The 144,179-nt window shown below is 36.8% G+C and overlaps 1 protein-coding gene, 1 non-coding gene and 1 pseudogene across 5 annotated transcripts; 1 reads left to right on the top strand and 2 right to left on the bottom strand.

Moving 5' to 3' along the window:
• Positions 1–3,546: 3,546 nt before the first annotated feature.
• LOC119868706 lies at positions 3,547–3,653 on the bottom strand. The gene has a single exon (XR_005386656.1). It is a non-coding gene; the product is annotated as a U6 spliceosomal RNA (small nuclear RNA).
• A 40,710-nt stretch (positions 3,654–44,363) lies between these two features.
• On the bottom strand, positions 44,364–103,760 carry LOC111094837 (protein GUCD1-like). Of its 4 annotated transcripts, XM_038588126.1 has the most exons (4): positions 99,449–99,488; positions 96,099–96,165; positions 56,425–56,504; positions 44,364–48,436 (listed from the first exon to the last, which is right to left on the bottom strand). In XM_038588126.1, the coding sequence occupies exon 4, from the start codon at positions 48,382–48,384 to the stop codon at positions 47,524–47,526; it is 861 nt and encodes a 286-aa protein (XP_038444054.1). In that variant the 5' UTR covers positions 48,385–48,436; positions 56,425–56,504; positions 96,099–96,165; positions 99,449–99,488; the 3' UTR covers positions 44,364–47,523. The 4 variants fall into 4 exon arrangements, with proteins under 4 accessions (XP_038444054.1, XP_038444055.1, XP_038444056.1 ...); XM_038588127.1 differs by lacking the exons at positions 96,099–96,165; positions 99,449–99,488 and adding an exon at positions 103,474–103,760; XM_038588128.1 differs by lacking the exon at positions 56,425–56,504 and having other exon boundaries at positions 99,449–99,505.
• On the top strand, positions 71,205–72,547 carry LOC100686642 (annotated as a pseudogene).
• Positions 103,761–144,179: the final 40,419 nt, after the last annotated feature.

Below are 144,179 nucleotides of genomic sequence, written 5' to 3'. Positions count from 1 at the left end.
AGTAATGAATTTGCTCCAAGCGCCTGTTCCAGATTGGTTTCCAGTCTTATCCTATCTGCAGCCCACACCTTCCAGTTCAGGAGGTTCTTTCTGGCTTGGATTGGGCTGGGACTTCTCTAATTATCCACACACTGTATTGTGTATCTATGAAATAATATTTGGAAGTTTTTCAGGGCCTCTGATTAATCTTATTCTACCTTTAAATTAGCTAGTGGTAAGTCTTTAAATTATATATAGCATGTGAGTGTTTGCCCTCTTTTTAAAGATGCTTTTGGGATCCCTGGGTGGCGCAGCGGTTTGGCGCCTGCCTTTGGCCCAGGGCGCGATTCTGGAGACCCAGGATCGAGTCCCACATCGGGCTCCCGGTGCATGGAGCCTGCTTCTCCCTCTGCCTGTGTCTCTGCCTCTCTCTCTCTCTCTCTCTCTCTGTGACTATCATAAATAAATAAAAATTAAAAAAAAATTTAAAGATGCTTTTGATTATTTCAGTTGATTTTTATTACTGTGATTATAAAGGAGTATGTTAGAACGCAGTGTTCTAACCTCCATCTTTCTGGTAAATATTGTCATTTAATATATAGTATATGCCTTAACCACATGCTTTAACCACATGTTTACTAATCACAGTTATTGTTAAAATATTAACCAACTCCAAAAGTACAAGAAAATAAAATAACCCACTGTTTACATTTTTTTACATTTTTGTGTATCTTTTCCAACTACTTCTCTGAGTCTGGGAAAAATTTGTGTTCTTACCTTTTTTTTCCACATAACTGCTCTGTTTCATGAAGTAGATCACAAAGACTGTGTGTGTGCAAGTGCACACACGTGTCTATGCTTAATCAAACCCCATTACGTTCTACAGACAGTCTTTACGTTATACAGACATCCCCAACTTAGGATGATTTGACTTACAGTTTTTCACCTTTACAATGGTGCCAAAGTGATACCTGTTCAGTAGAGACTACAAAATCCAAATTTTGGATTTTGATCCTGTGATGGGCTAGCAATATAATAACTCTCTTGGAATATTGGGCAGTGGCATGTTCCAGTTAGCCATGCCATCACAATGGCCTATAACCATCTGGCTGTTCACTTCCAGTAGAGCATTTAATAAATTATGTAAGATAGTCAACACTTTATCATAAAACAAGCAGTGTTAGATTGTTTTGCTTACCTGTGGGCTAATGTAAATGTTCTGAGCACACTTAAGGTAGGCTAGGTTAAACTTTGATGTTCAGTAGGCTAGGTAGAGTAAATGCATTTTCGACTTAGGATAATTTTTTAAAGGATTGTTTTATTTGAGAGAGAGAGAGAGAGAGAGAATGAGTGGAGAGAGGGGCAGAATGACAAGCAGACTCCCCACTGAACCCGGGGCCTGGTGCCCCCCACCCCAACCAACCATGCGTCCAATACCAAGACCCTGGGATCATGACCTGAGCCAAAGTCAGATGCTTATCCACCTGACCCACCCAGGCGCCCTTCAACTTAGGATATGTTTAACTCATCCTAAGTTTAGGAAAATCTGTGGTTAGTGGACATTCCTTCTTAATTTAGGCGAAAAGATGTCTATAATCGTAGTTTTCTGAGGAGTTGTGTGTTTTACTTTGTACAAAATATATTCAGGTATTTCAGAAGGCAGGAGAGGCAGGGCACCTGGGTGGCTCAGTGAGTTAGGCTTCTGCCTTCGGCTGTCATGATCTCAGGGTTCTGGGATCTAGCCCCAGATTGGGCTCCCTGCTGAGCAGGGAGCCTGCTTCTTCCTCTGCCTTTCCCCTCTACTTGTGATCTCTCTCTCTCCTCTCTCTCTCTCTCCTTTTCTCTCTCAAGTAAATAAATAAATAAAAAATAAATAAAATCTTAAAAAAAAAAAGAAGGCAGGAGAAGCTATGACAGCAGCTGCTGGCCAGATGCCAATTATTAAAGACTCTGTTTTTGCTTTTTTGGTGTCAGGGGTATACCAAAGCAAGAGAATTCTTTTTCTTGTGCTCACAAAATAATTAAATCTGCAGGCATTGACTAGAAATCTCCTTCTATTACTTCTTTGACAAGATCGTTTTTCTTAGCTTTATGTTAAAATGTTTATTTTTTGTGGAAAGATCTTTCATGTGGAAGATTAAAATATATGCAATAATTTTATTCATATATGGCATCAAGTATCCCTCAGGATTGCAAAGTTGCTTTTAAGAATGTAATGAATGTAACAAAGTAAAATAAGTAAAATATTTTGTTAAAAACAAAGGCCATGCATGATCTGTAATCAATTTATTCCAAATAACTAGACTGCTATGCACAAGCAGTTTCTATAATACATTATTGCCTTGAACTTTCTCTTTCTTAAATTTTCCCAAATGAACAAGTAAAATTCTCTTAAGTTTGAAGGCAGCAGGTAAACACATATCCTCCTGTTATTGTTTTTATGATGGATTTTAAGATTAGAAAAGTGAACTTCTGAAAATGGTCTAGCTAACTAATGCTGAGCTTATAATTTATGGGGTTCTCCTTTGACACCTTAATAGCACTGGTATATCTATCGACCTAATCTTGTTACTGCATTTACTTCAAGGGAAAGCATATTTATAAATACTGGATTGCTGCCCTTTCTTCAGGAAGGCTGCAGGAACCAGCAGCTGATTGTAACTCTCTTCTAAGTACCCTATAAGCATTTTCACACCTATGACAGATGCACATCCTGTGATTCTAAATTTCTAAAAATGAAATCATCTATGTGAAATCACTCTGTGAAATATTAAAGGTCCTAGATATATTGAAGGTGTGAGATGACAATATGATGGCTTTATCAGAATACTGATTTTTTTTTTTTAAACTACGGGTTCATTCTCTATTCTTAATGGTTCTGGGCATTAAAAAGTTATAAAGTTATTCTCAAGGCTTTGAGGGGTTACCTGGGTATCTCTCCTAATTGGATGTAGGTAATTCTGTTTTCAGCTCACAAGAATTTTCTCCAAATCATATTTGATGTGTTTATTTATTAACACTTTTGAAATGTCATCCACCCTTGGTTTACTGATTCTCTCAAGAGGTTTTGGTGATGCTTCTAGTAGTTGAATTTTCTAATTTTTTTTTTTTACTTCCCTCATGCTCCCCCACCCCACTCGTCTTTGGTTCTTTTCCTAGCTTTTTTATTTCAATACTCAATTATTTTCTCTATTTTTTTGTTTTTAAGTATATATACTTAATGTTGCATATTTACCTGTAAGTACTACTTCAGTTTTGATATGTAGAACTTTCATTGTTTTGAAGGGAGTTTTAAATTCACTAAACATGTTTTTTTCCTTATAGTTAGACTCTGTGTCTCTCATTTAATGCAATGTTTTCAGACTATAATTTACATGATATTAACTCTTTGAAATTTCCACTTAACTCCAGTAAATTGTTTTTTCTTTTTTGAAAGATAATGTTCACTGAGTACTGGGAAAGATAATATGTGTTGAGTTGTATTTTAGATTAACTTTATTTCTGCTACTGCTCAAAATCTTTATATCTTTACTTACATTTTGTTTGATTTATCTTTTTTTTAAAAAAAAAAATATGGAACGCTTCACGAATTTGCGTGTCATCCTTGCGCAGGGGCCATGCTAATCTTCTCTGTATCGTTCCAATTTTAGTATATGTGCTGCCGAAGCGAGCACTGATTTATCTTTTTTATACAATTGACTTAAATATCTTCAACTATAATTATGAGTTTGTCAACTTTTGCTTCCAGTTTTATCAACACACACATACCTAATACACAAACACACACACGATGGTATTATATGTATTTGGGTTCATACTAATAATATCCTTCTGATTGGTTTTATTTTTTTAATATCAGATGGTAAACCTCTATCACTACGAATGCTTTTTAACTCAAATTTTATATATTTTAGTGTTAAGATTTTTGTGCCATCTTTTTTTGGCTAGTATTTACCTAGTATAACTTTTTAAAAATTATTCTTAATTTTAAACTTCCTGTGACCATTTATTTTAGTAGGTTTCCTTATAGCAATGGATTTCTGGCTTTAAAATATATATATCAATTAATCTTTGTTTCCAATAGGCAAGTTTAATCCTTTTGCATTTATTTTTAATGTGGATATGTTTTGAATTACATATATATTTTTAAAGATTTATTTACTTTGAGAGAGAAATAGAATGTGCATGCAGGGGGAGGGCAGAGAGAGAGGAAGATGGAGAATCCTGAAGCAGACTCCACACTGAGTGTGGAGCATGACATGGGGCTTGATCCCAGGAACCCCAGATTATGACCTGAGCCAAACTCAAGTCATCAGCTTAAATTACTGAGCCACTCAGGCATCCCTATTTTGAATTATATTTTAACATTAAAAATTTTTTCAATCTATCATCCCTTTATTCTTTTTTCATTCTCCATTCCTTACCTTAGCTTAGATTTATAATGTTCTATATGAACTCCTTCTCTTTCATTTGCTAATGTAGAAACAATGAGTTGTATTTATTATTATCTGTTTATTTGACAATTATAATATACACTGCATGCTACTCTTTTGTCCCATCCCCTTCAATCCAAAAGTAGCCAGTACTCTGGAATGCTTTTCTGTTTGTTAAAGTTGTATTGTTTTATGCATTTGGTTTTTTGGTATATTTTAAAAGATACAGCACCATATAAAATTTTGCTTTGTCATTCAACATTATGTTGCTAAGAGTCATGCATTTTGTTGCGCATATCTCTAGAATATTATTATATAAATATACCATAATTTATCTATTCTTCAGTCACTAAGCATTTGGATATTTCATCTTTTGTGACAGTGCTGCTGTAAATATTCTTGCAAATGTTTCTGGCACACGTGTACAAGAGTTCTCATGTTATTGTTGATTTATAAAGTATGTAAATATTCATCTTTATAGAAATACCTGAGTGTTTTCCAAAGTAGCTATACCAATTTATACTCTCAACAGCAAGATATAAGAGATCCTGTGCATGTGACACTAGATCCTCTCCAACACTTCTCACTTTTTGTAAATCAAAATGAGGACATACTGTTATCACATTGTAGTTTGCACTTGTATTTCCCTTACTTGTGAAGTCGAACATATCTTTTTTTTTTATAAAGATTTTATTTGTTTGAGAGAGAGCAAGTACAGAAGGAAAGGGAGAAGCAGACACCTGGCTGAGCAGAGAGCCCAACGCGGGGGCTCAATCCCAGGACCCATGACATCATGACCTGAGCTGAAGGCAGACACTTCACCGATTGAGCCACCCAGGTGCCCCTGAAGTTGAACATACCTTATATGTTGATTCCTCACAAGCATTTCTATCCTACAAAATATTTGTTCAGATTTTGGCATCATTTTTTCTTTTGACTTTATGAGAATTCTTTATGTATCCTGACATAATCCTTTGCTAGTTACTTGTGTTGTAGTATCTTCTCTCAGTTTCTACATTATCTCTTAATGGACAGATATTCACCCTTTTACTATAGTCACATTTACCGAACTATTCAATTCTGGTGTTGTGACTCGTTTTGAAAATTTCTCCTTATCCTAAGGTCAGAAAGATATTCACCTGTATTTTATTCCAAAGTTTTAAAGTTGTTCCTTGAATTTTAAAAGGCTTAATCGACTGAAATTTATTTTTCTAGATGGTGAGATATAAACATATGCTTTGATTTTTTTGCAAATAGATAACAAATGTTCTCAGCTCCGTTTATTAAATATTCTCTCTGTCCTCTAGTGACTTATTTATAATTATTATTTTATTTTTTATTGTAGTAGAGTTGACACAATGTTACATTAGTTTCAGGTGTACTAGTGATTTGACAAGTTTAAACCTTATGCTCTTCACCACAAGCGTAGCTCCCATCTGTCCCATTACATAGCTATTTCAGTATTATTGACTGTTTTCCTTATGCTTTACTTTTTATTCTTGTGACTTAGTCATTCCATAACGGGAGGCCTGTAACTCCCTCTGCTGTTCAACCATTTTGACCAACTCCCACCCCTTTCCCTTCGGGCAACTATCAGTTTGTTGTCTGCATTTATAGTTCTGATTCAGCTTTGTGTTTGTTTATTCATTTTTTAAGATTCCATTCATGAGTGGAATTATAGAATATTTGTCTTTTTTGGTCTGATTTATTTCACTTAGCACCATACCACCTAGGTCCATCCATGTTGTCTCAAATGGGGTAATATCATCCTTTTGAGGGCTGTGTAATATTCCATTGTGTATATATATCACATTGTCCTTATCCATTCATCTATTGACAGACACTTAGGTTGCTGTTGTAAATAATGTTGCAGTAGACATAGGGGTGCATATACCTTCTTGAATTAGCGTTTTCATTTTTGCTGGCAAAATACCCAAAAGTGGAATTATTGAATCTTAAGGCATTTCTGCTTTTAATTTTTTGAGAAACCTCCATACTGTTTTCCACAGTGACTGTATCAAGTTACATTCCCACCAAGAGTGCACAAGGGTTTTTTTTTTTTTTCCACATCGTCACCAACACTTGTTTCTTCTCCTCTTTACCATTCTAACAAGTGTTAGATGACATCTCATTGTGGTTTTGGTTTGCATTTCCCTGATGATGAGTAATGATGAGCATCTTTTCATGTGTCTGTTGGCCATCTGTATGTCTTCTTTGGAAAAATGCCTGTTCAGGTCTTCTGCCCATTTTTTAATTGCATTGTTTGTTCTTTTGGTGTTGAGTTGTATGAGTTCCTTATTTATTTTGGATATTAACCTTGTATTGGATATATCATTTACAAATATCTTCTCCCATTTAGTAGGTTGTCTTTCTTTGTTGTTGATATTTTCCTTTGATGTGCAGATGCTTTTGTTTTGATGTAGTCCCAATAGTATATTCTTGCTTTTATTTCCCTTACCTTAGAAGATATATCTCGAAAAATGTTGCTATGGCTGATGTCAGAGAAATTAGTGTTTGTGCTCTCTTCTAGGAATTTTATGGTTTCAGACCTCACATTTAGGTCCTTGATTCATTTTGAGAGGTTTTCTTTTGTATAATGTTAGAAAATAGTCTAATTTCATTCTTTAACATGTAGCTGTCCAGTTCTCCCAATATCATTTGCTGAAGACACTGTCTTCTTCCCATTACATATTCTTGCTTCCTTTTTCATAGATTAATTGACCATATAATATGTGGGTTTATTGCTACAGTCTCTATCCTGTTCCATTGATTTATGTGTCTGTTTTTGGGCTAGTACCATACTGTTTTGATTACTACAGCTTTGTAGTATATCTTGAAATCTGGGATTTTAATGCCTCAAGCTTTGTTCTTCTTTCTCAGAATTGCTTTGGCTATTTGGGGTCTTCCATGGTTCCATACAAATTTTAGAATATTTTTTGTTATAGTTTTTAAAAAATATACCTTTGGTATTTTGATAGGGATTGCATTGAATCTGTGGATTTCTTTGGGTAATATGGAAATTTTGACAATATTAATTCTTCCAATCCATGAGTATGGAATATCTTTCCATCTGTTTGTGTCATCTTCAATTTCCTTCATAACTGTTTTATAGTTTTCAGAGTACAGGACTTTCACCTCTTTGGTTAATTTTATTCCTAGGTATTTTATTCTTTTTCATGCAATTTTAAATGGTATTTTTTTTAAATTCCTCTTTCTGTGACTTCATTGTTAGTATATAGAAGTGCTACAAATTTCTGGATATTGATTTTGTATCCTGCCACTTTACTGAATTTATTAATTACTTCTAGTAGTTTTTTAGTGGAATATTGTGAATATCGATCCATCCTTTCATCCCAGTAATGAATCCCACCTGATTGTGGTAAATGATCTTTTTAATGTATTGCTGTATCTGCTTTGCTAATATTTTGTTGAGGATTTTTGCATCTGTGGCAATCAGGTATATTGGTCTCTAGTTTTCTTTTTTGGGGGCCATCTTTGTCTGGTTTGGGTATCAGGGTAATGCTGGCCTCATAAAGTGTATTTGGAATTTATCTTTTCTGTATTTTGAAATAATTTGAGGAGAATAGGTATCAAATCTATTTTAAATGATTGGTAAACTTCACTTGTGAATTCTGGACTTTTATTTTTCGGTAGGTTTTTTTTAATTACCAATTCAGGTTCATTACTTGTAATCAGTCTATTTATATTTTCTATGTCTTCCTGGTGCAGTTTGAGAATATTGTATGTTTCTGGATTTTATCTACTTCTCAGTGGTCCAATTTGTTGGCATATAATTTTTATAGTATTCTATTATAATCCTTTGTATTTCTGTGGTATCAGTTGTTACTTCTCTCTTGATTCTGATTTTACTTATTTGGGTCCTTTCTCTTTTTTTTTCTTGATGAGTCTGGCTAAACGTTTGTCAATTTTGTTTACCTTTTCAAAGAACTAGCTCTTGGTTTCATTGATTTCTTTTCCCTTGTTCTTTTAAAGTTTTTATTTATTCATAAGAGACAGAGAGAGAGAGAGAGAGAGGCAGAGAGAGAAGCAGGCTCCATGCAGGGAGCCCGATGCGGGACTCGATCCCTGGACTCCGGAATCATGCCCTGGGCCGAAGGCAGGCACTTAACCACTAAGCCACCCAGGCGTCCCTCCCTTGTTCTTTTAGTCTCTACATTATTTATTTGTGCTTTGGTCTTTATTATTTTCTTTATTCTACTCACCTTGGTCTTTGCTTGTTCTTTTTTCTAGTTCCTTTAGGCATAACATTAGATTAGTTTTTATTGCTTTTTTTTTTCTTGTTTCTTGAGGTAAGCCTATATTGCTCTATGCTTACTTCTTCAAACTGCTTTCACTGTGTCCCAGAGATATTGGATCATTGTGTTTTCATTTTCATTAGTTTCCATGTAGTTTTTTATTTCTTCTTTGACTGCTTCATTGACACATTGGTTGTTTAGTATCATATTGTTTAGTCTTCACATGTTTCCGGTTTATTTCTGGTTTCATACTATTGTGGTCAGAAAAGATGCATGGTATGATGCAATCTTCTTAAATTTATTGAGGCTTATTTTATGGTCCAATATGTGATCCGTTCTGGAGAATGTTCCATGTACACTTGAAAAAAATGTGTATCCTGCTGTTTTGGGATGGAATATATCTGTTACATCCATCTGGTTAAGTGTGCATTCAAAGACATTGTTTCCTTATTGATTTGCTAACTAGATTATCCATCTATTGATGTAAGTGGAATGTTAAAGTCCCCTATTATTATTATCTTACTATCAATTTTTCTCTGTATGTCCATTAATATTTGCATTATCTTTTTAGGTACTCCAGTGTTGGCTGACTAGATATTTACAATAGTTATCTCTTCTTATTGGATAGACCCATTTATCATTATGGAATGCCCTTCTTTGTCTCTTGTGACAGTCTTTTTTTAAAGTCTATTTTGTCTGATATAAGTATTGCTACTCTGACATTTTTTTTTTGGTTTTATTTACATGATGAATATTTTTCCATCTTTTCACTTTCCTTCTGTATGAGTCTCTAGGTCTGAGGTGAGTCTCTTGTAGGCAGCATATAGATGGGTCTTGTTTTGTTTTTCTTTTTTTAAAAATTTATTTTAATTCAATTTGCCAACATATAGCATAACACCCTGTGCTCATCTCATCTTTTGTTTTTCTTTATCTTTCCCTCACTCTGTCTTTTGATTGGAGCATGTAGGCCATTTACATTTAAAGTGATTATTGATAACTTTGTGCATATTACCATGTTAAAAATTTGTTTTTGTGTTGTTTTTTTAGTTCCTCTCTGTTCTTTTCTTCTTTCCTTGCTCTCTTTCTTTGCAGTTGATGAGTATCAGTATCCTTAGTGTTTCATTTGGCTTTCTTCCTCTTTGTGCTTTGTGTATCTATGACTGGTTTGGGGTATGTTTACCATGAGGTTCATATATAGCATCCTAAGTAAATAGCAGTCTGTTATTGATTTGATGGTCATGGAATGCCTGGGTGGCTCAGTGGTTGAGCATCTGCCTTCAGCTCAGGACATAATCTTAGGGTTCTGGGATCGAGTCCCACATTGGGCTCCCTGTGGGGGACCCTGCCTCTCCCTCAGTCTACATTTCTGCCTCTCTCTCCATGTCTTTCATGAATAAATAAATAAATAAAATCTTTTAAAAAAATTGATGGTCATTTAAATTTAAACACTTTCTAAAAATAAACAAAAAATACCCCCTTACTTTTATTTTTCCCTTCTCTTCTCTTTTTACTCCATGCTCCATATTTTGTGTATATGTTGTCATATTTTACATCTTTTTATTCATATTTTTCTTATGTCTGATTATGGCCATTTCTTTGCCACTTAAAGAAGTACGTTTAACATTTTGTGTGAGACTGGTTTACTAGTGATAAACATCTTTATATTTTGTTTTTCTGGGAAACTCTATCTCTCTTGTGAATCTGCATGATTACTGGGTAGAGTATTTTTGTTGTAGGTTTTTTCCTTTTATCACTTTGAATATATCGTGCCAATCTTTTTTGGTTTGCAAAATGTCTGGTGTAAAACCAACTGATAATCTTATAGGTTTTCTCTTGTAGGTAACTTTTTATTTCTCTCTTGTTGCTTTTAGGAGTGTCTCTTTATCTTTAATCTTCAACATTTTAATTATTATGTGCTGTGGTCTGGACCTCCTCGGGTTCATCTTGCTTGGAATTCTATGGGCTTCAGGGAAGTTTTCAGTTATTTTTTCAGATATGTTTTCTACATTCTTCTTTCATTCTCTTCTTTTGAGACCCTTATAATACCAATGTTTTTTGCTTAATGTTGTCCAAGAGATCCCTTAATCTATTCTTATTTTTAAAAATTCTTTTCTCTTTTTGCTGCTCAGCTTGTGTGCTTTTTATTACCCTGTCTTCCAGATCCCTTATACATTCTTCTGAATCCTCTCATCTACTATGAATTCTCTCCAGTGTGTTTTGTATTTCAATTATTGTATTCTTCAGCTTTGATTGATTCTGTTCAATATTTTCTATCCCCTTATTGAAGCTCTCACTGAGTTTTTCCATTCTTTTCCCCAGCCCAATGAGTATTTTTACAATCAATACTTTAAATTCTTTTATCAGGCACATTGCTTATCTCTGTTATATTTAATTCTTTTACTGAGATTTTTTTCTTGTTCTTTCTTTCGTAGCATATTCCTTTGTCTCCCCATTTTGCTTGACTTTCTGTGTTTGTTTTTATGGATTAGGCAAAAGGGCTACTTCTCCTAAAGTTGCAGGAGTGGTTTTATGTATGGTAACCCCTATGCAGACTTTGGGTGTTTGATGACTTGCTTGCTGGCTGGAGCTGTGGCTGTGTATGCTAGTTACTCTTTTAAACTGTGGCTTTTTACAAATAGAATAAAGAAAAATAATAATAATAAAAGGAAAAGGAATTCAGAAAAAGAAAAGAAAAAAGAGAACAGAAAAGAATAAAATAAAAAACAAAACCAAAATGAGACAAATTTAAAAAGTAAAAGAAAATAATAAAGCAGAAAAATTTACAAAAATAAAAAACACAAAACCATGGTTTGTTTGCTGTGCCCCAGCACCATAGGGCAGCTGGTGTGGGCTTGTAGATCCTGGGCTCAGTGAGGTCACAAACTCACTGTGAGCTGGACTTGGCTCACATCTGGGCTTTTAAGATGGAGGGGGGAGAGAACATTCCAGCAGTTCCTAAACTCTTTTAATTTGGCTTTTTTTTCTTTGCCCCAGGGTGACTGGGGCTGGCATGAGCTTCAGGACCCTGGGCTTGCTGAAGCTGAAAGCTCCCTCTGATTACTGAACCCACCCTATGGCATTAGGCTTTCCAATTATGGCATCTGAACCTGCCCCTTATGGCAGCCAGATCCTGCTCCAGTCTGGGCCCTTGAAATGGAGGGTAGAGAGCATTGCCTCAGTCCTCTGGCCCCTCTAAACCACAGTTTTTCTTCTGCATCTCAGCACATCTACGGCTGGTGTGGGCATGTGGATCCTAGACTCCCTGAAGTTGGAAGCCCACCGAGATGACTGGACCTGCCCACCGCGGTGTCGAGACTCTTCTTCATATCAGGTTTCCAAGGTAGAATGAGAAAGCAGACTGTATCCTCCAGTCTCTCTGACCTGAAGAGCTTTTCCACAGCAATTCTGCCACTTGGCAGGGTTCTAGTGTTGTCTTTTAAAAATACTAGTTGCTCTTTTAAACCACAGGTTTTTTTCTGTGCTCAAGGACAAAGGGATCTGTTTCTGGTCCCTGAATACTCTTCCTCCCCATTGACATTTTCAGTGTTGAGTACAGGACTTCTTTTTTTTTTTTTTTTTTTTTTTTTTTTTTTTTTTTTTTTTTTACTGTGTCTCCATCTCTCTTGCTGTTCTCTTGGCATTCTCTCTGTCTTTGGTTGATCAGTAGCTGCTCAGTCAGCCCTGAGTTCTTCAGGAGGATCATTCTATTAAAAGGTATAATTTGGTGTGTTCTGTGGAAGAGGTGACTTCGGTCATCCTACATTGCCATTTTGAACCAGCCTGTACAAGCATGCATTTAAATACATTTGGTGGAGGTACTTAGAGATCTGTCCTACCTTTAGTGATTAGTGTGCCACACCCTCGACCTCTGGCTTTATAACAAGAGACTGACATTGATCTCATTTCAGATAGAAAATGTTTAGTCTTTAATACATTTCAGTAACCAAACTCCTGGCCCACACTACATGCTCCAGAGAACAGCAATTTTTCTTTTTTAAGATTTTATTTATTTACTCACGGGAGAGAGAGAGAGAGAGAGAGAGGCAGAGACACAGGCAGAGGGAGAAGCAGGCTCCATGCAGGAAGCTGGATGTGGGACTGGATCTCAGGTCTCCAGGATCACACCCTGGGCAGAAGGTAGCATCAAACCGCTGAGTCCCCCGGGCTGCCCGAGAATAGCAAATTTAACTGCCTTTCATTATTGTTATATTTCTGGTTCTTAGCTATGTCCTTTTGTCTTTCTCTTTTTATATTGCACCTCTCTTTGCTAGATATTTAAAGCACAATTGGTATGTTAGACAGTAAAGTATTGACTGATTTTGACCAAACTTAGCTATCCATTTTTTAACGACATAAAACTAGATCATGAGATCTTTAAAAAGCAAGAATTTTGATTTAAATTCATATAATCTTCATATGAATATATAATAATATATAACTTGGTGTATAGTAAATCCTCAAAAAATGTTTGTTGGATAAAAGAAACAAGGGACTGTATGATCATTCATTGCCCTAGAAAGCCTGGAAAACATGAATGGAAAAATACACATGTGCAATAGCACAAGTCACCTTCTTAATTTTTGCTTTACTAAGATGTTTAAAATTGCTATTTTTAGTGATGAAATGATTAAGAAATGAACAGTATATGTAATTATCTGTTTGTCACTGTCATCACATCATGTTTTTACAAAGCTTTTGGGTTTTGTGCTTGAGCAAAATATGCATTCAAATAACCTCAGTAAAAAAAAAATAACCTCAGTATATTTGTAAAACAATATTAAACTGCTTCTATAATGATTTAAAACTGGTTATCACTCTATCACAACACACCTATTTGAACAAATCATTTTTTTGAGGATTTAGTTATCATAAGTTAAACAAAACCCAATTGTCACTGAAATTTTAAAAATGCAATAATAATCTGTTTGCCTTATTCCTTTGCATAATCCAGCACTATACAGGACTAGAATATTCTTTGAGTGATATTTTATACATTATCCATTTAGCAAACTAACTATTTCTTTTTCTTTTCTTTTTTTTTTTTAAACTAACTATTTCTATTTTTGGAATTCCCAATACCATTTGCAGCATTAAGATAGCTGATTTTTCTAAAAATTTTTCAAGTTCGGTGTCTAGAACCTTTCTAATAAGCTACTAATTAATGTATCTCTCTGTTTTCCTTCCCCACATTCTTCTATTTGATGTGAAATGACCAACAGTGTTTTAATGGGCTTCTGTAGTAAACAAAATGTCACCATTAATATTGCACCTCTAGATAATTTTCAAAGCTTCTGGAGAAATTTAACATTAGCCAGAATGAATGTATTAAAGGCAATATATAAATAATGTTGGCATTAATTTATTTCAGATCCATATGCTTAAGACATACTAAATTAATTTTATTCAAAGTAGCATGGTAATCAGGGTACTTATACCATTTTATTGCGATATACTTAATAACCATGTAAAATTACTCTTTGAAGAACTAAGCTTAAAGAAATATATCACATTTATTTTGATAATGCCAATATCTTCCCTGAAACAAGGAGAGGTTTGTGCTACCTTGGAATATGGCTAATTAATGTCTCGATTTGAACATTTTAATCAAGAGTAGCATTGCATGCTCATTTACCAGGCAGCAACTGCAACTGACATGCTTCTAAGATTCTCAAATTCTATTTTGATATGCAAATAAGCAACTTTATGGTTGATTCCATCAATATTAAATTAATTCAGTATCCCTATCTTCTTCAATTCTTAATTAATTCAATTAATTAAATTCAATGTTCCTGCCTTCTTTTCTAAGTAAGTTATTGAGCATTAAATTTCTTCAGGTCAAGCATATAATAATTGGCTTAACTTTGTGCTTGGGAAGAGTAGTTAGATCATCAGACCCTAACCTAAATCTTTGAGCTTATTTGGAGTTATGAGTAGATATTGAGCTAAGTCCTAAAAGTGTGGATTGAACATAGACAGCAAATTCCATAAGGAGAAGGGTTTGGGTAGGAACTCTTTCTGGAGTTTTCTCTCCTTGCTGAAAATCTTCAAAAAGCTTATAAAAGAAAGCAAAGTCATTGCCACCAACTTAAAGAATCACTCAGTATAAAAAATGATAAAACAAATTTTACCACATATAAGTACTATTGTTAAGTACAAGTATGATGTTACTTAATCGTCTCAATAATCTATGAAATGGATTAATATCTCTATTTTATGGATAAAATAATGAAAAGAAAGTAAGTAGTAAGCACTTGATAAGTATTGACCATTTGGTTGGTGACCCTTGAGCTAAAGCTGTAAAGTAATCAGGGCCTAATCTTGGACTTAATTCTACTGTGGCATGTTTTGCTTTTGCCTCATTCTATTTTGCACTAGTTGCACTGCAACAATCCTGTCACTAGGGAGACTAGTAAGAATAATGTGGTTTAATCACTGAAATCTATCTTACAGGAATACATAAGTTCAGTATCACAAAAATATAACTATATATAAATGATATTCACAAAAGCTTGAATTTTATTCATACAAATTTAACAAGTTTTATTTATATTTATCACACCTAGCAATCAGATATAGCTGCCAATCAATCAAATAACTATTAAGTCAAAGGAAAAATGTGTTGTCTGACTTAATATGGAAAATGGAAAATGGTTGGCATCTCATTGTTTTTTGAGTTGACACATGATGTTAGATTAGTTTCAGATATACAACACAGTGGTTTAACAAGTTTATACATATATGTTCACCACAAGTGTAGCTCCCATTTGTCCCATTACATAGCTATTACAATATCATTGATTGTATCCCTTATCTTTTGCCTAGTGTCCCTATGACTTACTCATTCCATAACTGAAAGCCTGCAGCTCCCTCTCTCCTTCACCCATTTTGCCCAACTCCTATTCCTCTCCCTTCTGGCAACCATCAGTACTCTGTATTTATAGGCCAGATTCTGCTTTTTGTTTATTCATTTTTTAAGTTACACTTATGAGTGAAATCATGGTATTTGTCTTTCTTAGTCTGACTTCTTTCTTTTTCTTTCTTTTCTTTTTGTAATTTAAGATTACTGTATTTCCTTACAAGAGAAACATTTGAACAAATTCTACAGGTAGTCAATCAACTCTTGTTCAAATTGGGCACACATCAAATCTAGCACTATGGGAGTTTTATTTATTTAGAAGTGAAATTTTAACTATCAATACAAATGCCAAGATACTACACAAAACAACCACAGGAACTCTTTTCATCATTTTTATGAATTGTTCACAAACATTCCCTACATAATCCAACATATAACAGAAAAATGGTACTTCTTTTTCCTTCAATTTGGAAAAACAATATAATAATAAAGTTTAACTACTAGCAGGCTGACAGTTTGTCTATAGGTGAGAAATTAGCTAATAAAAAATAATAAGGATTCATTTAGCATTGTCACTTCCATAACAAAGTATTATTCTGATTAATAAAACTTACTACCATTAGACTTGTGGCATATACTTATACCATTACTTAATTTGTAGTATTACTCCCCACCTTGGTTCTCTTTCACAGTTACTAACATAGAAAACTGTTGCATAGTAGGGACAAGCATTTGCAAGCAAAAAAATCCCCAGGTTATTTTAAGCATAAATGTGTATGATGGAATTTCTTCCCAAGCAATGGACTTTCAAATCATTAAGAAATAACCGAAATGGAATTTGCCAAGATACTATGTCTATGTCCAAGAAGAGATGCATTTATTTATATCCAACAGAGGAGCTGAAAATCAAACTTGGTGTTTAGTTTGGGGTGGGTTGGGGAATCCAGCCATTTGAAAAATGACTGTCTTGAAAAAAATGACCACCAAAAACATAGGTTCGCTAAATTTATTTTTAAAATGATATACATATCATACACACACACACACACATATATATACATATGTGTATATATATTCTTTATCTATTTATCTGTTGATGGACACTTAGATTGTTTCCATATCTTGCCTGCTGTAGAAAGCACAATGTAAATAACTCATTACAACACAAAGGGATAATGTGATAATAAATATATGCATATAATATTGACATCATATTGACATAATATAGTATAGATAACAATTCATTGAGAGGGGGTGGTCTAAAAGAAAGACTGCATAGGAAAAGTGATATCTGAGCATGACTGAGAGATGAGTAGGCATTTACCATGAAGGTAAGAATGGAAAAAGACAGTAAGAAACCATCATTGTTCAAATGTACACAACAGCATGTTGCATGTCTTTGGCTTTTTATTGATAAATTATTTACTTCTAGTCTTAAGAACTTGGATATGCTGCTTCAGAAATAGTATAAATAAAATCATTGTGCATTAATAGAGGCAAAGCAATCCAATTTGATGTGTTTCGAAGGATTATCTTGTACCTGGCACTGTACTAGGGATTATGAAGAATGAGATGCAATACTAAATTCTAAATAGGTCAGAGATGTCTCTTGTTGGTAGCTATCCAAAGTAATATACAGATTTAATGCACATCATATCAAAATTCCAATGATATTTTTCATAGATATAGAACAAACGATCCTAAAATTTACATGGAACCTATAAAGGACTCTAAATTGCGAAAGCAATCTGAACAAAGAAGAATAAAGCTGGAAGCATCATGTCCCTGATTTCAAACTATATTACAAAGCTATAGTTATTAAGACAGTATAGTATTGACATAAAAACAAAGACATAGATCAGTGGAACAGAATAGAGCCCAGAATATAGCCCAGAATAGAGCCCAGAAATAAACCCACACATATATGGTCAATAAATTTATAACAGAAGCCTCTATACAACAGGGAAAAGACAATCTTTTCAATAAATTGTGCTGGAAAAATTGGACAGCCACACACAAAACATTGAAACAGGATGACTATCTTGTACCATATATAAAAATCAACTCAAAGTGGGTTAAACACCTAAATTTAAGACCTAAAACCATAAAACTCCTAGAAGAAGATATAGACAGTAAGCTCCTTGACATAGGTCTTGGTGATGATTTTTTTAAAAATCTAACACCACAAACAAATAAACAAGCAGGACTACATCAAACTATAAAGCTTTTGTACATCAAAGTAAACCATCAACAAAATGAAAGGCAACATACTAAATGGAACAAAATAATTGCAAATCATGTATCATATAGGGGACTAATATTTCAAATATATAAGGAATTCATAGAACTCAATAGCACAAAAACAAATGTAAAAACCCAAACAATCGAATTAAAAATGGTCAGAAGATCTGAATAAACATTTTTTTCCCAAAGGAGACATGCAGATGGCCAACAAGTACATGAAAAATGCTTAACATTATTAATCATCAGGGAATTACAAATCAAAACCATAATGAGATATCATCTCACACTTGTTAGAATGGCTATTATAAAAGATAAGAAATAACAAGTGTTGGGACATCTGGGTGGCTCAGTGGTTGGGGCCTGCCTTCAGCTCAGGGCATGATCCCAGGATCCGGGATCGAATCCTGCATTGGACTCCCTGCAGGGAGTCTGCTTCTCTCTCTGCCTGTGTCTCTGCCTCTCTCTCTCTGTGTCGCTCATGAATAAATAAATAAATCTTTTTTTAAAAAAAGAAATAACAAGTGTTGGCAAGTATGTGGAGAAAAGAGAACCCTTGTGCACTCTTGGTAGGAATGTAAAATGGTGCAACCACTATGGAAAACAATATGGAATGTCTTTTAAAAATTAAAAGTACAGCCATCATATGATACCAGAATTATACTTCTAGGTATTTACTTTAAAATAATAAAAACACTAATTTGAAAAGATATATATACCCCCGTATTAAATTGCAGCATTATTTACAACAATCAAGATACAAAAGCAACCTAAGTGTCCATTGATGGATAAATGTATAAAGAACATGTAATATTATTCAACCATAAAAAAATGAAATCTTGACATTTGTGACAACATGGATGTTCCTTGAGGGCATTATGCTAAGTGAAATAATTCAGACAGTAAAAGATAAATCCCATATATCTTTCTTATTTGTGAAATCTTAAAAAAAAAAAGCTGAAAATAGATTGGTGGTTGCAAGGGAGTGGGAGAAATGGGTGAACTGGTTTTTGTTTTTTAGTTTAAATAAATAATTTTTTTTAAAAAAGAAATGTCAGAAATGTTTCTTACTAGTAGCTTTTAGGACTTTGTTAGTATAGTATTTCATTGTCACTGTTATCGCATTGCTCATAATAGTATCTTTTATATGTTGTGATGAATTTGGATGACAAGAATTATATTTATGGTATCTAGTTTAATAGACAATCATCTATAGTTATATATATTATGCATCACTTCTATCTGGCACATCTTTCCCATGACAGTCTTTATGCCACCAATAGAAGTGTCAACTTTCACAGCATAATACCCTTTGCCAATAAGTTTGGAATGATTTGCTAAATGGAAATGCCGAGTCATGGCTCAATTTCTGGCTAGCACACTTGATGCAAGAGTTCTTTTATGAAGATGTAATTTTGGGGAGAGTTGCATTGGAATAGAAATAATAAATGACACATTTTTTACCTTTGTTTTAAAAAAAAAATTCAACTGAGTAAATTTAAAAGATTTTACTGGCTTTATTCAATGACTCATGACAATTAGACAGCAGCCTGTCTAGCAGATAGAAAGGAGCTACAGGGGTCTGTACAAAATGAAAGACTTTTATAAGTAGAAGGGAATGGGAAAAAGAAGACTAGCAAAAAGCAGATTGGTTGTAGCAAGTTCACTTTCCTTTAGGGGATGGCAGTCTTATCAGGCAGATTATCTCACTAGTGTTGACCAGATGATTCCTGATTGACTGGTTAAAATTCTATTTCTGGGAGAGTCAAAACTGTAATTACATTAAGTATTAAGCCTTGGTTTGATGACACGTGGCTTAGTACAAGTGACTCCATTTTGGGCCTGTCTTGTTTTTAACAATTTCCTAAATTTTAAATCAATGGAGAAATTAACAAGGCAGGAAACAACAAATGTTGGAGAGGATGCGGAGAAAAGGGAACCCTCTTACACTGTTGGTGGGAATGTGAACTGGTGCAGCCACTCTGGAAAACTGTGTGGAGGTTCCTCAAACAGTTAAAAATATACCTGCCCTACGACCCAGCAATTGCACTGTTGGGGATTTACCCCAAAGATACAAATGCAATGAAACGCCGGGACACCTGCACCCCGATATTTCTAGCAGCAATGGCCACGATAGCCAAACTGTGGAAGGAGCCTCGGTGTCCAACGAAAGATGAATGGATAAAGAAGATGTGGTTTATGTATACAATGGAATATTACTCGGCTATTAGAAACGACAAATACCCACCATTTGCTTCAACGTGGATGGAACTGGAGGGTATTATGCTGAGTGAAGTAAGTCAGTTGGAGAAGGACAAACATTATATGTTCTCATTCATTTGGGGAATATAAATAATAGTGAAAGGGAAAATAAGGGAAGGGAGAAGAAATGTGTGGGAAATATCAGAAAGGGAGACAGAACGTAAAGACTGCTAACTCTGGGAAACGAACTAGGGGTGGTAGAAGGGGAGGAGGGCGGGGGGTGGGAGTGAATGGGTGTCGGGCACTGGGTGTTATTCTGTATGTTAGTAAATTGAACACCAATAAAAAAAAATAAAAAAATAAAAAAATAAAAAAAAAATGAAAAAAAAATAATAAATCAATGGAGACATACGAAAAAGAGAAACTGGATAGCATGCATTAGACTGCCTAATGACAAAGACTTTCATTATTACATCCTGGAAAGATCACAGGCACAGCTTAAACACCTCCAGACCACCCCTAACAGATGTAGAGATTGGACCACTTACTCTTCTATATGGTTGAGAGCAGAGCAGAATGTCCCTACTTTGTAATCAGACAGATCTCCCAAAGAGATATGTTGGAGCCAAAAACATCCAGTTCTCTGCTAAACTCACTAACCAAGTAAATAACTCCTCCTCCTCTAGGAGAGAGGGCAGAAGTATTATGGAAATTAATTCCCTTTCACATAGAAACCTGAAGTCCAGTAAAAGGGAGTCCTCTGAACATGAATGAACAGAAAAAAATGCACACATATGACAAAAATAAAACTATAGATATCAGATCAATGCCAAAAAGCTTCACAAAACTCTTATATTCATTGAGGGTGGAGTATGTCCATAAACTTAGATATTAAAGGGTAAAGGCCAGAGTTTTTCTGCCCTAGAAACTAGAGTTGCTGTGCTATCTACTACTAGATCAATTCATTTCCTAGTGGGCATCTTTTAATTAACAACTTAATAAATGTGGCTTTCTCTAATGGTAACTTTTCTCCCACTGTGTTGCCAGCTTTTTAAAGATTTATTTATTTGCGCATGAGAGACACACAGAGAGAGACAGAGACATAGGCAGAGGGAGAAGCAGACTCTCTGCCGGGAGCCCAATGTGGGACTCGAACCCAGGACCTGAGCTGAAGGCTGAAGCTTAAACACTGAGCCACCCAGGCACCCCTGTTGCCAGCTTCTTATTTAACATGACCCTGTTTTGTTTTTCTTTTTTCTAAGTTGTACTTTTCTGAGGACTTATTATGTATAAAAATCTATACTGCTTCATATTTCATTCAAAGAAACATCAATCAGGAATCTAAATATAAATGAAAAGCCATTAAAAATTTTATGTAGCCTTTTGATGAATTGTCAATGGGAGGTTTTATTCACAAAATACCATACAAACAGCAGCTGCTCCCTGGTCTCCTCCCCAACTCCATTGTGGGTGTCTGGTGAATCTCTGTGGCTTTACTGTTTTGTTTTGCTTTGTTTTCTCATTCATTATTGCTACCTTTAACTGGTTAGTTAAAGGGAATTGATTGTCCTTAGAAATTAGATGAAGAGAAAGGATAATTATTTTCCCCAATCACAATGATAATACTGCAAGCAAGGGGATTATTATTATTTTGGTGATGATCGGTTGAATCAATTTTCCAAGGGCATAGAACCAGTAAATGTGGCAAAAGTTAGATTTAAAGTCAGTTCTTCTCTCTCTCTCTTTCTCTCTCTCTCTCTCTCTCTTTTTTCCAGAAAATGAAACCATCAAAAAAGGATCTGGAATAAGTTCCACTGACCTGAAAGGGGTGAAAGAATTAGAAAAGAATGTATGCACTCAAAATATGCCTTGTAGATGGAGCAAAAATTCAGCATTATGAACTCTTGTGGGAATATTCTCTTGGGGAATTTCTAACTTCTAAGGATTTTTTTTTCCTTTTGGCGGTACTGTTTTGAAGAGGTGGACTTTGTGGAATTTATTTTGTGGTGGCGGGAAGAGGCTCTCTGTTCAGGCTAGATTCTTACCTATGTTAATTTTCTATGTTGATTTTCTAATACATTTTATTTTTTGAACAGTTTTAGATTTATAGAAAAATTGACTGGATCATTCAGAGTTCCCACATACCATATAGTTTCCCCTATTATTAACATCTTATATTAGTATGATTATTTGTCAATATTAATGGCCAAATATTGATATATTATTCATTTAAGTCCATACTTTATTCAGACTTCCTGATTTTTAAATTAAAGTTATTTTGTCATTCCATGATTTTACTAATTTTCCATATGTAGTATTTCCATAATTAGTGTTATTAGTTATAATATTGATATTCCATGGATTTTATTAACCCATAATTGCATCCAGGAAACTGTATGTTACACTTAGTTGTCTTATCTCCTAAGGCTCTTCTTGGTTGTGAAAGTTTCTCAGGCTTTCCTTGTTTTTAATAATCTTGAGAGTTTGGAGGGGGTACTGGTTAGGAATATTATAGGAACTCCCTCTATTGGAATTTGTCTGATATTTTTTCTCATTGGGGTTTTGAGTTTCAGGGCAGAACACAAAGCCAAGTGACATTCTCATCACATTGTATCAAGAGTACAGACCACCAACATGACATATCACTCTTGTTAACCTTGACCACCGGGCTGAGGTAATGTTTGTCAGTTGTCTCCACTATAAAGTTGCCTTTCCTCTCTATCTTATGCTCTTTGGAAGGAAGTCACAAGGTGTAGCTTATGCTTAAGGAGTTGGGTATTTTTCTCCATCTCCTCAAAGGCAGAGTACCTACATAAATTATCGGGATTCTTCTGCATGGGAGATTTGTTTATTCTCTCCCTAATATGCTTTTTTTTCCATTATTTACTCAAGTTGCTTGTTTTCTTATTATTGGGTTTTAAGTGTTTGTACATTTTACACACAAACCCTTCATCACATATGCATTTTGCAAATATTTTCTCCCAGGCTGTGGCTTGACTTTTCAATCTCTTAACAGTGTCCTTTACAGAGCATGTGTTTTGAATTTTGATAAAATCTAATTGATTGTTTCTTTGATGACTCCTCTTTTGAGTATTCTATTTGAAAATTCAGCACCAAACCCAAGGTCATATAGATTTTCTCTTATGTTTTCTTCTAGAAATGCCAGAGGTTTTTCTTTTTTAATGATGTCCCAGGATCCATTTTAAGTTCATGTTTATGTAAGATTTAAAATGTATATCTAGGTTTTTTTCTTGACATATGGGTGTCTAATTGTTCTAGCACAATTTATTGAAAACACTATTTTTTTCCATTGAATTGCCTATCCACTTTTATCAAAGATTGGTTGACTATATAGGTATAGGTTTATTTCTGGACAATTTATTCTGTTCTATCGATCTATGTATCTATTCTTTCACCCAACATTATGCTATTTTGATTACTGTAGCCTTAGTGTAAGTCTTCCAACTCTATCCTTCTTCATATTATGTTGGCTATTCTAGGTTCCTTGTCTTACCATTTAAGTTTGTCAATAATTTAAAAATATCTTGCTGAGATTTTAAATCAGACTGTGTTGAATCTATAGATCAACTTGGGGAGAGGTTTTTTTTAAGATTTTATTTATTTATGCATGAGAGACACAGAGAGGCAGAGACATAGGCAGAGAGAGAAGCAGGCTCCCTGTAGGGAGCCCGATGCAAGACTCAATCCCATGACCCTGAGATCACGACCTGAGCCAAAGGCAGACTCTCAACCACTGAGCCACCCAGGTGCCCCAACTTGGGGAGAATTTACATTGTAACAATATTGAGTCTTCCAATTCATTTTCCAGTTCATCTCTCCATTAATTAGATCTTTGATTTTTTAAATTAGTGTTTTGTAGCTTTCAGCGTATAGTTCTTATATATATTTTGTTAGGTAAATACTTGAGTATTTCATTTTGGAGATGTGCTATTAATAACCATATTGTTTTGTTGAATTTAAATTTCTAATTGTTCATTTATGGTATATAAGAAAGCAATTGACTTTAATATATTAACTTTGCATCCTGCAACCTTGTTATACTCAGTGGTTCCAGAAATCTTTTGTCCTTCTTTAGGGGATTTTTTACATAAACAAAGATGTTGTCTATGAATAAACATAGTTTTATTTCTTCCTTTTCAAGTTGTATAGTTTTCATGTTTTTATTTGTCTTATTGCACTAGCTAAGACTTTCATTATGATGTTAAATAGATGTGTTGAAAAAAGACATATTGTCTTAGTCCCGACCTTAGGGGAAAAGTGTCCATTTTTTTCTGATTAACCATAATATTACCTGTAGGTTTTTTGTGGATGTTCATATCAAATTGAGAAATTTCCCCTCTATTTCTAGTTTGCTGAGAGTTATTACCATGAGTGGGTGGTGGATTTTGTCAAATGCTTTTTCTGCATCAATTAATATGATCATATGATTTTTCTTCTTTACTCTGTTGATGTGGTGGATTACATTAGGTGATTAATTTTTAAATGTTGAAACAGCCCCACAGACGATTTAGTAATGATGTATATTTTTTAATACACTGTTGGATTCATTTTTGGTAACATTTTCTTAAGGATTTTTACTTTTGTGTTCATCACGGTTATCGGTCTGTTGCTTTTCTTTCTTGTAATCTCTTTATCTGATTTTGGCATTAGAGTAATGCTGGCTTGATAGAATGAGTTCTAAAATGTTCATTCTGCTACTATTTTTTGGTAAGAGATTGTGAAGAATTAGTGTCATTTCTTCCCTAAAAGTTTGCTAGAATTTACTGGTGAAATCATCTGGACTAGGTGATTTCTTTTTTGGAAGGTTATTAGGTTATTAATTATTGATTCATTTTTAGTTATCTATTTCAGACAGTTTCTGGTTATCTATTTTTCGTTGTGTGAGTTTTGGTAGTTTGTGTCTATAAGGAATTGATTCATTTCATTTAAATTATCAAATTGTGAACATCTTTTTTTTCTTAATATTCATTACTTTTAAATGCACATGAGACCAAAAATGATAACCTCTCTTTTATGTCTTACATCAGAAGTCTGTGTCTTCTTTTGTTCCTGCTTAGCCTGGCTAGAAATTCATAATTTTTATATATCTTTTCAAAAAAACATTTGGTTTCTTTGAATTTCTTTATCATTTTCCTGCTTTCAGTTTTATTGATTTCTGCTATAATGTTTATTATTTATTTTCTCCTACTTGCATAAGGCTTCAGTTGCTGTTTCTGCTCTAGTTTCTTAAAGTATATGCTTAGGTTGTTGATTTTAGATTTTTTCATAATATATGCACTTAGTGCTATACACCTCCCTCTAAGCACTCCTTTTGTTTTATCTCACAAATTTATATAGACATTTTTAGTTTAAGTATTTTTATTTTGTTCAAATATTATAAATTTCTTCTGAGACTTCTTTGACCCATTTGTTGTATATGATTTACTCCTGACGCTGGGAAACAAACAAAAGGGTTGCAGAAGGGGAGGTGGGTGGAGGGATGGGGTAAATGGGTGACAGGCATTAAGGAGGGCATGTGATGTGATGAGCACGGGGTGTTACACTATATGTTGGCAAATTGAATTTAAATTTTAAAAAGTAAAAAAATAAAAAAGAAAGAAGGAAATAAAAAATATGGTTTAATATTCAAATACGTGAGAATCCAGCTATGTTTCCAATATTGATTTTTAGTTTAATTTCAATGTGGTATAAGATCATACTTCTTATAATTTATTTTCTTTTTTAAGGATTTATTTATTTATTTATTTATTTAGGAGAGAGAGAGAGAGAGAGCATGTACAGGAGGGTCAGAAGGTGGGAGAAACTCGAGCAGACTCTGTGCCCAGATCCCTGTGCGGGTCTCAATTTCATGACCAAGATCATGATCTGAGCCAAAACAAAGAGTTGGATGGTTAACTGGGCCATCCAGGTGCTCCTAAAATTTATTTTCTTTTAAATTTATTAAGTGTATTTTATGGCATAGGTCTGATCTGTCTTCTGTGTGTTCTATGTGAACTTGAAAAAAATGTATATTTTGCTGTTGTTGGTGTATTCTATAAATTGCAATTATATCAATTTGACTGATGGTGCTATTCAGGTGAACTATGTGCTTATTGGTTTTTCAGCCTGCTTGACCTATTAGTAACTGATGGAAAGTATTAAAATGTCCAGCTATCATTGTGGTTTTTGCTATTTCTCCTTTTGGTACTATCAGTTTGCCTTGCATATTTTGGTGCCCAGTGTTTAAGTGCACATACACTTGATTCTTAGATCTTTTTGGAGAACTGACCCCCTCAAAATTATGTAGTGTCGTTTTCTATCCTCAATATTTTTTCTTATTTCTGAATTCTTTGTCTTACGTTAATATAGTACTATAGCTTTCTTATGATTGGTATTAGCATGGTATATCTTTCTCCATCCCTTTATTTTCTATCTATATGTCTTTATATTTGAAATGAATTTCTTGTAGGAAACAAATAATTGAGTGTTCTTTTAATCCACTCTGACAATCTTATCTTTCATTGGTGTGTTAGGATCACAAATATTTAAAATACTTATTGATAGATTTGAATTAATATTATCTATATCTGTAACTGGTTTCTATTTATTACGAGAAACTTATTTTTTAACATTTTCTGATTTTTAACTGAGCATTTATATTATTACATTTTATATAGATACACTCTCTTAGTGTATCAATTATACTTTTTTGAAAATATTTTAGTGATTGCAATATACAATCTAAACTAACCTAAGTCTACTTTAAAATACATGATGCCATTTCTTGCATAGTGTTAGTATTTTATAACCAAGCACTCCCATTCCTACCTCCTGGCCTGTATGATATTGCTGCCATTCATTTTGTTTATTCATAGGCTATAATCACCCAATACATGGTGACTATTACTATTTTCAGCAAACAGTTATCTTTAAGAAAAGCCAAGAATATGAAAAGGAATAGATTTTATTTTGCCTTTATTTATTTCTTCTCTGATTCTCTTCCTTTCTTTTATGTAGACCTAATACATTTCCCTTCTCCATGAAGATTTCCTTTAAACATTTCTTGGAGGACCAGTCTCCTGGAGATAAATTCTGTTAATTTTTTAAGGTGCGGTCTGCAAAACGCTTAATTTTGTCTTCATATTTAAGGGTAATTTCACTAGATATAGGATTCTGGGGTTTTTCTTTTAACATTTTAAATATCTCATGCCACTTTCCTTTTGTTTGTACATTTTTCTCCATCTTTAGATAAGCTGGCCCTAATTCTTATTTTTATTTTATTTTTTAATAATAAATTTTTTATTGGTGTTCAATTTGCCAACATACAGAATAACACCCAGTGTTCATCCTGTCAAGTGCCCACCTCAGTGCCCACCACCCAGTCACCCCCACCCCTCCCCTTCCACCACCCCTAGTTCGTTTCCCAGAGTTAGGAGTCTTCCATGTTCTGTCTCCCTTTCTGATATTTCCACTTATTTTTTCTCCTTTCCCCTTTATTCCCTTTCACTATTATTTATATTTCCCAAATGAATGAGACCATATAATGTTTGTCCTTCTCCAACTGACTTATTTCACTCAGCATAATACCCTCCAGTTCCATCCCTGTCGAAGCAAATGGGGGGTATTTGTCATTTCTAATGGCTGAGTAATATTCCATTGTATACATAAACCACATCTTCTTTATCCATTCATCTTTCGATGGACACTGAGGCTCCTTCCACAGTTTGGCTATTGTGGACATTGCTTCTGTGAACATTGGGGTGCAGGTGTCCCGGCGTTTTACTACATCTGAATCTTTGGGGTAAATCCCCAGCAGTGCAATAGCTGGGTCATAGGGCAGGTCTATTTTTAACCTCCACACAGTTTTCCAGAGTGGCTGCACCAGTTCACATTCCCACCAACAGTGCAAGAGGGTTCCCTTTTCTCCACATCCTCTCCAACATTTGTTGTTTTCTGCCTTGTTAATGTTCCCCATTCTCACTGGTGTGAGGTGGTATCTCATTGTGGTTTTGATTTGTATTTCCCTGATGGCAAGTGATGCAGAGCATTTTCTCATGTGCTTGTTGGCCATGTCTATGTCTTCCTCTGTGAGATTTCTCTTCATGTCTTTTGCCCATTTCATGATTGGATTATTTGTTTCTTTGGTGTTGAGTTTAATAAGTTCTTTATAGATCTTGGAAACTAGCCCTTTATCTGATACGTCATTGGCAAATATCTTCTCCCATTCTGTAGGTTGTCTTTTAGTTTAGTTTTTTTTTAATTTTTATTTATCTATGATAGTCACACACAGAGAGAGAGAGAGAGAGAGAGAGAGGCAGAGACATAGCAGAGGGAGAAGCAGGCTCCATGCACCGGGAGCCCGACGTGGGATTCGATCCCGGGTCTCCAGGATTGCGCCCTGGGCCAAAGGCAGGCGCTAAACCACTGCGCCACCCAGGGATCCCCTGTCTTTTAGATTTGTTGACTGTATCCTTTGCTGTGCAAAAGCTTCTTATCTTGATGAAGTCCCAATAGTTCATTTTTGCTTTTGTTTCTTTTGCCTTCGTGGATGTATCTTGCAAGAAGTTACTGTGGCCGAGTCCAAAAAGGGTGTTGCCTGTGTTCTCCTCTAGGATTTTGATGGAATCTTGTCTCACATTTAGATCTTGCCTCCATTTTGAGTTTATCTTTGTGAATGGTGCAAGAGAGTGGTCTAGTTTCATTCTTCTGCATGTGGATGTCCAATTTTCCTAGCACCTTTAAAATTATATTTCTTTGTCTTTGTTTTTCTGTCCTTTGAATAAGATATTCCTAGGTGTGGTGTTTTGGTATTTATTCTATTTGGCCTTTTCTGAACTTCCTGGATCTATGATTTAGTGACTATCATTTTAGAAATTCCTCAGATGTTATTACTTGAAATATTTTTTTCTATTTTTATTTTCTTCTTCTTCTGGTATTTCAGTTATTTCCTTTGAAATTTTTGGATGTTCCAGTTGTTTTCTCCTTTTTTCCTTCATATTTCAACTTGAGAAGTTTCTCTTACTCTATCTTTGAGCTCACTAATTCTTTCCTTGTCTATGTCTACTCAACTGATGAGCCCAAAAAAGGCATTCTTCATTTCTGTTGGAGTTTTTAATGCATAGCATTGCTTTTTGATTCTTTTTTTTTTTTAGAAATTTTCATCTCCCTGCTTATATTATTCATCATTTCTTGAATGTCTGCTTTTTTTTTCTTTTTTTTTGAATGTCTGCTTTTTTCATTAGAGCCCTTAGCATATTAATTATAGTTATTTTAAATTCCCTGATAATTCCAGAATCTGTCTCATACCTGAGTCTGATTCTGATGCTTGCTTTATCTCTTCAGACTATGTTTTTCCTTCTGTCTTTTCAGCATACCTGGTATTTTGTGTTGTTAAAAATCAGATTGGATGCATTGGGTAAGAGGGACTGACATACACAGGCCTTTAGTGTGAGAATTTGTTAATTTTTCTAAGAATTTCACTGTGTTGTATGCTTAGTGTAGCTTAGTGTAGATACTAAAAGCATCAAATTCCTATAATTTCCTCATTTTTTGTCTCCTTGAGTTGGGGACAACTTCTCAGAGAGATACTCTGTTTTGTAACTCTTTCAGTGGTAATCCACTGTTAGTATACTAAAGTCCTATTGGTGTTATTGTAATGTGTAGGGGAGGCAGAGCTTTCTAGAATTTTCTGATTAAATTTAGTTGTTCAGTAGGCTTATGACCTTGGTCTATGATCTTCACAAGTGTTTCTTCTTGTAAAGTTCTCCCACTCTTTCTTTGGTGAGACTATAATACTAGAGTGGGTTGCAATGGGAGATATATCATCCCTTCAGGTCGGAGAAGGTTCTGGTGAGGTCTTCTCCCCCTGAGAGTTGGCCTTTCTTATGGGGAATGCTCTGGGCATATTTCAAAATGGTTACTTTCCCCAATTCCTGCCAGAGACATTGAGGGATTTTTCTTGGCTCTTTAATAGAGAAACTGATAGAGGTCTTGAAGGTCAAACTCATAAAAGTCCCTCCTAAGTCTATGGCCCTCAGTTATTTCTTCCTTTCACATCCATCCACATTTAGCCTCTAACAGTTTATCAGAATGACCATTGAGGTATTCTTGCCAGTTTATGGCTCCAGCACTTTCTGCTTCAAGAAAGCAGATATCAGATGGTTTTCCTGATCGCTTGGCTATCTATTATTCATGGGGTGGTTTTCCTGCGAACCATGTTTTTTTGATGGGTTTCTTTGATTTTCAGTTTGTTCAGCGTTTCTCTTGTAAGGATGGGAGCAGTGACTTGCAACCTGCAACCAGTGACTTGCATGTCAGTGCTCTCTCCATAATGGATTTGGAGAGATTACTTTGGACCAGATTGCTGAGAAAGTAGTAAAAGTGTGTCTCACAAACCAAACTAAATACAAACGTTTTATGTGTGCCTATAATAATTATTCGTGGTTTTGTCTCTTCATAGTTGAATAAGTACGATTCACTTTTTTCCAGTTTGTGGACATGTCTGAAAGGATTTTATCAGAGTTCTGTCAATATTTAATACTTTTGTTACTTAGGGGGTATCCCTGGGTGGCTCAGCAGTTTAGCGCCTGCCTTCAGCCCAGGGCGTGATCCTGGAGTCCTGGGATTGAGTCCCACATCAGGCTTCCTGCATGGAGCCTGCTTCTCCCTCTGCCTGTGTCTCTGCCCCACCCCTCTGTGTGTGTGTGTGTGTGTGTGTGTGTGTGTGTGTGTGTCATGAATAAATAAATAAAATCTTTAAAAAAATTTTTTTTGTTACTTAGGGAAAAAGTATAAGAGTGTTCTCTTTATTAAGTCCCCCAAATAGGGTGCTTCGGAGAGCTATTACATCCATTACATTTGAGGAAATAAAATGTTCATGAAACTTATTTCTGACATGAGTCTTATTTCTTAGTGGCACTGATCTGTTTGTTTCAATGAATGTCTTTTATGATTTGTCTCTATCTCAGATATTTAGCTCTAAGTCTGGTTTACCAAGACTGGACTTAGATTTAGTTGCAGAATATTAGAGTTAAAAGAAATCTAAGTGACTATCTAAAGGAGTGATGTGATTTACCCAAAGTCACAAACTAATTTAGAGACTGTTTTGGGACTGGAGCTGAGGTCTACTTCATATAGTTCTTAAATAAATAAATAAATAAATAAATAATTTTTATTTAGCAAACATTTGATGCAAGAATTTACATTATACATTATAAAAAGTTATGTAAGAATCAGTTCTTGCCATCCAAGCGTTTTCAACCTAGCTAGGAAGATAAGACAATTATACAAGTAGTTACTCTATATTGGAGAAAAGATTAAATGCCAGAGGTGGGACACAGTATATCTAGTGGAGAGATCGGTGATGTCAAGTTCCTTTTTTAATCTTTTACCAAACATATTGTCTGAAAAGAATTCCTTTCATGCTTTTCTGAATATTCAGACTTTAAGATTTTATTCTTCTGTTTAATAAAAAATAAGTATAAAACATTGATTAGGAATTTGGACCCAAATAAGACAGACTTATGTTCAAAATCTAGCTCTAAAAAAAAAAAAAACAAAAACAAAAACAAAATCTAGCTCTATGATATGCTAATTATTTGACTAAGAACAAGCTCAATTTGATTCAATTCAATAAATATTTATCAACCACCTTCTATGTACCAGGCAGTTTTCTAAACACTTGAAATATCTTAATGAAAAAAAGTAGAAAAATATGTTTGTCTGGTAAAGTTTACATTCTAGTAGATGTGTATTTTAATAGAATAATTGCATGCAATTTATGGCATGTAATTCAATTGTGCAGAGATCTTCAGGAAATGTAGTGATAGAACTTTTCTGAGCTTCTTTTTTTTCATTTATAAAATGGGGTGCTGATAGTGCTTACCTCATAGGCTTGTTAGTAGAGTTAAATAACTTAACGTGGAATGCTTTTAGTGGAGTGCCTGGAATATAGGCCATCTACAATAAATGTGAACTGTTATTATTGTTAAGGACATAGTAATTCTTATAAACTGAATTATATCCTCCCAATTTACATGTTGAAGCTCGACTGCCAATGTGACTGTCGATATCTCCTATTTGGAGGTAGGGACTTTAAGGAGATAATTAAGGTTCACTAAAGTCATAAGGGTGGGGCCCTAATCCTATATGACTGGAATCCTTATAAGAAGAGGAGGAGGCACCAGAACTCTCTCTGCCCTGCCCTGCATAAAGAAAAAAACATGTCAGGACACAATGAGAACGTGCTGTCTGCAAGCGAAGGAGAGAGGTCTCACTAGAAACCAACCCTACTGATGTCTTGATCTTGGACTTCCAGCCTCCGGAACAGAGAAAAAAATACATTTCTATTTTTTAAAGCCCCAGAGCCCATGGTATTTTGTTATTGCAGCTCAACCGAGTAATATGGTGACCTATTTGGGGATATAATTTGCAGCTGTTGTTTAAATAATGTCCTTAGTTTGTGATTTGCTTATTTCCTTTCTGGACTAAGCAAAGTGCCACCTATTAGCATAAAAGAATAAAAGTGTAATTACTTTTTTAACAGAAAGAATTGTTCCCGTGCCCATTATGAACAGATACTACAAAATAGTTTACTAGCCTAATGACATCATACCACACTACTGGAAAACTTAAGGAACAGCTATGAAGCAAGATCGGGTCAGAGTATATAAATACCATTCAATGATGCAAACTCATTCATTCTGAGGTTACAATTTTGTTTCCTGATTTTTGACTGATTTATTATTTGAATTTGTTAATAGTGTTGAGGTATAAGTGACATAACATAAACTGCATATAATTAAGTTGTACATTTTAATAAGATTTGACATACAAAAACACCTGTAAAACCATCACCATAATCAAGGTACTGAGATAGTCAATACCCCAATTTCTTCATATATCTTGATTCTCCCTTTTGTTCCTCGTGAGCCCCTCCACCCTATCCAAGGCAACTATCAATCTCCTTTCTGTTATATAGACTATTTTGCACTGTGTAGAATTTTATATAAGTGTAATCAAACAGTATGGACTCCTACATCTGGCTTCTTTCACTCAGCATAATCATTTTGAGATTTGTCCTTATTGTGTGTATCAATGATTCATTCCTTTTTATTGTAGTGTTATATATATTTTATTGTATAAATATACCAAGAGTATTCATTCATCTTTTCAAGAACATGGTGGTTGTATAGTTTTTGGTGATTATGAATAAAACTTCTTTGAACCCCCATGAAAAATATTTGCATGAAGATAGGATTTTGTTTCCTTTGAGTAAATATCTAAGAATGGAATGACTAGATCATATGGTACGTATATGTTTAACTTTTTATAAAATTGCCAAACTGTTCTCCAAAGTTACACCTTTTTACATTCCCACTACCAGTGGATGAGAATTACAGTTTCTCCATATCTTCTCCACAACTTGGTAAGGACAGATATCTTAAATTTCACCATCTACTAGATGTGCAATGGTATCTCATGGTGCTTTTAATTTGCTTTTCCCTAATGAATATAAAGCTTAGGGTCTTTTCATCGCTTATTAGCCATCTGTATATCTTCTCTAGTAAAGTGACTATTGAAATCTTTTACCCATTTTTAAATTGGGTTATTTCTTTTCATATTATTGAGTTTTGAGGGTTCTTCATATATTCTGGATATGTCTTTTATATGATTATGATTTGCAAGTATTCTTTCCTAGGCTGCAGCTAGTATTTTCATCCTTAGCAGTGTCAAAAAGTGGGTATTTATTTTTAAAGATTTTATTTATTTATTCATGACTGACACAGAGAGAGAGAGGCAGAGACACAGGCAGAGGGAGAAGCAGGCTCCATGCAGGGACCCCAACGTGGGACTTGATCCCAGGTCTCCAGGATCACACCCTGGGCCGAAGGCGGAGCTAAACCGCTGAGCCACCAGGGTTGCCCAAAAAGTGGGTATTTTGATGAAGTTCAGTTTGTCATTTTGTGATTATGCTTTCGGATCTGTATCTAAGAAAACGCTTAATCCAAAGTCACAAAAATTCCCTGCCAGGTGGTATGTTGTCTCCTGGGAGTTTTAAAGTTTTATGTTGTAAATTGCTCTCTGATCCATTTTGAGTTAATTTTTGTATATGATCTGGATCAAAGTTTATATTTTTGCATTATGAATATCCAATTCTTTATACCCTTTATTTAAAAGACTGTCTTATCTCCATGGAACTGTCTTTGATTCATAGGTTTGTAAGGTATATTTCAAATTTTCTTTTTTTTAAGGATTTATTTATTTATTTGATAGACATAGGGCATGAGTGGGGAGGAAAGACTCCTCCTTATTTATTTAAATAAAATAAGATTTTATTTATTTATTTGTAGACTTTAATGGATTTTCTACGTAGACATGCCATTTTATTTCTTCCTTCCCAATCTGGATGCCTTTTATTTCTTTTTTTTTAAGATTGATTGATTGATTGATTGATTGATGATAGACATAGAGAGAGAGAGGCAGAGACACAGGCTTTTTTTTTAAGATTTTATTTATTTATTCATGAGAGACACAGAGAGAGAGGCAGAGACACAGGCAGAGGGAGAAGCAGGCTCCATGCCGGGAGCCAGACGCGGGACTTGATCCCGGGACTCCAGCATTGCGCCCTGGGCCAAAGGCAGGCGCTAAACTGCTGAGCCACCCAGGGATCCCCCTATGCCTTTTATTTCTTTTTTGTCTAGTTGCACCAATCAGAACCTCTGATACAATGTTGAGTAGAATGAGAGTGGACATCTCTGCCTTGCTTCTAATCTTAAGAGGAAAGCACTCAGTTTTTCACCATTAAGTATGATTATAATTGTAGGTTTTGTGGATGCTTTTTATCAGGTTGAGAAAGTTCTCTTCTATTCCTAGTTTGATAAGAGGTTTTTTTTCACCTTTATTGAGATAGACACTAACCTTCCCAATCCATGGAGAATACATTTCAAGTTGCCCAGTAGATGCCTGAAACTCTGAATAGTACCAAACCCTATACATACTATATTTTCTCTGTACATACATACCTATGACAAAGTGTGATTTATAAATTAGGCACAGTAAGAGATTAACACCAATAACTAATAATAAAATGGAACAATTATAACAACATACTGTAATAAAAGCTATGTAACCATGATCACTTTTACTCTCTCAAAATATCTTACTCTTCTGTACTCACCCTGCTTCCTATGATGTGAGATGATAAAATACCTATATGGTGAGATGAAATGAGAATGACGTAGGCATTGTTACATAGCTTTAAGCTACTAATGACCTTCTAAAGATACATCAGCAGGAGGATCATCTACTTTCAGACTATGGTTGACCACATGCAACTGAAACTGCAGAAACAGAAACCCTGGATAAAGGGGACTACTGTAATTGTCACATAACATTGTGTAGGTTTAAAGTAAACAATGTGCTGATTTGATACACATATATTGCAAAATGATTACCACAGTATTACCTAACACCTGCATCATGTCACATAATTATCATTGAATTTCTGTGATGAGAACATTTAAGATCTACTCTCGGCAACTTTCAAGTATATAATACAATATTATTAACTATAATCATCACGTTATATAGTAGATCCACAAAACTTACTCATCTTACTGGCTGGAAGTTTGTCCTCTTGGACCAGCACCTCCCTTTCAGCCCCTCCCACCCCCAACCCCCTGATAACCACCATTCTGGTCTCTCTTTCTGTGAATTTGTTTTTTTTAGAGTCCATGTGTAAGTGATATCATATAGTATTTATCTTTCTCTGTCTGAGTTATTTTGCTTGGAGAGTTTGTTCTTCATTACAAATGGATGCTTGATTTTGTCAAGTTCTTTTTTATGTCTATTGAGATGATCATATGGTTTCCCTTTTTTGGTTTGTTAATATAGTGAATTACATTGATTGATTCTGTAATGTTATACCAAAACTGCATTCCTCGGATAAACTCCACTTGGTCATGATCTATTATCTTTTCATATATTGTTAGATTCAATTTGCTAAAAATTATTTCCTGTTTCTTTACATCTTTACTTGTTTTTGAATCAATATTTGTAAGGTATATTGGCATGAACAGAAATCTCACAGAGGCCTGTAGTTTTCTTATCTTGTAATGCATGTGTGTGTTTCTGCTATTAGGATAATGCTGGCTTCATCAAATGAGTGAGAAATATCCCTCTTCTTCAATGCTTTGGAAAAGTATGTGTATATGTAAATGTAGAAATGACATTTTTTCCTGTAAGTCATTGGTACAATTCACCAGTAAAGCTAATAGGCTTTGAGTTTTTTTTTTTTTTTTTTTGTGGAAAGATTTTTAACCAAAAAATAATTACTTTTGATAGATAGGTTGTATATTTCTTTTTGACTAAGCTTTGGTAGTTCATGGCTTTCAGGGAATTTTTCCATTTCATCTAAGTTGTTGAGTTTGTAGGTATAAATTTGTTCATAATGTTCATTTTTATCATTTTTTAGAAGAATATGTAATGATGGTACCTCTCTCATTCCTAATACTGGTAACTTGTGTCTTCCTTCTTTTTCTTCCTCATCTGTCTGGCTAGAGGTTTATAAATTGAATTGATCCTCTCAAAGAGTCAGTTTTTGGTTCTATTGTTTTTGTGGGTTTTTTTTATTTTATTGAGTTCCCCTTTTAACTGTTATTTCCATTGCTTACTTTGTCTGCTTACTTTGATATATAATTAGCTCTTTCTCTTACAAGTTTTTAATGTTGAAGAATATTTTTGTCCTTTAATGTAGGCATTTAGTGCTAGAAAATTCTCAAAAGTACTGCTTTAATGGCAGTATTAAACTTTCTGGATGCTTCTCCCTCTACTTTTTACCCCTGATTTACAGGAACTTGATTATGATGTGAGTTGGTATAGATTTCTTCATGTTCCTAAACATGGTGTTTGTGAGCTTCTCCAGACTGAACATTTTCATATATCTGGGGAGATTATGCCCATCATTATTTATTCAAATATATTTTGTATCACCACTATCTCCATTAAGGAGTCTAATTACATGTATATTAGGTTACTTGAAATAGTCCCACAGATCACAGATGCTCTTTTTTATGTCTGTAGAGTTTATTATTTTCCATTCTTTTACATTCAATCTGCCTTAATTATTATATATATTTGAAGCAAGTTTCTTACAGACTGCACCTAGTTGGATCTTTCTTTTAATTGAAGTATTGTTGAAACACAATGCTACATTAATTTCAGGTGTACAATGTAGTCGTTCAGTGTGGATGCTCTTTTAATTTCACTAAATTATTTTTTGTCTGAGTGTTTAATTTTGGATGGTTTCTATTGTTACACCTTTGTTTTAAAGATTTATTTATTTGTTTGAAAGAGAGAGAGCGAGCAAGAGCACACAAAGAGAGAGAGAGGCAGAGGGAGAAGCAGACTCCCCACTGAGAATGGAGCCCAATGTGGGGCTCTCTCCCAGGATCCTGGGATCAGGACCTGAGTGGAAGGCAGGCGCTTAACCAATTGAGCTACCCAGGTGCCCTATATTGTTGTATCTTTATAACCTTATCTTCTGCAATGTCTAATTTATTGTCAATCTCCTTCAGTATATTTTTTATCTTATATATTTTCATTTTCACTTCCAGATATTTCATATGAATCTTAACTTTTGGAGCATATGCAATATAGTTACAATAATTTTTCATGTTTTCTCCACTAATCCCAACATTTGGATCAGTTTTAATCAATTGATTACTTTCTTATTATTGTGTGTTTTCCCATTTGTTTGCTGATCTTGTAGTCTTTAATTATATGTCAGACATTGGAATTTTTACTTTGTTGGGAACTGGATATTTTTTGCATTCCTGTATATATTCTTGAACTTTATCTTGGGATGAAATTAAAATACTCAGAATCAGTTTGATCATTTTGAGTCTTTTATAATTTGTTAGGAGGGACAACAACATTGTCCTAGGGCTAATTATTCCCATCTGCTGAGGCAAGAACTTCTTAAACACTATACCCATTGCCACATGGAATATGTGTTTTTCCAATCTGGCTGATGAAAAGAGGCATTATTACTGGCCCCATATGAACATGGGTCAGTCGTCCCGGATTTTTTTTTGTTATATTTCCCACTGCCCCCACCTCATGTAATTTCCTCATACATATGCACTTACCAGTTCTCAGCCAAATACCATAGGGGCATCCTCTGAAAATCCTTAGTATTCTCCGTCTGTGAAAGTTTCTTGTGTGGTATTCTGTTCTTTGAACTCTGGTCCCCTTGTCCTCTTTAGACTTTCTTTTTTTTTAATATTTTATTCATCCATTCTTGAGAGACAGAGAGAGAGAGGCAGAGACACAGGCAGAGGGAGGAGCAGGCTCCACACAGGGAGCCCGACATGGGACTCAATCCTGGGACTCCAGGATCATGCCCTGGACCAAAGGCAGACACTAAACCGCTGAGCCACCTGGGCTGCTCCTCTCTAGACTTTCAGCTCTATTTTCTTATCTCAGGGATACCAAAGTTAACCCACCTGAATTGTCCTACTCTGCTTAAAAGCTTGGAAACTCGAGCAGATAAATTCTCAACAAGATACTAGCAAATTGAATCCAACAGTACATTAAAAGAATTATTCATCATGGTCTAGTGGGATTTATTCCTGGGCTGCAGGGGTGGTTCAGTATTCACAAATCAATCAATGTGGTATAGCAGCACATTAATAAAAGAAAGGGTAAGAACTATACGATCCTCGCAATAGACGCAGAAAAAGCATTTGACAAAATACAGCATCCATTCTTGATAAAAGCACTCAACAAAGTAGGTATAAATGGAACATACCTCAACATCATAAACGCCATATACAAAAGACTCACAGCAAATATCATCCTCAACGTGAAAAAACTGAGAGCTTTTCCTCTACAGTCAGGAACAAGACAGGGATGTCCACTCTCACCATTACTATTTAACATAGTACTAGAAGTCCTAGCCTCAGCAATCAGACAACAAAAAGAAATAAAAGGCATCCAAATCAGCAAGGAAGAAGTCAAACTTTCACTATTTGCAGACCACAGGATACTATACGTAGAAAACCCAGAGTCCATTAAAAATTGCTAGAACTAATACACAAATTTAACAGAATCACAGGATATAAAATCAACATACAGAAATCTGTTGCATTGCTACATACCAATAATGAAGCAGCAGAAAAAGAAATCAAGGAATTGATCCCACGAACAATTGCACCAAAAACAATAAGATAACAAGGAGTAAACCTACTCAAAGAGGTAAAAGATCTGAAGTCTGAAAGCTATAGAACACTTATGAAAGAAATTAAAGAGGACACAAGGAAATGGGAAAAAATTCCATCCTCATGGATTGGAAGAACAAACATTGTTAAAATGTCTATATTACCCAAAGCAATGTACACATGGAATGCAACCCTTATCAAAATGCCACCAGCATTTTTCATAGAGCTAGAACAGCAATCCTAAAATTTGTATGGAACCACAAGAGACTCCAAATAGCCAAAGCAATCCTGACCAAGAAAAGCAAAGTTGGAGGCATCACGATTCAGGACTTCAAGCTATATTACAAAGCGGTAGTAATCAAGACAGTGTGAAACTGGCACAAAAAAGAGACCCCGAGATCAATGGAGCAGAATAGAGACCCAGAAATGAACCCAAAACTCTATGGTCAACTAATCTTCAACAAAGTGGGAGAGAATATTCAGCACGTCTGGTGAACTTCAGGTCTGTCCTGTATTGGGACATAGTCATTACTTCATGATGTAGAGGTGACATGGAAGCACATGTTCTCAACTTGATAATAAATCCAGTGCTGAGGGAGAGAAGGGCTTAACCATGCTTGCACAGTTCATTCTAACAGGCTTACTGGTCAGCTAAGCCACTTCTCCTCTGATGGGAGAAAGGCCAAGAGTATTACACTAGGGAAAGTCCTCTCACATAGAACAAGTGGAGTGGAGGATAAGTAACCACCCACCTCCAAAAAAGCATTCAACTTTTGGAATAAACAGACAGGTAAGGGCTGCCTAGTATTCAAGTTGAATTATAAATCTCATTTCTTAATGGTTCCAAGTTAGATTAGAAGAAGTAATTGTATGAACTATCCTAAAAACATATATACACCAATCAGAATATTCGAAGAAATTAAAAGTAAGATTTTCTGTGGAAGATGTACTCTCAGATAATAAGGCTTTGACTATAATGGCATAGCCCCCATTGTAGTCTTTTTTTATGGAGGATATTCCATGCTAGATAATTGATCTTCCCAAAATCAAACTTTGAGAAAAGGATTTAGGGTATTGAGACAGATGCTCTTTCTGTGATTTACAAGAAATACCATTTCTTAATAAGACATTGATTAGTGATCACTCTGCAGAAAACATCCTGTGTACTGAAGCATGTAATAAACTGTCAGGAAACAAATTGAACCAGCAACTAACCTTTTGAAAATTCCCTTTAAATTTACTTGATCTTTTTCATAAAAAAGAAGGTGAAAAGACTTATTTCTTACCATTTTATTCTTGATTTGGATGCAGGTCAAATATAAGCAGGAATTATAAGTGATAATGTAATATCTAGCATGCAGAAGTGTGCGTCACCTGTGGTTTAGCTATTAGAATTGTATTGCTATTCTCTTTTCAGTTTATTTTATTACATGGATAAAAGTCTTTCTTTTATTTGTCTTAAATACAGGAATTAATATACCAACAGTAGGAAAAATCGTTATCCCTCCCCACAAAACATAAGGTTAATAGTATTTGCATAGTTAGACCAAACTAAGCTACCATGCCAGGTATTTGAATATATTGTATCTTCAGTCTTGGTTTCCATTTAACTTGGCAAATAAACATCAACTTCTTCATTTAGAATACAGTGCCAATAAAACTCTTAAGCAGAATAGATGGATTAAATTCCAACTATATAATATACCTTTTAATGCAAAATATATAGCTTCTCCGTCAAAGATTTTCTAGTCCAGTGAAATCACAAAACCATCAAATGCCCTTCAAAAGCATTGTTCTCTGGAAGTCTAAGAAAAGAGTGATAAGTACAGGTTTGGATGAATAGGAAGACTCTGTGGAGGAAATGTCCAGAAATGAGATTGGTGTGAAAGAACAATTCATGGGGAAATCTCACAATGAAGAATTAGTAGAAATAGGAGGGGGGATATAAGGTAGATCCCAAACATGGAAATCATGCAAAAGTGTTCAAGATTGATGCACTGACAAATGCATCATTAATGAATTCTGAGCAGAAGAACAACGTGCTCAAATTAGAGGTTATAAGGAAAGACAAGATACAAGAAAATTTAACAGGTCTCTGTAGTCACTGAGGCTTAAAACATAGAGGAAAAATGGAGAGCATTGCATAAGAAAATAAACAAATCTGTAATTATACCTAATTATACTAGGAGATTTTAGCACAAATTTTCCCAGAAATTGATAGATCACACAGACAAGACACAAATAAGGATATGAAAGATACGAAAAACAGTTTAAAATCTCTATCTGGAGAATATATATTTGCTCCCATCACTTAGATGATACGCATTCATATAACACAGATATTGACCACCTATAAGTCACAAAACAGGTCTAAAAACAAGATATGTAGCCTATTTTTGCTGATGACTATGTGATAAAATCAACAAAAAGAGAGTAACTTCCAAATATCTAGAAAATAAAAAACAAACAAAAAAATTTAGGCTATTAATAGCCCAAAGAAGAAGTCATAATAGAAATAAAACACTTGCAACTAAACAATAATAAAAACACTCCATTTCAGATTAGGGATGAAGCTGAAATGGTACATAAAAGAAAAATGTATATTCTTAAAATCTTTGCTTACAAGATAGGATTTTATTTTTTTATTTTATTTTTTTTTCAAGATAGGATTTTAAAAATAAAAATTGCATTTGTACCCAAGTTAAGAAGGTAGAAAAACTACAACAGAGTCAACTCAAAGAACTGGAAAAAGGAAATGATAAATAGATAATAGATAAAAGAAAATCAATTTCATGCACAAATAGTAACAAAAAGAGAAAACTGACAAAACCAAATGTTGGTTCTCTGAAAGGTCTACTGAAAGAGAAAAACTTCTCTTTCAAGATTCAAACTCTCTAAGAGAAGTTCCATGACCACAGAGATTACATGTGTGGTTTCGATGTTGTTAATCATTTCCCCCAACACTTTACCCCTAGAACCTAGTACAGATACTGAAAGACTGGAAATTCATTCACATTCCTTCTAGCTCTGACTTAAAACCTGAATCTGTTATTTACTTTTCTCAATTCGAAATCACAGATCTATTGATTTTTCATCCGTTTGTCATACCTTTTTGCCCACTAAGCTTCCTTGGATAACCTTGTCTGTTTTAACTTCTGATGTAGACCCAAGACCCGGAGCTGTTCCTAGTGATTACCAGCACTTGATAAATAAAGGTCAGCTGATTGAATAAACACTACAATGGAATAGATTCAAGACACAGAGTTTGAAGAGAGACCTATTGGTCATGAACAGTGAGATATACATGTACGTGACTTCGGTGAAATGTCCAGGGAGAGTTGTAGTTTTAGGAGGCCTTGGAATAGAGGTGCCAGCCAATGCTGTGAGGAAAAGGAATCATTTTTAAAAAATTGCGGACCTCTCCATTTTTTAATAACACCTAATTTTCTACTTTAAAGGTAATGCAGAGTCATTGTATAGAATTTGAAAAATTGAGAAATGTACAAAGGGGAAAACCACACACTTTAAAAATGGGTTTGAAAGTGCCTGCGATTCACTTAAAACTCTGGTTATAACAAGATAGATCAATTGTCTGATTGCTGAGGCTAGGACTTCCAGTACTATGTTGAATAGCAGTGGTGAGAGTGGACATCCCTGACTTGTTCCTGATCTTAGGGGAAAGGCTCCCAGTGCCTCCCCATTGAGAATGATATTTGCTGTGGGCTTTTCGTAGATGGCTTTTAAGATGTTGAGGAATGTTCCCTCTATCCCTACACTCTGAAGAGTTTTGATCAGGAATGGATGCTGTATTTTGTCAAATGCTTTCTCTGCATCTAATGAGAGGATCATATGGTTCTTGGTTTTTCTCTTGCTGATATGATGAATGTGTTCCGTGTAAGGTTGTGGGTGGGTGGGTGGCAAAGGATTGGGAGTTGTTATTAAGCAGGCAGAAGACAGGCTCCTGTCCCTTAAAGAGTCCACAATTACATTGAAGGGACAAAACAAGCCCCATGAAATAATCAAGAATAATTCCCAAGTACTACATTATTAGGGGCGTAACCACACATAAAAATTAAAACTGAAATGCTGTGCCGAGAGCCAGAGGAGTAAGTCTATGATCAGTGTGGGCTGGAGAATGGAGTTAGTCAGAAGTTTCACAAAACAGGTAAATTTTTGCTTAGGCTCTGACTGGATCTCCAGGCTGGTAGGTGGTGAGGGTGACAAACAAGGGTAGGGAAGCAGGTAAATGGAAGGGAGAGACTGTATGCTGTTTGTGAGCTCTTGTGTAATGCAATGGTCTGGCAGCCATGAGACCTGAGATCTAGTTTCATCTCTGTCACTTATTCGATGTGAGTTCCTAGAGGAGTTGCCTCAAGCTCTGTACCTTCTTAGGAGTAGAGTTTCTTCTAGCTCCAGATAGTAAAGGAAATACACATCAAATCTGTCATTTCCACCACCACTCACCCATCCTGCCTCCTTTGATTTTCAGAGAAAGCCTGTTGTTAATGGAGAGTGCATGTTGATTTGAGAGGAAGAGCATTTATTTAGGCAAAACATGACTTCCCCAACTATGCTAATTTTTACAGATTTGAGAATGTTTTCCACCTGAGGCAAAGCCAAAGGCAGATTTACATAACGATTGGTATAAAAGCTACATCACCTCTCACTCAGTTTTTCAGCCTGCACCCAGGATGGGAAGAAGCCTCTGAAGCACAAATTTATGTAATGTGAAACTTTCCCTAAGAAGTACCAAATTGCATACTTAAGTACTTGTAACCAGGGATATGTTCAATGTTTTATAAGTACAGTGTAATTTTCAGAATCCACAGGCAATTTGCCTCCCGTGGAGAAATCCTCCTCAATGACTACTACATCCTCCTGCCAAAGGAAGATGAAACTCTGCTGTTTTAAAGGCAATGCCTTCCCTTTTTACCCCCTTGACAGTTTTAACAGCTCTTTCTTTCCCTTCCTTGTCTCTCGCTCTCGCTCTCTCTCCTGCCGTCTTCCTTCTTTCTCTTCATTTTCTTTCTGTTCTTTCTTACCTCTCCTTTCCCTTCTCTCTCTCCCTCTCTTCTCTCTCCCACTTCTTCTGTCCCTGTTTCTCTGTCTCTCTCTCTCTATTTCTAAGTTCCTTTCATTTTTCATATATAAGGCAGCTACACTCCCTCTCTTTTCCAATTATCCATTGAAGTTAAACTTCCCTCTATAACCCTTATTGACAAAGTTTTTTTTTTTTTCCCTTTCTGGGAATCTACATTCAGACAGTTGAAATCTTTCTTGTCAGCTTGAACTCATGGAAAAGAACCAAAGGTGTGTTCAGGTTGCATAATAATAAGAATAATGAAAATTCATGTCAACATGTCAACAAGAAGCCCATGAAAGTGAGACCACACAGTACATTGTTTTATTAATACACCAGTTGAGTAAAAATGTGAAATCTGTCAGCTAGAGAAGCAGAAAATGAGAAGTCTCCGTTAGTATTCTGAAAAGCAAGCTCTTCATTGAGTCAATTAGTTCTTGCATTTCATTCTGGAAATGCAGGAGTTAGATTCTTCACAGGGTTTTTCATTCTCTTCCGCGGTCTGCAACACGTCTTTTTTACCCTGTTGTTTCAGAAATAGCTTTGCCATCATTTAAATGTCATTGGTAGATACCTCTTGAACTCTCATCCTCCTCTCCTCTTCATGTAACCCTTCTCTGTCTTCCACAGAGCCCCAAATGTGAACTTTCAGCCTACATACCAATCAAAATGTGTTTTTCATTTTTTAATTTAGAGCTGCCTAGAGATGGTATTACTAATGGCCATGATTTTTATGCTTTCAGAAATAACAAGATTATTCAGGACCAAAAGTACAGGCATTCATTTTCTTTCTTTCTTTCTTTCTTTCTTTCTTTCTTTCTTTCTTTCTTTCTTTCTTTTGCAGTGAGAATAATGTTTATTGAGAATGGCTCATTACAAACAAAAAATATATATGTAGAAAATCTCTGCAATGCAAAAGATCCCTTTTGTCCCTGTGTGGCTGGAGTGAACAAAACCAACTGTCCAGTGTGGCTTTGCTGGGCTCCCTGCATGTGGGCAGGGGTCATGGGTGCCACGTGCCATGGGCAGACGTTCCTGAAGCCTGGGTTTTCTCCAGCCTTGTTTTCATGACATGTGCAAGAACAGGTTTGCATTTGCATCCCATTCCCATGACCCTCCCAGGCAGACGGTACTATCGCAGGCACAGGTAGCTTTCTTGTTAATCTTCTAGAGGGTGACCTCTAATATGTGGCTGGCCCCGGGGACTCAGATGCTGTGACCACCCTCTGTGGAGGCTGCTTTCCATGACAGTTCCACCAGTCATCCAAAGCGTCACTTCTTCATGGCTTTCCTTGATGCATCTATTCTCACCACAATTTTAGCCAGACCCTTCCTGAGGATTTCCAAATCCCACAGCTGCCACACGTGGTATTCCTGGGTATGAAACTGGAGCTCCCTGGGATCTCGGGCCACCCAACATTAAGGCAAAAGAGTAAGAACAGTCTGAAGACACTGCTAATCTCCGACACCAAGGTGGCTAACCTATTAGCTAACCAGCTAACAGCACCTCCCTCTGGGCCAAAGGCTGCATCTGGTGTTGAGGAGCAAATAGGCTGGGTGGTCTGACGGCCTTCTTCAGCAAAGCCCGTCTCTGGCCCCCAGAGCAGCCATGGTGGGGAGGTGCCAGCTGGCTGCTGGGAGAAGATGCTGAGCCTGTTTGCAGTCCAGAGGGGTAGCAGCTGCCACTGCATCATGCCTTGGCCAACAAGAGACCAAGACGCAGGGGGACGGGGCAGTGTGGTTACTGGGGCAGCCCTGCTCCTCTACCAGACAGCTCATGAGGGGTGGGTGTCCTTGTCTCCTTTGGGAATGATCCAGTTCCCTTTGTTTTTCAGAGCAGATCTGGATTCAAAACCCAACCCCATCACTGTCCTGGACAAACTCTCCCCAGACTGATGGCCAGATTTTGTCTGTAAGGTAGGGTGAGGGGCCCTGGCACTCAGCATCCTCAGCTGTGAGTCCCTTTCTCTTTGAAAGGGAACTTGGGCTGGCTTCTCTGCTCTGTGAAGAGAGGTGTCAGTGGTTCCGAAGTACCTATAATCTATTATTGTCTTACTTGAGGGTAACTCTCACTCCCCACAAGTGGAAAAACTTAATTCTCAAAGAAACCAAACAAGCCCCACCCCCCAAGAAAAGAAAAAAAAAAATTTAAAAAGTAGGAAACAGCTCTAGTCCATGCTATGTGCAGTGCTGTGTGATCCTGGGCAGGTACCATCCTTCTCTGTCAAGACGGAAAAGCCTCAACATTCTGTGCAAAAGGTCCTGGCATGAATATTAGGGTGAGTGGGAGGCCAACGGCTGTCTCCCACCATGGCCTCAACAGCAGGCCCTAGCACCCCAGCACTCAGCCCTGTGAGGCCTGGGGCTCCCCATGCCCGGATAATGGGCCCCACTATCAGAGCTTATGCTAGTGTCAGGAGGCCTCATGGGTTAGGGGGGATCTTTGGGACACAGGTGGCTGGCTGTGTCTGGCCTTCTGGGTCAGGCATTCTTGTACACTCAGCACTGCCAGCTAGCAAGAGTCAGGGCCCTGTCTACTCCCCTGAGGGCCCTCTACTCCACAGTGCTATGGTACCTAGAGGGTGAGGGGTACGGGGCCCAGGGTCCTTCTGGCCTGAGGCCCAGCCATCTCCAGGGCCCAGAGGCCTCACAACCAGCCACAGGAACTTGGGTGGGTTCCCATCTTGTGGCAGGAGGGAGTGGTGGCATCCACCAAAGGGCCCAGGGAGGTCTGTAGCACTTCTGGGGGTAGGCAGTTCTTAGCAAGGCCTGGAGCAGCCCACAGTCCTGGGGGCCAGAGTTGGCTACATGGTCTCCAAACACGTGGATACCATCCTGACAAGTGGCATCTCCAGCGTTCAGCCCCCAGATCTGTGGGGAGACAAGCTCAGGCTTCTCCTGTGCCCTGGATCTGGTATGCAGGCAACAAGGGCACCCACAGGGCTGGAAGTCCCCTGGGCACAGTTCAAGTCAGGCTTGGGGTCCTAGGAGAAGCTCTACTCAGATGCTCTGGGGACACCTCCACCAACCAGCAGGTGCATAAGGTAAGTGGCAAGATGACACACGCAACGCTGGCAGACAAAGCAGGCATGCCTCCAGTGTCAAGAATTTCCTGGGGCTTTGTCACACAGGCCAAGGCTGCAGTTCTGCATCCAAGCCCGAGCATCTCGGGGCCTGGGCCAAGGCCTCCTGAGTTGGCCAGGCTAGGGTGGGGCAGGGTGGGGAGCCAGGGCCTGGGCACACCAGGCTCCTGCTGTCAGCTATCCAGGTAGACTAAGAGGATGTCCTCATCTGTGCCGTAACTGGTTCTGGCTCCCTCGAAGTTACTGATGCTGGTGCTGCACATTCGGTCGGCGTAGGCTGGATTGTTGTAGAAGATGCAGCCCGTGGCCCGGCTGTAGCCGCACAGCACGATGAAGTGGCCCTGGTAGTCAGGGGTGCCACAGAAGCAGCGGTGGCCACTGGGGGCAAAGCAGGAGTACTTGACAGGACTGGAGCAAAGGTCGCAGTGCAGTACCCCAGAGTTCACCAGCACGATGGCCACGTGGCCCTGTGCCAGGTGCTCCTGGATGTCCTGCACGCTCACTGTGCATTTCTCCACGAGCACCTTGCAAGCCTTGGCTTGTGCAAACAACTGGTTCACCCGGGTCTCCTCTGTGTCAAAGTGCTTCCTGTAGAAGGACTGGTTCTTGTAGCCCTTGTCAACACCCAGGGTCTGTGTGCAGAAGCGGTGCCTCACACCAAAGTGGCGCATCAGGTAGGCCAGATCAATGGTCCAGATGTTCCTGGTTAGCTGCAGCTCCCGCAGGGCACTCTCAAACTCATTGTCGTCCACCTGGCCCAGGTACCGCAGCACCATCTTGGAGCAGGCCAGGCCGCAGTCCCAGTGGGAGAGCTGCTGGATGATGGGCACGGGCAGCTGCACAAAGTCTCCCGGCTCCAGCGGTGGCCCCGCTGCCTCCACCTCCGTCCTCAGGCCCCAAGGCCCCCGCCCGGCTGCAGCTTCGGCTCCGAGTGGGGCGGGAGCAAGGCTGGTGCGTGGCGGGTTCCTCCGCCGCCGCCACAGCCAGAGCCACAGCCGCCGCCGCCAGCGTGGCAGGGAGAAGACGGCATTCATGGTCTTATTTGTCTTCAGTTGATTTCCATCAGAAGGATTGTCAAATGTAAGGCTGAAGGAAAATGAATATATCGTAGGTAAGATGTCCTATTACTTTCTTTCATATCAATCATTTTTAGTGTTTGCAAGTCATCAAAAACAACTAAAACAACCAACAAAACAATAACAGATGCCCAACAAACTTCTAGGTACTTGCGTGTTTTTCTTTCTTGAGATCTATCCACTCTAAATTTGATTTATCATCATTGGATTCTGTTGAGCTTGGTGGGTAGTTCTGATGACGTAGGGAACTTGTTTGTTCCCCTAGTATAAGTCAAATAATTGTGGCACATTAATTCATTTATACATTTTGATCATTTTTAGATGTACCTGTCCACAAAGGGGTGGGGGTTGATGTTTACTGCTCTGGTTCTGTGCTTAGTAATGTAATCAACAAAAAATTAAAAAAAAACAAAAAACAAAAGGAAGGCCCAGATATGCAGGGTTTCTGAGGAAAATTGCAAAGGTGTTTTGAACTTTGGCTGCCTTACTTGGAACTGCTCCAGAAAACCTATAACATGTGGTTACTGTAATTATAAACCACAACCATTAGAGAAGTTCATAGTTTTTAATTATTCACTAAGAAAAAATAATTACTATACTCATACTATTGAACAAGCTTTGCATTAAATTATTAATATAAAATACAGGCTGTACCTTCAAAGTATTCATAGGCCCTTAATTATTTTTTTTTACTTTTTATTTTATTTTTAAGTAATCTCTACACCCAACGTGGGGCTCAAACTCACAACCCCAAGATCAAGAGTCATATGCTCTACTGACCCAGCCAAAGCCTCCATAGGGCTCTTATTTTTAATCTATCATGTTCAAAAGTGTCATGGTTGATGTCCTCAAGCTCAGAATAACAAGGTACAAATGGATCTCCATTTCATCTTATTTTTTCTTGGAGGCTAACCTCTAAGTAGACAGGAATAAGACTTCCTTCACATACTCATAATATATAAGGCCAAACTCATTTGGGCATAATCACTCTGTAGATGACACAAAGATACAGTTTGTCTCCAGAGAAAGCAATCTCTCAAGCATTGTTTTATGAGATAAAACAAGAAAAAATAAAGAAAACTATCTTTTTCATTCATACTACCATCGTCTTGTGTCAAGTACTCATTATTTCTCACTAATGTTAATCTAATACCTCTTACTGTGTCTTGTCCCCTTAAATATATCATATATCCTCTACACTACCTATAGAAGCATGTGTCTACAAATACAAATCATATCACTTCATTCCCCTGAGGAAAAAAAGTATGGATTGCTCACCATATCATTCAGATTTGATTCTAAATACAGCACTTTAACTCCCTTTATCCACTAGTCCCAACATACTTTTTTTTTTAAATCTCATCTCCAACTGGAGCCCTCTACACACACAGACTACAACCACACTGCCCACAAAGTTTAACAAGCAAGCAGCATAAGCTCAAATCTCCATGTATTTACTCACAGCTACTCCCACTACCTGAAGTACATTTTCCATCTAACGAAATTCATTTTATTCATTGCAGCTCACCTCCATGCCACTTTTATTAAACCCACCCTGATTCTTTCAGTTGAAATCAATCTGTCTTTTTTAAGTAACCCCTTGCCCAAGCACTTTGTTTAAACCCTTGTTATAGCATGTAGGTCATTCTAGTACGTGCAGATGGGAGCAACATCCTATGTCTTCTTGGGTGAGTTTCAGTAGTTTGTGTCTTTCTGAGAATCAGTCCATTTCTTCCAGGCTATCTGATTTGTTGACATGTAGTTATTCATAGATACCCTCAAAATTATTTTCATTTTTATATTTCCATAAGGTTGGTAGTAATGTCCCTGCTTTCATCTCTGATCTTAGCAATTTTTAAAATCATTTTTAAAAAGATTTTATTTATTCATGAGAGATACATAGAGAGAGGCAGAGACATAGGCAGAGGGAGAAGCAAGCTCCCCGCGGGGAGCCCAATGGAGGACTCAATCCCAGGACCCTGGGATCACAACCTGAGCTGAAGGCAGACACTCAACCACTGAGCCATCCAGGTGCAACTTGACCTTAGTAGTTTTGAGTCTTCTCTGTTTTCTTGATCAAGCTAACTAAAGGTTGAGGTAACACCCTAAATAATCTTTTGTCTTCACGTGTGTATGGTAATTCTGCTTGTGGCTGCAGTACACTTTTAGTAATATCTAAGCTAGCTTCACAGTGACAGCTCTGACAATACATGTGCAGTGTACAAACTCAACTATTATCAATATATCAAAATACTTGATATGGAAAGATTAAAAGTTTAACACAAATTCATATTATGATAAGAAATTGTAACATTAAATTTACCAATGAAAAAACAGATAAACTGAGTTTTTTTCCAAAGTATCTAAATATACCCTTTAATTTCTTCACCTTTAAGAAAATTGAGGTATAATTTACATATAACATCACTTTCAGATGTACAACATAATGATTCAATATTTGAATAAATTGTGACATGATCACCACAATAAGTCTAGTTAATTTACACTAGCATAGGTAATTACAATTTTTTTCTTATGATGGGAACTTTTTAAGATCTATTCTTTTAGCTACTTTCAAATAGGCAATACAGTATTAATTTCTATATCTTTATTAACTACAGTCACCATGCTGTACATTGCATCCTTGTGACTTATTTTTAATTAGAATCTTCTACCTTTTGACTACTTTTACCCGTTCTACCCACTCCCCACACCTGCAACCACAAATCTGTTCTTTGTATTTGTGAGCTTGCTATTTTTTTTGACTCTACTTGTTAGTGAGATGATAAGGTTATTTGTTTTATCTGATTTATTTCTTTTCACATACTGCTCTCAAGTTTCAACCATGTTGTGGCCAATGGCAAGATTTCATTCTTTTCATGGCTGAATAATAGTTCATTAAATATATATACCACATCTTCTTTATCCATTCATCCATCAATGGACACAGGTTGCTTCCATGTCTTAGTTTCTGTAAATAATGCTATAATAAACATGAGGATGCATATATCTTTATTAGTTCATTTTCATTTTCTTTGGATAAATACCCAGAAGTGGAATTGCTGGTTCATATAGTACTTCTATTTTTAATTTTTCTTTAAAGATGATAGATAGATAGATAGATAGATAGATAGATAGATAGATAGATAGAATAGAGAGATTTTAAGAGTGCATGTTGTGGGTAGGGGCAGAGGGATAAGGAAAGAGAGAATCTTAAGCAGACTCTGTGCTGAGTGTGGAGCCTCACATGGGGCTTGATCTCATGACCCTGAGATCACAATCTAAGCCGAAACCAAGAGCTAGCCACTCACCTGACTGCACCAAACAGGCACTCCTATTTTTAATTTTTTGAGGAATCTCCATACTGTTTTCCATGGTGGCTGCACTAATTCTTATTCCAACCAGCAGTGCATGAGCACTACTCCTTAGTGGATAGCTGAATGATTTATCTTCAAGACTGCTATCTTCTACTTGCTCAAATCTGCTGTTGAGCTCCTGTAGCGAATTTTAAATTTTAATTGTTTTACCTTTCAGCTCTAGAATTTCTATTCCGATCCTTTTTAATAATTTCTATATCTTTATTGACAATTTCTATTTGACATCATTGTTTTGGCTTATTTTTAGTTCTTTGTTTATGGTTTCCTTCAGTTCCTTGAATGTATATAAGCAGTTGATTTAATTTCCTTTTCTAATATGTCCAGTGCTGGGGTTTCCTCACAGTTTTTATTTCTATATGTTTTTATGTGAATGAATCATAGTTTCTTATTTCTTTTCATACCCTGTTATTCTTATTGAAAATTGAAATTTTGAACATTATAATGTGGAAACTGTAGAAATCACATTTCCTTCCCTCTCTGGAGTTTGTTTTGCCATTTTTAATGGCTTTTTTACTTGTTTAGTGACTTTTTAAAACTTTTTTTGGTAAAATCTGTAATCGTTGTCATGTGTGATCATTGAAGTCTGTCTTCCATTAGTCATATGGTCAGCTACAGTTTTTTGACAGTTTTTTTTATTAAAAAAAATCTGAAGCATAAATAAATAAATAAATAAATAAATAAATAAATAAATAAATAAATAAATCTTCCAGTCTTTACAGATTGAATAAGTGTTAGGACTTTTCTAGGCCATTGATAACTCTGCCTTAGCTTTCACTTCCTGCTTACACAGAGTCTTTAGATCAGCAAAAGGTGATGATTAGGTTTTCTCTGGACTTCCCTGAGGAAGTGGGCAGTCTTGGTCATACCCATGGCCATTTTTAATTCCTGGTATATATAGGGCCTTTTAAAAATCCCTTATTCCATCTCATATCTTCTTTCCTAACATCATCTTTCCCAGGTTTTCTGGTCTGCCTGCTGCTTGCCCCAACTCTTGTTTCTCGCCACAATCTGCCAAGAACTAAAACTTGCACCTTTATTTTTTTTTTTTAAATTTTTTTTTTATTTATTTTTGATAGTCACACAGAGAGAGAGAGAGAGAGAGAGAGAGGCAGAGACACAGGCAGAGGGAGAAGCAGGCTCCATGCACCAGGAGCCCGATATGGGATTCGATCCCGGGTCTCCAGGATCGCGCCCTGGGCCAAAGGCAGGCGCCAAACCGCTGCGCCACCCAGGGATCCCTAAAACTTGCACCTTTAAATACTTCTGAAAATTCCAGTCAAAAAGCCATCCCTGCCCTGGGAACACTCCTCATTAAGCAAAACAGATGCAAGCTCATGGGTTTGTCCTTCATGAACCATCAGGCAGCTCAAATAAGACAACCACAATTCTTTAAGAATAAGGTCTTTATCATTCACTCTGATACTAGCAACCTGCACCATTACCTCATGGCCACTCTCAGTCTAGGAGTTGGCTATTTAAAATGCCACATTACTGTCTTATTGCAAGGCAGCACCTTCTTACTTCATTAAGCCTTACTTTGGTTGTTTCAAAAATTCTACTCTATTCCAGAGTTCTGTAAAAGTTGATCAGGACAGTTTTTACCAGCTCATTAGTTGTTATTGTGGAGATGAAATCCTGTAGTTCCCTACTCCATCATTTTCCAGAAGGCATCTTTTAAAACTAATATATACATTCCATATTGGAGCATTTCAATTTTTCCCCAAAAGATAATGTCAGTTTTTGCTTCTGGCTATAAGGGAGTAAAGGTATATAAAATTAACTTCCAGCCATAAAAAAATTAGAAAATTGGATCACATATATGCAACATCTGTTTTCAGTTATTAGACCGAAATGGATAACATAGGATTATGATCCCAGAAAAAAGAAAAAGAGCTTAGCTAAGCCCTAAAATTACCTGGCTTTCTATCAGGAGGAAATTTCTGGGCCTCAGTGCAGGGAGGGGAAACTCAAACAGAGCCTGGTGTACTTGTTGAGTTCAATAAAATAATATATGAGTTTTAAGAGGCTGAGGTAGCTAGATTTGAAAGGCAGAATACTGCAAAAGAGGGAGCTACAAAGAAAAAGACATCTAGAGATTTGTATGAGTAGCTGAATGTTCATTTGCATACATATAAGGTGAAATCCCCCGATGTCTGGAAAGTACAACTTCTCGAGAAAAAATAATTACAAGTGCTGTAAGCCAAACTATCCCGGAGCTCACACAGGGCAAGGGATCATTTGAGTTCCTATTAAGCAAGGTGAAGAGACCTCACTGACAACACAGAGCATTCAGCATGGGCCCTAGGATTAGGCTTTAGTAGTGGGACAAAATTAGCTCTGGTCCAAAGGATAGTGTAGACCCACCACAAAAAAACTATAGAACAATCAGAGAAAGGAGCAAGGTATCTGCAAGTTACTAAAATGTCTGCCATATGCTTAATATATCCAGTGATTTAAAGAAGGATATAAAGAAAATGAGAAAACAGCAAATTATTTTTTTTAATCTAGAGGTGAAAATGCCATATTGGAAATTAATATTTTACTAAATGAGATTAATATCAAATTAGACATTATAGGAAAACAGATACATGAACTTGAAGATCTAGCAATAAAAATTATCCAACACAAAGCACAGTACAAAGACTTATAAGTCAAGATAACATAAGTAAAACATGACACAATATCAAGTATTCTAATAGACGCATGACTGGATTATATATATAATATATACTAATTAATATAATATAGTAATATATACTATATTATACTATGTGTATATAGTACACATAATATAGTATAGTATATACACTATAGTATAGCATCATATAGTATAGTATAGAATAGTATATACTATGTGTATAGAGCATATATTACTTTATACTATATGTACATATATACAGTATATAATATGTATCTTAGTATATGTATCTTAATTAGTGTATGTGTACTAATATTAGTACAAAGGAAGGAAGGGGGAAATGGAAGCCTACTTTTGAAAGGTTCTTATATTTGACATGAAGTAATACAGTATTATTTGAGGTTAGACAATGATAAGGTAAAGGTATATATTATAAAACTTAGAGCTATGATTATAAGAGTAAAACACAGATGGTTAATTAATAAGCTAATTGTGGAGACAAATAAAATCCTAAATAAATAATTAGTTATTCTAAATGAAGGCTGGAAATTGAAAAGAGGATAAAGAGATGAATCAAAAGCAAAGTTGGAGGACTTACATTCCCAAATTTCAACACTTATGAAAAGTTGCATTAATGATACTGGCATAAGAATAGAAAGACAGATAAATGGAATAAAGTACAGAAATAAACCCTTACATTTATGGTTGATTTATTTTCAATAAACGTGCCAATATAAATCAGTAGGGAAAGGAAAGTCTTTTTAATAAATGGTGCTGAAACAATTGGCTATCCATATGGAAATAAAATCACTTTGAAAATTACCTAACGCCATATGCTAAAGTTATCTCAAATGTATCACAGACCTTAATGTAAATGCTTAAATTATAAAACTTCTGGAAAAAATACCTAGGAGAAAAGTCTTATTAGAGAAGGCAAAGTTTTCTTATAAGGACACAAAATGTATGAACTCTGAAAAATAAATTAACAAATTGGATCTAATCAAAATTGAAAACTTTGTTTTTCAAAGAACACCTATAATACTGAAAAGAAAAGCTCCAAAGCTATTCACAATACTTCTTTCTGACAAAGAATCTGTATCTAGCATATGTAAAGAATCCTTACAAGTCAGTAATAAGAAGATAAGTTCATAATAGTTAAAATAAAAAATGAATGGCAATGCCAAGTGTTCACGTATGTAGAGCAAAGGTAATCCTTTTTTTTTTTTTTTTTTTTTTGAGCAAAGGTAATTCTTATGCACTGATGGTGGGAGCATAAAATGATACAACCACTTTGGGAAACAATTTGACAGCTCCTTAAATGTTAAATGAATAGCATGGAACCCAACAATTCCACTGTAAGGAAATCTATTGGAAAGCAATGAAATACATATTCATACAAAAATCTGAACATGAATGTTCATGAAATCTTGATTCGTCCTAGCCAAAAACTGTGAGCCACCCAAATAAATATCCATCAAATGGTGAATGGATAGGCAAATTGTGGTCTAGACAACAATGGAATCATGCTGAGGAAAAAAAACAATGGGTGACTGATACACAAAATAACATAAATGGACCGCAAAACCATTATGCTCAAGTAAAGGAACCAGAAAAAAAGTAATACTACTCTATGATTCCATTTTTTATAAAGCACTCTAAAGGCCAAATTTAATCTGCAATCACAGAAAAAACAGTGATTCTCTGAGCTGAGGGCTGGAGAAGGATGTTGACTAGAAGGGGCACAGGGAAATCTTCCATGATGATGGGAGTACTGCATATCTTGACAGTGGAGGTTGGTATACAAGTTTATATATCTCAACATGCCTCAAACTGTGATCCAAATGGGGGCACAACATTGTAAGTAAATAATCTTTTAATAAGGTTAAGAAGAAGATGGTTTCTTAAAAGTGAAAAAATAAAACAGTATTTTATGGTTCTGTGTGATATGGTGGCTTTTCTCAGTAATAAGATCGATCTGTGTACCTTCTGTCCTTTGAGGGACACTGCTTATTCCTGCTCCTCCATTTACCCTGGATCACTTGCCTTTACCTGGAACTAGACACCTAGAAAAGAAATTATAGTGTACTCAGTGCAGCCATTTAAACATGCTGGTTTACACAAATTCAAAGGGCACACGGAAGAAGGAAAAAAGGAATAAAAGAGAATGAGAAACAGGAAGGAAGAAAAGGAAGGAGGAATAGAGGAAGGGAAGAAGGGGGAAAATCATGACAGAATAATACAGAGAACATCAAGAGCCATAAGTCTGATCTAATCCTGGCTCTCCCATTGTTTTAGCCCATTCAGGCTGCTGTAACAAAATGCCACACACCAGGTGGTTTATGAACAACAGGAATTAATTTCCCATAGCTCTGGAGGCTGGAAATCCGAGATCAAGGTGCCAGTGTGCTCAGATGAGGGCCCTCTTCTGGGTCTCAGATTTCTTATTATGTCGTTATGTGGTAGAAGGGTCTAAGGCGCTCTGTGGGGTCTCATATAAGAGCACTACTAACTTTCTTCATGAGGACTTCACCTTGAGGATTTGGGCACCTCCAAAGGCCTCACCTTCTTTTTTTAAGATTTTATTTATTTACTCATGAGAGACACACACAGAGAGAGACAGGCAGAGGGAGAAGTAGGCTCTCTGCAAGGAGCCTGATGTGGTACTCGATCCCAGGATCCCAGGATTATGACTTGAGTCGAAGGCAGACGCTCAACCACTGAGCCACCCAGGTGCCTTGGCCCCACCTTCTAATACCATCATATTGGGCATTAAGATTCCAACATACGAATTTGGGGGGATGCAAACATTCAAGCCATAGCAACCATATATTTTCAACCCCAAATGAAGCCACCTTTCCTCTCTGTGCCTCCTTTTCCCTACTTGTAAAAGAACAGAGAGTAGGGGTGGATTAAATCATTTCTACGTTCTAGATTTCTAAACTTCTGAATTTTATATCTCTAAAAAAGTGATATATACATTCAAATCCCATTTTTCAAAGAAATCAAACTGATTTGGTTATGTATTCTGATATAGTGAGGTGAGAGGTCAGCGGAATAGGTTCTGCAACCAGACTTCTTGGGTTTAAATCCCTGCCCTGCCACCGGTTTGTTTGTGACCTGAACAGATGACTTCACCTTGGTTTCTTCCTCAGTAATACAGAGACCAATATGAAGTATCATGCGGCTACATTATGTAGCTGTGGGTCTGATGAAATGAGCTCTATGATGCATGTAAAGTGCTTAGCTCAGTGCTTAGTCCATGGCAGTCCTCTACAAATGCTTGGTATGATGCAGGAAGTCAGATGGCAGGCCTTCGTGACGCTAGTGCCACACCTACTGATAAACATTCAAAGAAGAGGTAACCGCAGAAGGTCTGCTCCAGAGACCAATGTCAGCATGATGCAACTACAGAACACTATCAATAAACTTACACCTCCTTTAAACATTTATAAGAGGGCAGCCTAGGACGAGGCACCTGGGTGACTTTGCCCTGCCTCTTTTTCATGCTTTGCCCTGTCTCTTTTGCAGAGATGTCTTTATTTGAGGGGTCAAGCATCTTCCATAAAGCGGCTTTCATTTTAATGGAGCCTGTGAAAGCTCCCATAGAGAATGGAAAACACTCCCTTTGTTATAGTCAGCCAGGCTCTTCCTCAGTAGATGCATCCTAATGATCCAAACACGAGTAGGTCAATAGAATATTCAACTTTGTAGTTGGCTTGGAACTTTCTGCTAATATATTCATAATGGTTTTCAGCACACATCTTCTCAGCTTTCTTTAAGAAAAATCCTATCAGGTTGGTAATTTGGTCAAGTCACTGAAGGAGGAACATTGTCAGTTATTCTTATTGATAATGTACAAACTGCTTTTTTTTAATGTTTCTGGGAAATACTGAGTTTTTTCCCAAAGCATTACAGACTGTTTAAAAAACTGATTAAAAAATATCTGTTTTGGATTCATTAATCAAGTCCTGAAAGCAATAGCCTTAAAATGAAGCCAATTTAGAGACAATGAGGAGCCTTCTTTTTTCCCCAGAAACAAAGGTGCAAAATTAATAACTCTTTTGTCCCCCATCACCCTCCTCCCACCACGACGTCCTAATTGCCTTCAGGATACATCCAGAGAAATTAACTGGATCCGAGAATTTTCTTTGATTTCCTCCTTTTTCTAACTCTCTCTTTCCCAAACTGACATCTTTTACAATTCACCTTTTCCTCATAGATTTTCTAAGTGAATTTTTGTCAATAATATTGCTATCAGAGAATCTATTTGTGTTTTAGCATCACTTTCAATGCCTTAACCCAAAAGAATATAACAATTTTTGATAAGGGCAAGCCTTTAAGGACATTGGGGACATTTCCTTGTGCTTTTTTTTCTTGATAGAGATAATTGAAACTAGAATGTTCTGAAGGTAGCCCTTTTCCCCTAAAAGTGTCTCTGAAATATTCTCTGGAAATATGCAAGTGATTAAAAAAAGAAGATATAGCTAAATTATTGGAAATTCTTTAAAAAATTCAGTGGGGTATCCAGGAGGCCGGGGATTATCAGTTGTCTTGGGTGGTGTGCTGTTTTGAATAAACCAATATCAGCTGGTAGAGATTTTATGATTCTTTCTACTCCTGGGTATTATAAAATAGAAATACCATATTACTCAAGACTTTCAAGTTACAAAGTTTGTTTTATTTTTTCTTCCCTCACATTTATAGTTTTAATGTAAACTGAACAATGATCTAAAGATAGAGCAATTAGCATTAGACCCTTTCAAGGATTCAAAAATCTGTACATTTTTACCTTCTCCTCTCCTTTATTTTCAACTGAATGCCAATCAGTCAGTCCTTAATAAGCTCTTTCACCCTCTCTGTCTCTCCCCTCACTCCTCTCTTCACTCCCTTTCTCTCTTTCTCTCAAAGCCAAATATGGCTGATCATCAAGTACTGGTACACATATCTATAGTCCTATCCCCATAACTCAAAATGAATTAGTATTGCCAACAACTTGGTCAGTATAAACAGCCAGAAAAATCAAGATGACCCATATAACCAGAAACACTTGCTGAGATCACTTTTTTATAGCTAAAGACTACAGATTCCCCATTATCCTATACTGGATAATATCCATTATCCTATTATTGGATCTAGGCAAACGATAAAGGGAAGGCATAGATCCACTCATTCATATAGCTTTCATTCATGGGAGACCGCTGATCCCTATTATTTCTGCCTATAATAATGATTGACACTTACTGAGCACTTAATTGGGACAAGAACTGTTCTAAATGTTTTTTTTTTAATTTTTTTATTTATTTATGATAGTCACAGAGAGAGAGAGAGAGAGAGAGAGAGAGAGAGAGAGAGGCAGAGACATAGGCCGAGGGAGAAGCAGGCTCCATGCACCGGGAGCCTGATGTGGGATTCGATCCCGGGTCTCCAGGATCGCGCCCTGGGCCAAAGGCAGGCGCCAAACCTCTGCGCCACCCAGGGATCCCTGTTCTAAATGTTATATATGCAATACCTCATTTAATCTTTTCCCCTGGATTATGCAATAAGTGCTATTTTTGTCTTCATGTTAAAAATGGGAAAACTAAGTTACAAGGAAGTTAAGTAGCCTGCAAAGTCACAGAGTTAGTAACAGACAGAGCCAATGATTTGAGTGCAGCGGTCTGGTCCCTACAGTAACTGTATCTTTAGAGGAAATCTGGACATTCTCTGGTGATAATAGTAGACCTGAACAGAAGTGGTTCTTTTGAAGGATGAAATAGGTTGCCTACTTTTAGGTAGGAATGAAGGAGTCAAGATATGCACTAGCCACATCTAAAATTGTTTCCTCACCACCCAATTACAATACTTGGAGTTTGTTTGTTTTACTTTGAATAGGATCATAAGGTTGCTTTTATAACAAGAATTTACCCAAGAATGGTAGTATATTAAAACCATGGCCATCCATTACCAAGTTGGCTACTCATCAGATTTATTAGTAAAATGAAGGAACACTCAAAACAGGGAAAAGGACACGAGATATGGTTTCCAAATTACACCAGTGTACCACAGGAAGATACAGGAAATTCACAGGGGCGCTGTGGGATATTTTAAAACTTAAAGGGAAACAGTATGATATTTGACACATACCAGTCAGCACACTGAGTACTAGCTCAAGATATTTCACAATTTCAACATTAGATTGTGCTACATTGTTTCTGATGACATCAGACATTTACTAAGCTGGGATTTTGGCAATTCTTGTGATTGAAAAGCAAGTACTATGTGAAAACCATGTTGAACATGAAATGATGATATCCAAGCTGATTTTAAAAGTTTAAAACATTGAGGAGGAACATGTATCACATAAGTAAGCAATATAATAAGTAAGTGAAATATAAATATACTTTCCTCAATTTATGTATACAGTTTTTTTTTCAGGTTGCCACTAAGCTGTTAGGACATAAAGAGTTTCTAAGACTTCCAGGGAAGATGGCCAAGAGGACTGTAAGCTCACCTCATTCCATGGATACAACTAGATAACACCCATAAATAGTGTAAATAGCCCAGAACACAACCTAAAGACTGGCAGAACCAACTCTCTGCCTCTAAATGTAAAAGAGTTACACTGAAGAGGGCAGGAAGGGCACAAAAGCTATCAGGAGATAAATGGACCTACAGGTCCATCTATGGGAGTAGGGACACTGCAGGCATGGAAAGAGGAGAGAAACAGATTCTCACACAGGGGAGCCCACATGGGAAGATGAATCCCCATAACATTTGGCTTTGAAAACCAGAGGGGCCGGGGATCCCTGGGTGGCGCAGCGGTTTGGCGCCTGCCTTTGGCCCAGGGCACGATCCTGGAGACCCGGGATCGAATCCCACGTCGGGCTCCCGGTGCATGGAGCCTGCTTCTCCCTCTGCCTATGTCTCTGCCTCTCTCTCTCTCTCTCTCACTATCATAAATAAATTTAAAAAAAAAGAAAACCAGAGGGGCCAAATTTCATGAGTTCTTACAATTAGCAGGACTTAAAAGCTAGAACCTTAAAAAATCAACAGGCTCAGGGCACCTGGGTGGCTCAGTTGGTTAAGCATCTGCCTTCAGCCCAGGTCATGATCTCAGGGTCCTGGGATTGAGCCCCGAATCAGATTCCTTGCTCAGTGCGGAGTCTGCTTCTCCTTCTGCCCCTCTCCCTGCTCATGCTCTCTCTCTCAAATAAATAAATAAAATCTTTCTTAAAAAAATCATCAAGCCCATGGAAGAGCCAGGAGGGCAAGAGGAAACTGAGTCCTGCACTTAAAGAGACAGCATAACAAACAGCCCTGCAGAGATACAGCACGGAAACAGCAGTTTGAAAAACACTTTGGAGGTATGAGAGGAAGACTTGTTTACTAATCTCAGAGCACATGCTATAGGAATAGGGATCATTGGGACACTTCTCCAAGAACAAAGGAACTTTAGGGCACCGTCTCCCACTCTAACCCCCCAGCCTAGACACATGGACATCTGTAGGAACTAATGCAATGTTAGCACTCACTGCCTAACTTGCTAACAGTGATCCCTCCGCTGTGTTTCAACACACATATCAGACAATCCTGAGGCTCCAGGTTCTGGTGAACAAGAGACATTGCGCTGCAGGGCACTATAGGACTTCTTCTTCATAAGGACAGTACTTTGAAAAGCAGAAGACAAAGCTGAATTTCCTAACACAGAGACACAGACAGGAAAAATGAGAACACAGAGGAAAATGTCTGAAATGAAAGAACAGGGAATAATCACAGCAAGAGACCTAAATGAAATGGAGATAAGTAATATGCCTGATAAAGAATTTAAAGTAATTGCCATAAAGACCCTCACTGGATTTGAGAAAAGAGTGGAGGATGTCAATGGTACCCTTAACAAAAAATAGAAATCATAAAAAAGAATAAATTAGACTTGAAGAACTTGATAATTGAAATTCAAAACACACTAGATGAAATATATGGACTAGAGGAAGCAGAAAATATCAGTGACCTGGAGGACAGAGTAATGGAAAGCAATCAAGCTGACAGGTGAGAGAAAAATAACAATAAAAAATAAGAATAGACTTAAGGAACTTAGCCAGAACATCATGCATAAAAACATTTGCCTTATAGAGTTCTCAGAAGGAGGAGAGAGAGAAAATTTATTAAAGAAACAATAGCTGAAAACTTCCTAAATCTGGCGAAAGAAACAGAAATCCAGATGCAGGAGGTACAGACAGCCTTCAAAATCAGCCCAAAGAGGTCCACAACAATACACATAATAATTTAAATGGCAAATAGTAGTATGATGAGAGAGTTTTAAGAGCACTAAGAGAAAAGAAAACTGTTACATACAAGGCAAATACCTTAAGCTAATTTTTTAGCAGACATTTTGCAGGCCTGAAGGGAATGACATGATATATTCAAAGTGCTCAAAGAAAAAAACTGCAGCCAAGAATACTCTATCTAAAAGGCTAGCTTTAAGAAAAGAAAGAGACATATAGTTTCCTAAACAAATAAAAGTTAAAGGAATTCATCACCACTAAACCAGCACTACAAGAAATGGTAAAGGGGACTCTCTGACTGGAAAGGTGAGACCAGAAGTAATTTCTCTGACATCTGCCATAGTGACATTTTTCTAGATATGTCTCCTGAGGCAAGGGAAATAAAAGCAGAAATAAACTACTGGGACTACATCAAAATAAAATGCTTTGCACAGCAAGGAAATAATCAACACAACTAAAAGACAACCTACTGAATGGGAGAAGATATTCTCAAATGACATACCCAATAAAGGGTTAGTACCCAAAATATATAAAGAACTTGTACAACTCAACACCAAAAAACAATCTATTTAAAATTTAAAAATGGACAGAAGACAGGAACAGACATTTCTCTAAAGAAGACGAACATATGGCAAACAAACACATAAAAAGATGCTCAACATCACTCATCATCAGGGAAATGCAAATCAAAACAACAATAAGATATCATCTTACACTTGACAGAATGACTAAAATAAAAACCACAATGAGTTTTGGCAAGGATGTAGAGTAAAAGGAACCCTCATGCACTGTTGGTGGGAATTCAAACTGGTGCAGCCACTGTGGAAAACAGTAGGGAGTTCCTCAAAAAATTAAAAATAGAATTACCATATGATCCAGTAGTTCCACTACTAAATACCAGTACTACTTGGTATTTAACCAAGGAATATGAAAACACTAATTTGAAAAGAAATGCATTCCTCTGTTTATTGTGGCATTACTTACAATAGCCAAATTATAGAGTCTATCAGTAGATGAATAGAAAAAGAAGATGTGATATATATCATATATATGTAATGGAGTATATATATGTATACACACATATATATGTATAGTGTGTGTGTATATATATATATATATATATATATATAATATATGATGAAATATTCCTCAGCCATAAAAAAAGAATGAAATCTTGCCATTTCCCATGACATGGATAGATCTAGAGAGTATGGTGCTAAGTGAAATAGTTCAGTCAAAGAAAGGCAAACATACGATTTCACTCAGCTGTGGAATTTTAAGAAAAAAAAAGCAAATAAAATAAAAAAGAGACAAACCAAAAAAGACTCTTACCTATAGAGAACAAACTGATGGCCACCATAGGGGAGGTGGATGGGGGGATGGGTGAAATGGGTGAAAGCGATTAAGAGTACACTTATCTTCATGAACACTGAGTAATTTAGGGGATTTTTGAATCATTATACTGCACACCTGAAATGAGTATAACACTGTATATTAACTACACTGAAATTAGAAACAAACTGCAAAAAATACCACTTACCAAATTGTTTGAAATTAACTACTAATTTGTTTGAAATTGAGATCTTTTGGTCTGGTGGGGGTGGAAAGTGAACATAATTATTGAGACACTAAGTGATCTGTGAACAGAGGAATTTGGGGAACCTCTGTGAACAGATTATAGCACACATTTATTTTGTGAGTAGAAAGTAGAAAGAGGGGCAGTCCAATATCTGGGCAGGCAGGCATTGCACCATCTGAATGGGCATGTGAATGGGAAGAAAGTGTCACAAAACAGAAATGGAGCAGCTCTAAAGAAAAACTATAGACCTAAAACAGCCATGAGTCCATTAGACTTCAGGCTCTGTGAGGAAAGACAGAGACTATGTGAATTTAATTCTCTTGTGATTTCTCCATTTCTAGCATATTTTCTGACAGAGCAAACATTTTCTGAAGGAAGAATGAATGGTATCTTTTTTCTAGCATTATCTCAATAGTTCAGTTTGGTCAGCTGGCAAATAAAGTTGATAATTGCACTTCTTGTCTTTAGCCATCTAAAATGTAAAGACTGTGTTTGATTATATCGTAGCTCACAAGCACTGCTCTCTGAGCCAACAATGACTGCCTCTGTAGTTTAGGGACACCTTTACTCTGATACTACTTATGACCTAAACTGGGGATACCTAAACACCTCCATTGGGAAATAAATTTAGTATCAGGCTCAAGACAATTGATGACTTCAGAACACTGCTGTTGGGGACATTGATATTGATTCATTGATTTTTTTTTTTACTTGTCTTGTCTTGGTTAATTTAAGTATAATTAGGAGTTTGTACTACAGCCTTTACTTGCTAAGCAATTGGTCTTGAGCTTGTTTCTGACCCCTGGTAATCTGAAATGCCATATGACTCACACCTGAGACACACAAAGGGATAGAAGGGAACTTCCTCAATGCAGTATAGAGTATTTAAGAGAACTTTATACAGCATATCAGACATTATGGCAAAAACGGTGGTAGTGTTTACTTTAAAATCAGGAACAAGATAGTATAGCTCACTATCAGTATTTGTATTTTTCATGGGCCAGAAGTCCTTGCAGTGTAGGAAACAATGAAAAGAAGCACAAAGTGTAAGTTTTGGAAAGCTTGAAACAAAAAGTTATTATTTATACATGATAAAATGGGCTATATCAAAAACTAAAAAAGTAACCACAGATAAAGTATCAGAACGTGCTTAGAAAAGTAAGGCTACTGGATGTAAAACATTGAAGTTCATTTCTATATACCAGTATCAAAAAACTAGAAAGTACAATTCAATATCAAACAACTTATAAGAGAAATTTTTTACAAGTCAGTTTCCATTTTCTGCTTCTAGTATGATGGAATAAATGTGGGTTTTTTTGATGGAATAAATGTAAAAGGTACTAGTTCTTCTAAAACAACTAGAAAGCTGGAAAGTATTTTTAACAACTGTTTACAAACATTAGACAATAGAAAGGGAATGACTTTTACCCTGGGGAGGAGTGAAAATAATGAGATGAGCTTTCTGATCATTTTGTCTCTCTTCCTGGAGACACTCTCTGGACCAAAAGCACAAGGAGTGGAAAGCTAAGCACAGAATAGACATTTCACTGATTTAAGAAGATAGATATTGGCATTTGGGAAGGCTGAGGCACTTGACATTTGTGAACAAAAGGGATCTATTCAAAGAAAGTGTTCTAGAGTATTTGTAGGTGATTCCCCGAGTCTGTTGCACAATACTGACACCCATGAAGAAGGTGAAAATCCGTGGTGAAATCAAAATAAAATAGCTCTGAGACAACAATTCTCAGAGATTTCCCAGGGCAGCAAAATAGTCTGATTCTAAGCAGCTAGTGTGAAATTTGCCATGCATCTAAATAATTCAGTTGAGATCCCACTGGTGTCATACCTTAGAGACAGGACTATGCAAGCCCTAGAGAAGTGCCACCCCAAACTCATGCCACAAAGCCTAAAACTGGCTTCAAAAGAATCAGGCTGATCCAAAAGTACACTTAATGCCAATCATAACACAATCCAATACTGGCTAAAGCAAGATAACAAATTTCCACTATTTGGCAGCATAAACTTCACACTCTTGAAGCATCCAATTCCTATTAATAGACATGCAAAGAGGCAGGAAAATGTGACCTATAGCTTGAAGGAAAATAAGTCAATAGGAACCGACCCAGAAATTAGAAAGATGGTAGAATTTGCAGACAAACATTTTAAACAGCTGTTGTAAAGATGCCCAAGGAATTCCAGAAACACAGGAAAATAAGGAGAGAAACCAGGGCTGCAAAAAGAGCCAAATGAATATTCTAGTGGTGAGCAATATATTATTGAGAATGAAAATCTTACTGGATGAGAAAATCAGTGAGTTAAATACTGGAGAATAAAGGATAGACTCTTTAAGATACAGAAACAGAAACTATCCAAACTGAGCTACCATGTTAGAAAATAATGAATAAATTTGGCAGACCATCAGGGAATCTGGTTAACATATGTATGACTGTAATATCAGAAGTGAACAAGGGCAAAAAATTTAGAAAATAATGGCTGAAGTTTTCCAGGTTTGAAAAGAAGTATTAATACAGATCCAAGAATCTCAGCAAACTTCAAGCAGGAAAAAAAAAAACACCACCAAAGCACATCATGATCAAATAACTGAAAACCAGTAACAAGGAAAAAAGTCATTCAATCAACCAAAAGAAGGATAAATACACAAAGAGAAAGAATTATTTTTAAAAAATTAGTTTATTTTAGAGAGAGAGAGAGATAGTATAAGCAGGAAGGGAAGAAGCAGAAGGAGAAAGAAAAATCTCAAGCAGATGCCCCACTGAGTGCAGAGCTCCATGTGGGGCTCCATCTCATTACCTTAAGATCACAACCTAAACCAAAACCAAGAGTCAGATGTTCAACGAACTGCGCCATCCACGTACCCCAAGAAAAGATTCTTTTTAAAAGATGGCAGGTATAGGATCAGAAAAGAAATGTATACCGGAAGACAGTGAAACTCAGTAAGTGCTGAAAGAAACAACAAAAAAATGTTAGAAGGCACAATGAAAACACAAGATTAGTCAAACAAAAGCTGTGATAATTCAGTGTCAGTGGTCATGGATTACAAAAACTAGTTAAAGGAGGTTCTTCAGATTGAAGGCAAAATTATATCAGTGATGATTTAAAATTATATGAAAGAATCTCAAGCAATAAACATGAATAATATGTGGGTGAATACAGTAGTTACATTTATCATTGACTTACCATCTGAAACAACAAATAAACCATGCAAGTATATTAAAATTGATCCTTCAAATACTGGACACTGGGTAATTATGGCCATTGATCTCCAAGAATCAGAGAAGAAATAATCTGTTCCCTAATATTGCCCAAGTAGTGCCTAGAGCAAATCCCCAGGCCACAGAGAATAGAATGGGCGACTCTAGTGGAATACAGCAGTCTCCCTGAGTTGAAGAGATGGAGCTGGGAGTCTGGGGAGGTCAAGGCAGCTAGAATTCATAGGGACAAGTAGGGAAGGGAGTACTGCACAAAGAAGTCCATATCTGCAAAGCAATCTCCCGGAGTATTTTGTTTAAAGATTTTTAATATTTACTTGAGAAGAGAGAGAAAGCATGAGCAGGCAGGGAGGAACAGAGGGAGAGGGAGAAGCAGACTCCCTGCTGAACAGGAAGCCCAACTCAGGGCTCAATCCCAGAACCCTGGGATCACAACCTGATCCAAAGGCAGACACTTAACAGACTGAGCCACCCAGGTACCCCTCTCCTAGAGTACTTAGTTAAATATTGATCATTACATATGTGTGAGGTTGCAGAAAGAATCATAATAAAAGAATTACAGAGAACAATCTTCAGAGCTTATACAAGGCTAGGCATAAAGCCCATTCCCACTATCCAGAGTGAACAATCTCATAATTAAGAGCATCGAGTAGATTCTCAGAAGTTTTTTGTTTGTTTTCATTTTTGTTTTTAACTCAGGAACGGGAAAAAATAAGTAAGACTAGACTAAACACTGCTTTCGTGTCACCTAACAACAATAAAAATAATACCCAAAGGTATAAAACTTTTTCCATGTAATTTAAATATGTCCCAGAATGAAGCTTAAGAACATTTTTAGGAATGCCGGCATATCCATCACCAAACAAGATGAAATTCACAATGGCTGTTATCCAGCCAAAATTAACAAGGCATGCAATAAATAAGGAACATAGAAACTTAACAATGAAAAACATTTATCAGTCATATACGACTCCAAGTTGATATTATACATTAGGTAGACAAAGACATGAAAATAGTTATTGGTATAATTTCCATATTTTAAGAAGTTACAGAAAAATTGAATATATTACATAGAGACATGGAAAATATAAATAGATCCAAATAAAATTCCTAGAGAAAAAAATCCCAACGTCTAAGATAAAAAAAATACACGGAATGTTATTAACAGCAGAGCAGACAGTGCAAAATAAAGGATTAGTGAATGCAAGTGTTGTAATAGAAACTATCTGAAATGAAGCAGAGGGGAAAAATAAATAGGGCATACATGCACAATAAAAAAAATCCAAACTGCCAATATATGTGGAATTCGAGTTCCTGAAGGAGAGGAGAAAGTGGGGGAACAGAAAGAATATTTGAGTCAATGACTCCAACGTTGATGAAAATATTCAACTTACAGTTTCAGGAAACTGAATGAACTCTAAACATAAGACACATGAAGAAAGTGACCTTAAGTTACGCTGAAATCAAATCATGTAAACACATCAATAAAGAGAAAATCTTTAAAGCATTTAGAGGAGAGAACATGCTTATTATATGCACCAGAACAGAGATAAGAATGATGATAGATTTCTTATTGAAAATATGAGCTAGAACACGGTGGAGCACAAATTCCTTACTCAGTGAAAGTTTTTTTTTTTTTTTTTTCAAAAATGAAGATGAAGAAAGCGGAGGTGGAAGGGACTTCCAGTATGTTGAATGACCATCTTGGTCATTACTGTCCTGGAAAAGCAGTAATAAAAATGGACAAAATTATTAAAAAAAAAAACAACTACAATTTAAAGACTCTGGAAATTTGTCAAAGGCATTAAACAATGTAAGAAGTGTTCAAGAAAGTTTGCTGTACTTAGTAAGAACAGTTGAAATCCATGGTGTTTTTACCTAGGGCCGCTCCCAACACAACCACCCCTCCTGATGCTGTAATGAAGAAATATGACCGGGCAGTAGGAGGACTGAGCCCTAACCGAAGAACTAGCAACATGCACCTGACTGGATTCCTAAATTGCTGTGGACCAGTGACTCCAACATGCCTCATGCTTTCCTCCTTTTGCAAAGGAAAATCTGTGGCTGTCAAACATTTCGTGTTGGCGTTTGTATGTTTGTGTGTGGGTGTGAGTGACAGATAACATCTCTTTAATTCACAAGATTTTCAAATCAAGAGGAGCTATACTTGACAACATGTATATGTTGATTAGGTATGACAGCTGAGCAGCCTCATCCAACATAGGACAGATCTAGGTGGGAAATTGGGTCTTGAGTTTGAACCTGTTACTTAATGGGATGAGAGTCTGGGGGTTCTGTAAGAGGCACATGTGAATTTTGTATGTAAGAGAAATGTGAATTATTTTGATCAGTGGACAGATTGTGGTAAATGGCAGATCCATGGCAAATATATGTCACATGTATATTACAATGTGAGTGATGTCTCCTCCCTCTGATGTCCCTCCCTCCCTCCTCCCTCCCTCCCTCCTCTCCTCTCCTCTCCTCTCCTCCTTAAAAGTCTTTAAGTCTTTGAGGTTTCTGTTCTCTCCCAGTTGAATCTGGGTAGGGAATTGTAACTTCTCTGACCAACACAGTGTAGTAGAAATAATGTTGTGTGATTTCGGGGTAGGTCATAAAATGGATATAGTTTATATATGTTCTTCCTTTTTCTTGAGATAGTTGCCCAGACACCATGTTCTGAGGAACTCTAGGTCACATGGAGATGCCATATGTAGGATTACCAACTGATAATACAAACTAAGGTCCCAATGGAGAGTTGGCATTAACTTACACATTAGTATAAGTGTCTTCAAAGGATTATAATTCTCAGGTATTGGGTCTTCCAACTGGGGTCCCAGACATCACTGGGGCCCCAGTAAGACAAGGCATTTCTACTAAGCCCAGTGTTAATTCCTGTCCCACAGAATATGTAATCCAACAATTTTTTGGATCGATTTTTATCTAGCCTTAGTCAAACAAAAAGATTTTCTTGGCACAGGCAAAAATGGGTCACAAAATGCATGAACTATAAAAGAAAAAAGTTAACAAATTTGACATTCTGAAAATCATACTTTTATATACTTAAAGGTGCCATAAAGAAAGTGAAAAGCTAAGCCACTGAATAGGAAAAAAATAATAAGGCCCCCAAAAGTTTTGTTTTTCTTTCATGAGCATATTTTTATACAAGCATACTAATTTTATATATTGCAAGGCAGATTAATAAAGCTTATTTTTTCATATTAAAAATGAATAGGAAGATATACTTGAATACATATATCTTTAAAAGAACATTTTAGCCAAAATATAAAGATTCTTTTTTTAAAGGCTTTATTCATTTTTTGAGAGGAAAAGAGAGCACAAACAGGGGGAGGGGCAGAGGTTAGAGGGAGAAGCAGACTTCCCACTGAGCAGGGAGCCCAACTCAGAACTCCATCTCAGGACCCCAAGATCATGACCTGAATCGAAGGCAGACATTTAACCAACTGAGCCACCCAGGTGCCTCTACAATTCTTTATTAAGAACTCTTGTACATTGCTGGTGGAAGTTAAAAATGTTGCCACTGGTGCCAGAGTCCTTTGTCTTTCTTTTACTACCTGCAGGTGCCAGGGATGCCCAGCAGACCTGCTACTGGAGGCTCTGGCAGCCCAACTCACCTACTTGGTGTGAGCCTGGCACGAGGTCCCTGGCCCTTGGGGCACTTGCTCAGGTCAATTTTTCTATAACTTCATGGAGAGAAGGGACTTGGAGGCATGGCTTGGTAACATTTCTGTTACATGTCTTTCTCTAAGGGACTGGCAGAAAAATTAAACTCTGGATCACCCGATTAGTCTGAGTGGGGCAGTCCAGCTCAGGCATCTCTCCAATAACTTGGAGACTTTTTCAAACTCCTCCCCCAGGAGCTCCATTTTTATTTGTTAAAATGGCTCAATCCTCGGGCTTGACTCACATGCTGCCTCATGTCTAAACAGTGGAAGAAGGTGATAAGTGCCCATACAGAGGTGTCACAAACCACATGTAAAAATTTGAGCTGGTACATAGATGATTCTGTTCAGAATGCCTTGCACTGGTAGAAGCTTTGAAGGCCTATTTGAGAAAGAGGCAACTGGAGGACCTTGAAGCCTTTGAGACCTCATCATTAATTGGACACAGTGCCAGAGCGTATGTGCTCTACTACAAAGATGCATTTCTCTGCACACGGTCAGATGACTTGTCTGCAAAACTGTGGTATGTGAGCACAGGGGAGTGCATTTATGACATTCAGACCCACAGTGGTGCAGCAGTGAGGTTTGATGAGCAGAAGCTTGTGACAGACTCCTTTGACAACACTGTGGCCTGTTGGGAATGGAGTTCTGGAGCCAGCACCTAGCACTTCTGGGGGCACACAGAGGCGGTATTTAACATTGACTACAATGATGAACTAGATACCTTGGTGAATGGATCTGAAGATTTCACTGTGGAAATAAGAGCTGTGTCTCCTGGGACAAGCCTGAAAACACTCAATGGCGCATGGAATGGGTCACCAAGGTGGTTTTGCAAAAGTGCGAAGTCTTTTTTGCACAGCCCTGGAGACTACATACCCCCACGTGTGGACAAATATGAGATCAAGATTTGGCCAACTGGGAGAGAAATCAATTGTAAGTGCTTAAAGATGTTGTCTGTCTCTGAGGACAGAAGTATCTGCCTGCAGCCAGGATTTCAGTTTGATGGCAGATACATTGTAGTTTGGCACTGCATCTCTACCCATGAGGCTTTGCCAGTTGTGATATTCGCAGGGTCATCAAGACTCCTGAGGTAGCAAACTTGGCCTTGCTTGGCTTTAAAGATATCTTTGCCCTGCTGTTTGACAACCATTCCCTGTATATCGTGGACTTGCAAACAGAGAGCCCAATTCTCTGCTGGCCTCTGCCAGAGTAGCAGAAATCAAGGATAAGCTCAAGCTTCCCGCGGGTGAAGCATCCTGGCTCGATGGATTGGATGGGCACAATGATATGGGCTTGGTTTTTGCCACCAGCATGCCTGACCACACCATTACCTGGTGTTGTGGTGTTGTGGCATGACTGATGCCACAAGCTTACCATCGCTGACTGACTTAGGTGCTAAGGGTGTGGGTTTTCAGTGCCCCCTCGATGGCAGTTAGTCAACTGCATGAACCAAAGTTCTCGCCTAACAGTATCATCACACAATGCACAATCATTTACCTGCATTTGCCCCAGGGCAGGGGTTCAGGGCCAAGGAAGGCTTGTTTTATTGGTATACAGCCTAGGACGCTAATGGGGTACACCATTGACTTCATTTGTACTTAGCTATGTTGTTCAGTATAGAAGGATGCATTTTGGGTCATATTTCTCAAATTTTAGTTTAAAGTAAAGAGAGTTATATGGTTCATTAATCTGCTCATTGGTTGCCTGTAAAACATACCCATCTTTAAAAAATTTTTTTAATAAAATGCTACTACCAGTTTGGATGCCATTTTAGCTATTTCTTATAAAGTAAAACATATATTTAACATACAACCCCACAGTTACAATCCTAGGCATATATCTAAGTTTAAAGAATACATATCTTCTCACAAAACATACGTTCAGCCATTTTCTGTTTGTGTTTTAATATTTCCATGGGAGGGTAATGAGGAGCTGGAGCTTCATAGCTCTTTTACTCCTGATATGTTTGCCATGTTTTAAGACAAACCATGAGAGACTCCTAACTTTAGGAAACAAACAAAGGGTTGCAGAAGGAGACGTGGGTGTGGGGATGGGGTAACTGGGTGATAGGAACTAAGGAGTGCATGTGATGAGATGAACACTGGATGTAATATGTTGGCACAGTGAATTTAAATAAAAAATTAAAAATTAAATAGAAATCAACTACACTGTGATATAATTTCATAGCAGCCTTATTAATAATTTCCAAAAATTGGAGAAAAAATCCAAACTTTTCTCACCAAATTATGAATGTGTAAACAAATTGAGGTGGGGGCCCCTGGGTGGCTCAGTGGTTGAACATCTGCCTTCAGCTCAGGTCATGATCCTGGATCCTGGGATCGAGTCCCCATCAGGCTCCTCACAGCCTACTTCTCCCTCTGCCTATGTCTCTGTCCATCTTCTCTGTGTCTCTCATGAATAAATAGCTAAAATCTTAAAAAGAAAATTGAGTTGTATCTGTCCAAAGGAATAATACTAAGTGATAAAAAGGAAGGAACTACTGATGCATTTAATTAAATAGATGTATCTTAGAAATGTTATGCTGGGGTGACTGGGTGGCGGGCACTGAGGGGGGCACTTGACGGGATGAGCACTGAGTGTTATTCTGTATGTTGGCAAATTGAACACCAATAAAAAATAAATTTATAATTAAAAAATAAAATAAAATAAAATCCAAAGAATACCCATCTCATCAGAACAAATAAAAAATCAAAATTACTCACTCAAAAAAAAAAGAAAATAGCTATATATGAAGTATGATTCACTTTATATGAAATTTTAGAAGAAGTCAAATGAATCTATAGTGACTCTGGGGCCAGGATTGTTGGGGGAATTGATTGAAAAGATTTAAGGGGAAACTGTTGGAGTGATGGAAATGTTTTCTGTATTGAGTATAACAGCAGTTATGCAGATATATACATTTGTCAAAACTCATGAATGTTTGCATATAACGTGTATATTTTATGTTATGTAAATCATACTCCAATAAAGTTTATATAATCGGATGTATCATCAATATCACAAATAATTAGGGAAATGCAAATGAAAACCATTGCCTACTAATTAGGATGGTGTTTCTGTCAGAGTTCTCTACGAAAACAGGACCAATAGGATGTACAGGTGTGATTGTGTGGTTGATTTAAAGGCATTGGCTCACAAGATTGTGGAGACTGGCGAGTTCACAAATTTCAAGGTGGGCCAGCAGAATGGAGATCCAGGGAAGAGTTGATACTGTGGTTGGGATCCAAAGGCATTCTGCTGCAGAGTTCCCTCTTCTTGAAAGGAGATCAGTCTGTTTCCATTAAGATCTTCCAGTGATTAGATGAGGCCCACCCACATCATGATGGGTAATCTAATTTATTCATTGTCTACTGGTTTAAATTTTAATAACATCTAAAAACAGACCTCCAAAGAAACATAAAGAATAATGTTTGAGGGATGCCTGGGTGGCTCAGCAGTTGGGCATCTGCCTTCGGCTCAGGGCATGATCCAGCAGTCCCAAGATTGAGTCCCGCATCCAGCTCCCTGCAGGGAGTCTGCTTCTCCCTTTGCCTGTGTCTCTGTCTCTCTTTGTGTTTCCAATGAATACATAAATAAATCTTTTTTAAAAAAGAATAATTTTTGGGATCCCTGGGTGGCGCAGCGGTTTGGCGCCTGCCTTTGGCCCAGGGCGCGATCCTGGAGACCCGGGATCGAATCCCACATCGGGCTCCCGGTGCGTAGAGCCTGCTTCTCCCTCTGCCTATGTCTCTGCCTCTCTCTCTCTCTCTCTCTCTCTCTCTATCATTAAAAAAAATAATAAAGTGGTACATTTAAAAAAAAAAAAAGAATAATTTTTGACCAGATATCTGTCTGTGGCCTAGACAAGTTGACACATAAAATTAACCATCACAGATGGCAGTTATTGAAAAAAATAATAACATGTTGGCAAGGATGTGGAGAAATTAGAAAGCTTGCAATTGTTTGGTGAAATGTAAACTAGTGCAGTCACTGTGGAAAACAGCATGGTGGCCCTTCAGAAAAACAAACATAGAATTACCTCATGATGTAACAAGTCCCCTTCTAGGAATATGCCCAGAGCAACTGAAGGCATGGACTCACAGAGACAGTTGTGCTAATGAAAAGAACCAGACTCAAAAGCCCACAGATTGTCTGATGCCATTTACATAAAATGTCCAGAGGAGGCAAACCTAAGGAGATATAAAGTATATCGGTCACTGCTTAGGCCTCAGAGACAGATGGAAAAGGTTAGAAGTTGAAGACTAACAGAACTGGGATTTTTTGGTTGGGTAAATAAAAGTGTTCTTTTTTTTAATTTCATTTATTTATGATAGTCACACACAGAGAGAGAGAGGCAGAGACATAGGCAGAAGGAGAAGCAGGCTCCATGCACCAGGAGCCGGACGTGGGACTCGATCCCGGGTCTCCAGGATCGTGCCCTGGGCCAAAGGCAGGCGCTAACCCGCTGCACCACCCAGGGATCCCCATAAAAGTGTTCTAAAATTGATTGTGGCAATGGTGACACAATTCTGTGCCTATAGTAAAAACCATTGAATTGTACACTTTTTTTAAGATTTTATTTTTCATTAATCTCTACACTCAACGTGGGGTTAGAACTTACAACTCCAAGATCAAGAGCTGCATGCTTTACTGACTGAGCCAGCCAGGTGCTCTGAACTGTACACTTTATATGAGTGAATTGCATAGTATGTGAATTATATTTCAATAAAGATTTTTAAAAATCATAATATATGGCACTTATAGTTGAAGTAATAAAAGATATCTAAGAACATTATGGTGGCAGTTATAAAACTGTATTGAAAAATAACTAAAGATGACATAAGTAGATGGTAAAATTAATTTTGTTCTTGTATAGGAAAACCAATGCAAAATGTCACTTCTTCCAATATTCATCTATAGATTCAATGCATTCCAATGCAAGTAATGGCAGTGTTTTTCTTAGACATGATAACATGATCTTGGAATTCATGTGGCAAAGCTAGAAGCGAAGACACTGCTGAAGAAGTAAAATGAAAATATTGCTCTATCTAGAAAGTTTATATAAAATACAGAAATTGAGATGATATGGTGCTGGATCAGGGCTACATAAGTAGATCAGTGGATCATAATGGAAAAGAAGGAAGGAGGGAAATGAAGGAGGAAGGCAGTCTGGGAGGGAGGGAGGAAAGGAGGAAGAAGATAGATGATAATTGGACGATAGATAGATACATGACAAGGGTGCCATTGCAAGTAAAAGGAAAGGGAATGACCATTCAGTAAGTGATGAAATAGTGCTGAGAGAAATGTTTAGAGAGAAAGGTTTATCCATTTTAGATACAAAATATAAAGGTATATTCAATTGAAATACAAAAACCATACACCACACACACACAACAATAAATTCACAGTAGATTAAATGCTTAAATGTGAAAATCAAAACTTTCTTAGAAGAATGTATGGAAGAATATCTTTATGATCTCAGGTAAGAATGGATTTCTTTATAAATCTACAAAATACAAATTCTATAAAGGAAAAGACAGATGCATTTGATTATGTTAAAATTAAGATAGTCTGTTCATCAAAAACACTATATAAAGACAAGTCAAAAATTAAATGAAGATATTTACAACAGTGCATATAATTGCCAAACTACTGATATAATAAATAACCCCTATGATTAAACATAGAAAACCACAAATGACTCAACACAAAATGGACTAACTCTATGAATAGAATTTCACATAAAATGAAGCTCAAAAATTACAGTAATATTTGCTAGTTTTCATTAGTGTTCAAGGAATTGAGAGTTAAAGGCACATGAAATACAGTTTTATACCTTCCAAACTACAAAAATAAAAAGCCTGCACATTCCAATTGTTTTCCAAAATATGAAGTAATAGGAACTCTTACATACTACCGTTGGGATTCAAATTTGGGAAACTACTTTGGAAAATAATTTGACATTATCTGAAAAATTCAAAAATTCACATATCTAGGAATCCTACTTTTATACATACACCTTTAGAAAACTTCTTACACATGAGTGCCATATGACATGGACAAGGAGGAGCCCAAATGCACATCAGCAGGAGAATGGATAAATAATGGTATATTCTATATGAATAAAAAAGAAAGCAACTCTGGCAGCATTCATAAATGGTTGATTTCAGATTCATAATGTTGGTTGAAAAGACCAAGTCATAGACGAGTACATATAGTATGCTACTGTTTATAAGTTCAAAGGTAAATAGTAGCTTTCTTGTTAATGATCTGTTCTGTGCATGGAGGTGTGTCATCCACATGGCACTATTCTTCCCAATTAAAAGTGGGAGCTATGTTTTCAAGATTCCTCCTCCCTATATAACTCTTCATTTGAGTTGGCCATTTGGAGAGCAGAAGTGAAACAGAAGCTAATACATTAGGAACTTTGTGGAAGGGAGTTATAGTGATAGACAAAGAAGCTTAGAGGACCCTATCTTGTCCTGCTCTTCTGTTCCATTCATTGCCAGCTCATCTTTCTGATGAATGGCCTTACCAATCAGTGGCAGGCTCAAGGGCATCAACAAGGGCTTGGGCATGGTCTCAGAGAAGCAGTTTCCACTAACGGAACAGCTATTGCAGAGATGACAGTTTCCATAGAACTCTCCATTAAATCTTTCATGGTATGAATTAGCAGCCACATGTGTTCTGTTTCTCAAATGTCCTCACATTCTCTGACATTCTCTTCCATCCACCCTTATTAATGATTCCGGTGGATGTAAGATCTGATTGCCACCGTAAACCATGTATTGACATTGGATTAGTCTGTTAGGGCCACAATAACAAAATAACACAGACTGGGTGGCTTACACAACAGAAATTTATTTTCTTACAGTTTAGTCCATAACACTCATAATATGTGTCATGGTCCTGTTTTCCTGACACATCTACACATGTAATCCCACTATAATAAGAAGCAATGAAACTATAAACACACAAATGAGGATAGTAGTTACTCTGGGCAGAAATATTTCATTTAGCACCTTTTTTAGCAAAACTCCATTTCCTGGGTGCTCTTTGCCCAAAGAAACCATTCAGTTAATATTTTCCTCTGTGACCTGGGAAGTGTCTTAAACCATTGCTAACTCATCATTTTTCATCCTTTTCACTCTCTTCAAAACTGTCCATTTTCCTTTCTTATCTCTCTCATTTCACAAATCTTTTCACTTATAGAAGAGAAATTGTGAAGTCGTGACTCCCAGGCCACATCTTGGCTACAGATACATATTTTGTTTAGTCCATAATTTAAAAAATGGTTAAACATGTAATGAGTTAACTGCCAACATTTTAAAATTGGGAGATTTTACATTGCAATCTAGACTTCTGACTTTTCTCACAGTTGAAAGATCTGGAAATATTGACCATATATACTCCTGTAGTGGCAGCTGGATGGCAACTGTGCTCTGTAGTTGCGTGATCCAGTTCTCTACAACCCCCCACACTATATCGTCTTACATGCAGCCAGCTTCCTTCACTTGTTGGTATTTTATTGATTCTTGCACTGTTGGCATGTGAGCTGGTCACCACAATCCCTGGTAAAAAAAGTTAGCATACACAATATTTTCTTCATTTTCAGTTGTTCATGACTCCAAGACAATGTGTTCATTCTCTCCTGATCCCTACTCTCAGGAGAAAATGCAGCTGATCCTAGTGCTTTAAAGATTGAATCATTTATGACTGATTAGTAGATTAGTTGTCAGCTCTCCCAGGAATATCTTCATTTTTAACAAGGTTACCTGGAGAAAGGAGAAAACTCCGCTATGCATCCCACTGCTCATTTGCTTTGCTTTTCATTCAACTCACATGTTATTTGCTTGATGTTATTTTCCACAGTAGGTAAGTTCTTATGCGGGCAGAAATCATGTCTGTTTTTTTTTTTCACTGCTGTTTTTCCAGTATTATCTCAATCTGTATCATTCAGCCCTGAATAAATATTTTTGAATGAGTAAAAGGATGAAATGAGTATTATATCCCTGTTTTTCTTAATAATCTTGGTTTGAAGCAAGCATGATGATTGCTGTCTAGATTAGCTTTGTTTGATAGCAACTAATCCAGAAGACTAATCCTATGGAGTTGGTTTTGTACCCTTATCTAATCTACTGAACCAGATTTAAATAAGATAATTTTTCAGCAGATCACAGAAATTGTATCTCTGAGTAAACACTTGTTGGTTCACAACTTGGGAGTTTCCCAGGTGAAATTCGAAATTGGCATGTACTATGGAGAAAGAGACCACTCTGGAGTGGTAGGTGACAGGTTTAATATACAAGGGAACTTACATATGGGGCTTGTCTTGGATGGCCACAAGACAAGTAGATCTCTGCATCTGCCCAATAGAATATTAAAAGTTTATATCTCTATACAATTATATATTAATAATATGTATCTCAGCTGGGTTCAGTTATATACACAGTCCAGAGTGTCTCAACATCACGTTACTGTCTCAAGGCTACATTCTTAAAATGGCTCCTGGTGTGAAATGATTGGTGGAATGTATATTCCAAGGACAGAGAAGTAGGTGAGCAACCGCCAGTTCCCCTGGTTCAGCATTAAGGTAAACAGACAGTCACATCATCTCAATGACCTACTTCGACACCATTATGCAGGAGGAGTGTATTTAGATAAAATGCAAAAGAGTTTCTAATGCCTTATGATCAACCCAACCTCCTTTAAAAAGTGTGTGTGTGTGTGTGTGTGTGTGTGTGAGAGAGAGAGAGAGAGAGAGAGAGAGAAACAGAGACAGAGAAGCAGAAAGATAATGATTGGTTCTGTCCTCTGTGCTATTAAATGCCTAAACACAACAGGAGAAATAGGCTCCACCAAACTAGAGACTAGGGAACAAAGCAAAAATTTTCAAGAACCCGAAAGAAGATACAGACTAGGGCTTGGAAATATTAGAAGATCTGAATTTTAAGTTTGGCCAAAGTGCTCTTTCAATTTGCACAATCTATTGATTAAGTGCCTCAACAAATTAAATCAAAATTGCATTTCTCATTTCAAAAAGTCTTTTTCCATTTATCCAAACAAGCATGACTTTACTTTAAATACATTTTATCCATTATAGGTTGGTGTAATGTAATTTACAGATCGGTCTCAGAGAGCAGGATTGGAATGGTGAGCTATTTTAAGTCATTTGAAGATTTCATTTGAGGCCAAAGATCCTTTCTATACTCATCATTAGGTGAGCAAATTGGAGTGCCTACTGAATTGGCTTCTCTTTTTTTCCTCCTCAGCTTTACTGAAGTATAATTGACAAAATTGTAATATATTTAAAGTGTGAAACCTTGATGATTTGATATATGTATACATTGTGAAACAATCCCCCTCATCGAGTTAATTAACATATCCACTGCTTCACTTTTTTGGAGGGAGGTGAGTACATTTAAGTTCCACTCTTTTAACAAATTACACTCAGACAATACAGTATTACCAACTGTAGTGATGATGTTGCACGTTAGATCCTCAGAACTTATTCATCTTATAACTGAAAGTTTGTTATGATTTTACCAAGGTCTCCCTATTTCCCCTACTCCTGATAATCATTTTTTTGTTCATTGTTTCACTGCATTCAACTTTTTAAAAAATTCCACATATAAGTGATACCATGCAGTATTTGTCTTTCTCTGTTTGGCTTATTTCATTTAGCATAATGCCCTCCAAGGTCATTCATGTTGTTGCAAATGACAGGATTTCTTTTTTTTTAAAGGCTGAATAACACTCCATTGTGAAAAAAAAAAACACTCCATTGTGTGTGTGTGTGTGTGTGTGTTACATTTTCTTGATTCACTTTTCTATTGGCAGACACTTAGGTTGTCTCCATACCTTGGCTATTATGAATAAGGTTGCAGTGAACATTGGGAATACAGACATCTCTTTGAGATAATGGTTTCATTTCCTTTGGATATATACACAGAAATGGGATTGGTGGATCAAATAGTTCTTTTTTTAATTTCTTGAGGAACCTCTGCATAGAGTCCTACAGTGGCCATACCAGTTAACATTTTCACCAACAGTGTATGAGACAACTTAGATAATGGGAGACAATATTTGCAAGCCACATATCCAATAAAGGGGTAACATCCAAAATATATAAGGAACTCATACAACTCAATAGCTAAAAAACCCCAAACAACCCAATTTAAAAAAGGACAAAGGAACTGAATAGAAATTTTTCCAGAGAAGACATACAGATTACCGACAGGTACATGAAAAGGTGCTCAACATCACTCATCATTGAGAAAATGCAAATCAAAACCACAATGAGACATCACCTCACACCTGTTAGAATGGCTATCACCAAGAAGACATGAGACGACAAAAGCTGGCAAGAATGTGGAATAAAGAAACACTGAAACTGGCTTCACTTTTAAAATAGCTCATAGACATTAATTTTGTTACTATTTTCTCTGAGAAAGCCCACTATAACAGTAAAAGTATAACAATGCATGAACATGACCTTTCTGCTCACCAGCATAGATATCAGGAGAGCACCGTAGTAAGACTAGCTGAAATTATTGTTCATATTTTCCTCTCAGGGAAAAATATGCCTTTTAAAATGTAAAACCAATCTTAGTTTGAAGGCCATGCAAACACAGGATGTAAGCTCTCAGACAGTGGTTTTTCTGACCTCTGTCCCAAGGCAAAGCTGATTCATTTACTCATTCACCTATTTGCTACTAGGCTTTGGAGAAATCACTTCACTTATGTAAACCTCAGACTCCTTCTTATTTATCTTTATCGAATGATGTGTTAGTAAATATTTCACAGCTGGCTGGAAGATACGTTTTTGTAGCATTTGTTGGGGACAGGTACGTTTCTGTAGCATTTGTTGATTTGCAAAGCGCTAATACTTCTACTATGGCCAATTTCAAGCTATTGCCATGACACCACTGAACATAGACTTGGTGAGAGATGCACAAAATTGGTTCTTACAAGCTGATGTCAATCAGGGCACTGACACTATTTCTCTTGTCTACTTCACTGGATTGTTTTAAGAATCAGAATCAGGGTGCCTGGTGGCTTAGTTGGTTAAACGTCTGCCTTTGGCTCAGGTCGTGATCTCAGGGATCAAGACCCTAAGATCAAGACCCATGTCAGCCTCCCTGCTCAGTGGGAAGCCTGCTTCTCCAACTCCCTCCACTGCACCCCCTGCCCCCCACTTGTGCTCCCTGGCTCTCTCTCTCTCTGCCAAATAAGTAAACAAAATATTTTTTAAAATGCTTTGAAAATATAAAGTATTTGTGAGTGAACGAAATGATAATTATTATGTGAAGAAACTTTTTCCAAGATGGCATAGTCTTGGTAGAAATTTTTTTCTTCAAATAAACCAAAATCAACATAGGAAAATTTTGAACCATTAATATGAACTGTATGTCTCCTAAGTCAAACAGAATAATTTTACTCTTTCACATGGCAGCCATTCAATATCTTAAGGCAGCCATTCTATTCACCCTCAGGCTTTCAGGATACTATTTCAATTATTTGGATTACATTCTGTAGGCCATGGGTAATTTTCATGTACTTCTTTATTTGACAATGGAGAGTGGCTGTGCAGATTCATTTAATACACCTGAATCACTCATGTACCCTCCAAACCAGAACACAATGTGCAAGCTTTTTACAATTTTAATATACTCTTTGATTAAGGCGTGTGGGAAACAAACATTTTGTCCACTGAATGGTGTCCCTTGAACTTCCAGCAGGATTTCAGAAAAAAGTCCTGACAGAAATAAATATGAGTCCATATCTAATCAAACTCATAGTGCAAAATTCTGGCATTCAGTTCCAGGAGTGATTTGTCTTTGTCAGAAACATTTTGTTTTCTTTGATAGGTTGATCAAAAGGCAATTTGCTCACATGCTCTCTGGCACACTAATTCAAGGCCCATGTTCGGTTTGACTATGAATCAAGGAGAAAGAATGTTGATCATTGTTGTAACAATTTTATATCGATCAAGGGGCAAACTTTGCATAGTCACCTTAGAATGTTCTCCAAGTTCTGACTGGCACAGTGCTGCTAACCAACCAACCCGTGGTTGAACTTCTCTGAAAGTCTCCCTGTGGCCCTTCAGAGGGATCATTTAGTTCTGCCCCCTTCCCCCACTGGGTTTAGAATGTATGTTCCCTGGACCACCATATACAAATTCAGAACCCAGGACTCCCTGAGATGAGGAAATGGTGCTGAGTGTGGGGAGACCAAAACACCTAGACAGGACAGAATGCCAGAGTGGGGAGAAAACTCAGGAGTCCTCAGAAAACCCCTTGCTAGTATTTAGCCAAGGACTAGAAAGTTAATGTATGCAAGGAAACTAACTGACACTGGAAAAATGACTGTCCTAAAAGATTAGAGATAATGATGCCTGGTGCTCACACAGGGAAAGAAATAGTGTTGACTTCTACCAAAAAGATAAGAAAACATCATGACTCATGAAACATTAGGTACAGTGTACATAAAGATCTTGCCTTAATAACTGGAAATAATTCACCCTAGACTGAACAATTCTCTGGTCCCATCCCAAATAAGCCTAAAGTAAGATCCAAAAAGATAAAAACAGTTTCCAAGTAAATTCACCATGTCCCAGAAAAAACGCTTAAGAATATTGATGGGAATAAAAATTATTCAGCAGTTAACAAGGTAAAATTCACAATATCTGACTTTTAATCAAAGATTACCAGGCACATGGAGCAGGTGGGTAGGTCAGTTGGTTAAGCATTTGCCTTTGGCTCAGGTGGTGATCCCAGCTGGAGTCTTGGGATCAAGTCCTGAGTTGGGCTTTCAGCTTCTCCCTCTCCCTCTGCCCCTCCATCTTCTCATGCTCTCTCTCTCTCTCTCTCTCTCTCGTGCACTTGCTTTCTCTCTCAAATAAATAAATAAATAAATAAATAAATAAATAAATAAATAAATAAAAATTTAAAAAGAAATATTACCAGGCATGCAAAAAGGCAGAAAGATATGAGGAGAATAATCAGTTAAAAGCAACCTGAAACTGATGCAAATGTTAGAATTAACTGAAAAAGACATTAAAAAAGTTATTGCAACTGTGTTCTGTATGTTCAAAAGTTTAAATATGCAAGAGATTTTTAATAAGTTAAAATATGCAAGAGTTTTTTAAAGAAGAACCAAATCAACTGTCTTGAAATGAAAATGACACTATATGAGACGAAAACTATGCTTGATAGGTTAATGACAGATTAGCTATTGCCAAAGAATAGATTAGTAAACTAGAAGACACCATGATAGAAAAAACTAGAAATGAAACAGAGAAAAAAGTATTGAAAGCAAAGAAAATGGCCTCAGTTAGCTGAAGGATAACTTCAAGAGCCTGATGTACAATACAACATAAACACATACAAAATACAATAATAAATAAATAAATAAATAAATAAATAAATAAATAAATAAATAAATAAGAAATACATTATTTTTTCTGTGCCTCCCCTCCTTTGGAGGCACAGGAAAAATATTTCATGATATAATGTCCATAATGATCATTTATGTAGATAATGTTACAGAATTTACAACAAAGCTGATAGAAATAATGAATTTAGCAAGGTTGTAGGATACAAAATCAACATATAAGAAACAATTTTATTTCTATGTTCTAGCAATAAACAATGGTAAACTGAATGAAAAATCATCTAAAAGACCATCGAGAATATGAACTATTTGGCAATAAACTTGACAAAAGACTTGAAAAACGTTTATGCTAAAAATGACAGAACCTTGCTAAAGGAAATAAAGGAAGGCCTAAATAAATGGAAAGATATAATTTCTTCATTGACTGGCAAGCTGGGTATTCAATATCAATTCTCCTCAAATGGATCTCTAGATTTAATGTAATTCAAATCAAAATACCTGAACTCTTTTTTTTTCTAGAAAGTGACATTCCTCAAGTCATGTGAAAGTCCAAAGAAGTTTGAATAGTCAAAAAAACTTTGAAAAAGAACAAATATTGAGAACCAATGTTACCTAATTTCAAGACATATTATAAAATCACATTAATCAATGATACAAATGTTGATACAAATAGAGACAAATAGGCCAGTGAAAGAGAATTTACTGTCCAGAAATAGACCCATACATATATGGAAAACTAATCTTTGACACAGGTGAGACGGGAAGTCAATAGATAAAGAATAGTTCCACAGATGGAACTGGAAATCAGATATCCATTTGCTTATAAAAAGGAAGTTCAATCCATACTTCAAAGAAATACAGAAATTAATCCAATATGGATCATACATCCTAATGTAAACCCTACACGTGTACAAATTCTGGAAGAAAGCACAGAATTTGTGTGTGTATGAGTCTGCATTAAGGTAAATTTTGCAGGAGGGCTCAACACCAGTAGTCCATCTATAAGAGGATGAATTGGCTAGGTTTTACTTTGTCAAAATAAAAAAACTCTTATCCTGAAGGACAACTATTAAGAATGAAAACACAAGGGACACCTGGGTGCCTCAGTGGTTGAGCATCTGCCTTTAGCTCTGGTCGTGATTCCAGGGTCCTGGGATCGAGTCCCACATCAGACTCCCTGAAGGGAGCCTGCTTCTCCCTCTGCCTGTCTCTGCCTCTCTATGTCTCTCATGAATAAAAAAATAAAATCTTAAAAAAAAGAATGAAAATGCAAGCCACTGACTAAGATAAAATATTTCTGAGTCGTCATGTTTGCTACAGGACTTCTATCCAGAACACAGTGTGCACTCTCAAAACTCAATAATAAGAAAATAATTAAAAATAGGTAAGACGTTTAATAGACACTTTATAAAAAAAAACCTGTTGAGTGGAAAAGGCACATGAAAAGTTGATCAACATTAATCGTCATTAAGGGATGCATAATAAAACCACAATACAATACCATTACTCATATATTAGACTTGCTAAAATTCAAATGGGTCCTACCTAGTTTCAAACACTGCTGGTAGGAATTAAAATGATGCAACCACATTGGAAAAAGGTTTGACAGAACTGTTTTAGGTTAGACTTATACCTACCATATGATCCAGTCTTTCTATTCCTAGTTATTTGCTCAAGATGAAGACATATATTCCCACAAAAATTGATATACACAAATATTTATAGCAGCTTGATTTTAACAGACCCAAATTAGAAATAATCCAGATGTTCATCAAATCAACAAACAATAATCCATGGTATAGTCACATAATGGAATACTCTTCAGTAATATAAGAGAATGAACTATTGATACCCACAACATGGATGAATCTCAAAATAATTATACAGAGTGGAACAAATAAAACAACCATTAAAAAGTACAGACTTTAAGAATAAATTTATATAAAATTCTAGAAAATGCAGACTACAGTGTGAAAGGAAGCCTTGAGACAGAATGGGTGGTGGCTAGGGGTGGGAGAAAATATGGGCCTACAGACTAGACTGTGTCCTTGCAGAATTTCTGTGTTGAGGCTCTAACTTCCAATAGGATGGTATTTGGAGATAGGCCTTTGGAAGGTAATTAGGTCTGCAGGATGTCATGAGGGTGGGGCTCTTGTGATGGGATTAGTGTCCTTCTATAAAGAAACACCAGAAAATTTGTTTTCTCTCCCTTTGAGATGTTAACCCAACATCCTGTGGGAAGTTGTTCTTAAGAGGCAAAAAAGCAGAGGAAAGACCAAAAAAGTGGGAGTTTCCAGTTTTGAAAAGGCTCAGGATTTACCAGACTAAAATTAAGGAAAGGAAGAAAACACAACAAAGTGAGCCAGACATTCTGAGCAACTTTTCTTCTCCAGACATTCAATAATTTCTAAGTGGCATAGAACAAGAAAGAGAAAAGCCAAGCAGATAGCAGCTGCTAATAAATTGAAAAGCTAAGCATAGCTATTGACTGTCTTCATAGTACTAAGGATGAAAAAAAAAAATAGTGATGATGGCACCTGATGGTTCCTGGGCCCTAGGAAACAGCCCAGACTATCAACTGGGACCTCAGAGAACTCTATTAGTGGAGTTAGGGAGAGCTAGAAATACACCACACTTACAAACTGAACTTATCCTCAAAGTATCTCAATTCCTTATTGGATTAAGATAATCTGATCCATTTCTAGCTGCTTGCTAGATCTTAAAGAAAATCTTGCCTGGAGAAAGATAATATTTTCCATATGACGCTAATGTAAACTTAATTGCAAAAATGGGACATGAACAGTTTAGGAAAAGGAAAATCAGAGGTCACTCTCACTCTTAAATAGAAGGGCCAAAATTCTAACAAAAGGAAAAACAAAAGCAAACTACGTCTATCAGTGTTCAGCAAAAACGTGAGGACTTCTGGAATGGTGGATTGAGGACTTCTATAAATGTAATCCTCTATAAAAGCAATGAAGACACTGACTCCCCAAAATGGTCTAAATCAACTTTTTTTCAGAACTCTGGAAATTTAAAAAAAAAAAAGGCTTTCAAAAATCTCAGAAGGATTTTTTCAAGAAAACTGGAGGACCTCCATGAGAATAGCAGGATTTGAGGTATTTTGAGTTAGACTACTCCAAGTCCCTCTCCTCAGCTCAATGGCAACCTTGAAAAAAAAAAAGCAGCCTTCCATCATCCCCAGTTCACAGTCACTGTGAAAACCAGCAGCCTTATAGCCACAAAGGGAGATGACTTGATCTAGAGCCTCTTGAAAAGCCCCATTCCCAGAGAATGGTCCCTATTTCACCTGTCTCACATCTCCCTAGAAAAGCCCTAATCACAGGGCCTTTTCATTATTTGAACTGAACCAAAAGTTCACTTCTTGGGGAAAGCATTACCACTGGGGTTTGGTGAAAATAGTCAGGGGCAATGATGTGTGACATTGCAGCTGGGACAAACAAGAGCCTGACCAAAAACCTAAAAAGAAGATCTGAGGAGGAATACAGTGTCCATGAGGACCTTTGAAAAACGTCAGTGAGTTTTTGAAGAACTAAAAGGCTGTATAACTATTCAGGGTTGGGCACATGTCTGAGAAAGACCTGAAAAGACCCATAACCCTCCACTCTGCTTGACCTTGGGGCCTTGCAAAATGTTATGTAAATAAATGAAGACCAACCAAATGAGAACTTAAAGTGAATGTTGTTTGCTCAGGGCTTGTTATATAGTAATAGATTCAGCCACTACCATGTATGCTTTGGCAGAGACTCCAAGTCAGGAAGGGGTGTGAGAAAGCTTTCTAAGTAGATAAAAGAGACAGCTTCAAGTATGCCCTGATTGGAGGCCATGGCCATGGGAAAGCCATAAGTGGGCTAACTAGAAGCCTGGCATCGCATATGATTGGTTAGGGAATACATATTTGGCTTTCTCTGGTTGGTCCTCAGTTAGAAACAGAGACAAAGATTAGCGAAGCTGCCAGTTATTAATCAAGTTATGGCCCTCTGGGGTCAACTCTTATAGGGATCAATATTCAGCTTCCTGAACTGGTTGTTATAGATAGTGACCCGATTTCCTACAGGTCTGACTTTTAGATAGCATGCTGGCTTCCTGGGCTGATTTCTGTAGATAATGGGTTGTTTCCCTAGGCTGATGATGCAGATTGTGGATCTGAGTTCTATTTTTAAAAAATATTTATTTATTTGAGAGAAAGAGATACACACACACACACACACACACACACACACACAGAATCTTTAAGCAGACTCCCTGTTGAGCATCGAGCCCAATATGGGACTTGATCCCAGGACCCTGAGATCATGACCTGACCAAGTCAAGAGTTGGTTGCTTAACTGACTGAGCCACCCAGATGCCCCAGAGTTTTATTTTTATATATAGTCTGGCCTATTGTACATATTCAGTCTATTATATTTTAATGAACAGTTTTAATATTTTGAAATAAACATGTTATATAATTAGAGGAGAGGAAATGAGAAGGAAATAATTTAGAATAAATGCTGGTTAGAAATATAACTTAAACTAAAGAAATTAAGCAAATCTATGAGAATAAATGAGCTTGAAAAGACAGAGACAGATTGGTTAAAATACAATTTTGTTGCTGAGGCCAAAGATTCCTGAAAGAGGCTCTATAGACCCTTCAAGATGTGAGAAAAGACCAGTCTTTCAGATACTGGATCTAAAAATCTCAGTTATTAAGTGGAAGTATATATCATACTTAAGTCAAATTACCACAGAGAGAAATGTATTGGTGAGAATCATAAAGTGGAATCAAAAGAAAGGGTTGCAGGGTATGGGGGACCCCTGGGTGGCTCAGTCAGTTAAGCATCTGACTCTTGGTTTTGGCTCTGGTCATGATCTCAGAGTCATGGGATTGAGCCTCACCAAAGAAGACAAATAAAAATATTAGAACACACAAGAAAAATTAAAATAGGAAGAAACAATCGTGAGGAAATATGATTGGAATTTGTACAATTTATACAATTACCTCCAACAAATTCCATCTTGAAAGCAAGATCAACCACAAATTTCTTTTAAAAAATGGGGAACGAGGGGTGCCTTGGTGACTCAGTTTGTTAAGTGTCTGCCTTCAACTCAGGTCATGATCTCAGGGTCCTGGGATCAAGCCCCATGTCAGGCTTCCTGCTCAGCAGGGGTCTGCTTCTCCCTCTCCCTCTGTGCTCTCTCTCTTTCAGGTAAATACAAATTAATCTTTAAAAAAATGAGGAAGGAAAGAAGGTTTGTTACAGTAGGCATGCAGGGTGTTTTCTTCCTAAAATGAACTTGACTGTCATGGAAGAAGCAGACCATACAGGAAGACAGGAAGAACCTACCTAGAAGGAAACTTGATTGCCAAAAGCAGAGAGACTTTGATCCTGCTGGGTATTAGAGAGGCAGGCTATGTGTGTTCAGGATGGGCGCAAGACCCCGACATTTTTCGTAGAAGTGTAGGCTAAAGAAAACAATCTATTCATAAGGAGGATTTTGCCCAAAGACATGAAGAACCATAGCAGAACTCAGGTTTTCCTTCTTTTTTTTCTTTTTACTTTTTTTCCTCTCCCAGGAGGAATCTCTTCACAGACAACCCATCTGTAAAATGTAATTTAAATAAATGGGTCTGTCCTAAAGTTACATGAATTCCAAAGAAAATAAACCATCTAAAATTCTTATTCCTATAATTCAACATCTGTTGTTTTTCTTTTCACTTTTTCTCAAATACAAGAAAAAATTTCACTGCTGGACTGAATGGAACATTTCATACCAAATTTTTATAGAAGGGTTTTTTAATACTTGAGTGATTGGGCTATAAAGTGAAAAATTCTAAATTAATTTGAGATGATGCTAAAATGTATCCCTTCATTTCTCCCATCTTTTCTTGGAAAAAAGCTTTATCACCTTGCCTTCAGTATTCCGTGATCTTCCTTCTATAGTGTTCCAGAAACTGTTTAGCTTGGCTGCTGAAACATGGGGTTGAATTTACAGGCCATGCTTGATTACTAATCTTCATTTGGAATGCAAATTTAAGTATGGATATGAGAGGTGGGGCTGAGTGGCTAAGAAGGGTGGTGGGGAGAAATGCAAGTGGAGAATATGCCAGTTAAAATCTATGATCTTTCAGAAGGTATCATAGAAAACAGCAATAGTTCTCCCAAAAAAACCCTACTACTGTATGTATTGCCTATACTGCTTAGATGGTATTGTAGAAACATATTGTTTGGCATTGTGGCTAATTCTGTGTTCTGCTAATGCCTTTTGCTAGACAACAAACTCCAAGAAAGAAGTATCTTAGACACTATACCTGTGATATTGTCTGGTACCAAAAATAAAAAAGCAGGGGAGGCACCTGGGGTGGCTCAGAGGTTGAGCGTCTGCCTTTGGCTCAGGGCGTGATCCTGGGATCCAGGAACGAGTCCCTCATCGGGCTCCCTGCGGGGAGCCTGCTTCTCCCTCTTCCTGTGTCTCTGCCTCTCTCTGTGTGTCTCTCATGAATAAATAAATCAAATACTAAAAAAGAAAGCTCAGCAAATGTGCACTGAATGAATATACATAAGAAAGAAAGGAGGGAAAGAGAAGGAAACAGGAAGGCAGGGAGGGAAGTCAGTAGGAAAGGCTATGCCGGGAACTGGCAGGCATCACTACATGGAAATAGAATGCTTCGTATAACAGTAGTGTCCTCCAAATCAAAGAGTAAATTGGAGATGCGGGATGAAATCCTTTCTCTTTCCTAGATTTGTTTTTGTCTCCCACCTCGGCCATTTTCACCACTCAACCAACAAGCAAATCATAAGAAAATAACATAATGATTGGATAGCAGGAAACCCCAAACTCCTTTAAAAACATCAGTAGCTTTTTTTTTAAATGAAATTGCTTTTAATGTAATGATCCTTAGCTTAAATTTTACTTTCCCTCTTGTCTACCTCATCCGACACTAAACTCTTTTGACTTTGATAGTTTTAACATTTTACACTACTAGGAATCTTTATTATATAAAACTTGTATTCCATTTAATGTCACTATGTTCTATTCAACTACATATATTGTAAACTTCTAGAGGGATTTGGATATGGCTTAGCATTCTTAAAATTTTTCATATCGCCTGCATGATGTTTTGCATCCAGCAGTTATTCAGTAAATAAATTTTTTTAATTAAAATACTGTGGAATGCAAGGTGCCTGGGTGGCTCAGTCGGTTAAGTGCCTGCCTTTGTATCAGGTCATGATCCCAGGATCCTGGGATCAGTCCCACATAGGGCTCCCTGCTCCTCGGGGAGCCTACTTCTCCCTCTCCTTCTGCTTGTGCTCTCTTTCGATCTCTGTCAAATAAATAGTCATAAAATTAAAATAAAATAATAAAATAAAATAAAATAAAATAAAATAATAAAATAAAATATTATGGAATGAGGGGCACCTGGGTGGCTTAGTTGGTTAAGGGTCTGCCTTCAGCTCAGGTCATGATCCCTGTGTCAGGCTCCCTGTTCAGTGGGGAGTATGCTTCTCCCTCTGCCTCTCCCCCTGCTTGTGCTTGCTCTTTCCCTCTCTCTCTCGCACGCGCTCTCTCACATAAATAAAAATCTTTTAAAAATAAATAAATAAATAAATAAATAAATAAATAAATAAATAAATAAACAAAACTTCCATGGAATGGGATACCCATTTCTGCTAAAACGGAGCATCCCTATTCCTCCCATGTTTTTCATCTTACTATTAATAAACAAGAACGGGGAGATTCTGAAAGTTGGAAGACGTAGATTATCTGCCTAAGGACATGGGGACTTGAGGAGTGACATGGTCCTGAGTTCTCTAGGTTTTCCTATTGCCTCCTATATATCAAAGAAAAGGTGCTATGGAATCCTCCAACCTAAAACTGCCAACAAGCCCAGGCCAAAAAAACATGATCCAAGAAACATCTGTTCCTTCCACAAGGACCAGAAAAAGCTTGACCCAATAACAACAAAGTTTTTGCAGCTCTCACAGTACTCCAGCCATCCAGTCAACAGAAAAACCACACACTACTCTCCCGTGGTTTCAGTAGGGCCGAGTGGGGAGTAGTTGATCCTCCACTTTATCCCCAACCCTGACAAAAGTCGGTAGCAGTGTTCTCATTCCCCAACCAGTGGTAAGTGCAGTCAAGCATGAGACTAAACTTTCATCTGCCACCGGGCAGAAGACAGTGGTCCTCCAATTCCCAAGCCATGGAGTGTCAACACAGACCAGCAGTGATCAGAGCCTCCACTCCCATGGGCATAAAGAAACTTAATGAGATGAAGTGACGTGAATTGGGCCAGTCACCACCATATTTCACCTCCTGTCTCATAGCAACAGGGCCAAGAAGTAGGCTGAGCCTCCACCCTGGCCTTCAAGCTACATCTCGCAGTAACTGCCTGCTGAAATAGGAGAAACAATAGGATCCAGAGCCTCATAATTATTATATACAAAACACTCAGGATACAAGAGAAATTAACCTATAGTACAAAGATCCAAAAAATGACAATGTGAATGAGGAAAGTGAATAAACAGACACCAACACCAAGACTAACGAGGTGTAGGAGCTTTCTGACATGAATTTTACAGCACCCATCATAAAAAAATGTTTCAACAAGCAATGTTTTTGATACATTCTATTTTTTAAGGGCAGTTTAGGTTCAAAAGAGTATTAAGATGTAGAGATTTCCCATATACTCTGTGCCTCCACCTATGCATAGCCTCTCCCATTTTCAGCATCTGCCACCAGAGTACATTTGTCACAGTTGTTCAGCTGCTAAACCTACATTGACACATCATTGTCACCCAAAGTCCATCGCTTGCATTAGGGTGTTGGTGGTGTACATCCTATGGGTTTGGACAAATATATAATGACATATATCTTCCACTATAGTATCATACAGAGTTGTTTCGCTGGTCCTAAAGATCTTCTGTGCTCTGCCTATTTATCCCTCCCTTCCCCCTAATTCCTAGAAATCACTGATCTTTTTACTGTCTCCATAGTTTTGTCTTTTCTGGAATGTCACCCAGTTGGAAACATACAGTATGGAGACTTTTCAGATTGGCTTCTTTCACTTAGTAAAATATTTTGCAGAGAAACTAATCTGAACATTTGTGCAGCCATCAACACCCAAGTTCGGATACAGAAGCAGAGAAGACTAATTTTAAGATTGCTCCAAATGTGATGATCCGTAAGGGTGCTTAGAAAGAATTAAGGGTGCTGGTCAGAGAATACTTCAGTGATCGGCCATTGGATCGAGGCTGGGAAAAAGTCTACTGAGTTGAGAGCTAATGAACTGAGAGTTGAAAAAATGTGACAGAAAAACAATAGTTTCATAAAGCAGGTGTAATGGGAAGGAATGAGCTGGAAAAAGAGAAGGTGGTGGTCAGAGAGTAGGATCAGAATTCAAGACGTCACGTGGAAATGGGTTAGTAAAATCCAGCTCATGTGAATGTTTGGGGAGTCAAGGGCCTGTGAGTGGTTAATGGGTTTTCAAGTCATCCTAGAAAATGAAAGGACCAGGAGTTGGGGGGGGGGGGGGAGAAAGGTAAATAAGGAGCAATGTGCTTTAGATGAACAGATCAGCAGCAGCAGCAGCAGCAGCAATACTCATATAGCTTTTGCTAAACACAGGGAGTGATCTAAGTTCTGTTTATATATTATGTTCTGTAATTGTCACAGCTTCCTTATTAGGAAGGCATTATTGACACTTTATAGATGAGAAAACAGACACGGGGATGGTAAGTACCTTGTCCAGCTGCACTGCCAAGTACGTAAAAGAACTAGGATTGAGGGGATCCCTAGGTGGCGCAGCGGTTTGGCGCCTGCCTTTGGCCCAGGGCACGATCCTGGAGACCTGGGATCAAATCCCACATCGGGCTCCCGGTGCATGGAGCCTGCTTCGTCTTCTGCCTGTGTCTCTGCCTCTCTCTCTCTCTCTCTCTCTCTCTCTCTCTCTCTCTCTCTCTCTCTCTCTCTCTGTGTAACTATCATAAATAAATAAAAATTAAAAAAAAAAAGAATCCTGAACAAGTATTCCGCTTGGAGAAAGATATTTAAAAAAAAAAAAAAAAAAAGAACTAGGATTGAAACACCATCTGGTGCCAGGGTTCCCATTCTTTCCTGCTATGCGGTGGCACCTGAAAGTCGGCGGAAGAGAGGCAGAGGCCGTAATAACTCGGTGGCTAACAATATAGGTCATTAAGTCCGTGGGTATTAACAGATATTAACAGTATCTGTTTGAGAAGGCCACTCGTGAAACAGTGTGTTCCTTGAAAAGATCGATCATGGCAAGGAATTTATGTCAGAGAAGGCTGGTGCCCCAGGCATAGGCTTCCCTTCTATGCCAAGGAACTTCGGCTGCAAGCTGCCCTAACTCTCTGCGGGAAGACTTCCTGTGTGGCCAGGAGCCTGGGGATGTAACGCTGGGAAACAGACCTTCTGGAAGGGGGCATACCGGCCCCCTGCTGATGCCCGAAGCTTCATTCTAGGAAACTGCGACTCTGTCAGGTAACACACAATAAGAAAAATCCAAGGTTTCCAATCAGACAACCTTGCTTTAGGAAGATCATCCTGAATTATCTGGGTGATGGAAGTGGGAGGCAGAAGAGGGAGAGCCAGGCAGATGGCCCGTGAGAAGGACTTCGCTTAACGTTGCTGGCTTCGAAGTTGAAGGAAGGGCACTGTGAGGCACAGGAAGCCTCCAGAATTGGAGAATGCAAGGAAGTATGTTCGCCCCTAGGGCCTCCTGAGGGAAATGTCGCAGGCTGACATTGTGGTTTTATTTTATTTTTATTTAAAAAATTTTTTGTTGGAGTTCAGTTTGCCAACATATAGCGTAACACCCAGTGCTCATCCCGCCAAGTGCCCCCCTCAGTGCCCGTCACCCAGTCACCCCATCCCCCCCACCACCTCCCCTCCACCACCCCTTGTTAGTTTCCCAGAGTTAGGTATCTCTCATGTTCTGTCTCCCTCACTGATATTTTCACTCATTTTCTCTCCTTTCTCTTTATTCCCTTTCACTAACATTATATGGTCTCATTCATTTGGGGAATATAAAAATCAGTGACATTGTGGTTTTAGCGCGCCGCGATTCACCGTGGACTCCCGACTAACAGACCTGGAAGATGATTGATGATCGTAACCTTAGGCATCATAATAACAAGCAAGATAATATGACTTTTGTGATGCTTTTTAAATCAGCCGTGGTAAACTAATACAACCCTAAGCCAACAATAGCCGGGAACTGGAAGAATGAGCACCCCTGCTTCCTCTCCCTTGCATGGAGCACCTTAAATGAATCATTCTCAGAGGTCCCTAGGAAGACGGAACACTAGTTACCCACACCCCGACCTGCTAATTAAAACACAGTATTGACGTTCTTCCTTTACCTGTTTCACTTCTTTACTGATACTCCCTGGGGGATCGTTTCTCTCGTGAACCACTTACACACTAATCCCTGGGACTGCTTCTGCTTCTGCGGGAACCCAAAGTAGGATAGGTATTGAAGAAAACTTACTATGAAATTCAGGAGGATGCAGGGGACATTTTTTTCTTACAAAGTGACGATTTCCAATAGAAACTGTCTGTAAGGAGGATTGCGGAGAGATAATGAGCCATATTTCTGGGACATTCAGAATGATACCAGTTTTGATCAAGATTTTCAATCGCATAGATGGTGCTTATTCGTTTATTAAAACATAATTATTCAAATGGAATTAGTTTCTTAAATAGATTAATATGATTATGTCTCATCTCTTAAATATCACGGAAATGGTCAAAACGTAATTTTCATGAAAATAAATTGAATTTAGATTTAATTAAACCATCCTTTTGAACTTTGCAAACTGCAATGCAAAGTGAATTGTTATTAATACTTTAATTAACCATCTTTCTAACATTTATTTAATTTATATAAACCCTGATTTAGAATAGTACCTTCAAGTTTAAAATGTACATATACCCGATATTTTCCTGAAAAACTAAAGATTATATCCATTTTGTGCCATGCATCTATCCCCATTTGATTTATGTCTATAACCATATTCCAATAAGTTAATAACTTAATTTCACCTATTCACAGGCCATCTAAGAGTTCTGGTTTATGTAATGAAACTCAAGTGACATTACCTGCTAATCATTTTTTTTTAAATTTTTATTTACTTATGATAGTCACACACAGAGAGAGAGAGAGAGAGGCAGAGACACAGGCAGAGGGAGAAGCAGGCTCCATGCACCGGGAGCCCGACGCGGGATTCGATCCCGGGACTCCAGGATCGCGCCCTGGGCCAAAGGCAGGCGCCAAACCGCTGCGCCACCAGGGATCCCCCTGCTAATCATTATAGTTGAAATTATGGTTGAAAATATTGCCTTATGAAGTCAGTCAACTTTTTTTAATTTAGCGGATCCTATACATGTAGAATTTGGCTCACTTCAGTAGCCTTCCCTGGATGTTTTTACTTCTAGGCAGTGGAAGAGTAGTGGTTTAAATGCTACAATGGAAAGAGAGCAAACAAACGCTTCTATAATCCTGGCCCCATCACAGCTACACACACTGCTCTGTGCTCTGTCGCATATGGGAAATGGGATGACATGCAGGATCCAACAAGAGTGATGAGGGAGGGGGAGAATCTTCTTTTAAGAACAAAGAGGAGGGGGATCCCTGGGTGGCTCAATGGTTTAGCGCCTGCCTTCGACCCAGGGTGTGATCCTGGAGTCCCGGGATCGAGTCCCACATTGGGCTCCCTGCATCATGGAGCCTGCTTCTCCTCTGCCTGTGTCTCTGCCTCTCTCTCTCTCTCTCTCTCTCTCTCTCTGTGTGTGTGTCTCTCATGAATAATAAATAAAATCTTTTAAAAAAATAAGAACAAAGAGGATTAAATGTTCAGTGATAAAGTTGAGCATGTCTGGAGGTTAGTTAATCCTTGAGTAGAGGACCCAATCAAAAATCTTAGGAAAGAGTCAAGAGAGAGAAGGATTACAAACAATAAGAGGGCATGTTTAGAACTTTGGTAGATACTTGTGTTCATACAGAGGGGTAGAAAATCAGTATTCTTGGGCACTAATGAGTATCATAACCATATTTTCCAAACTTGTGATTGGAACATATAATCTGACAAAGGTGAATGTATTTATAGAGTAGAATGGGATAAGACGTTTGAAATTCACACGAGATTTGAAGATTCAGATCCCCATAGCTTTGGAGAATACATCATTTCACCCACAAGAACGTAACCATGGGAGGTTGGAGAGGCTCACACAAGTGAAATTAGCAGTGTACAATGTAAGACGGTGCTTAATTCTCTGAAACCAGCTTTGCCTGTCTCAAAGGAAATTGAAACGGACCTAAACTTGGAAGAACATATCGGATTCGAACAAATAAAAAAATGAAGAAGAAACGTTGTATTTTAGGGGATTAGTTCAGTCTGGCACAGTTGTAACTTCAGGGTATGGGAAACAGGGTTCACAATATCTGTGGGATGTGTGTTGAGAGGGGACGTAGAATGGAGGGACATGGGAAGAAAATACAACCCATTTAAGACTTCCTGATGATTGACACTGTGTGCAGCCAACCATCTTACAACTATCTAGCCTTCAAATGATTTCTTTTTAGAACAGGTCTGTATCATAATGCCACTGACCTTATGATCTCTCTTGGAATGATTTATTATCATGTTTTGGGATCGTGTTTGATCAGAACTGGAGACAAAAATCATGAAATTACGGAAAATTTATTATTAACGTCCTAGACTTTCCTTTCTTTCCTCTATTTTGGCTGTCCTCTTGTCCTTTCCTACATATCAGAGTCTCAATCCCCGAACTCCCATGTTGCCGACCCATCTTTCATGTCAGAGAAGAAATAAAGCTAAAGAAAGAATGCACAATTTCTAATAATCATGGAACCCATCTCATTTTTAGAAAGATTTTCTCATAGGTGATATATAACATTCAATTCTGAATTGCTAGCTGTGGATTTTTTCTACACTGCTGGATAGAGGACTACTGTGGGTGAATGGTGTGAATCGTATCACATGGGTCATTAATTATTGACTATATCTACCTTTGAGGCTATGCCTGCCTATGCAAATTCAGAGTTGTGACTTGTTCCATCATGCAAATAGGGTTTTCTCTGTTTTTTGCCTCCTATGCTAATCCTAGAATATGAATATTCTTGCGTGGCTAAACTTTCATATTGCAATATGAAATTACAAAACCTCAAGTGTGGGCATTTTTACTAATTTCTCTACTTGTACCAAAGGACAAGCACCCAGAGTGTCCTCAGGATTACTGGTTATGCTTCTAAATAAACAGCTTATCTGTGTCTCTAATTTTATGCAAGTTGATATTGACAAAAGAACTTGGTGTTTGTGTTTATATATCCTGGCTCAGTGGTGCTTAAATATGCAAATGAACTTTCTATTTACATATGCTTAAACAATACCATTGATGCTGGTTAGAATTAAAAAGTAAAAAAAAAAAATCACATAATAAACTACTCTAAGTGAAACTGTATCAGATATGTAGAAAAGAACAAAGCAATCCAAAGGCAAAAACAAGGGGCCCTGGTGGATGATGAGATATAACCTAAAATTAATTTCTGCTTCCTTTTTTAAAAAATATATTTTTATTAGAAAAAAAATGTCATCTTGTTCTTACTGCTACTGGGGTCATGATAGACTAAGATTTTTGAATGCCTGTATTTCTTTTTATCCTTCCCCCTCTTTTCCCTTTTTGCTCTTTGTGGAGAGAAATTTTCATTTCTTTATTAAATGGAGAAAATAAATCATCATTTACTTTCCATCTTCCCATATCATTTTTTAGGTGTACAACATAGTGACTGAACATTTATGTGCATTATAAAATGCTTACCATTTTAAGTGTAGTTACTGGGATCCCTGGGTGGCGCAGTGGTTTAGCGCCTGCCTTTGGCCCAGGGCGCGATCCTGGAGACCTGGGATCGAATCCCACGTTGGGCTCCCGGTGCATGGAGCCTGCTTCTCCCTCTGCCTCTCTCTCTCTCTCTCTCTCTGTGTGTGACTATCATAAATAAAAATTTAAAAAAAAATATTTAAGTGTAGTTACTATCTGTCACCATACAACATTATTACAATATTATTGACTATAATTCCTTTGCTGTACTTTTTTCATCCCCATGACTGACTTATTTTATAACTGGAAGTTTGTAGCACTTAATCCCCTATACCTACTTTGCCCATTTCCCCAACCCCTTCCCCTCTGGCAACCACCAATTTGTTCTCTGTATTTAGGAGGGCTTTTTTTTTTCTTTCCTGTTTTTGTTTGTCTGTTTTGTTTCTGAGATTTTGCATGTAAGTGAAATCATATAATATTTGTCTTCCTCTCTATGACTTATTTTACTTTGCAGAATACCCTCTATGTTGTCCATCCATGTTGTCCCAAATGACAAGATTTGATTTTATATTTTTATGGCTGAGCAATACTTTATTGTATATGTATATATACCACCATTTCTTTATCCATTCATCTATAGATGATACTTAGGCTGTTTCCATATTTGGCTACTGTAAATAATGCCACAGTAAACATAGGGTTGCAGATACCTTTTTGAATTAGCACTTTTGGGTTTTTGGGTAAATGCCCAGAAGTGTAATTACTGAATCGTATAGTCTATTTTTAATTTTTTGAGGAACCTCCATACCGTTTTCCACAGCGGCTGAACCAATTTACATTCCCACCAACAGTGCATGAGAGTTCCCTTTTCTCCACATCCTCATCAACACTTGCTATTTCTTGTCTAAAATTTTAACACTAGTCATTGTGACTGTTGTAAGGTGATATCTCCATTTTGGTTTTGATTTGCATTTTCCTGATGATTAGTTATGTTGTATGTCTCTTCATGTGTCTGCTGACCATCTGTATGTCTTCTTTGGAAAAATGTCTATTCAGTGGTACCTTGGTGGCTCAGTGGTTGAGCCTCTGCCTTCCACCTGGCTCAGGACATGATCCCAGGATTCTGGGATTCCCACAGGGAGCCTGCTTCTCCCTCTGCCTATGTCTCTGTCTCTCTCTGTGTGTCTATCATGAATGAATAAATAAAATCTTAAAAAAAGAAATTAAAAGGAAAAGGAAAAATGTCTATTCAGATCCTCTGCCTAATTTTAAAGCAGGATTGATTTTTTTGGTGTTGAGTTGTAACCCCTATATTTAGAGGCTATTAGCCCCTTATTGCATATATCATTTGAGTGATTTCTGCTTCCTTAAGCAAATAAAAATACAGATCAATCTGTGTTTTACATAGAAATGATACTGAATGGATTTATTTAAAAAGGCATAATCACCCTGAGCCAGACTGACCAGGTTCTGTGGTTTTGATCTCTACATCAAATCTATTTAATTTTTATCAGTAGAAACCCAGACATTCTGAACTAAACCCTTTGGGCGACACTTTACATTTTTTACTAATTATTTCAACCATTATTAAAAATTAAAACACTTCTACAAGACTAATTAAGAAATTCTCCACCACTACTGTCTATTGGCACGGTTAGATCAACATTCAGAGCATAGACATTACGATTAAATCAGATTCACATCTGAGCCATGAATTGAAAATAATTACACATCCTTCCTGGTACAATGTTCTATTTCCTGAAATTTCTTTTTTTTCTCTTTAAAAATTTATGTACTTATGACTAATTTTCTGGAAATGCAAATTTCCTCTCAGTACATATGTACTGAGAAAATACTTTTGGTAATCTATTAATTTTGTCTCTTTTCTGGAGATAGTTTTACTGGAGCCCTCCATCATTCTATTTCAACTTAGACCAGTGTTAACTAAGCCTCAGTCACTCTTATTGATCCCCTGTTTCTGGATCCCATTTTTTTCTGTTTCTTGCTGTCTCCCACTTATTTTGGTAGAGCACTTCTATTGCATACTTACAAGGGATGTAATGGAGGCAAATATTTGAGAACTTGTACATGTGAAAATTCTGCACTTCTGTTTAGTTGACAAAGAATTCAAGGTTGGAAATAATTTTTCTTCAAAATATTGAAGACCTTGCTTCCGGAGTGTTACTTTGAAGAAATCTGTTGCCATCTTGATTGAATTTTCATCTGCTGAAATTCATGTACTTCTAAAAACTTACTTTTATGTGTTGCAACCAGAAAAATTGCATAGAATGCTATGTGCAATCTGACTATGATTCCATACAAGATTAGTATTTTGCTCTCTGGTAGTCACAGAAGTTGGGGAGTGGGGGGGTTCTATTATAAAATTTTAAAACCCATTTTTTCATTATATTTATTCCTAAATCTTTTATACTTCAAAACAAAACAGTCAGGTGATGTTATTAGTGTATTTTTCTTTTAATCAAATGCACAAGACTACTACATGTTATTGTTAAAGATACATTTTTGCACCTAGATGCCTGGAAAATCACATTGTTCAAATCAGATGTTTATTAAAGCATTACTTAGATGTTTTTTAAGATTTTATTTATTTGAGAGAGAGAGCACAAGTGGGGGAAGGGGCAGAGGGAGAAGGAGAAGCAGACTCCCCACTGTGGATGGAGCCTGATGTGGGGCTCAATCCCAGGGCCTTGAGATCAGACCTGAGCTGAGATAGGAAGCTTAACCTACTGAGCAACCTAGGCACCCCTAGATATTTTTATGATCTGGATGGGCAACCATTTTAGGCTATACTTGTCTGTTTATAAAAAAAAAATATGTTAGCCATTAACTAATCTTTCATAATAATGGTTGATGGTCATTTTAATGTTTTATTTGTTCCTGTGTAATAGGAATTATCCAGAATCATATTTCATAGAAAACATTGCTACTATGGTTAGTCTATATTCAGCTATTTTAGTGCCTCACCTAGGATAGAATTCTCAAGCAAAAGGATACAACCACTACTTCAGTGTTTAAAGTTTATGACACCTATCTATATTTAGCAACATACAATCCTTGCCCACATAACTCCAGAGAACTGTCTGTTATTGTCTGAAGGACATGAAATACAGCCACTCTATTGTATGATGCGAATGGAGACAGTGAGCATAATAATTTTAATAATAAGAAAAGTAATAATAATAGCAGTGGTCACTTCCTGGATTGTGTCCAACAGGCCTTATCTCATGCAGAACTTAAAATGTATTCATGATTTTCTTCTTTTTATAATAAAGATTTTATTTATTTATTTGAGAGAGAGTATGTGAGAGAGAGAGCACAAGCAGGAGGGAGAGAGAGAAGCAGACTCCCCACTGAGCAGGGAGCCTGATGCAGGGCTCCTTCAAGGACCCTGGGATCATGACCTGAGCCAAAGGCAGACGTTTAACTGACTGAGCCACCCAGGTGCCCCTTTATGAATTATTAATATAATTCTAGTTTTATAAATAAGAAAACTGAGGCTCACTGTGTTTGAGTAACTTGCCTATTCTAGTGTCAGGCCGGTATTTGAAACTGTGTGTTGGACTCCACATCAGGGGCGCGGAAGAACATGAGTCTGTGTTGATTTATGCTGGGGACAGTGACTTGGTAAGATGTGAAAGTGTGAATTTAGAAATTTAGAGAGGACCAATACTTCTGGGTGCACAGTGACATTCATCCTTCTGGGTTTGTCAATGAGGATGCTCATAAATTGTCTCTGGGGATTATGGAGGCTGGTGAATACAATATCTGCAGCGTGAGCCAGTAGACTAGAGACCCAGAGGAGCCGAAAGTGCCCACCAAGTCCAAAGGCAACCTGCTGGAGATGTCACAAATTAGAAAGATTAAACTTGCTGGTGGTAGCAGGTTCTTCTAAGGTTGTACTTAGCCAGAGAGAAGGAGAAAGACTGATAAAGTACCAACTAGGAAAAAGGGGAATTAAAATAAGATTCAGTTAAAAATTGAAATTAGAAATAATCCTTGCTTACCTTTATCACTTGGCATCTAAGCTTCATTGAACACGGTGTTTTTCCTCCTCTGATAAAAATCTCACGGGTAAGGATGGCACCAAAAAATGAGTCTTTGACCTCATTATATATCTTTAAAAATTATTTTAAGAGCAGTATCTTCAATTCTCTGTTTTTTTTACAGTAAAACAAAAGTGTGAGAAAGGGAAAAAATTAAAAACCTAGCCCCTGACATCTGGGAACTGGTCTGACACTTCAAGCTAGGCCTCAGGCTTTTTCAGAAGCTGGCCTGACACAGCTAGTCCAAATTGTTCTTCTGTTGGGCATAAGCAATTTCCCAGAACACCAACATCAGACAAGGTCACTCTGTGACCATGATAGAGTAAGACAAAATGAGGTCCCTTCATAATATTATCTAAGCACAGACTGAAATAAGGTCACTGTGCAACCTACAAAATATTGTATACATACTCTCTTGGACAGAATGTTATTTCTTTATCAGTTTTAGTCTGTCCTCCCTTTAAAGACGGTTTATTGTGATACATAGGATTGCCCCTGAGTTTTAGGAGCACCCAATCCCCCAAATTCCCCAACCAAAGCAGGGAGGCCATAATAGGTTCTTTCTAACACCCTCTTCCTGAGACACACTGTGGTTCCCCAGGGTGTTCGTCCTCCCTCACTCCAATGAGTAGTAAATCCAGCTTGTTAAACTACAGGTGTGTGCCTGGTGGTCTTTGGCTGGAGGGCAAAGAATCTTTGGGGAAATATATCATGGTCTTCTTGTTGTTTCAAATCATTTCAACAAGACAACATAAAAAAGAAAACAATTGATCCTGAAACATCCATTATGAATCAAGCAAAAATCTATTCAGGGAATAGAAGGGGAATGCTTTTATTGACTAACCTGCCTTCTGTTGCATAAGACAAGTACAATGCTTTATTGTGTTTTTTAAATTATGTTTTTCATCAAGGAAATAAGTGTATGTCCAGCATGACATCATGATAATCAGTTCGTTCAGTCATTAAAAAAAATCTAAACACTTAAACTCATGCACACACCCACCCACACACACTCCAAACTAAACGAAAATCAATTGCTAGACAGAATGGAATGACCAACTATTCCCAAATACACCTTCATTACAACAACCATTTGAAAATACACATACTGGCATTTGTGATTTCACCATTTTTTCTAAAAGCATCCAAAATCATAAAATGCAAGTTCCCCTTATACCTTCATTGTTGGTGTTAGTATACAATGGTGGAATGGGATTGCTCAGCAAAGAGTACATGTATGTGCATATATGCTTCTATCACGTGAAGTAGCCTTAAGTTTTTTGGGAGGATGGGGAGACAAAGGAAGGGTAGTTCTTATTTTCAACAAGAAGTTCTCTCTACTTCACTTAACATTTCTGAATTTTATTTTATAATACTTAACATTAAGCCATGAGCTAACTTTTTATAGCTTTGGTACATTTCTTCAATTTCAACTAAACAAGAAATATTTAAATTGACACATTCTTTAAATTCTGTCATTTTGATTTCCAATTTAGTCCTTTTCTGAATCAAAATAATTGAAATAGTCACACTAATGACCGCATGGTTATATCATGAAATGAGACCAGTAAACATGCAATTAAGTGATAGAAATTCTATAATCTAATAAAGGCCTTGCCATCATAGAGGACAGATAAAAATTTGTTGTGTTAGTTGCCTGAGATATCTTTTCCCTAGGTAAATGTCAAAGCTAGATATGTTTTAATTCCCAGTTATATAGTAAAGATTCCCAAACTTCTCTATTTCTGGATACCGATGAGAAAATGTTGCAACGTGGTGCAGAGTTAAAAGCAGTTAAAACAGAGTATAAGGCCAGGAAAAGACAAGAGAACAGACTACACGAGCAAGAGATGAAATAAGCATAAATGTAAAATAACTCAGCATGAGTTCTAAAGATTTAAGAAGAAGCTTGACTTAAGCTCACATCAAAAGATGAATGTTACAAAAGTGAACTTCAGCCAAAAGAGGAAAAGGGCATAGAATCCACAAGACATAGTTCCATTTTTATAAAGTTGAACACCAGGCAAAATCAAATTATATTTTTTAGGAATGCATGCAATGATGGTTAAATGTAGAACTACAAACTAGGAAATCATTACCATAAAAAATCAAGATAGTGATTACTTCTAGAGGGCTGGGGAGAAATCGTGATCAGGAAAGGACTCAGGGTAATGTAAGGATTGCCTCTTACAAAGTTCTATTCCCTGATGTGGATAGCCAAGATGCACGTTTATCTTCTGTTTGATGGGCTATATGTATTTGCTTTAGGCCTTTTTTTTCTTCTGTACATTTCAGAATTTTAAAAAACTGTTTACAAGGGTTTTTTTAAAAAGGTGTTTGAAATGGTTCTCAAAGGTACCTTCTTGTCTTATTGCCCACACTTGTAGCATGTTCCACCCATCCCCACATACCATATATAGAAATAGCTACAAATACAAAATTACGGAGAAACCAGGAAAATTAGAATGACTGCAAAACCAAAGGAATGACGCTTAGTGTAATATATTTAGGCTTCATTAAAGAATATTGCTTTTGAAAAAAAAATTCACAAGACCAATAAAGTTCAGATCTCTTCTCTAGATTTTGCCGTTAGTAAACTTGCTTGGCCCATATGATTTGTTGACATTACCCACAGGATCTGCTCAGCTAGATTAAATTAAAAGTAGTACAGTCAAAGAGAAGAAAAGATTTAGCTCATAAGTGCCTTAGGGTAGGCACATATAAACTTGATATTAAATATTATTTTTTAAAATATTTTATTTATTTATTCATGAGAGACACAGTGGCAGAAGCACAGGCAGAGGGAGAAGCAGGCTCCATGCAGGGAGCCCGACGTGGGACTCTATCCCAGGACCCCGGGATCATGCCCTAGGCTGAAGGCGGCGCTAAACCACTAAGCCACCCGGGCATCCCTAAATATTATATTTTTGAGATGTATTTCACATAGGTTAAAATGAACTGATCTTAATTGTGTAAGTTAATGAATGACTGACAAAAATATGCAAATATAACCATCTCCTGAATTGAGTTGTAAAATATTTTCACCACCCCAAGTGGTTCTCTCATGCCTTTCTCCAATCACAATTTCCTAGAGGGAATAATTGATCTGGTCTCTTTCATCACCATGCAATAATTTTGTCTCATATACTTAGAATAATACACTATATACTCTTTTATGACAGGCTTATTTTGCTCGACATTGTGTCTGTGAGATGTGTCATGTTGTTTGTATCAGCAGTCTGTTCCTTTTGACTGCAGAGTAGTATTCTATTATTTAAATATTGCACCCTTTTTATCTATTTTCCCACTGAAAGACATTTACATTGTTTTCCATTTCTGGCTATTCGAAATAGAGATACAATAAACAATATTGTACAAATCTTTTTGAGTACTTATGTGTTGAATCCTTTTGAGTAAATACAGAGGAGTAGATCTTTATCAGTTTTTTAAAATAGCTATCTTTTTGTAGTATATATGTACAATGGAATATTACTGAGCCATCAGAATGAACAAAATCTTACCATTTACATCCATGTGGATGGAACTGGAGGGTATCATGCTGAGTGAAATAAGTCAATCAGAGAAAGACAATTACCACATGGTTTCACTCATATGAAGAATATTAGAAACAACACAGAGGATCATAGGAGAAGGAAGGAAAAAATGCAATGGGAAGAAATCAGAGAGGGAGACAAACCATGGGAGACTCTTAACTATGGGAAACAAACTGAGGGTCGCTGGAAGGGAGGGGGTGGAGGATGGGGTAACTGGGTGATGGGCATTAAGTAGGACACGTGATATAATGAGTACTGGGTATTATATGCAACTGATGAGTCACTGAATTCTACCTCTGAAACTAATAATGTTCTATATGTTGGCTAACTGAATTTAAGTTAATAAAATAAAATAGCTATCTTTTGGTTTCATTGGATTTCCTCTAAGTTTTGTTCATTTTTTCAACTGTTTTGACTGTGGAAAAATTCACATAACAAAAGATCAACCACTTTAAAGCACACAGTTTAGTGGCATTCGGTACATTGACAGTGTTGAGAAAACATCTCTTCTAAAAAGTGATCCTTTTCCAAATACTTTTCCTCACCCCAAAAGGTGATTCCCATGCCCATTAAGCAGTCACTTCTCATTTGTCTCTGTTCCCAGCCCCTGAAAACCACTTATCTACGTTCTATCTCTACGGTTTTGTCCGTTCTTAAAATTTCAATAAGTGCCATATACAATTTGTTACCTTTTGTGTCTGACTTCTTTCTCTTAGCACGTTTTCAACGTTCCTTCATGTTATAGCATGTGTCAGTACTTCATTCCTTTTTATAAGAGAATAATTTTCCTTTTCATGTATATACCACAAGTTGTCTTTTCATGCATTAGTTGATGGACATTTGGGTTGTTACCACCTTTTTTTGATGGCTGTGAATAGCTCTGCCATAAACATTTGTGTACAATATTTTGAATACCCATTTTCAATTATTTTGAAATATACCTAGGAATGGAATATATGGGTCACATACTTCGAGCTTTACCTCTTTGATAAACTACTAAACCCTTTCTCACAGTTGTGGTACTGTTTTATATTCCCACCACTAATTATGAAGATTCATACATTTTATATTTCTGCCACTAAGGTATGAGAATTCCAATATCTGCACCTCCTTGCCAATGCTTGCTGTTTCCCACTTTTAAAACTATTATTGTTACAGTCACTCTAATGGTTATGGAGTGATATCTTACGGTTTTGATTTGCATGCCTCTGTTATCTAATGGTGTTGAACATCTTTTCATGCATTAGTTGGTCATTTGCATATCTTCTTTAGAGAAATATCTCTTCAAAGCTTTTGCCCATTTTTTAAGTGGGATGTGTATCTTTATATTGCTGAGGTTTTTGGTTTTTGGGTTTTTTTAATATCTTGGAAATTTGACCTTTACTAGACATATGACTAGCAAACATTTTCTTCAATTCTACAGACTTTCACGTCCTTGATAGTGTCTTTTGATAGGTTTTTAGTTCTAATAAAAGCTTTTAGTCCTAATAAAGTACAATATGTTGTGTTGTTGCTTTCACTTTTATTGTCATATTTAAGAATTGCTAAATCTACTATCACAGGGATTTTTTGGCATGTTTCTTTCTAAGTTTTATAATTTTACCTCTTAAGTTGAGGTCTAGGTCCATTTTGAGTTAATTTTTGTATATGGTATGCAGTATGATCCAACTTCATATTTTTGCATGTAGATATCCACCATTGTCATAAAATCAATTCTTTCCTCATTGATTGGTTTTGGCACTTTTGTCAAAAATCAGATGGCCATACTAAAATCAAAAACACAAGAAACAAGTGTTGGTGAGAATGTGGAGAAAAAGGAAATCTTGTGCCCTGTTGGTGGGTATGCCAACCAGTGCAGCCACTGTGGAAAAGAGTATGAGGTTCCTCAAAAAATTAAAAATAGAACTACCCTATGATCCAGTAATTCCACTACTGGGTATTTATTCAAAGAATATGAAAACATTAATTTGAAAAGATATGTGTGCTCCTATGTTTATTGAAGCGTTATTTACCATAGACAAATTATGGAAGCAGCCCAAGTAAACATGAGTAGATGAATAGATAAAGAAGTCATGAGATATCTATATATCTACATATCTATATTATAGACTATTATCCATAAAAAATGAAATTTTGTTTTTTGCAACAACATGGATGGATCCAGAAAGTATAATGCTAAGTGAAATCAGCCAGAGAAACACAAATACCATATGATTTCACTCATATGTGGAATTTAAGAAACAAAACAAAGAAAAAAAGAGACAAACCAAAAAAGCAGGCTCTTAACCACAGAGAACAAACTGGTGGTTACCGGAGGGGAGGTGAAGATGATTAAGAGTATGCTTATCATGAACAACACTGAGTAATGTATAGAAATGTTGAATCACTATATTGTACACCTGAAACTAATATAACATTGTTTATTAACTATACTGCAACTTAAAAAAAGTCAATCAACTGTAGATGTATGAGTTTTTTTCCAGACTCTCAATTTTATTCCATTGGTCTATATGTTTGTTCATCCTTGCATCAACACTAGCTTTGTAGTTAAGATTTGACATCTTGGAAGCATGAGTTTTACAACGTTTTCTTTTATTTTTTATTTTTTCTATTTTTTTAATTTTTATTTATTTATGATAGTCACACACAGAGAGAGAGAGAGAGGCAGAGACACAGGCAGAGGGAGAAGCAGACTCCATGCACTGGGAGCCCGACGTGGGATTCGATCCTGGGTCTCCAGGATCGCACCCTGGGCCAAAGGCAGGTGCCAAACCACTGCGCCACCCAGGGATCCCTACAACGTTTTCTTTTTCAAGATTGTCTTGGCTATTTGGGGTCACTTGTAATTCCATATATTTGTTAAAGGTTTTTGTTATTGGTTTGCTTGAGTTACTTTTCTAAATAATTTTTGTAAAATCTGTATTATTTGTCCTGGGCACCGTTGGACTCTACATTGTTAGTTTATTGGACCAGCCAGCATTTTAATGGTTTCCTTGAATTCTGGGAGCAAATGAAAAAAAATAGAAAGAAAAATAAAGGGAAAAAAGAGAACAAAATAAAGCAATAAAGTATTTTCCCAGGTGTGGCAGACTGGCACTCTGGGGGGCACTCCTTAGGTGCTTACCTAGGCCATTTACAACTCTGCCTTGGCCTTCACTGTATGCTTGTTGGATCTTCATGGTCAGTCAGGGGTGATAGCTCAGGGTCTTCTCAAGTCTTTTCTGTGCAGGCATCCAACCCTGAGCATGTGGTCAGTCTTTTCTATTCCCCAGTGTATGTGGGAGCCTTTAACAACTCCACCCCCCGCCCCCACACTGTCCATGTATCTCCTTTCTCAATTCCTTTTCTCTCAGACTTTGTAGCCTGTCTGTTGCTTATCCTGGCTGTTATTCCCTTGCCCTGAGCTGCTGCGGCCAATACTTTTGCTTCAAAGGCTCTCAACAAATGCCACCTGGCAGCAAATGCCACTTTGGAGGATACTCCAGGCCTAGGAATTCTCTTTATTTGTAAAAATGAATGAATGAATGAATGAACAAATGAATGAAGTCCTTGCACTGGTTCCTAGAGAGCCACCACACAGAACAACACAACCACAATTCTTTGAGCATATGGTCCTCACTGCCTCTCTGCATGAAAAATCTTGCCCCCCGCACATAGGTTTCTATCTTTGTAGCCATGGGGCATCTGAAGGATGGGAGACAACCCAAGGTAGTTAGTTACTTAAAATGTCACAGGGCTCTCTTACCACAGGGCAGCAGCTTCTTTCTTCGCTAAAGTTTCCTCTAGTTGTTGTAAATTTTTTATCAGATCTCAGATTCTATGAAACTTGATTCTGATTGTTCTCACCAGCATTTTGTCATTGTGGAGGGATGGAGCCCCAGAGTTCCCTACTCTGCTATTTTTGGTGATATCATTCTCATTTATGTTTATTTCCTTATTATCCACCTAGGAGAGACTAAGCTGTGTACTCCCCCACCCAAATTCACATGTTAAAGTCCTCACCCCACCCCACCTCACAGCTGTACCTCAGAAAATGATGGTATCTGGAGAAAAGGACCTTTTTTTTTAAGATTTTATTTACTTATTCATGAGAGACACACAGAGAGAGGCAGAGACACAGGCAGAGGGAGAAGCAGGCTCCATGCAGGGAGCCCGATGTGGGACTCTATCCCAGGACCCCAGGATCGCGCCCGGGGGCCCATGGCGGCGCTAAACCGCTGAGCCACCCAGGGATCCCTGGAGAAAGGGACTTTACAGAGGTAAGTTAAAATGAAATGGGGGCTAGTCCAACATGACTGGTGTCTTCATAAGAAGTTTGCACATAGACACAGAGGAAAGGAAATGTGAAGACACAGGGAGAAGATTATTGAGAGATAGATGTTGTAATCTGTGCCGCTTATTTTAGATTTGTTTATTTATCCTTTGAATTTTACCAAATTTTGTCCAATGTATTTTGGGCACAGTATTAATTTTATAAGTATCAGGAAGATAATAATAATATTTTAATTTGAAATCTTTTCCTGTTAAATACAATGTCTAAATACAATTGGAGTCATTTTTAAAAAATTTTTTAGAAAATCAACAATTTATGTATGTATTATTCTCCAGCTTTGTTGACATACAACTGACATATAACATTCTGTAAGTTTAAAATATACAACATAATGATTTGTTGTATGTATATACTGCACAATGATTAACACAGTAAGATTGGTTAACACATCCATAACCTTACATTGTTACTTTTCTCGTGGTGAGAATTTTAATAATCTACTCTGTCACTTTTCAAATATACAATTGAGTATATTAACTATGGACACCATGATGTACATCACATCGTTAGAACTTGTTCATCTTAAAACGATGTTTGTATCCTTTGACCACCTTCACCCGTCTTTCCCCACTCCCCAACCCCTACCCCTGAAACCACTAATCTGTTCTCCATTTCTGAGTTGTTTTTTAGATTACACATATAAGTGATATAATACTGTGTATATATATATATATATATACACTCATACACACTGTATTATATCACTTTATCTTTATTAATTCATTGATGGACACTTAGATTTTTTCCATGTTTTGCCTGTTGTAAATAATGCTGCAGTGAACACAGGGTGCAGAAGTCACTTTGCAATAGTGATTTCATTTCTTTTGGACATATACCCAGAAGTAGAAGTGATAGATCATATGGTAGTTGTATTTTTAATTTTTTTGAGGCACTGCCATTCCATTTTCCATAATGGCTGTATCAATTTACATTCACATAAAAAATGTATAAGGCTTCTCCCCAGCACTTGTCATCTCTTGTCATTTTTGATAATAGCCATTTTAACTACCTTTGTCCAGTTTTGGTATCAGGGTAATATTAGCGGTGTAAGATAAAGTGGAAAATATTTACACCTCTTATTTTCTGGAAGAGCTTGTGTACATTTGGCATTCATTCTGTAAACATTTTGTGGAATTTTCTAATGAAACCCTTTAGATCTAGAGATTTTTGGTGGGGAGAGTTTGTAAATTAAAACTCCAATTTCTAAAAACAAAAATTCTCCAATTTCTTCGAGACTAATATGACCATTTGAATTATCTATTTTGTATTGTATCAGTTGTGATAGATTGAGACTTTCAATGAACTGGTATATTTCATTTAAGTTGTCAAGCTTATGTAAGTTGTTTATAGTGTTTCCTTATGAACCTTCTGATGGAGTGATAGCCCTTCTTTCATTCCTGATACTAGTAATTTGTATTCTTTCTGTTTTTGTTAGTCTTAGTAGAGGTATAATTAACATTTGTAAGATAAATCTTTTCCCATCGTTTTAATTTCAACCCACATCTAGCATTACATTTAAAGTGAGCTTCTTGGGCAGCCCCGGTGGCGCAGAGGTTTGGCTCCACCTGCAGCCTGGGGTGTGATCCTGGAGACCCGGGATCGAGTCCCACATCGGGCTCCCTGCGTGGAGCCTGCTTCTCCCTCTCCTTCTGCCTGTGTCCCTGCCTCTCTCTGTGTCTATGAATAAATAAATAAAATCTTTTAAAAAAATAAAGTGAACTTCTTATATACAGTGTAAAAGTTGGTTCTTTATTTTTTCATCCAGGTTCCCAATCTCTGTCTTTTCATTGGCATATTTAGTCTTTAGAGTTTAAAAAAATTTTTTTTATTTATTCATGAGAAACACACAGAGAGAGGCAGAGACGTAGGCAGAGAGAGAAGCAGGGTCCCCTAAGAGAGCCCGACACAGACTGATCCCAGGACCCCGGGATCACAAACTGTGCCACAAGCAGATGCTCAACCGCTGAGCCACCCAGATGTCCCTAGTCTTTAGGTTTTATGTAAGTCTAGATATGATAGAATTTAAATCTTCCATTAGATTTTTAAAAAAGATTTTATTTATTTGAGAGAGACAGTATGCACAAGCAAGGGGTAGGTGGTAGAGGGATGGGGAAGGAGCAGAGGGAGAGGGAGAAACAAACTCCCCGCTGAGCAGGGACCCTGAGGTGGGGCTTGATCCCAGGACTGGGGGATCATGACCTGAGCCGAAGGCAGACACTTAACTGAGTGGGCCACCCAGACTCTTCCACCATTTTAATTTTTGTTTTCTGTTTTTACCTCGTGTGTTTCATGTCTTTGTTTTCATTTTCCTGCTTTCCTGTGGGTTACATTAATTTTTTTTAGAATTCCGTCTTAACATATCGATTGTTTTTGTTATATTTTCGTATAGCTTTTTCAGTGGTTTCTGTAGGCATTCTATGTTATATTCATACCTGTAACAGTCTGCTTGTTCCGTCATTTTCACAGTTTAAGTGATGTGTAGAAACTCATCTCTCTTTATGTTGCTTTACCTTCACTCTATTAGCATTGCCTTAAATAGTTCTCCTACATACATTTAAAACCACAGCGTTATAACAGTGTTAGACAGTGTTATAATTTTTACTTCATCTTGCTTATTTTAGAAAACTGAAGAGCAGAAGGAAAGCCTGTTGTATTTATTCATTTTTTGCTTTCTGTATTTATTCTTTTTGATGCTCTGAAGTTCCTTGTTGTATTATTTTATTTTGTTTTTTTTTAAAGATTTTATTTATTTATTCATGAGAGACACAGAGAGAGAGGCAGAGACACAGGCTGAGGGAGAAGCAGGCTCCATGCAGGGAGACTGATGTGGGACTCGATCTCGGGACTCTGGGATCACGCCCTGAGCCAAAGGCAGGTGCTCAACCACTGAGCCACCCAGGCATTCCTTATTATTTTATTTTTGTTTAGGGAACTTCCTTTAGCCATTCTTTTAGAGCAAGCCTACTGGTGACAAATTTCTTTTCCTTCATCTGAGAATGGCTTTATTTTCCCTTTATTCCTGAAGGATATTTTCACTGGATATAAAATTCTGAATCAACAGCTCTTTCTTCTCAACGCCTGAATAATGTGTCATTCATATTGCTATCCATAGTTTCAAATGAGAAACTGCCTGTCATTTGAGTTGTTTTCCCCCCATAGGTCAAGTGTCTGTCACTGTTTTCAAGATTTTGTCTTTTGCTCTCAAAAGTTTTAACTATTATTTTTCCTGACATGAATTTCTTTGGTTTTATCCTGTTAACTCAGCTTCTTCAAGTTGTAGATTTATGTTGTTTGTTAAAGTTGGAAAAACTTCAGCCTTTATTTCTTCTTCTTTTTTTTTCTCACCCTCTTTTTTCTCTCTTTCTGGGACTCTGATTACACAAATGTTAGATTTTTTATTTTTATTTTTTGCTATAGTCCCCATGAACAGGAAACACTTGAATACCAATAAAATTGTTTCTTGACATTGCATTTGGAATTTATGTGAGCTTTGTGGAGAAGGTAGTAATTTCAGAATAAGCCAAAGTAATAGTTTTGGAATGAGCTACAATGGACTATACTTAATTAAATGTGAAGCAATTACATATATTCCCTTCCTCCGAGAAAAAGAAGATAAAAAAGAAGTAAAGGAATACATAGAAAAATAATCTTTAAAATAATGAAAACATTCAGACATCATGCTGACAACCAATGTAAAGCAGCTCCTAAACAAATGTTTATGTGCTGAGGGGTGCCTGGTTGGCCCAGTCAGTTAAGCATCCAACTCTTGGTTTCAGCTCAGGTCATGATCTTGGGATCATGGGATTGAGCCCTGGGTCTGGCTCTGCACTGAGCACAGAGTCTGCTGGAGATTATCTCCCTCTCTGTTTTTCTCCCTGCTCACTCTCTCTCTCTCTCATAAATTCAAAATCATTTAAAAAATTGTTTATGCACTGAATCATGTCACTATGGATGGAGTAAAGATAATGTATGGTGAGACAAAGGGCAAACAAACAAATATGGCTGTGTGTTTTAAGGATAAATTTGATGAACCCCAAGAAATTGTTATACTTTAAATAAATTGATGAGTATAAACTCCATATAGTTTTTGCATGTTAATTGATTCAAGTTCTTAAACAAAATATATTAAAATTATGTCTTTCCATTATTGATTATTATCCAAACTTCCTGCCATAGTCAGTGTCATTGTTACCTAACAGAACATCATTCTCATTTCTTTCTTGTAATATTTATGATGTTAGACCCCAAATATGGACAAAAGCTGGAATAATTAAGTCAGTTGGAAGTTATTGGTTTTAAGTGTTGTCAACAGTTACTAACTTCAACTTACTAAGTTCCTTTCTGGATATTTGAAATTGTTTTTTGAAGGCACATTAAAAACAAACAGACAATGAGATAGGGTCCTAGACTTTCCATTATGCCATTCTGACTGCCTTTGATGAATGGATCCAAGGGCTGACCAAGTGAGAATTTTCATACCATTATTGCCAATAACTGAAGTAGTAAAGATTTACTTCATGTGAGAAATCTAGTTACCTAATGAAGCTCTCTGAAGTTGAGCACGATTAAGAAAGTATGGAGTAAGATAACATTAAAATTGGTAGGAGGAAGGAGATAAAAAGTTAAAAGCAGGGACATCTGAGTGGCTCAGTGGTTGCGCATCTGCCTTGGGCTCAGGTCAGGATCCTGGGGTCCTGGGATCCAGTCCTGCATCAGGCTCCCCACAGGGAGCCTGCTTCTCCCTCTGCCTATGTCTCTGCCTCGCTCTGTGTCTCTCATGAGTAAATAAATAAAATCTTTTTTAAAAAGTTAAAAGCATGTTTTGGAGGTATAATTGAATACTGAAGATATATCAAGTGAGGCACTGTGAATTATCTTTTTCTTTCACTTTAAAATTTAATTTATGTTGTTTGCAAAAGGAATAATGATCTATAATTAGAATTTTAGGTGCATAACTTACAACAAGCATTTACTCATAAATATTTTCAACATGAAACCCAGTATGTACAAAATGTTTACTCATTTGAATGCAAAACCCAAAGTATTTGAGCATATTTATTTTATTTAGCTAGTTAAGGGCTTTGAGCATTTATAACAGGCTCCCTCATTTATAACATGACTGAGAGTGCACAGAAATGTGCCTGTAATGGTAAAAAGGTTGATGCATCACTTTCCTTTGCTAAGCTCAAATCCCAATATTTATTGGATTTTTTCCCCAATTACACCTATAACAAGCTGCAAGAGCACAAATATGTAAAAACATGGATCACTGGAAATAGAGGTTCAAAAATATATCCTGAAGACTTTGTTTCTTGGTGTCTTTCCCTCTTAATTTTTAGATTACCCAAGCAAATGGCCTCTTGTCGGTGCTTCCAAATTTTTGTTCTTGCAGTATAATGCTGTTGACGCTACTGAGATTCTTTCCTTCCTTGGTTTCTGAGGCTCTATTCTCTTCTTCTCACACTTTCCTGACCACTTTTTCCATGTCTCTTCCCAGAGTTCAACCTGTTTTTAAACATGAGTACTCCCCTGAGTTTCATTAAGCCATAGTTTTCCCAATCAAGTGGCCTCCCTGAGTTATGATGTCCACTTTAAAGACTTCGACTAACACATATATAATCAACATAATTCAAAATATTTCTCTTTTGAAATAGAGATCTGCATATCTAATGGATTACAGAACCCTTCTGCCCAGATGACTGTCAGGAATTTCACTTACTCACCAGTACCTTATTCAGCATCTGTGATGTCTTAAAGAATACACTAAGTGCTAGGGATAAAACAGCTGATGAATTGGATAAAGTTCCTGACCTCACTGTCCATGTAGGATAGAAGTTGCTAGAAACAAGTAGCCAAATTACAGGAAAAAAAATGAAGTCTAAGCTAAGTCCCAGATAATAAGTAGGAGTGAGCAAGAGGCAGGAAATCATGTTTAGTCAGGTGTGGAGGGGAGGACAATGTATAAACAAAGATACAAGGATTCAGTGGTTGGAGAGAGTGCAGCATTTTAGAACTGTATAGTTCAATATGGCTGTAATGGATGGAAAGTGGGGAGTGCTAACTGCTTAAGTTAACGATGTTGGTCACAATTCAACTTCTAGAATCTTAGGTCATGGAACATACTGAATAGGATTTGGACTATGGAAAAGAATTATCTTAAACCTTACTTCCTTTTTTCTTCATTGTTTTTGAAGAATAACTGACAAATATAATTGCGTGTAATCAAAGTGTATATTGTAATGGTTTGATATACATTGTGGAATAATTACTGAGATCAAGATAACACAGCCGTCATCTCACAGAAATAACTCTTGTTTTGTGTATGAGAAGAACACTTTATGATTTACTGTTAGCAATTTTCAAACACATAATACCTTATTATTAACTATAGTCACCATACTATACATTAGACTCTCAGAAGATATTCTACTTATAACTGAAGGTTTACCTTTTAACATACATCTCTTCATTTCCCCCTCCCCTCAGCCCATAGAAACCACCATTCTATTTTCTGCTTCCATGAAATCAGCTTTTTTTTCTTTTTTTTTTTTAAGATTCCATATATAATAGATACCATACAGTATTTGTGCAGTACTTGTCTTTCTCTGTCTGGCTACTTCACTTAGCATAATGCCATCCAGTTTCATCCATATTACCACAAATGGCAGGATTTCCTTCTTTTTTTCCTTTCCAATTCTTCTTTTTAATTTAAATTCAATTATTCAACATACAGTACATCATTCGTTTCAGATGTAGAGTTTAGTAATTCATCAGTTGTGTATAACACCCAGTGCTCATCCCATCACATGCCCTCCTTAATACCCATTACCCAGTTACACCATTCTGCAACCCATCTCCTCTCCAACAACCTTCAGTTTGTTTCCAATAGTTAAGAATCTCTCGATTGCACTACTAGTATTTACCCCAAAGATACAAATATAGTGATCTGAAGGGACACCTGCACCCCAATGTTTATAGCAGCAATGTCTGCAATAACCAAAATATGGAAAGAGCCCAGATGTCCATCTACAGATGAATGGATAAAGAAGATGTGGTACACACACACACACACACACACACACACACACACACACACACAGGAATATTACTCAGCCATCAAAAAGGAGGAAATCCTACCATTTACATTGATGTGGATGGAACTGGAGGGTATTATGCTGAGTGAAGTAAGTCAATCAGAGAAAGTACTATCATATGGTTTCACTCATATGTGGAATATAAGAAACAATACAGAGGATCATAGGGGAAGGGAGGAAAAACTGAATGGGAAGAGACCAGAGAGGGAGATTTCCTTCTATTTTATGGCTCAATCATATTCCATTGTAAATATATGTACCACAAATTCTTTTTCCATTCATCAGTCGAAGGGCACTTAGGTTGTTTCCACATCTGGATTATTTTGAATAATTCTGCAATGAACATGATAATACAGATAGCTTTTTGAAGTACTGATTTTATTTCCTTCAGATATATACTCAGGAGTGGGATTTGCTGGATCCTATGGTAGATCTATTTTTAGTTTTTTGAGGATCTACAATACTCTTTTCCGAATTGACTGTACCAGTTTACATTTCCACTGAGAGTACACAAGGGTTTCCTTTTCTCCATATCCTCACCAAATTGTTATTTTCTCATTAACAGCCATCCTAATAGGTGTGAGGTGATATTGTGGATTTGATTTGCATTTCCTGATGATTAGTAACATCAAGTACCTTTTCGTGTATGTATTGGGCATTTGAATATCTTCTTCAGAAAAGTATCTATTTAGGTCCTTTTCCCGTTTTTTAAATGGATTATTTGCTTTTTTGCTTTTGAGTTGTAGGAGTTCTTTATGTATTTTAGATAGTAACCCCTTATCAGATATTTGGTTTGCAAACATTTTTCCATCCTGTAGGTTGTCTTTTCAGTTTATTGATTTCTTCCTTTGCTGTGCAGAAGCTCTTAACTTTGATACAGTCTCATGTGTTTGTTTTAGCTTTTGTTGCCTATATATTTTATGTCTTATCCAAGTAATCATTGCCAAGACAAACATCAAGGAACTTTTTCTCTATGTTTTCTTTTATCAGTTTTACAGTTTCAGGTCTTACATTTAAGTCTTTAATCCATTTAGAATTAGTTTTTGTAAATCGCATGAGATAGGGGTCCAGTTTCATTCCTTTGCATGTGGATTTTCAGTTTTCCCACCACCCTTCATAAGGAGACTGTCCTTTCTCCACTGTGTATTCTTGATGTTGTCAAAAATGAGTTGAATGTATATGCATGGGTTTATTTCTTGACCTTTTATGCTGTTCCATTGGTTTATGTGCCTGTTCCTATGCCAGTAAAATATTGCCTTAATTACTAAAGTTTTGTAGTATAGTTTAGGATCAGAGACCATGATGCCACCGGCTTTGTTCTTTCTCAAGATTGCTTTGGTTGTTAGAACCATTTGTGGTACCATACAAATATTAGGATAATTTATCTATTTCTATGAAAAAGGTCAATGTAATTTTGAAAGGGATCTCACTGAATCTGTAGATTGCTTTGGATAATATGGGTCACAATATTAATTCTTTCAATCCATGAGCACAGAATATCTTTCCATTTATTTGTCTTCATGTTCTTTCATCAGTATCTTCTAGTTTTCAGTGTAGAAGTCTTTTACTCTCTTGGTTAAATTTATCTCTAAATATTTATTGGTTTTGATGCTATTGTAAATGGAAATGCTTTCTTAATTTATTTCTGGTAGTTTATTGTTAGCAGATAGAAACACAACTGCTTTTTGCACATTCATTTTGTATCCTACCACTTTACTGAATTAATTTAATCTGAAGAAAAATTTTTTGGTGGAGTCTTCAGCTTTTTCTATATATATTATTGGCAAACAGATGATTTTACTTCTTCCTTTCTATTATGTACTTTTCCCCCTATCTCTTGCCCAAGTTTTGTGGCTAGGACTTCTAGTTTTTGTTGAATAGAAGTGGCAAGAGTAGGCATCTTTGTTGTGTTCCTGATCTTAGAGGAAAGGCTTTTAGCCTTTCATCATCAAGTATAATATCAGCTGAGGGCTTGTCTTATATAGGTTTTATTAGTCAAGGTATGTTCTTTCTATACCTAACCTGTTGAAAGTTTTTATCAGGACAAGTTGTTGAATTTTGTAAAATGCACTTTCAGCATCTATTGAAATAATCATATGATTTTTATCCTTCATTTTATTAAATGGCTTATCACATTTATTGATTTGCATGTGTTGAAACATCTTGGCACCACAGAGATCAATCCCACTTGATCATGGTGCATGATCTTTTAAATGTGCTATTGAATAAAGTTTGCCAGTATTTTGTTGAGGATTTTTGTATCTATGTCCATTAGGGATATTGGCCTGTAATATTATTTTCTTGCAGGGTCCTTGTCTGGTTTCAGTAGCAGGGTAATGCTGACCTTGTGAAATGAGTTTGGGAGAGTTCCTTCTTTTTCATTTTTTGGGGAAGATTTTGATAAGGATCAGTATTAATTCTTCTTTAGATATTTAGAAGGATTTTATTAGTGAAGCCATCTAGTCCTGGGTTTTATTTGTTGGGAGATTTTTGATTTGTGATTCAATTTCCTTGCTTATTGGTCTGTTAAGAGTTTCTACGACCTCATGATTCAGTCTCGGTAATTGTATGTTTCTAGGAATATATTGATTTCTTCTAAGTTATCTCATTTGTTGGCATATAATTGTTTATTGTAACATCTTATAATTCTTTGTACTTTTGTGGTATCAGTTGTAATATCTCCTCTTTCATTTATAATTGTGTTGAGTCATGTTTCTTTTCTTAATCTAGTTAAAGATTTGCCAATTTAAAAAAAAAGATTTGCCAATTTTGTTTATCTTTTTAATAAACAAACTCATTTTTATGGGTGTTTTCTATTGTCTTTCTAGTTTTATTTCATTTATTTCTGCTCTGTTCTTTATCATTTCCTTTCTCCTACTAACTTTGGGCTTAGTTTGTTCTTATTCTAGTTCCTTGAGGTGTAAGTTTAGGTTGATTATTTGGGTCTTTCTTTTTTCTTAATATAGACAACTATTGCTTTAAAACTCCCTCTTAGATCTACTTTTGCTGCATCCCATAAGCTTTGGAATGTCATGTCTCCAGTTTCATTTGTTTCAAGATATCTTTTAATTTCACTTTTCATTTTTAAACCCATTTGTTGTTCAGAAGTGTGTTGTTTAATACTTATCTGTGATATTCCAGCTTTCTTCCTGTTTTTGATTATTTAGTTTCATATCACGGTGGCTATAAAAGATACTTGGTACTAATTCAATCTTAAATTTGTTAAGACTTGTTTTGTGACCTAATATATGTTCTATCCAGGAGAATATTCTATGCATGATTTAAAAAATGTGCATTTTGCTTCTGTTGGATGGAAAGTTCTGTATATGTCTATTAGGTCCATTTGGTCTAAAGTGTCTTTCGAGTCCATTATTTCTTTATTAATACTCTGTTGGGATGATCTAACCATTGTTGAAAGTGGAATGTTGAAATCACCTACTGTTAATTGCATTGCTGTCTCTTTCTGCCTCCAGATTTGTTGATAACTGTTAAACATATTTATATGCTCTGATATTGAGTATGTGTATATTTACAATTATTATATCCTCTTGATGAATGGGCCTTTATCATTATATAATGACCACCTTTGTCTCTTGTTACAACCTTTGACTTAAAGTCTACTTTGTTTCATATAAGCATTATGACCTCTGCTTTCTTTTATTTCCCATTTGCATGGAATATGTTATTTCACCCCTATGAGTGTCCTTAAAGCTTAGGTGAGTCTCTTACAGGCAGTAAATAGATGGGTCATGTGGGTTTTTTTTAACTGTTCAAGCCATTTTATGTCTTTTAACTGGAGAACTTAAATTATTAGCATCTAGAGTAAGTTTTGATTGATAATCACGATTTTGATAATTGTTTTCTGATTATTTTGTAGTTTCTCTGCTCTTTTATCCCCCTCTCTTGCTGTCTTTGTGAAATAATGATTTTTCATAGTGGTATGTTTAATTCTTTTCTCTTTGTCATTTGTGCATCTATTATAGGTTTTTGCCTTGTTATTACCATGAGGTTTCCATAATACATCTTATAGTTATAACAGACCATTTTAAATTGATAACAACTTCAATTGCATAAAGGTGTTCTACACATTTATTTGTTCCCCATATTTTATGTTGTTTGTTATATTTTACATCATTTAATATTGTGTATCATTCACAAAGTATTGTATCTATAGCTTTGTTTAACAATTTTGTCCTTTAATCTATATGCTAGAGTTAAAAGTGCAAACAACAGGGACACCTGGGTAGCTCAATCAGTTAAACATCCACCTTCAGCTCAGGTCATGATCCCTGGTGTCCTGGGATCAAGCCTGACTCCAGATCAGGCTTCCTGCCCAACAGGGAGTCTGCTTCTCCCTCTGCCCCTCCCCTGCTGGAGCATGCTCTCCCTCTCTTTCAAATAGGTAAATAAAGTCTTTTTTAAAAAGTGAAAACAATAACATGAATTGGTTTTACTGGTTTATACTACATTATTCTGGAAAAGATTGGCCATTTTAAAACATGAAGCTAAGATTTTTCTAGGGTATATGTTCTGTAAAATAAAAAGGCATAACTGCATTTTATTGACAAGTGGTTAGAACTGTACAAAGGACAGCTGTTGTAGGAAAATAAGGTATTGATCAGAAAAGTGGCATAAATCCCAGAGGAAAGTTATAGACATATGACAGATTGTATTCGCCAAAGATATCTGAAGTCGTATCTTCCTCTAAGTCCTTTTGTCTGAAGGGTCTAGGAGGTGCTATCATAAGTCTTTTGGAGAAATAAAAAAATGTTTCACAGTAATATTTACCTGGAGATATTTTCTTTACCAGGAGATATTTTCTTGTAGCACCTTAAACTTGGTCTTTGCTTTGAAGCCTTGTGATGGCTATTTTATGTGTCAACTTGACTGGTCTGCACCATTCCCAGATATTTGGTTGAACATTGCTGTAAGTGTTTCTGTGAGAGTGTTTTTTAGATGAGTTTCTCATTTAAACCAGTAGACTGAATAAAGCTCATGTGGGTGGGTTTCATCCAATCAGTTGAAGGCCCTCCTAGAACAAAGTTTGACCCTCTCCTAAATAAGAGGGAACTCCTCCTGTCTGATTGGCTTCAAACTGGGACATCAGTTTTTATTCTGGCTTCAGATCCAAATTCAAACATTAGGTCTTCCTTCCATTCAAGCCTACTGGCCTTCAGTCTGGAACTATACCATCAGCTCTCCTGGTTTTCTAGCTTGTTGACTACAGATATTGAGACTTATCAGCCTCCATGATCATGTGAGCCAATATAACTAACAATATATAAATATATATTCATGTAAATCTATATGTGTAGATAGATAGCTAGACATCCCATTAGTTCTGTTTCTCTGGAGAACTCTAATACAAGCCCTTTCTTTGATAACCTTCTGTTAAGAAAATTGGTAGCTATAGTCTTATTTTCAAAAACAGTAAGTTATTGATTCTTTATATTTTGTGTAAATTGTGCTTGAAACTTATAAATAATTCCTTCTTTAGCCTTTTTCTAAACATACCTTATGATACTCAGCTAACAAGAAAAACTGATGCTTTTGATATCTTACATGGAAATACTGAGCCAGACCATCAATTCATAAGGGATATCTTCTCCATTTCCCATATAATCATAAATGATAATTTTGCTAAACTTTTTGTCGGTACACATCAAAAATCTCATTTCCTCCCACTTTTTAAAAAAGATTTGTTTGTTTGTTTGTTTGTTTATGAGAAACACAAAGAGAGACAGAGACACAGGCAGAGGGAGAAGCAGGTTCCTTGCAGGGAGCCCGATGTGGAACTCAATCTCAGGACCCTGGGATCACACCCTGAGCCAAAGGCAGACACTCAACCACTGAGCCACCCAGGCGTCCCTCCTCCTGCTATTAACTTCATTTTTCCCACACTTTTTTAAACTCACATTGGCAGCCTCCTTGAGGCCCCTTTAGGCTCACACCAATAGTCTGAGGACCATTCCAGTTTCTACTACATGGTCCCAAACCACCACTACATGTTTTTTGTTTTGGGTTTTTTTTTTTTTTGGCTCAGCAATAGCGTCTCTCCAGGTACCAAAATCTGTACCTTTTCATGATTTTATGGGTCAGAAGTCTGAACAGGAAGTGGCAGAAATGACTTGATCTGTTTTACAATATCAGGGACTTCTTCTGGGAAGATTCAAAGACTTGAGTGACACAGTAGTAGAGCAGGGAAAGGAAAAACAGCTATAAACTTCTTTACTTACACAATTTGTGCCTAAACTAGTATGATTTGAAGACTAGAACTATTGGCCAGACTGCTACAGGCAATCTCCCCATAACTGTTTGATAGACTGGCAACTCCAGGATGGTAAGACTTCTCAGATGGTGGCTCAGGGCTTCTACTGTGGTTGCTCAAAGAGAACCAGCCAGGAGCCTCATGGTTTTGTTTGACATAGACTGAGAATTGCTCAGTGTACTACCGCTATAACTTGCTTGTAATAGGTATAAAACTAAAGTCAACCCAGACTCAAGGCAGAGGGACATAGATTTCCTCTCTTGGTAGAAGGAGTTTAAAAAAAAAAATCAGTGGCCTGTTTTTATATCATTGCACAAAACTAGAAGACAAGGAAGCCCATAATTTGAGAGAAACTTATCATGAAGAATGTTTGTGCTCTGAACATGAGGATGGAGGCCTTCAAAACATCAATATTTATAATCTTTCATTTAGATACAGAGGAAGAAAAATGTATGTAAATCAGAGGAAACAATATAGAGTTAGGCAATGTTTCTTGGCTACATATTAGAAAAACCTGAGGAGCTTTTAAGAATTCTTAGGCTCAGGCAGCATTCCAGACCAATGAAACTAGAATCTCAGTGGGGGAGTGGGGATGGTGGTGGAAGTATGTAGGCATCAGTAGTTTTAAAAGTTTCCCAGATGACTCCATTGTAATGTTGGAGTCCACTGACTGAGCTGATTCTGAGGTTATCAAAAAATTAATGACCTTCATTTTAATTGACTCATAACAGGCCAGATTAACTGACCTCTAATGGCTCTCTAAGAGACCCCTAATAGTGACTATGGGCCGGTAATGTATGTATTGCAGAGAGCCTGAGAAAAGTTAACTCTTACTGGAGTTGTTAGATGATAAGCCTGGGGTCCTAAGCTTTGTACCACCCCCCAAAGAATCTGATTCCAAAAAAAGCACAACAGAAATATATTAAAAAGCATACTAGAAAAAAATTATAATGAGTACCAGGGTTGTATTAAGCTGTAACAGATGATAGTCAACTGTTAGGAGAAATTTTTACATTTCTGAAAATTTGCTCTTTGAGATAATCTACTTTCCTATTTAATTTTATACTTTTGATATGCTAAGCCAGTAATGGTGCCTTTATGTGTTAATGTTGGATATACATGTGTTTGTTTCTCCAGTTTGGTCTTGAGCTATTTGAGGATAGGAAGCAAGTTTTATTAACCACTGCAGCCTAAGTTCTTGGAAAAATTTCTTTATAGATTTTGTTTATTTATTCATGAGAATACACAGAGAGGAGAGAGAGAGAGGCAGAGACACAGGCAGAGGGAGAAGCAGGCTCCACTCAGGGAGCCTGACGTGGGACTCGATCCAGGGTCTCCAGGATCAGGCCCTGGACTGAAGGCGGCGCTAAACTACTGAGCCACCCGGGCTGCCCCAGTACTTGGAAAATTGTAAGGCTCAATAATGTCTGTTAAGTTAAATCACTGGACTGAGAAACCAAAAATTCTGTTAAGACAAAGAGGGGCAATTTTCATAAGTAAGTAAAGTGCTTAAGTGGGAAAACATGAGATTGAGTGCAGAAGTATATATGAAAACAACAAAGTGATTAGAAATGGTATGTACTGCCCTAAACAATTTCCTAAAAAGGCCACTAATACATCTTAAGGTTTTGAATAATCTAGCAAAAGAAGCAATGATGATAATAACAAAATGATATGAAACTATGAACGTATACTCCCATTACACACACACACACACACACATACTCCCATTACACCATTTTATTTATGCTACCTAAGTGTTCAGCCTGAAAGAAAGAGTAGTGGTATGTAACTAAGAAAGCATTCTTTATTTATAACTACTGAAAATAGTTTCTGCTACAGGTAGAAAAGGTAAACTTTATTTGTCCTGGATTTTTATTATATTAAAAATTGTAACATATGCAGCAAAGACTTGGGAATGAGATTTTGTGTGTGGTAGCATTCTTTGAATGAATAAGTTGCTCTGAATGCCAGATATCAAGACTTTTGTTATTAGGTAGCAGTTATTCAAGGTGAAAAGAACCCTAGGAAAAATCTACTCTATCATTTCTTGTTTGAACCTAAGATCCTTGGCCTGCAGAAAACATTCACATGGGCTCTCTGGCCCTGACTACAGATAAATCTTTACTCATGTACCTATAGATTACTTTAAATTGCCATAGGCTGACTGTGCCCTTGAATCCTGCAGCTCCAAATGTTGAAAAATGCCAAAAACATTTAATATTCCTACAAAAATAATGTAATTTCCTAAAGATATTTCTAAGAAGTCTTCTCTAGAGAGGATCCTGATTTCGAGTTAATTCTATGTTTGTGATTAGATGCTATCTATCTAATCAGGTCCTTTCAAGAATAAAGGAGCCAGGACATTTTCATGCTGAATACAGCATCCATAGACTTCTGCTTTTTTTCCCCCGTCTCTGCCCTGTATATAAAGAATGTGTAACTGGACTTCAACTATAACTCTTAACACTTTTAAAAGATCTGATGTTTGCCGACACTGCTAAATAGCCCAGAAATTGGAACCAAAAACTTCACTTTACCTTGGCCCCCTTTCAGGACCAAGAAGTCACAAGGGAATATCTTCCCACTGTACGTCCAGCAATCGTTTATGTCATAGGTGTTATCTCTCTGTGAATTTACAAACATTGGATTTTAACAAGCAGAAGAATTGCTCTAAAAATCTCTCCATGTGAGCACACTATTTTCTTAGCTCCCTTTGCCTTGAGCTTCCTTTTCGTGCATGCGGAGCTTCATTATTTAAATTCAGACAGATGCATAGAGCTGAATGGTTCTTTGGAGACTTGAAAGTCTAGCCTTTTGCTTATTCTGGGATACTCATTATAAACCAGACATAACAGCTTAAGAAAATATCATAAATGCTCTGTCTCCATGTAATAGCATCATGAATATTGATGTTCGTTTCTGTCAATCCTGTGGCTCTTTTTCATTTCATTCAAGTGATAAGATAAGAAGATAGTCTTGCTATGATATACGCAAAATCACAGACTGAAAGTTTATGTATAATACTTTCTTAGGCTTTCGCTTGCCCTGGAATGGAAATACTAGGTAAAGGTGTCTTTGTTCTTAGAGTAGCGATACCTATCTTTAAGGAGAGAAAATTGAGTCTCATAGTATTTGTTTGCCCAAAATCTCACTTACTAGCTAATAAGTAGCAGAGCTGGTATTTGAATCCAGATCTTCCCTATATGAAAGTAAAGTGGCCTTTCTGTATCTAATATTATGTTAGCATTTTCTCAATAAATGGTGTATGAAGAAATAATTTTAAAAAGAAACAGTTGATCAGCCCATGCTGATGGCCTGGATTACAAACAAATGAAAGCAAATTTAAAAAGGGTTTTCTTAGAATTAGAGGATCTTTGGCTGCTAGATACCTACTTCATATACCACGGCAAGGCAGGCAGCTGTATTCAGCCTATATGTCCTCTCCAATACGGTAATCAATTCTGTCAAAGGATAGAGGTTCTATGCATTGGGGACAGAGGATATGCCCACATGAAAACTGATTTGCTATAGCTTAGTTTCAAAATAGCAGAATGATTCATACATTAAATTGAAAATGATAAAAAAAGATAAAAAATTGAAAATGATAGCTTTTATTAATAAGTGAAAATTGTTCAAAATCAATTGACTTTGAAGAAACTTAACAGAACCAAAATAAGAACAAATGTGAGACATTTGTTTTACAAAATGTTATTTCTTTCAAAGCTGTAGATTAAAGAATGTTTATTGATGTTAAATGTTGTATGGTAGCGAACATTTGAAATGTTAGATACTAACTGGTCAAATTGCACCACTTACCAGCAGAGGGACTATCAGGTTAGTCTTGATTATTCAACACCCTCCTAGCTACTATCACCAGTACATAAAAACATCACATTAATCTCAAGTGCAAACACTTTTAAAGGAAAATATGATATCTCTCTAGCTTCTATTTGTCTGAGAAAGCACCCTTAGGATTAGTGCCTATTCATCTGAAAACATGGAATCTACTTTAGACAACACCTAGCATGCAAGATCCAAAAGATTACAACAGATTAACACTCCAGACAGTTCAGGAGGATTAGAGATTGTGTCTTATAGCTTCTTGGTACAGAAAATCCTTATATAGTTAAACAGGCACGGGCAGCATAGGAACTGTAAAGTCATCAGAAGGTCTATGTAAAGACAGTAGATTTTCCCACAAAGTATTAAAGGCCTAAAAGTTAAACTTGGAGGTCAAAACATTTGGAAGTAAAGGATTACAATCTACCTGGAATTATTTCCTCTGTCAAAAGAACTTCATTTAAGGGTAGCCCTAGTGGCTCAGTGGTTTAGTGTCGCCTTCAGCCCAGGGCCTGATCCTGGAGACCCAGGATCGAGTCCCACATCAGGCTCCCCGTATGGAGCCTGCTTCTCCCTCTGCCTGTGTCTCTCTGCCTCTCTCTCTCTCTCTCTCTCTCTCTCTCTGTCTCTCATGGATAAATAAATAAAATATTTTAAAAAAGAACTTCATTTAGTATTTCTTGAAATACAGGTGTGTGATTGGTGAATTCTTTTTATCTTTTGCGTATTTGATAATGCCCTTATTTTCATTTATTTTTGAATGCTACTTTTCCTGGGTTTAAAATTCTATGTTAGAAGTGTTTCTCTATGCATTTAAAAATATTATATATATATGAGAGAGACAGAGACAGAGAGCAGAGGGAGGGGCAGAGGGAGAGGGAGGCAAAATCTCAAGCAGACTCCACGCTGAGCATGGAGCCCAATACGGAACTTGATCTCACAACCCTGATATCATGACCTGAGCTGAAACCAAGAGTTAGACACTTAACCAACTGAGCCTCCCACGAGTCCCTCTCTCTGCATTTTTAAAGATGTCATGCATTGGCTTTTCATAGTTTCTACTGAAATGTCATTTCTCCATCTTTTTGTTCTTCTTCTGAAGGTAATATGTCTTTTTTTCCTCCAAGTACTTTGAAGATTTTACCTTCATCACTGGTTTTCCACAGTTTGGCTAGGATAAACCTAAGGTTTTTATGTGCGTTTATCTTGTTTGGAGTTTGCGGAGTGTTACCAGTCTGCGAAATGAGGCCTTTCATCATATCTGGAATGAAAGAAATAATATTCATACATTATTTTAAACTGAAGTCTGTATTTTATTCAGATTCCTCAGTTTTAAAGAAATCTAGTGTCCTTTTTTAATTTCAGGGTCTCATCCAGGAAGTTATGATACATTTAGCCATCATGTTTCCTTAGGCTCCTAAAGACTGGTATTTTGTAGAACGTCCCTTGATTGAGGTTTCTACTGGTGTCCTTATTTTACCATTCTGGGTGAAGTGTAGAATTCTCACCTCTTTTTATGTCTTATTTCCCTCCCCTTTCTATAATATATTTGTCTTTTTAAAAAGAATGAGAGACACACACAGAGAGGCAGAGACATAGGCAGAGGGAGAAGCAGGACTTGTTCCCAGGACCCCGGGATCACGCCCTGAGCCAAAGGCAGACACTCAACCTCTGAGCCACCCAGGCATCCCTAATTTTTTTATTTTTTTAAAGCTTTATTTATTTGAGACAGAGAGAGCATGAATGGGGAGAGGGGCAGAGGGAGAGAGAGAGAATCTCAAGCAGACTCCCCACTGAGCATGGAGCCTGACATGAGGCTCATCTGAGGTTCAATCTCAGGACCCTGAGATCATGACCTGAGTCAAAATCAAAAGTCTGATTTAACCAACTGAGTCACCCAGGTGCCCCAACAAGATTTTTTAGATGGATAGCTGTATCACATTGATGGATATATTAAGAATTATCAACATTTCAATTCTCTTGAATTTGGTCTAGATTCAGTCCAACCCTGTTCAAAACTCCATTAATAATTTTTGTGGTACTTGATGAGTTACTTCTGGCATGTGCTTTGGGACATATGCAAGTCTATGAAGGAAAGACTAATGATAGCTAAGACATATTTGAAAAAAAGGAATAAGATGTAAAACATGGTCTATTATATGCCAGTACTTACTTTAAAAAATTGCACAGTGCAAAGAAATAAAACACTAGAACAGATTAGAGAAGCCAGAGATAAAAAATGTATGTATCTTTACTATATGGCAGAGATATTTGTATTATAGGTGTCTGGGTGAAGGAGAAACTATTCAACAAATTATGTTATAATAATTGGTTTTCCATATGAAAACAAGAAATTGGATCCTTACATCATTCACAAAAATCAGTTTCAAATGGACTAATGACTCAAATGTGAATGCCAACATTTAAAAATATTTAGAAGAAAATATAGGGGAATAAATTTCTCGACTAAAGATAGGGAAAGATTTTTAAATAAGAAACAACCTGCTGATCATTTTCAAAAATGATAAACTTGGTTACTATAAGTAAGAACATCAGTATATTTTGTTACATCAATTTAATTCTTTTATTTATCAAATTATATCATAAAATGAATGAAGAAACAAGTCACTTCCTGGGAACGGATATATGCTACATAGATTAATCAAAATGATTATTATTATTAATATATTTATAATATGTAAAACTCAAGAACATAAAAAAGAAAGAACAACACAATGGAAAACAAGGAAAGATATTAGCAAGCATTTTTAAAAAGATTTTATACATTTATTCATGAGAGACACAGAGAGAGAGAGAGGCAGAGGCATAGGCAGAAGGAGAAGCAGGCTGCCTGAGGAGAGCCTGAAGTGGGACTTGATCCCAGGACTCCGAGATCACAACCTGAGCTGAAGGCAGGTGCTCAACCACTGAGCCACCTAGGCACCCAGCCTGCATTTTTATAAAGAAACAAAATGAAGGCAGCCCGGTGGCTCAGCAGTTTAGCACCGCCTTCAGCCCAGGGCCTGATCCTGGAGACCCAGGATCGAGTCCCACGTCGGGCTCCCTGCATGGAGCCTGCTTCTCCCTCTGCCTGTGTCTCTGCTTCTCTCTCTCTCTCTCTGTCTCTCATGAATAAATAAATAAAATCTTTAAAAAATAATAATAATAAATACAAATTAAGACCATTACACCCACTAGACTGGTAAAAATTTAAAGAAATTGTAGTAAATACCCACTGCTGGCAGTATTTTAAGCAACGTGTACTACTTTATAAAGCTACTTCAGAGCCAATCTATTCATTTGCATGTACATACTTTGGAGAAATTCTTACACTTGTGCATCTGAAGATATGTACAATAATGCTTCTAACACCCCTGTTCACAGAAGCAAACAATGAAAACCTAGACTAACCTTGATATCTATTAACAATAGACTAGACAAATAAATTGTAGCATATTAATAATTAAGTGCTGTACAGCAGGAAAAAATAAATGAAGAACTACTATACACAAACACCTAGATGGAACTTTGAAATATAATAATGAAAAAAAAGAAGACAAAGCACAATACTATTTCTAAAGCTGAAATACATGCAAAACTAGATATTTGGCAACATGAATGCAAAGTGAGCAAGATAATATTAATTAAAGATCCAGGATCATGGTTATTTCTTATGGAAGAAGCAGAGGATTAAGGTAGAGGAGGAATCGTAGGTGGACATAATGTTGATAATATTCTAGTTCTTGAGTTGAGGACTCTGGGTTCTCATTTTATTGTGCTTTACAACTTACATATGTTTATATATTTTGTATGAAGTGCTATATCAAAATAATAATTTAAAAATCAAGGCCTTGAAAAAAAACAACCTGTAGATACTTATACATTAGAATATGGGCTTTGTTAATAGCTAAGAAAAAGATCTTTGTTGGAATGAAGCATAGGACATAATATAGAGAAAGCTAATTAGCTGATAAAGGGGTTCATAATAGGCCTTCCCAAGATACAACTCTTTGATATGGGGACTAGTTTGAGCTGAAGGCAATCAAGACCCTGTGTGCTTAAGAGAAATCTTATCCTTTCTTTAGCTACCTAGAAGAATGCAAAGTGGGGTCTTTCCCCAAATAAAGGTTATTACTGGAGGTAAATTTTATCTCACTGACCCAACTGTGTGGTATGGCAAATATTTAAGTACCAAACATTTTGCTGTTTAGTGCCCTTTATTCTCCTGTTAATCTGTCTCATTTCGATGTAATGCTTAAGCCAGCCAGAAGAACTTTTGAAAGATACAGGTGAATCTTTCCTCCCCAACACTAGATAGATCGGTAGATAGAGATATAGATGATAAATGGGAGAGAAAGAAGAAGAAGAAAAAATAATAATAGACAAATAAAAAGCATTGAATAAAGAATTTTAAAAGTACCAAAGCCAACTTGCCTCCCATTCCTACCTCCATTCAGAGTATTATAATTAATTTTAATTACAATTAATAATTCCACAATTATTAATGGCAAATGAGAATCAGTGAGGTACCAGTGAAGTAGATGCATTGTTCAAGAATAATTAGAAAGAGCCTAATTTAAGAAGATAGAGGAAGACAGTAATGTATAGATGCCTTGAATTTTCAATCTGTTGAAATTTCTGAAAATGTGCTAAAGCTCCAAATGACTTTAATTAGTGAAATGCCAAACTCGATTAGCCTGAAATGAATAGAGTTAAACAGCAGAGTGTCTTCTAAACTAGACAGAAATCTGTTTTACAAAACTCATTTCTTAATCAGAAGTTCTTAAAAATCAATCCTGCTGAGTTTTCAGAGCTTCTCAAGATTTTGAAATTCTGTCTTCAAATGTATTTGGGCTTATTTTAGGACAGGCAGCACACCCACATACAGATTGCTTTGCGCTATCACACAGCTCTGCTATAGGGCGATAGAACAAGAATGCTCCAGTGACAATCAAAATCCATCTCTCTCTCTTTCTCTCTCTCAATCTCTGTGTGTATGTGTGCATGCACACATGAGTGCACACACACGCACATATGTACACTTCCCTCTGCTGATGTACCATAGGGTTTTTAAAATTTGACTATAATTAGTAAGGGAGCTGTGGGGAGAATTGAATCTACCTGAACAATCAATGCTGGTTTAGCCTCCCATCATTCACAATGCCCTGTTAATAGTAGCATGTATTAATCCAAGACAAGATAACGGGTCTATCTATATTTCTATATTACCTGAAGACTTAAGAGTGTGAAGGGAAAACTGCTTAGTTAAATATTCAAAGTACAAAGGGCACCTATTGGTTAACTACTGTCCTTTGAACAATCCAAAAATCACTGGTTTCTCCAGCAGTATTTGTCACAATCAGCACTTGTTCAACCTTGAAATAGAGCAGAATTTGCCAGCCCAAAATATGACTCTTCGGCATAAGGATTATTTTAGGCTGATTACTTTTAAGAAATCGTAGACAAAGTAAAAACTCCAAAATATGAGTAGAAGATACCCTTTTGTAGGAGACATTTACACTTATAAGGGAGATCTTCATTTGTAAGTTTGTCTGTCATTCTGGTTGTACCAGGAAGAGGAGGATGACTCTAAATCTCTAGAAACTCTTATCAGTGGAGAAGGTAATTGACTTAAGTCTGCATAACAACCCTACCCATACTTACTGGGCTTTTCCTGGTAACCTCTCATAATTGGCCCCCACGCACAATGTCTTTTGCCTTACCTGGAGATGGTGTAGAAAGAGATGACTTGCACCGTTTGGGAGAATTACTCAGTTTTCCTAAGTATGTCCTATATATACGGGAGGTATACATGTTATTGAACTTCTGTTTGTTTTTCTCCTGTTAATCTGTCTTTTTATTATAGAGGGCTCTCAGCCAAGAACATGGAAGGGTGGAGGGAAAATTATTTTTCCTCCCTTACACAACACAGGCAGATTTCTGGGATCTGGTTCTTGTCAAGTCACTAATGTGAAAAGGTGGTGTTGTCACTATGCAGAAAGAGGCCAGACTGCATCATTTTGGGCTACACTGTGTTTTCCTCTTTCCTTTTGCAGGATCTGTTTCCAGCTCTGGATTCAGTTTTCTGCTGTGGGGAGTCTCAGCTCACTCCCATAGAACTTCAAGGCAAATCAATAAAATGTCATATACACAGAAAAAAAAAGCCTTACTATGCAAACAGATTATAAATGACTTATACTTTCTGGAGAAATGGTATGAGAAAAATTGCTATTCTCAATGCATAACAATATTTTGCCTTTATTGCCTTTAATCATATACAGCTTGAACATACAGCATCTGCAAGGGCTTTTTCCTTCTCTTTCAACATTGGAAAATTAGTAAACCCAGTCTGACTCATTCTTTTCTCCTTTTCATTTATTTTGAGGCTATCAATTTTATATCTATTACAAAGTAACAGCCGTTAAATCTCTGTGTGCATTTGCTACAAAGAAACTAAGTCATGCGTATGTACTGTAAATATTACACATGGGAAGATTAATTGGATAATTTGGCTCTTTTCTCCATTTGAGGTCAGAAGCTACCAACGCTATATAGAAAGGAAACCAACAGCACTTATGCATCCCTAGTGCTCTGCTGTAATTAGAGATAAGCCATTAGAAGTGTGTTCCCTGTCTCCATCCAATTTTTTTTCAGTTTCTGGTTCTCCACTGGTTCCTTACACTTTCAAACACAGCTAAGATTCCCCATTCTGTAATTTGTGTAGTTGACCCTGATCTTCTATCGAGGAATTGTTCCAGTCTTTTACCATATCCTAGTCTCAGAATGATTAAACTTGCAATATATGGCTCTTTCCCCATTTCCTCAGGATCTACTCCTTTTGTAAAAATTGAGATGTAGGGCTCCTGGGTGGCTCAGTGGTTTGAGTCCCACATCAGTCTCCCTGCAGGGAGCCTGCTTCTCCCTTGGCCTATGTCTCTGTGTTTGTGTCACTCATGAATAAATGAATAAAATCTTTTAAAAATTGAGATGTAACTTATTATAATATTTGCCTTTTTAAAGTGTACCATTCAATGATTTTGGTATATTCATAACCATCACCACTATCCAGTCTTGGGATGTTACCCCAGAAAGGAACTCCACACCCATGAACAGTTACTACCCAATCTCCCCTTTGACCCAAGCCCAGCAACCACTAATTGTCCATTCTGGACATTTTGAATAAATATAATCATACAATATGTGGCCTTCTGCATTTGGCTTCTTTCACTTAGCATAATGTTTTCAACGTTCATCCATGTTATAATACAAGTCAATACTTCATTCCTTTTACAGTTGAATAATATTCCATTTTATGCATATACAATATTTTGTTTATATGTTCATCAATTGATGAAATTGATATTGTTTCTACATTTTGGCTATTGTGAATAATGCTACTATGAGTATTTGTGTGCATGTTTTTGTGTGGACATATTTTTGGTTCTCTTGGGTATATACTCAAGAGTGGAATTGCTGTGTCATATGGTAACCATGTTTAAAATTTGAGGAACTGCCAAACTGTTTTCCAAAGTATTTGCACATTACGACATCCCCATCAGCTATATATATGAGACTTCCAACTTCTCCACATCCTTGCCAGTGTTTGTTATTTGTCATTTTGACAGACACACCTGGTAGGTGTGAAATGTATCCCATTGTGGTTTTGAATTGCGTTTTTCTGATGATTAATGATATTGAGCATCTTCTCATGTGCTTATTGGATATTTGCATAATCTGCTTTGGAGAAATGTCTACTTAGATCCTATGTTCCTTTTAAAATTAGGTTTTTTATTTGTCTTTTCATTATTGAGTTGTAAGAGTTCTTTATATACTCTGGATACTAGATTCTTTTTTTTTTTTTTTTTTTTTTTTTTGGATACTAGATTCTTATTGAGTATATGATTTGCAAATATTTTCTACCATTCTATGGGTTGCCTTTTTGCTTTTTTAATAGTGTCTTTTGAAGCACAAAAGTTTTAATTTTGATAAATTCCAATTTCTCTATTTTTTCTTTTGTTATTTGTGTGTTTGGTATCATATCTAAGAATATATTGCCAAAAAAATATATTGCCAAATTCAAGTTCATGAAAATTTACACTTAATTCTTTCTGTGAACAGCTTTACATTTTTAACTCTTACATTTTGATCTTTGATGAAATTTGAGTTAATTTTTGTATAATATATGGTGAGGTTCTCAATTCATCCTGTTGTATGTGGATATCCAGTTGTCCAAGCATTATTTGTTGAAAACATTCTTCTTTCCCCATTGTAAAGTCTTGGTATCTTTATTGAAAATCAAATGTATGTAAATGTATAGGTTTATTTCTATATTTTCAATTCTATTCATTTATCACCATGTTTATGCCACTACGAAATAATCTTGTAATATTAGAGGAGCTTAAGCTTTAATGTTGGGAAGTGTTAATCCTCCAACCTGGTTCTTTTTCAAAATAGTTTTAGCTATTCCAGGTCCCTTATGATTCATTATGAACTTTAGGATCAGCTTGTCCATTTCAACAACAACAAAAAATACAGCTGAGATTTCAATAGGATTTGCTGTAAATCTGTGAGTAAATTTTGAGAGTATTGCAATTTTAACAATATTATTCTTTTAGTACATGAACACAAGCTGTCTTTACATTTACATATGTCTTTAACTTATTTCAACCATGTCTTTACTGTGTAAGTTTTGCACCTTCTTAGTTTATTCCCAACTATTTCATGCTTTTTGATATTTTTTAATGGAACTGTTTCCTTAATTTGCTTTTCCGATTATTCATTATATAGGAATTTCATTGGAATACAATATCAAAGTATACAATGTATGTAGTTGTATAATTTATTTGTGTATATTGATCTCATACCCTGAAACTTTGCTGAGTTTGTTTATTAGTTCTAATAGTTTTTGTGTGGATTTCTTATGTTGGCTTTCTTTCTTTCTTTCTTTCTTTCTTTCTTTCTTTCTTTCTTTCTTTCTCTTTCTTTTTTGTATACAGGGTCATGTAATCTGTGAATAGAGATAGTTTTACTTCTATCTTTGAAATTTGGATGCTCTTTATTTCTTTTTATTCCCTAATGCTCTGGCTAGAAGCTCCAGCACAATGTTGAATAGAATTGGGAAGAATGGGCATCCTTGTCTTTTTTCTGATCTTAAGGGGAAAGCTTTTGGTCTTTCAGCATTAACTGTGTTGATATCTCTGGGTTTTCCTAGATGCCCCTTATCAGGTTGAAGAAGTTTCTTTTTATTCCTAGTTTGTTGAATGCTTTTATGATGAAAGGTGATGAAAGATGTTAAATGCTTTTTCTATGTCTAGTGAGAATACTGTTCTCCATGCTACTTGTATGGTATATTGCATTGATTGATTTATATGTGTTGAGTCAACCTTACATCACTGGGGTAAATTCTACCTGGCTGTGGTACATACTCCTTTTTTGCACGTTGCATAATTTATTTTGGTTTTCTAGAATTTTGTTTAGGATTTGTCATGTCTTTATTCATAAAGGATATTGGTCTGTAGTTCACTTTTTTTCTCTTGTGATGTCTTTGGATTGGGTACATTCAATCCCTTTTAACCTTCCACTGATAGGTATCAAAGTTCACCCTTGCATCGAAACTGCTCTAGCAAAGATGATCAAATCCAGTGTCCACATCCTTTATCACTGTCTCTGAAGCATCTGTCATTATTAACCATTATTCGTTTTTACCTCCTCAGGACCTACTCTTTCATCAGCATTTACCTTCTGGAGAGCTTAGTGCAGGGATACTTCTTGTTTCTTGTCACAAGAATGGAGGGTGGGGGGAGTTGGTATTTATAGTTAGAAAGGCTTTTTGCAGATCTGTGGACCAAGTAAAAAAAATCTCTGCAACTCTTCTGACCATCATAACAAAACAAAAGAAACAAAACAAAAGACGTTTTTATTAAACAACAAATTCTGCTTCTTTAACACCATGTTCTGGAATTAAACTGCCTGGAGTCACCCTGCTTCTGTACTATCTGTGCCCTTTATCAAGTTATTTAACCTTTGAGTTTTCATTTCTTATTTGTAGAATGGGAATCATAACAGTGCATGTGCTACAGTGCTGTGAATGTCATATAAGACAACACACACAAAGTTTCTGACCCACACCAAAGACTTCATAAATGATGACCATCATTGTTGTAAACACAATCTAAGAGAGATGTGCGTGCATGTGCTATGCAAATGATGTGATTCTAATGTGAAGCCTCTGCTTCTGTTGCTTCTCCAGCCTTGATTCTCTTCCAATCTTCTGGTTCAGGCTTCGTGACATAGGTGCCTGAAAAATGTGGGATCACTGTCATCTGCCAGCATGGAGAGAAAGACTTAATGCCACAACATGCTCAGGGTAACATTCATTCACTCATTCACTCAGCTAATATTTACTGAGCATCAATTTTGTGCCAGACATCGTGTCAGGGGAAGGGAATACAGTAATAGGTGAGATATATATAGTCCAGGCTGCCATGCAACTTACTTTCCGGAAGGGTGGGGTAGGGGTATTATCACATAGTGTGGGAGTCAGGAAAAGAAAATATTTTCAGTTTTGCAGGCCAGATGATGATGATCTCTGTCACAACTACTAAAAACCATGCAGTTGTGATGCAAAAGCAACCATAGAGAATACATAAATGAGTGGCCTGGCTGTGTTTCAATTAAACTTTATCTACATAAACAGGTGGTGGGCTGGATTTTGCCTGGGCTGTAGTTTGCCAATCTTGGCCTAAATACATAATCATAAGTAAAGGGAATGGAATGGAAACAAAATGGGACTTTTTTTTTCCTCCATATGAAAGCAGGTTCGTGTTTACCCCAGCCTTCACTCTCTATTTCAAAACCAGAATAGGCCTGCAAAGCCTAGTTTCCTTCGGGGCCCTGAATTCTGCACAGTGGTCATGAATATAAAACCACACACTCAAAGGAATTAGGGAATTATTTGTGAGGGAGGTATGGAAGGTTGGTCACAGAAGACACTTACTTTTATATTGCTATTACCAAGCAAATTGATCTCAAACTTTTTATATTCTGGGTCACAATATTAGTGGCTTTTCATGTTGACCTCTATGTAGCACAGCATTATAATGTCTACTTCCGACCCTAAAACCTGGCTTCTGATGTTTTGTTCTTGTGTGGGTTCAAGTAGAAAAAAAAACAACCACATGTTACATCCAGGGTTAGCTTCAAGAGTAGATAAAGTTCAGACTTGCTTTTATTTTTTTCATTGGTTATAAAACACATTATTTGAGGGAGGTCAGGAACAAATGAGCTGCTTGACATTCCTGAGACAGTGCTGAAACACTAGAAGTTGCTCTTCACCCAGAACTGTTGCAGGAGGTGTGGAACCTCTGAAAAGGGATCATTTTAAGTAGGGGACTGCAATAACCATTTTAAGATAATTTCTTCTTAAGAACTCTGTTTCAGATGTTGTTCTTTTGAAGCAACATGCTTTGTTCCCTGGTAGCTCCTTTTGGCACACAGGTCCTATTAGCATGCAGAAGTTTCGAAGCGTTTTAGTTCATTCTTTGAGAAAGCGTGAAAGTCTTTAAGACATGCTCATCTTTGTTGATGTGTTCTGATTCTCATTGAAGTTTCAGTATGCAGCTCTATGAGATTTCTTTTTTCTCTCATTTTCTCTTTCTGTTGTCATCTTTGAGATGTGCATAAAGTACCCAAATTTTCTTGTTTAGTATATTCTGTGATGTAGGGTGGTTTTCTGTAGTGGTTTGACCTTTTCAGTGTTAAATGTTCTGTTGGCAAGGTGGGAGTGCCTATCTTTTAGGGTCTTGAGAAATTAGTTTGTGGAAAGGGTGCCACCTGCAGGTAATGGTAGGGAACAGAAAGTAAGCCTTCATATAATAGCACACCAGAGGAGCTTTGGATCTGCAGCCAAGTTCCATTTGAATTAAGTTTTTGTCTTAAATAATTTTTGTGACCCTAGATTCCCCATCCTCCAGGCTGGGATTGAAACTTTTTTATTACTAAGGAAATAATAATCTTCCAGTTAATAAGTATTTGTGTCTGTGCTTTACACTAAATGCAAATTGAGAAGAGCATAGACAGTTACACCCACGTCCACACCTACATACGTATGAATAATGAACCACTGAATTTTCTACTATATCTTCTTCACTAACTACATATTAAGAGAGGAAGAATTCAGAAAGTGATTTCAAATACTCCCCTCCACCTTTAATATTTACCCTCAAAAAGATCCTATTTTAAATTTCTTATTTGAGACCAGGAATCAGTAGAGAGATTTCTAGGAAGGCATACATGATCAAGTTGATTAATGAGAAAAAAGGTCATGTTGCATAAAAAGGACGACAGAAAAAAAAAAAGGACGACAGATAAAATATTAGACAGATGCTTGGAAAAATAATGGTGGGAACAGTGACTCTCATCTCTAAGCAAACATTTCTATTACTGACTAATTGCTAAGTAGCCACAGATAGTGGATGAACTGAGAAGGCAGATGAATGGGTCTGGGAGGGACCAGAAATGGAAGATGGATAGAGTGTGGGCCGTGGAGCCCACCCTGCAGCCTTTGGAGCACAGTGAAAAGTCCTGTGTGTATAAAGAAAAGCAGGAAGAATTTCGCTTCCACTATAGGTTTCACTCTAAACAGTTGCCAATCCAAACGGAATTTCCTTCTAAACAACCTGTCCATATATTCTCTTGCTAAATCAGAAGGAAAGAAGAAGTAGAGAAATAATCCTCTTCTGGGTCAAACTGGTCCAAATATGAAATGTGTTCCTTCTCAAATTGCTTAAACTTCCTGTTGCTATTGAGTCCAGCTGTAGGTCAATCAGAAGCCACTTGGGGGTAGTAAGAACACATGGCCCAATCAGGCTCACCTCTAGTCTCAGCTAGAAAGTAAGGGAGAAGCAACAAAGAGGCTACAATAAGAAAGTGGTAGAAAGAACATATTTTCTTAATAGAAATAGGCACTGAATAGATTTAAGACATGAATTATGTTGGTCAGTCCCAAATACTTTCCTTATCTCCTTTAAGATAAGGGATCCTTAAAAACAAAGGGAAAAAAAGTATCCTGCCACATATAGATTCAGTCTCCTCCTCTGTTAAAAATGAATTTGATTTACAAAACAAAACCGTTTTTAACATAAATTCACAATAATATCTAATGCATTTTACAGTTCAAAATTCTAAAAGTAAAGAAATTGATCCTGCTTTTTATTTAGATAACATAAATGAAGAGATCTTACCATCAACAGACCAATATAATTAGGAATGTAGGACGAAAAATAGGATGTTTTCTGATGATCTCACATGGTATCTCTGATAAGGTTTGGTCTCTACACAAGGAATTTCAAAATGCAATAAAAACAGAAAGATATGATGCATTTCCTTCTAAACAACCTGCATTTTTTTATATATATTTTTTTAATTTTTATTTATTTATGATAGTTACAGAGAGAGAGAGAGGCAGAGACACAGGCAGAGGGAGAAGCAGGCTCCATGCACCGGGAGCCCGATGTGGGATTCGATCCCGGGTCTCCAGGATCGCGCCCTGGGCCAAAGGCAGGCGCCAAACCGCTGCGCCACCCAGGGATCCCAACAACCTGCATTTTTATTTATTTTATTTTATTTTATTTTATTTTATTTTATTTTATTTTATTTTATTTTATTTTATTTTACTTTATTTTATTTTTCGAGTATTTTCCAGATAGCTTTTCACTCATGGTTGCTGACAATAAATATCATACATTGTAAAAATTTTGTTCTGTTTACACGAAAAGACATTTCTCCAGAACAGATATGCAAATGGCCAAGAAACACATGAAAAGATGCTCAACATCACTAGTCATCAGGGAAATGCCAATCGAAGCTATAATGACATACAACTTCACATACACTAGGATGGCTAGAATTTTTATTTTTTATTTTTTTTTAATTTTTTTTATTTATTTATGGTAGTCACAGAGAGAGAGAGAGAGAGAGAGAGAGAGAGGCAGAGGGAGAAGCAGGCTCCATGCACCGGGAGCCCGACGTGGGATTCGATCCCGGGTCTCCAGGATCACGCCCTGGGCCAAAGGCAGGCGCCAAACCGCTGCGCCACCCAGGGATCCCTAGAATTTTTTAAAAAAAGAAAGAAAGAAAAACAAAATAACAAATGTTGGTGAGAAAAAAACAAATGTTGGTGAGGATGTGGAGAAATTGGTACCCTCTGAAATTGCTGGGGGGTTGTAAATTAGTGAATCCACTGTGAAAAATAGTTTGGCAGTTCCCCAAAGTTAAACATAAAGTTACTGTATGATCCAGCAATTCCATTCCTAGGTATGTACACAAAAAAAATATGTCTAAAATATATGAATTTTCATAGCGGCATTATCCATAATAGTTCAAAAGTGGAAATGACCCAAATGTTCACAAACTGATGCATATTTTATATCCATACGATGGAACATTATTTGGTAGTAAAAAGAAATGATTTACTGATTCATGCTACTATAGGAATGAATCTTGAAAATATTAGGCTAAATGAAAGAATCCAGACACAAAAAAACATGTATTGTGTGATTCAATTTATATGAAATGTCCAGAACAGGCAAATCCACAGGGATGGAAAGTAGGTTAATGGTTGCCAGGAGCTTGGGTTGGGGGTTAGGAGTAAACAGGAAGTGATTGTTAATGGGTACAGGGTTTCTTTCTTGGGGTGATGAAATGTTCTGGAATTGGATAATGGTGATGGTTGCACAACTCTCTAAACAGCTAAAAATTAATTGTAGAATTTAAATGGGTGGATTTCATGTAATGTAAATTATATCTTCATGAAGCTATATAAAAATTATACTCTATTTTCTCCCCAAAAGATATTTAAAATGCCTAATGATTATTTAATTATTCTACCCACTTCCATAAGATGAAAAGATTTCTTTCACAGTCAGGGAAAAAAGATCGACAATTGATCATAATTTTAAGATTATAATGGCTTTTGGCCAGCAAATTCCGAATCAGCTGCTCTCAATCTCCCACCAAAATACCTATAAGGATGCCCCAAAAGATATAAGCTAAAATAAAACCTTGAACTGTCAGTATTACCAGAAACTTAGCTTTAAAAAAATCAAGGGATGAGTTACAAGCAACAATTAGCTGAAGTATGCCAACCTGTAAAGAGGTGGGAAGTGCTTTATGTCTTCATGGTTATATGTGCCCTAGATGTGAGACTCAAGGATCAGACCAGTCAAAGAACAGGATAGGCTTCTCTCTGTTTCAAGGGAGCTGCTTTTTGGGACAAGGCAAGGGCTATTCACTATCTCAACCTCTCCACTCTTCTTGATTCCATACAGGAATTGCAATTGCCAGAATACAGCATGTCAAGAAGCCTACAGTAGATACTATATCCTGAGAGGTAGAACTCTAGAAGTAAAGTCTGTGGGTGGGAACAGAAATGAGAAGAGCCCTGATGTATCTGAAAAGGCGATTGGGTCATCATTCTTCTGGACAAAGCAGGGACAAGTATAATGTAGATACTTTATTTAATGGCTATCACCAAGTCTGGATAGATCTTGCTTTGTTTGTTTATATTTATAAATGTT

Source organism: Canis lupus, chromosome X (assembly GCF_011100685.1).
Source record: "Canis lupus familiaris isolate Mischka breed German Shepherd chromosome X, alternate assembly UU_Cfam_GSD_1.0, whole genome shotgun sequence".
Lineage (NCBI taxonomy): Eukaryota > Metazoa > Chordata > Mammalia > Carnivora > Canidae > Canis > Canis lupus.
The sequence above is the reverse complement of the archived record's forward strand: the minus strand, read 5'-3'. Positions and strand labels throughout refer to the sequence as shown.

Excerpts from the sequence above, each read along its gene's own strand:
- LOC111094837 (XM_038588127.1), bottom strand. The coding sequence starts at position 48,384 with ATGAATGCCGTCTTCTCCCTGCCACGCTGGCGGCGGCGGCTGTGGCTC.